The following is a 136,107-nucleotide window of genomic DNA, read 5'->3' on the forward strand; positions in this document are numbered from 1 at the left end:
ATTTCCACTGTAGAAACCAAAACTGTTTCTGGCTGCCTTCTCTGTTCACTCCAGACATCAATATTTTACAGCGGGTCAAAAATTCATTATCTTTTTTGTGTGTTTTACTTTGAAGATAAATAAGTGGTCAATAATTCAACATCCAGCTATTTTGGATTACCATGAACTGAGGAGTTTTGGGTTTCGGGGTAGTTTGATGTGCAAAGTTAGAAAATACAATCATGTTTGGGGACATATTTTATCATTTTGATGTTTGATTATGATAAGTTTTCTATCAAAATGGCTCAATTATCTGATGTAATGGAGATTAAAACTTTGAACCAGTATCTAATTTTTTTTTTTACATTTCAAGGACATAAGTTTCTGAACTCAGCTTTTTGGAAAAAAGCTTCTGTAAGCTTCTCTCTGCTTATTTGTGCCTTTAAAGCTGAGAAAAGGCAGCAAATACAATCGTACCCCTTTACTATTCCCGGCACACAATAAGGAGAGCACAAGGCTTCGAGGTAAGGCTTCAAGAAGATTAGTTTCAGGCCCGTTTACACAACAACGAATTCGAGTGTACCCGCAAAGATTTTAATCCGGCTCCCAAGGTAGAAAGATTCTTTCATGGCCGCTATTCCCTCCTGCAGACACTGCTGGAGGCTACGGAGCCTGTTACTGCGCATGCACATCTCCACCTCCTTCCTGCTCATCCAGTTGTAAACAAACATGGCGGCCGCGTAGTGGTATGACTCGCGGTCCGTATTCTACTTTTTATAGTCTATAGTAGTAGTTTTATAGTTGAGACTCACCCCTGATCGCATCCCAGGCGTCATCAGTCCATGCGGCTGTCAGGTGCTCTGTTCTTCATGTTTATAGCGTATTCTTCTCTGCACACACGTCTGTGTAGTTTCATTGCAAAATCAAGCAACAGCGCCCTCCTATGGCCCGGCATACTAACTCCATCGTTGTCTCTGTGTCCGCTGCTGCAGTGCAAACACACTCTTTTTTTAATGGATTAGGTGTTGTCACATGAAACGTTGTCGTAAACAGGGCAACAGATTAAAATCATCAGCATAAAACATATTTTTTTCTTTTACTCTAGTGTTGAAACAACCATCATCTCCCAAAGTGTCTGACCTGCTTAAGTAAGCCATTTGTTAAATAAGCAAGATTATAAAACAAGTAATTCTGTCAGTAAGTGAGGGAGGAAGGCTGTAAGCTGTTGTTCTGACGAACCTCGGAGGGGTTTCCATTAGTTGATTTCTGTTTTTAGGGATTATCACATCTGTGGCAGTAAGTAGGATCAGCGTGAGCGGGGGTCAGTGAGGAATCCTCTTAAACGAGCTCAAAACTGTAAAGGTTTATCTGACGCGGGAAGATCAACGGGAGAAGACACCTGCTGAGTCGATCCTTCTTAAGACTCCCGGCTCGCTCAGAGAGGACAGACAGGATGCGGCATGTATAAAATGTTTATTATGAAGAGCACAGTATGTCACAGTTCATAACAAAGAGTTCCTGTTGTGCTTGAAATACTCATCACGTGACGTGTGAACATAGAGGCATGTGCATAATACATAAACCATACATCAAAGTCATCTCTTTCTTAAGAATCTAAACATTGCCGTGTAACTTGTGCATATATATATACATATATATACTTATATATTCATCTATATCTACACAGGGGGTTTATTTATATATATATATATATATATATATATATATATATATATATATATATATATATATATATATATATATATATATATAACTAGGCAGCTTTCTGGAGCTGACCACAAAAATAGATCTGTGTTCAAATCAAAGGAGTAGTCAGGGTATTTAACACTGCTTCTCTCTCCGCAGGCCTGGAAAAGTAAAACGGGGGAATATTATGAAGGCACAGTGTTGCATGCTTCTCAGTAGCAATCCAAAGGAATGATTTTTATAATACTGGACTAATGTAATGACGTGGTAGTGCAGCCACTCTTCTAAGTCTCTTTCACCTCATAGTTGTTGTTTATTTTTTTTTTTTAAACTGTTCCAGCATGGAGAACTGCATATTGCTTTCAAGGATCCTGTCTTTGAATTTCAGAGTGAGCCAACATCCTCTTTAAGTACTTTTTATTCATGGCCACATCTTTGTTTTTAGGTTGCATTCATGGTGACACAAAGTTTGATTTTGCTGAAGAAGAAAAAAAACAGTCTGCAATTTTTTTCGGTTGGTAAACAGTAAAGAAATGAACTTTTACATGTGTTTTAAATGCAAAATTACATATTAAACTTAAATTAAACATTACAAATATCACATTTACAATCAAACAGCAGTTTGTTGTTGACTTTAATGAAACTATTCACTCATTCGCACCTTCAAAAATTGTCAGTATTTTCCTTTTGTTTCAAAACTGGACATGTTTTTTGCCTCTCATTTCTGCAGATCATGATGCAACTATGGTATCATCTAACATGCATTCACATCTGTAAAAGGAGAGAATTGCAGACACGTCTCTCAGTGTGTTTGAAAGTTAAAATGAAAGCTTTTTTTCCCCCCCCCCAAGGGGGATTAATGCAAATCAACCACACAAAGGAGAAGAATGACAGCACCTCATTGTGTTATGTTAGTTTTGTGGTTAGTGTTATTAATAAAAGTCAGTGCAGGAGACGTCTTTATTTTCATTTCATTGTCGTCTCCTCAGGTTTAAAGGCTTGCTCAAAATGCGACTTGAAATCTAACGTTTGCATGCTCACTGATTTCAACTTAAAACCCAGTGATGAGGCCAGAAATGTCTAATTCATTGCACTCTCTCCAAAGAAAACATGTGAAACTTTAACCTACACACTCAAAACCCTACAGGAGAATATTGCAGACAGCCTTTGCACACAAGGGAAGAGATGGATATGCAGTTTTGTGTGTTTACAACTGCTCGTAACATGCAAATCTATGACAGCTGCTCAGTAAAACGAACGGATATATTTATGCCATCCGAAGAGGCACAAACACAAACAACCACCCGCTCCACCACACTGGTGATATGAACTCATTACAGCGCTACTTGTCTGGCTGGTGATTTAATCTCAAAAGTTCCTGAAAGAAATGTCACTTCTTCTGTCTGTGATGAAAATTCAAGAAGTTGCCAAGTGGAAGAGGAGGAGGGGGAAAAAAATAAAAATACAGAAACGTCTCTTGTGTCTAAAAGCCTTGAGAGTTAAAACAGATCTGGAGCTGGAAGTTAATTACCGTAGCATAGCACGTAAACTGAAGCGGCTGGTCTGACAGGATCCAGGCTTTTCCCCCCCAGAGACTTCTGCATTTGTCTTGTTTGTACTATTAAGGTGGCAAGATTAGGGAAGATTGCCAATTTTGTGTATAGTAATTTGTGGGTAAATCAAACTAAACGGTTTCTATGGATAAGGGCGTGTTTCTACATGTCACGTTCAGACGAACCTCGGTGGGACTGTGAGCTCCATAACTTCCACTATAATGCTGTTCACTGCCTTAAATTTATCAGCCTCAATGCACTTTACACAATCAGTCACACACATGAAAGGGGCTGCGCCCACATTGGGAGAAACCTTGACGTTCTGTCGGTTGCACCAAGGGCACTTTGACACATTGTGGAATCAAACCACCTACTGCACGTTGGTACCAGAAGACGAGCCGCAGCTCCCCCATGCAGCACAATTGCATGTTGGATTATTCTGGAGGGAATTGTCTTTACCAGCAAACACCTTTGTTATGCACACCCGTTAGAGTAAAGTTTCTTTTGGAGTCTGTCACGTTCCACGTTTGGTCATTTTTAGGCTCCTCAGACTTAATCAAACCACATGTTTGGATGTTTACCAGGACCTACTTTTCAAGTGAACACACACTTAAAAAAACACATCCAATCCAATTAATATCAAGAAGCTTTGGTGGCATTCGATGGAATTCTATCAAAATGTGACGGCAGCACTGGCCCAGGTCCCATTTATAGACCAAAGACAGAACGGAACAGAATTCCTGCTGATGATGTGAAGGATGCAGGAACGCCTGCTGCACTGTTGACCCCCTTTAAATCATTTCAAAGATGTTTCAATAATCCAACATGCTTTTTGCTGCACACGTCCTGGTTATGACTTTATGTTGCTGTTCAACATAAACGACCGCAAAGTGACCCGGAATTCATCAACTTCGGTCTGTGGAGCACACTTCCATCGGACAAAATCGAAAAAAACACTCGAATATAGGAAAATGTTTTGGTATAATCTCTTATCCTCTAGACTATTAGCATGATTAACACATTTTTTGGACTTTTTGTTTTAGCAAACCATCCCTTATTTATCTTTCAAAAAGTTGAAAAACTGTTCTTTAACATAAAAATCCAAGTCACATTCAACAATACACAAAACAAGTCCAGAATGTTATTGTTTTATAGGACAATAGTTCTCAATGTTTAAGGAAACTTTAAATTGGAGTTCGAGCCCAATTAGAGAATTGCATAATGTAATTTTAAACGATGTGTGATTTTAGTCAGTTTTATGTCATTTCGCATGAGCTTTGATTGTGTAATTGGGTTATCTTTAGAGTCTATAGCCTCAGAGTCAGAGAAATCCAAGAAAATCAAACCAAGCAGCCAAGACAGATGAGGAATGCAGACAAATATCGAGTAGAAAAGAAAAAGAAAAAAATGAGACTTAAAAAGTTAAAAGAGGATCAAAACTTCAGCTACTTTTTGTTTTGTTCGAATCAGACCAAACATTTCAGCCTCTGGCTCTCATCAGCGTCCCTTAAAACATGCAAGCGTCAAACTAAAAGTCTTCCATTGACACCAGTATGTTTCATTGCGTAATCTCACACAGAAAGTCACTTTAAGACCCCCCCCCCCCCCCCCCCCCCCCCCCTTCATCAAAACTATGACTTCACAACAGCTCACTGACAAATGACATGGAAAATGGGAGGATGATCGATGTCAGATAGAAGTCACTCCAAAAAAGAAATCTCATAATATATAAAAAAAAAAAAACCTCCATCAAATCTGTTTTCATTTGCAAAGCTTTCAAAACATTTAAAGATTGATTTTGGGGCTTTGTCGGTCATTATATAATCTTCAGATCCTTTATTTCACTGGAGTGATTAAATTCCTCGGCGATGCCGTCCGACCTCTTTTTCTCGCGCTTTCATTTGCAAACTCATGAGCTGCTGCGTTATGAATTATCTGTGATCGAGAGGCCACGGCGCGGCGATTTTAGTACGTTTTGTGCTCGGCGATCAAAATCCTTTGTGAAAGCAGGCCCGTAAAGACCCACAAACACTGGCTGCAGACCAAATGAGCTCTCACTCCTGTGATGGCATGCCCATTTATTTTTAGCAAAGCTGAATTTTTGATGGAAATGGAGGCTTCGGAAAGTGTTGGAGCAAGAAAACCTCAGCACCGTCTCCCAGCCAACTGTGACCATCTCAGCGTTTGTCTCTCTCAGAAGGGAGACATGCCAGGGACATAAATTATCCATATGAATAATAAATAATATAGAGCAATGGCTATATTTTACTTAAAGAAAAGAGTGGCTTTTTGTATACTTGATGCATATTGAGTCTCCACAAGAGGCCACTTTAAAGGTCTGGTCCAGTGATTTGTGGTGGAAGTACAAGTGCTAATATCAGTTATAAAATACAGTATTTCTACTGATTGCAATCAGATAAAGCTGGTTTTCTAACTTGTAATCTGCAGGGAAAAAAAAGAAAGACTTTTTCCAAAGTCAGTCACATCTACACAAAACGACTCCACCTTCAAATTCTCATTGTTTTTGACTGAAATCCTTCCTGACAGATACATGTGGTTTGATCATTGCTTGATATGAGAGCCGATGGCTCTGCAGGATGTTTGATCTGTAAAAGCATCTTTGAGCGAACTGAAATCATCATTAACATATAACGGAAATCTCAAACAGTAAAGGACATTTCACCTTTTTCCCTCCAGACTTAACACTGTCTGCTTATTCAATATGATAAGAGAACAGTACTTTGTGTTTAATTATACAGTGCGAACTGAATGTAAGTCATGATAAATCATAACAGAATGATATGCAGATTTTCAGAACTTTTCATAATAATAATACTGTCATTATAAATTAAAAGTTATTTTTAAAACAAAGAAGTTTTTGGAAATGAATAATTCAACACACTAAATGTGTTGCAACTACAGTTTATATACATGTGAATGAAATGAAAACACTGGAGCAGTTTTTAGTTCAACTGGTTTAAAATAAGTGAGTGATGTTATTTGGAAAAAAAAATAAAAAAACAGAAGAATTTTGTGACATTTGCATTAAAAAAGCATCAAAGAGTGTATCAATAGGTCATAAAAATGACGAAGTTTACGTTTACCTGACAAAGATTTCAAGTGAAAACGGAAAACTTTTGATGGGTTTTGAGGGTTTGTTTGTCAACCGCTCAGACTCCGTGGAAACGGGGGGAAACGGAACTTTTCGAAAACGCTGCAACTGTGCATGCACACCACGGACGTAGTTAATAGTTTTTATGCACATGCTCAGTAGACGGACAATAACAACCATGTTTTCCTCCAGAGTGTCGTGACTCCCAGTCCTTATTCTCCTGGGACTTGGTGGTTTTATAGTCGAGTCTCCCAGAATAAGTATTATTTATAGCGTATTGTTCTCTGCGCACAAGTGTGTGCGGTTTTAGCGTTTCTGTCTTTGCTGTGTAAACATCTTTTTCAAAACACTGCTCTGTAAAACGTGAACTATTTCTTAAACAGAAATGCAAAAACGATCTCGCTTGAAACCTTGTCGTGTAAACCGGCCCATAAGCAAGCTGCAAAAGTTGAAACTACTGGCATGTATTTTGACATGATATTGAATATAATTATTTTTAAGAAAGAAAAACAAAAAGAAGCCTTTTCTTTCAACTTGTGTCAGCAGTCTTTAAAAGTCTACTTAGGGATGATCGGTTTAAGTTTATCAAAGGTAGAGGAAATGTCATATTGCATTAACATATAATGATAAAAGTTTTCTTAATGACTACTTGCAGACTACATTCAGATATTCATCTAAATTCCATTATCACTTCCATTTCTTTCTTCTCAAATCCCATTGAACAATCACTTTGCTTTTATTACAGGTGAGTAATAAACACTTTTTTCTTGAAATTCCACCGAGAGTTTTGCTCATTTAATTTCAAACAGCCGTCATAAACACTTTGCCTTTTATCGATACACAGCTTCGACCTGATGTTATGAGATTTTCTTCTTGAGCGAATGTAGAGACGGACACGATACGTCATGCAGGGTTTCAAATATGAAGTGTTTTGAAAATCGTCCTTGCGATCAAGTGACAGCGAGTCGTTCCACTTTGTGTCAGTTTAAATACAAATCTTAAAAAAACTTTATTGAAAAAGACATTCCTCATTATGTACTTGAGCATTTTTCAAATAAAGGGGCTGCAGATAGAATCCATGCCATAATCTGCATGACCGAATGACTGTGCATTACCGGAGTTAAAAAAAACAAAACAGAACATGGTTCTTATACTGTACATGATACACATATTATATGTGGCTGCAGCCGATGTGATATTAAATACTAAAACCCAGGAAAGATAAGTTGCTCAGTGCCGTTTCGCTGGTTAGCATTTCATTTTTCATCTTCCGCGTCTATCAGTGTTTTATGGAATTCCAAGCCGGCGTTATCTGTTGTTTAATTCATGACGATCCTGGCAGCTGATATAATAAGAGAAGTGTTTGAGTAAATTACTCCCCAGTCGTTCTAACATCTGCAAAGACTGTCCTCCTTCACTGTCACTGTGACATAATGCAAATGACTCGTCACGCGGCCTCGGTTAATCAAGTATGCACCGTCTGCAATTTGAGGCGCGCGCGTGCTTTATGTGACATGCAAAGAATCTCATACAAATGATTCAATAACAAACCAGTGCGTCATGCTGCTTCCAACAGAGATATATCTGCCGTCTGATCTTCAGTCGAGACTCTCAAGAGTCCGAACAGATCTTTAAATAAAGACGAACCCGCTCCAGCCGGTTGTCCATCATAGTGAAGGTTGAAGACTTATGTACAAGCACAGAGCTGTCAGTTTGTATGTAACCTCCAACAGTTCAGTGCTACGATACCGACATCTGGCCGACGGCTGCGATTGGTCGACGCATCTCTGGTCAACCAACAGATGCACGCCTGAGAAAAAGACCGGAGCTTTGTACTCGATGCACCGATGCCTCATCTGAACGGTGTGCCCAGTGTAGCCTCAGCTATCCGAGTAATCCGGACATTACTGGATTCCAGCCGAGTTCACAACTTGCTGTGGCCCTGCAGAATCTTCCGTGCCTCACGAGAAGATGTCCTCTTTATCCAGTTCTGGTGAAGCGGGTCTAGAAATGTCAAAAAGACCCTCTGGGGAGCCGGTGCTCGATTTCCTGGCTTTGAGGAGCTCGAGCGCCTCCTTAAGCTGCGCCTCCAGGCCGGACATTCGAACGTTGAGGTTCTTGAGGTCGTCCTTAATCTCCAGCTTGAGCTCCTGGAGTGAGGCCTGGAGCGTTTGCTCCGGGATGGGGTAGAAGGAGTGCCGGGTTTCCGGAGGCTGGACGGGACTGCGGTCCTGAGGCGTTAAGCGGAAGTCGCCCATCTTGTCTAAGCGCAAGTCACTTTTAGTGATCCCGCTGTCACACGAGTCCGTCTTCTTCAGAGACATCTGCGAATCGTGCGCCTTGGTCCGTTCGGGTAAAGTCTCCATGGACTCGGCTTTGGACACTTTGTTCCAGTTGTCGACTTTGGCCATTGACTCCTTGAAGCGACCCCAGCCTTTGACTTTGACGGGCTCGGTGGTCCGAGACCCCACCAAGGAGATGGGCGGCGGCACCTGCAGCTTCGCCTTGTCCGCGGGAGGTGTCGACGATGAGGGTGACGAAGACGAGGGCGTCGCCGGGCTCTCCGTTACCGTGACGATGCTGGTCGTTGTGATGGCTGTTTTAGTCAGCGGGACGTCCACGTACAACGGGCCCTTCTCGATGTCTTGCTCGTCCAGTTCTGGTTTCTCGGTCACCAGGCGAGCTTCCTTCTGCTGCCGAAAGCGCTGGAACAGCTTTCGTACCGGGTGGTCCGGCGGCAAGTTCAGAGGGGCTTCGTTTTTACGTCTCTGTCGCTCCTCCTCCTCCCGTTTCACATCGCTGATCTTTCTGAAGACAATCTATAAGAGAATTTACAGTTCTCATCAATTATGCGTCCATCAATCTGATTTAAATGATAAGATGACACAAGTACTTAAGAGCATGCCAGAAATTATACTGTCAAGCCAATAAAGTCTTATGATGTGAAAGATTGGGATCATAAATCCAGATCACCACAATATCCAGTGCCGCTTCCGGACTGTACGGTTTGGGTGAGGATTTCAAAATGTGTCTGCTTTGGAAATGTCACTGTGAACTGGAAAATTCCCCCGACACAGAGGGTAAGTTCACATCAAGCCTCTGGCTTTAAAGTGTGGAAACACACCGCAGGTTACCACCCAGCTGCTGCTGCTCAAAGACTACTGTGATTTCAGTATTTCTCATTTCCAAATGAGGCTTTGCAGTCGTCATTGCGTCCCCGTTACGGCCAAATATATACGAAATTATTTAGTTTTCATGACTGTTTGAACACCATTATTAATGACACATCCTGTGATGATGAAGAAATGATGAATTGACAAGTTTTTTTGTTGTTGCAGCACCGAGCATACGTGAGAAGTTTTTAACCATTTACTTGGTGGTTTTGGCGGGCCGGTTTTGGCCCACGGTCTTTATGTTTGACACCCCTATTGAAAAATAATCTCATCTGGGAGTTTAAAACTGAACCTGCTGCGATTGGACTTTTTGTGCTTCGCAGTTTTCTTTTCCCGGTCAGGTTCAATACACATGCACGTCCATCCATCACTTCTGGAACAATCCGACGGCATCAGCTTTTTCTTCGCTGTCTTGTAGCCGTCCTGCTCTCACAACTCGGACCACTGGCGTACGTATCGTCTGTTGGATTTCCCCAGTCAGCAGGAGCTCAGTCTGAAGGCAGCCTCGGCCTCTTTATTCAATCCATCTCCGGATTTCCCTGCTGTATATGTTCAGGAAGTATGCGGCCCTGGTGAATAGTGACTTTAATGCAGCATATGAGATTGCCTCTTGATATGCAGGCAATTCAATCTCACTTGTTCTCTCTGGGGCAGGCTAACCTTATTACGAATGAGGTAATGATTGGTAGCTACACTTGTGTTGTTGATCACAGCTGTTCATTTCTGACTGAAGAATGCGAGAGAGGCTTCAATATAAGACGACTGTTTAATGGAACTGCTTATTTTTTGTATCGAGTGTCGTATGTGATGTGTTGTGACATGTATTGTTTAACAACCCACTCTAAAACCAATGATAGATATCTGGTAGATATCAAACTATAGGACACGTCTACTTACTTTTAAGAAAGCCTGATATGAGATTTTATTTTGCTGATATGCCAATATGTTCCAAATTTTTTTAGCTGATACGGCTATATGCATATATATTGAAGGAATCCTTAAATAATTGATGGCGAACAGTAGAGGCCATCTTTAAAAAACTCTCTAAATCACTGACGTGTTACCTCAAAAGCCGTCGGTACAAGAGGCAAGATGTCATCCTACCCCAGGTGGAAAACCTTTCGACTGTAAGCATTTAGGAATGATCCCTTTCAGATATTTTAAACAAGTTTTACTCCCATTAACCAGGCGTCACCTGCAGAACATCCAATCAGAGGAAAGATTCCACGACACGTCACCTATTCATAGCGTGAGCTTCTCAGTACAGTCGAAAACCCAGTAATACTGAGGGACTGCCAGATTTCAGACAATGTTGCAGCCATAAAATCGAAATGAAAAAAGTGACCTGCTTACTTGTCATTATAAATATAGGTTCATTTTTTTTGTGCGTGTGTCATCTTTCACGTGTAATTTTAAATGGAGGTGATAATATCTTCGTACTGAAAAGTACCATCTGACAAGGTAACATGGTCGACAACCTCTAATCGCAATAGTAATTCATTTAAAAAAAAACTGCTCACATAAACATAATGCAGGTCTTTTATTGAATTTGCATTAATTATTGTGATTGGAACTACCTGAAAGGATTGTATGTTTCTATGTTAATGAGCATTATTATTGTGTTGCTCTGCTTATTAGTTGTAACACACATAATCATAATAAGGACCCAAATGTGATACAAGTGGGCCAGTTTAAGCTCCAACATCCATCTACTGTCATGTGTTTATTCACTCTAGAAATAATAGGCTTTTCTTATTAAATGTGCGCATTGTGTGTGATTGCCATCACTTGTTGTGCGACTATTGAACCAGATAACATTCCCAGCAGAGCTCCGGTCGGTACTCTCTTTCCATCTGCTTAGTAATGTTCCTACATTCAGCGAGTCGTCTCATCTGATCGATTCAAACTTTCTGTGGCTTCATATTTCTTTGACAGATACGAGAGAGGTTATCAATCATTCCGTGTAACACAGCACCAATCTAACAGGGTTTCTTTTTTTTTCTTCCATTCAATGAAAGTGAAGGCAGCTCCAGCTCGGCAAAGGCAGGCTGGATTATGTTTGCAATTAAATAAACAGAACTGTAAACAGTTGATATGGTTTTGTAATTACTTCGGCTTTCTGTGTTTAATTCAGCTGAAAATAAAGACAGGCTCAGTCTGCATGCTGCTTTAATGAAGGTTTTGTTTAGGGTTAGATGACCAACCCAGTACACAAGTACTAAATAATAGAAGATGAGTTTGTTTGGAAAAAAATCACTTAGTTTACAGAGTTTTTCTGAATCAGTGAGGAATAATTAAGTTATGAACATCAACATTTTAAAAAACTGTTTTGCCTCAGTATTTTCTGAATTTGTTACAACACCCTGTTCTCGTAATATTAGGACACTTTAACAGATCGGCGTGAAGAGGATCACCAACCATGGACTACTGCAAAACTGATGACATGGCTCAAAATTTCAAGCAGGTAGAATAAGTTTGAGAAATGTTATTAATATTCTGAAATTCAATGAAAGGAAAACTCATTTATGAATTTATACAATGCAATGACACTTCTGTGAAATACAGTCATTCCAGTTAAACTGCATATGGCTATATTGATGAGTGTTTTTATTATTTTGGCCATTAGGATTGATGACACATAGCAAGAGTCTTTAAATAGACAAATCTTCATAACAACTTTTATCCAATCGAAAGGTTCTGTCGGTTTGTAATAGTCCAGAAAACAAGAAAATATATCAATATGTTAAGTGTAGTCATATTTCCCTATTTAATAAGCATATAGTAAAATTCAGTGGTAAAGAGAATCATGTTAATAAAAGTGTGGGAATTCCTTCCCATATTTCTCAATTAATCAACGCATCTCCCTCATAAGCTCCCTCCTCGTGTGGAACCAGTGCAGCGTCGTCTCTTGCTCTTGGTGCTCTGAGGAGTCACTCACCCGCTTTCTCAGGTTGTACGTGAGCAGCAGGTTTCTGGAGAAGTGGTTGGAGAAGGCGGTGTAGAACTCCAGCACCTTCTGCAGGGCGTCGCGCTTGATGACGTGCAGGTCGCAGTAGGTCAGAGCTCGGACGTTGGCGCAGGCCTGAGCCAGAGTCACCTCCTTCCAGAAAACATCCCCGAACACGTCTCCCTTACCTGCAGAGAGAGAGAGAGAGAGAGAGAGAGAGAGAGAGAGAGAGAGAGAGAGAGGATTAAAGCGCGGCGAAACGCCTCTGCAGCTGCTCTCCAAATAAAAACAAACAAAATCTACAATGAAATATGGCACATTTTATCCGTCTGTGATTATTCAAAGCCAAACTAAAAGTTGTGTCTGTTAACGGCTTCCAGTTGACCTATAAAGCACGAGTAAGTGACTAATCAGCCATTATTAAACCTATAAATTACAGCTTTTTATTCAGGGTGCTTATTGGAAACTGGAACCATTACAGACTCCAGCACATTAACTCCGCTCAGGTATTTATAAGTGCTCCACATGCTGTCATTTGTGACTCATGCCCGCGACTATTTTCAGTTTCAGAGGCGCAAAGTGACTCTAAAACAACTGCGATCCGTCAGGTAATGTGACTCAGTGAAAACTCAACATCTGCGTCAAGAGTTTGAGTCATAAATTTAGCTTCAATTGGCTGGAAAGGTCTTTTTTCCTCTCATTTTTTCTTATGAAAGAATCAACACGTTCATAGACAAGTCCGAAAATTCAGATAATAAATGTGGGTGAAATCTATTTTTAAACCTAATTTAATATGAGGGCGGAGGGGGGGGGGCCTTGGCAGCGACACCTTAATTTTTTGATGCTGTTATTCCAGAAACTTTCTGGAGCACCCCAGGGCGGAGTAATGGGCCCCCTGTGTTTTGTAAAGCTGCATATTAGGCTATAGTTCAGACTTCACCTAAAAATTACTAGTTGTTCTGGGGGGAAAAAAAGCTAATTGCGAAACCACAAATAATCCACTTACTTGTGCATATTTAATGTTTAACTCAATTAGCTGGTGCATGCTACATCGGGATAATATATGCTAATGCTCCCTGGATAAGATGAACAGAGGTGCGGCGTGGTAATGCCCCATTCCAATATTCAACCTGACGATCTGCCCTCGAGCAATCACTGATACTCCTGAGATGTTGCTAACAGGTTTTGCTTTATTAAAGAATGACATTCTGCATCCGTAATTTTCCTTTTGACCGGGTGTCATGCAAAGATGGTCCCACGTACAGTGGAGCGGCACGGCGGGTATATTAAGACGAGCTGTCTTGTTTGCAGCTGTTCTTCACATGTTGTCTCTCTAATGTGGTGCCATTAAGCTAATGAGAATCGAATTCATAGTAGCAGCTTGTTTATCTCTTCAGGTTCCATTACAGTCTCCATCCAGGTCACTGGTATCACCCTGACTGTATATCGATCCAAGCGAAGGAGGAGGAGGAGAAGAAGCAGCACGTTATTGACCAAAAGAAAGGAAAAACACTTGGCCAGGAGGTTGCAACTGGGCTCTCCAGAGCATTTCAATCAATTATTCACTAAATCAATCATTTAGCAAATGAAAGGATCAAGTTTAAAAAGGGAGGAATTCAGCTGGGATTTTAAAAGGCCAAAGAAACAAAGGCAGTCAGCGTTTGGTTCAGGCTGCATCAATATTCATGAGATATGGATCCTGACAGTTGGAGGAACAACAAGGTCCACACTTTGGATCTCTTTCACTGACGCTCACATTTAAGGAACAAATAGGGTCTGACAAAACCAGCAAATTTAAAAAAAATGTATCAAGATTATTTCAGCTTGGTGAAATACCAAGCTTGTGTTATTTTGGTTTTTTTGTCACTTGGAAAAAAAAAGTTATACTGATGAGATTTCAAGGATTTCCAAAGTTTAATTTTGATCAATAAAGCCATTATATCCAAACAGATATCATTAAGTGTTTTGTCAAGTTTGAGTAAGTTCACAGCAAAAAACAAAGCCGAAGATACTGACATACAAACTGAATGCTGCTTGAAATACCTCATTTCAAATAGACTTGAAATATAAAGTGTCATTGATGGCATGAAAAATACGGGTACATTTAAGTTTTCCAATGATACTGTAAGCATTCAACATACACTAAATACACATGCATTAACTGCATAATTAATCTAACTTTAAACATGTTGGTAGAGACCATGATAATCAAAATTAAAAAACATCTGAAGAAAAGAGGAGGTTAGATATTTAATGTATGCTACTTTCTGTTCCCAAACCAACTACAGAAAGAAATGTGGAGCTATTTACCAGTTTAATTAGCTCAATATTGTTCAATCGCCACAAAACTACAAAATATTCAATCATTTTGAGTTCATTTATATTACACTAATTATTTTCCACTATGAGAAACTGCAGGATTTTTTTTATACATTTTTTTTAATCACTCTTGCGTATGTCCAAGATCTTTCAAAACATTAACTCAGGGAGTAGTTTAATTATTAGATTTTGGTGTAACATCAGATTTCTATATTTCTATATGTAAAAGTCGATGTTACCAGGCTGGTTTCATTTTGCTTACGCCTTAACATCCTGGAGGTCTGTCTTCTGTTTAACTGTGCCTGTCTACTGTTTGATGCTGAGCAGCGAGTGTGACGAGCTTAAAGTCTGTAAACTGTAGGTTTGACTGATGATTCTCCGCAGGTTCGTCACTGAAAGGGTGAACGGATTATAAACACGGATGTGTCTACAATGGACGGTGACAGCAGAATACTCCGAGGCTCATATTTGCTTATTATATCTCTTGTGTCCCATTTCTGTTTCATGTCTTCTCATTTCAGCATCTTTGTGTGGTCATTAACATTTCTTGTTGGCTGGATGAGTCGGTCGATGTCTCTTTCAGGTCTCTCTGTGTTATTTTCCCTCTATTTTGCAGCTCTGTCTCCTTCTGGGATGCCTATTATATCGCTGAGAAGGGACCACAGGCCTCCTGACTCCCTGCGTCCTAAATACGCTCAATCAGCACTCGCTGGCACAACACATGGAGGCTAAACCACTATTAGACCGTGTTCTGTACAAGAGCCACCTTCAAAAATATTAGATGGATATTAGTAAAGGTTTTCCTACAAGAGGCGGAAAAAATTTTTTTATTTAAATTGAGCCGAGGCAGCCACAGTCTTACGTTACAGGACACGTCACTGTCAGGAGTATCTGGAGGAGGTATTGATCCGAGGACTTCAGGAGCACAGCAGCGTTTGTGGGTTTCTGTTCACTCAGCCGGAATGAGACTGAAGAAATGTAGTTACAGCAAAAACACCACAAATAAATTATTTATTTAAAACATATTTTTAACTCATTACTGTGACTGTCACCCTGTATGCGTTTCAATTCTTATTTCAAACAACGCTCAAAATATAGGCTTTCCACCATGGGACAGAAAAAAATCGTGGGAAATAATGAAAATATTAAAAGTGAAATCAGCGATCATACAGAGGAATGAAAATAGCGTTTAAAAAAAAATTATTGTGTCAGTGTCTTGAATCGGTCTTTGCTGTTTAGTTTGAAAACAATAAGTCTTTTTTAAAGGTGTTTAAAAGGGGCAGATAAGATAAGATATTCTTCTTTCTGCACACTTTCATTCACATTGTGGATTGTAGAAGCGGTAAAAAAAATTTTTGGAACTTGAACTTACAACTCTTTAGACCTCCGCGGAGGCCTCTTATTGATAGTTTTGTACTTTGCCTACGGATACAATGTAAGGTTATAAAATATTAATTTAACACATTTAAATGTATGTATAGAATGCAGCTGAAAAGGTCGAGAAAACAGATCAATTGGTTGAACATATTTGCTGATGACAAAAACTAATTTTGCTTTCAGGGAAAAAAAGCTTGAGAAAAACTGAATTATGTTAAAAAAAACTGTCGTTTTGAAAGTTTGACGATATTTGTAGTACTTTTTACAATCATTATTATTCATTTATTCATTTCAGACACGTCACAAAACATATACACAATGCAGAGGCATACAAAAGAGAAAGAAAAACTGTATACAAATTTGAATATATTGAAATGTTCACACACACATATATACATATACTTACAAACACACATACCTATACATACACACATAACACGCATGTCGAATTCAACAAGTCTACAATGGTGTAGAAAATGGTGTAAAATTACCTTTAGCAAGATAAAAGTAAATCAAAACGTTTTGAAAGATATGTACAAAACTAAAGACACTGAATCGTAGATATGGGGGGTGGGGGGGGGGACACACTCTTATTTTCATCACACTGGAGGTGAAGAATAAGTAAGACTGGGCGTAATTTAGAGCCGTGGATGAAAAACCAAACACATTTTAAAAATGCAACAAAACACAAAGATTTGGAGAATTACGCATTAAATTATGCAAAAAGCTGATATTCCTCCGAGCAACGTAGTTCTATACCTCTGTAACTTTAATTCAAGTGAGGAGACTATGAGAGCATTTGATCAAAGTGCTATTGATCACCAGTAAGAAAGCTTTTAGGGGAAATGCGGTGAAGTGAATGCTCCTCGTTGGGAGGGTGAAAGAAAAGAAAACTGACTGAGATCAAAACAAACACAGCCAGAAGAAAAGCAGAGTCTAAACAGAGACTACAGACAAACGCAAGTGATCCAGATTAAGAAAAACAAAATATTTGTCACGTATTTGATCAAAATCCGAGCAAAAACAGCACGAAATAAAACTCACAGTAGATTCTGGAGAAGAGACTGGAACTCGTCATTCTCTATTAACTCCCACGCTGAAATGTTTCCTTGTATATGAATGACACTAGAATAACGGCTCAATTGTTGGTTCACTTTGTTGATTTCCTGAAGACACCAGTGGTTTAGTCAACGATGTACAAGATGACATTTTCATTACGTACTGAACTACATCATAGACTGAGAGTGACATTGTGCGGTCAAACCCTGGTCTATGAAATCCCCGATCGCAGCGTAGCTGATAAACTAATAGCAATAATTAAAATGCAAATGTCGGCGTCTTTATTCTTATTTTAGATTGTTTTGATTGTGGCTTGGTCATGTATGTATATCAATGCGGAGATAATTGAGGGGAAAAAATAAATAAAAGGTAAAAAAGATGCTGAAATTTATGTAAAAGTACATTTAAAAAAAAACTAAATTAGAAATAACTGCATCATCTCATCCACTTGTCCTAAATTGAACAATTTGTGTCAAAAGTTTCTTTTAAAATCTCCAATAACTATTTGATTTCAGAACTTGGGGCCATTTTGGGAGATTTTCCTTTTATGTGTTAATGACACAAAAATGATTTTTGTTGACGATTAGCAACGATCCACATGAATACGTCCCGATTCCTGTACAGCTGAGCTGACAGAGTGAGATTCAGATCAGGCAGAAAACAGCAGGCTGTGTTCAAAACGTTGGAGAGGCTCAAATCTTTTGTGACAAACGCGTTCTTTTCCCAAATCCTGAATTCATCACTCAGCAGAAAAAAGATCCCTGAACGGCTCGGCTTTCACTGCTGTCTGCAAAGTGCTGCTGCACAGAAAGAAAAGACCAGAGGGGGGGTTTAAGTCAACTGTTTCCTCGCAAAAAAAGGTTTTCTCGCGCCGCTTCTTGAGAGGCCGCGCCGACGGAAATATCCGTCCTCCTCTTGTTGTTTTGGCGTCGATCCGCCTCCGCGATCAGACATCTGCATCTTTGTTTCGGTGCCACAGCTAAAGGAGTCCAGGACTTTGTATAAAGAGACGCCGGAGCAGATCTGGAGCAGGTCCTTCGGCAGGCAGGCGAGTGGGAGGCTTTGACCGCATCTTTCATGAAATAAACATGCGCAAAGTGCTGAACTTCATTATTAAAGATGTCCTACATTGGTAAAAAAAATAAAAATATTCAGTGGTAATTAAAAGGTCTGCTCAGATTTTGCCCCATTTAAATTTTTTTTAATAAAAATCCACCTTAATAAACAGTCTATAAAGACAGTATCTATTTGCTAACACTGATTCTGTGTATCTGTAATGGCCAGGCACTACATTTAGCATATGGTTTTGCTCCACTATTCATTAGGGTGAAAACAGGAAGAAAGACAATTCATTCTGCTCATATAGGCCGTATAAGTGAGGTACATTTACTATTTGCATATCGTGTGTTTACTGGCAAAGCAAACTTTGTTTTGTGTTGACGTTGTAGCCCAGAGGTCAAAACCTGTGGCTGTTCTGCTCCTCCCTCAGTGGGTCTGGAATTTTTTATCTCATTTTTTATTTTATACGCACGCCGCACTCATTTTCAAAAGAATCCTCATCTACTGGCCGGGAAAAGTTAATCAGAAAAAAATTAATGTTTTGTTTAAATTGCCAGAAGAAATTTAATTAAGGCCTGTTTGTACAACATTTTCAAGCGAAAGTGGAAAACCTTTGTTGTGTGTCCGTTTCCGTTAGTGGCCACATACGTAGTTTACTGCCATCGTGTATGGAGTAAATGAATAATGCAAGGTAAGTCAACAGGAAAACAGCGAAAATATAAAACCCATGTATTATTCCGTTTAGCTTGGAGCCATTGAAAACACAACTTTATGAAAATGCTTCGATGTGCTCCGTGGAAACGGGGGGAAAATGCAACTTTTATGAAATGCTGCTACGGCAGATGTGCACCACTTCCAGCGAGTAGCTGGACAATAAGAACAATGTCCACAGTATCATGACTGCCCGTCCATATTCTCATGGGACTTTTATAGTTCACAGTCACCGTAAAAACAATCCAAATTCGTCATCTCTTCATGCCAATGTCCGTATGTTCACCATCGTTAATGTTTATAACGTGTTGTTGTCTATGCATGTGTGTGTGATTTCATTACAAAAACCACCAACATCATCTCCTAGTGGCTCTACCTGGTAACTACATCATTCTCAATGTTTCTGTCATTTCCTTGGTGACGGACATCGATTTCAAAATGTTGCCGGGTAAACGCAAAACTTTTCTGAAACCAAAACAATGCAATTTCACTTGTTGTGTAAACGGGGTCTAGATACTTTATTAATCCCAGAGGGAAATTCTTCAAAACCTCTAAATCATGAGAAAAGACACAAACCAAACACAAATGGCTAAAACAGCAAAACTAAAATAGGTAAGAGGGAAAAGAATAACTCTAATAGATGAAATCCCTAAAAGAAATTACTAAATGAATAAAACATAATGCTCTAAACTATAGTTATGAAACATAAATGCAAGATACCATTTTTGTTTGTATAACAAAATTATATGTAAAACTTAATGAGCTCTGATGTCCTCCTTTGAAAAGTTGAATATATTTTGTGGCTCCAGGAAAATTTTACTTGGTAGAAAAAGTAATAAAAGACTCTTTTGGTCACAGAGGTTTAAAGACCCCCGTTTTCAACTATTGATGTTCACTAATAGCGAAACTGCCTTGGACTTCATGTTCAGAGTTCACCTCAGCAGATTACAAACACAGAAACCAGACTGAAAATTAACTATTGAGGGAAAAACACACCCGGGTCAGGCAGGTCCATCTAATACTGCTTCCTTCAGATGGTGAGAGCGCGTGATGTGTTGTTTTTTTCACTACTCTTCATCTGAGTTCAATGTAAATACCCTGAAACTAATGCTGAATGTCCACTGTTAAAGCACATCTTGTTCCCTTTCAATATTAAGACTTTCCCATCAAAAGAAATCACCTCAATATGGAGTTTATTGCTCCTCAGAAGTTCTTCACATTCAGACTCAGTTTGCAGGTACATTTCAAAACATGATTGCAGATGGAATTCTACACGTGCGCCTCAGCCCGGACGCTCTGGCGTCTCAGATCAGATCTGAAAGTGTCTGCTTCTGTATAACTGGCAACGACTTCGTCGCAACCAAAGTGACAGAAGTGCTGCCACTAGCAGAGTGCCTGAGACCCCACGTCGATTGATTACTCGAACGTTCTCACGGGAGCGCGGGGGACGAGTGTCAACATGACAGCAGTCTGCGGACAGATGCTGCTGCAAAGACTAATCACCAGAGGAGCAACTTTCACTTGACTGAAATAGGATGACGCCACACTGAGCCAGTGTATGAGGATGGTTTCCTATCAAATTTAAGATTTTTTTTTAAGTTCAACACAGTGCAGGGTCACCGATGTAGTTGATCCGTTTTGTTATTCACAACAACTTTCCCTGCTCTGGACCAAAAAGCACCAACTGCTGGTGCGTTGTGCCATGTTTCCATGGTTACCGAGCATGGACACATGGGAAGCGTCATGTTGTCCCCTAAAACGCATCTTTTTGAGCCACATCTTTTCCTTCTGGTTACAATAATGTTATTTTGAGGCATCAAATCTCTTTTCTTTCACTATTATTGTTCATGTTGGATCTTATCTGATAGAAACCACAATGCATAGATTATCAGAATATAGAAGCATTTTAAAACTCAATCCAAGGGGAAGCAAAGTCTTGAAAGAACCAGTGTTAAAGTCAATATGGACACACGTGAAATAATAATAAGCTTTTATGCTGCATGTTCTAGGGCTGACTAATTATTTGCCTGTTTATTTGATTCTTTTTCTTACTCCTGAGACATTTATGTCAAAACCACAAATGCCAGTTATTTTTTGTATTTATAGTCTTGAGGCAGTTTTTTTTTCTCTTGCGATAGATATGATAGATGTTGTTCTTTAATTTCATAAACACAGCCAAAACTATAGTTTCGGTGTATAAAAGTAGGTATAAAAGTTCCCACTTCTCAAGACTAATTTTATGCAGTGGAAGACAAACAAAAAATGCCTTTTTTTGATCATGAGGTTTACAGAAATTTGTACTGGACACATGCCGTGGAATAGCCCGATGATTTTGACTGTAAAGTTAACGTTGCCTCTGGAGGTTCTCACTAACTTATGACACCACAGTCAGTGTCGGCCGTCCTGTCACGTGCTTTGTGGAACTAATGTAAGTGCATGCACTCATTCATAGAACAACCCTCGATCAATGAAATGCATTGTGCTTAGCAGATTATATCATTACATCCATATTATATCATTACATCTACATTATATCATTACATCTACATTATATCCACCTCTAAAGGGAGAGCCACTCAGTTAAGAACAAACTAGAACAGATGCGAATGTTCCATCATGTGTTTACATTTTTCCAAATGTTTTGTCACCTCAATAAAGAAAGAATGTCGTTCATTCATATGATGGTTATTGAGCTTTGAACGCTCAGTTTGCCTCAAACAATAAATTAAATATTATATATTTGTATATGTTTATTAATAATATTTCAAAATTTGGATCATTACGATCGTGCTTCACTGTCTGGTGTTTGGTTTTCGGTTAGTAGCAGCCGATGTTTTGACAAGACGAACAAACTGTACGATGCTATAAACTTCAATGGAAATGCGGTTAAGCGACGTTCGCCAGGACAACGACGGATTTTCGCCGGATCTTTAACATCTGCTGTGAAAAAGAAGACGCTGGAGGAAGCCGGCCACCAGTTAACAGGGAAACCAGTCAATCCAAAACACGGCGGCTCAGAGACTTCCTGATACTCGTAGCAGGTCGATACGTCGAGCTCCTGAATTCTCGGGTCAAAAAACGCCTGCACATCATCACTGCTCCAGGAGGTTAATTTTTGTGCATCTATCTTGTAGTGATCAGTTTAAAAAATGGCGGGGGTGAACGAGACGCTCTCCTGACTCATCTGTGTCGTGACGTGCCGGCCAATCAGCAGCCTGACGTCATATTTTAAACTCATCTTAGCTCGCTTGAAACCGCGGCTGTGTGGGTACCATGAAAGTACCAGGCAGCGGGGCCTAACACGTAGTGGAAAAGCGTCAATACCAAGTAGAGTGAAGTCGAGTCAGGCTGCGGAGGAACTAGTGGAAAAGCACCATAAGATGGTAATAGTGCTCAACTCACCTAAAATGGCCACGACCTCGTCGTCTTGAATGACCTCCAGCGATCCCGACACCACGAAGCAGAGGCTGTCCACGCTCTCCCCGGCGTGGTAGATCAGGTCTCCCGGGGCACAGTGGATGGTCTGGAACTCCATGGCCAGCGCTCGCAGGCAGCCGTCGCTGGCCAGCCGGAACGCCGGGTGCTCTTTGAAGACTTTGCGGTTGAGATGAACGCAGATGTCGGCTCTCATGTCCTTTGGACAAATCTGCAACACCTAGAGAGAAACCAGAAAAAGATCTGTATCGGACGACTTTCACGCTTTAAGATCCAGTAAAGTGACGGGATTCAGATCAGATTAAAGAACACGTAAACAACTGGATCACCTAAATAACTCAGGACAATCCATTACAGCTCAGGGTAGTTTTAAAAAAAGGGGGTGCCTTAGGAAAGCTTGAGTAATCCTTGAAACTTTTATCACAAATAGAACAATTTATTCCGAACACACCGTATTATCTGCTGCAGTATCAGAATCAGTTGTGTTGAAACAGAGTAACAGTCAGGATTTGCTCCACATCAGGAGTGACAAACACATTTTAGTTACGGGCCACACATACACCCCAAGATCATCTTCAGTGGACCGGCAGTATAATTCCATAATAACCGTTAAATAGTAACCTTTTTTTGTTGTTGTTGTACAGAGTATACGTGATGAAACTGTCTATATTTTTGCAAAACCAAACAGTTACTACCAAAAATGACAACAATTTCAACATGAAGCCAATTTTAATGATACTTTCCGGTGCATTATGCAGTGAAATACCCCCCAAAATAATCTTCTAAAGCTGTTGCATTATGCATGTTTTTACAAACTCACCCTGACGGCATGACTTTGAGGCTAATGCTGGTTTGCAAAATCAATGCTTACTTTAACATTTTGGTTTTGCAGGCTGGATTGGAGCGTCCTGTGAGCTGGATTTGGCCAACGATGTTTAACACCCCTGATGTAGACAATCACCGAGTCAGAAGCAACAGAGCCAGCAGATCACATATTGGACTTGCGCCTGACGTCCTTCACACAACTCGCGCACACAAGACCTGATTAGTTCACATTTTAAGCATTAAAGAGCACTTGAATCAAGTTATTACGCTGCGATGAAGATAGACTCATGTGCAGCCTAATTGTGGAGCCAATAAGTGCGATTCTCAATTTTGTGTGTGGCTCCTCGCAGAGTTCACCGCCTGTTTCAGTGCGATGCCTCGCTACCTAACTCGCTGAGCTCCGGCTGGCCAGCAACACGCTGAATTTGTCAAACAAGACGAGGCGTTGTTTGCATGGCTGAACGGCGCCGCAGCCGTGTTGAGTGACATATTTTGACACAAAAGCTGCTGAAGTGGGGCTTCCCCAGAGGTTCGGTGCCACTTTACGGGGGTGTTTACAAGGCCTGGGAGGAGGAGGAGGTGGAGCTGCTTTCCAGACTACACCAAGTGAAAGAAGAAGAAAAAAAAACTACAACAAGGATTGCCTGCAGTCTCATTTTGACTCTGTGGCTATATTTAGTACGACGTACCCATGGGTGGCTGAATACCTGTGTGAGGCACTCTACTACACTTCTGCAGCAGCGTCACTCAGACTCGCTGTCAATTTGTACCTTCAGTTCGTATTACAGTAACAATAAAAAACATGTTTAATGTAAACAAGGTAAATCATTCCTATATTGACGATGACTTTTTCCACAATCCTGAAAACCCTTTTTTCCATGCTGGTTCCAGAAACCTTTGTCTTTTTGCTCTTGTCACGGGCGGTTGTTTTCATCTAGTTTCCACGGCAGCTGTTTCCATCTGATCTCATACACGTCATGCTTCATATCTTTTTATGTAAACAAGTCAGATTTGTGGTTAGTGGATGAAGGAACCAGAAAGTTAAAAACAATAATCTCGACTTAGGACACACCAACATGTAACACTTGAGCACAAATAGAGCAAAATCTTAATATTTCAGTTTTTTCCTTCATCCAAAATGGGAAAATTAGCATCAAAGCATCAGAATTTTCTGTACCAATTTAGTTCCTGATATGACATTACAGTGCAAAACAAGATTAACATTTCAACAAACAAATATCTCTGTGAACAACATTCACATGGAAGCGTCTTTCACATTATCAGTACTTTCGTGAGAAAATTTTTCCCTGATGCACGTTATGTTGTGTATGACTGACGGAAGCTCTAACAACAGAGTTTTGCAGAAGTTTCTGCGATTGTCCATCTGTAAAAGAAGCATATAATACATCACCGGCGCCTTTCTTTACCAATAATGACTTGCTGACAACTGGGCACTTTCAGATTAATCACACTTGAAGACTTTCACGTGGAGGCTGAAATAGAGCCGAGCCGCCTCGCTGCTGCGCGTCACTGAGTGGCAGCACGTTGTTCAAGTAGACCTAATCAACAGGACGAATGGCCGTGCCTTTAAAACAAACCTCAGATGATTAATGTCAAGCGGAGAGGGATTATGAGCCATTTTTAGACCCTTCACTGTGGCCGGCAGCGAGACAAATAAATGATACATGGATGCAGAGCGAGAAATCGGAAAACAATGAGTTCGATTTTCACGACCCTTAAAGCTTCATCTGAAGGTTTCCTTATGTTTACCAGCAGCCAGTTTTTCAAATCAAAAGGTAAAATGATCAAATAATTGGATGTGGCGATATGGATGCGTTCTGGCTTCAAATCAACCAAACAGGCAGAGGTTCAGTCGATTCGCTCTCAGCTGTGAAAGCTTCATTTCCACACATTCACATCATTTTAGCGTCATGTGAATTCAGCTGGTGGTCACACTCATTTACAAGCCCACAAACACCACATCACGTCTCCGTTTGATCGCAGGGTGCCTTGATTTGTCCGACAGTAACAAATATCATCTACATAATGCTAACCATGTGGCATTTATTTATATAATATGTATATAGCACCTCATTGTTAATACATGTTTATACACACACACACACACAAAAAACAAATCACGACTCAAGACGGGATTATTGAATATGAGAAGTTTTATCCTGTAACTATAGTTGCTTGTTTTCTTGGATGAATTCAGAGAAACAGTCAATAGTTGCAATCTGACGTACCTTCTCAGTGTCTATTCCCCGAGACATAGACCAGGTGGAGGCGATGTAGTCCATCACTCTTTCGCTCAAGCCTTTGGGGACCTGGTAGAGCTTGAGGAAGTCGCGGACGCTGTTCAGCATCTCGTGGTAACGATTTGTGTTGGCGTACATCTGCTGGAAGATCGTGGTCACGTTACCAAAGATGGTGGCGTACAGAAGGGCTGCAGAAATATGGAGAAGATAGACGGTGGGAGGTTAAAGTAGTTCCTTCACTGCTAAGAGCAAGAGAAGAGCCATGGCAGCTTTCACATTGGCGGATAAACTATACACATGGAACAGTTTTATTTAAAAAAAATTTGTAGAACCCAACTTGTAAAATCAAATATCTCAAAACACAATATGTGTAAAAAATCATATAGATACAAAGATACACCAAAAACTTCCCATCACACCTGGTCCGTCAAATCCATGTCATCAACATATTGTTAAAAAAAGTATGAAGACAAGGACTTCTCATCTTATAAGGACAAATATCTTTTGAAAAGAACTTCACAACATTTGAGGTTCAGCACAAAAAGGATGAAGGAAAAACAAACAGCTTCTGAACACATTTAAAATAGCGCTCTTTTAGAGACCCAACATTTAGTTGTGTTAAAAAGGTAGAAAATAGTTGCTTGTGAGCAAATAAAAATATGAAGATATTCAACTTCCAATCTGCTTAAAATGTGGTTAGATGTTTTTTTTTCAGAACTTAAAAAGCAGCATTAGCAATAACACGGCTGAGAAAAAAAATCTTTTTACTTGAGACTCTAACATAGTTTTTTTTTTCATGTTTACACAATATTGCATGATATACGAGCTCTTCTGTGCCATAAGAGCTAATATTGTTTTATTTGGTAAATGCTTTAATCAATCACAAGGGAAATTAACAATTTCTACCCATCATTGCCTCCGAATATAATGAACAAAGCTGTGGCCAAAAGGAGGAAAAAAAACTATAATTACGCCTTCATTTCCAGGGTATGAAACCATCTATCTGCAGGCAGCTACATCCTACTAAATCAGGGAGGTTTTTCTTTTTTCTTTTCTTGTGTTGTTGAAGAAAGGGGGAAGGAGAGAGGTGAGCGGATCATATCGGAGGTGGTTGTGTGGTTGAACTGGTGCAACAGCTGGCGTGCGAGTGCGGATCAAAGCCGTCAGACGTCTTCTGTGTGTGTGCGTGCGCGTGCGTGTGTGTGTGTGAGAGAGAGAGCAGTTGATCTCCTGGCAATGGAGCCCTAATTAGCCCTGCAAGAAGGGACGGAGAGGAAACATGCCAGCCACACATTTCAATTATCCTCAGATGATGACAGTAACCTGCGAGTGTGTGTGTGTGTGTGCGTGTTTGTTTATCTCATAGCGTACAATCAAAGTGCTGAAAAACGGCACGGGGAATAATACTAATTAAAAAATGCTTAAAACTCCTCAAGGGCCAAGAGAACCCCAACTTTCCTCCTTTCATCCCTCGTCACTCTGCGTTAAAGCCACGTTATCGAGCCTCGCAGGGTGGCGTGATGTTCTTTATCGCCTCAACACAAAGAACATGTTTTTGTTTGTCACGTATTCTCGGTGTTACACCTCAAGATGGGAGGGGTGGGGGTGGGATAATAGAAAGCAGGTTGAGCCTATTAAATCTTGAGTTGATGTAACAAATCCCTCCTTTTGGAGTTGCGGGAGTTTTGGGGATGGGTGCTTCCTCCAGCGGGCTCATCTGAGCAGCAGCAGAAGAAAAACAATAGGAAACTCGATCGTTCCCCGCTGATCGCGCCTTCATCTCGTCTCTCCACCGCTCCCTTCCTGCTGATGTGCACAACTTCGCCGACCAACCAACAGCTGGCTTGTTTGTAGTTAAAAGACAGTTGTCAGAAAACTCCAGCCCCAGGCCAACGGTTGCTATAGAAACAAGACCTATGTATCGTTACCCCCACTCCCACCCACCCACATCCCCTTTCCTCTTCCTCCACACACAATCCTCCTCTCCTCTTCCTCCCTTCTTCCCCCACGCTACCCCGCAATCCCTCGTCACACTGTGATCTTCTACTGCCAGCACCGATCCAGAGCTGCTGGTAAAAATAGAAACAGTATCAGGGCATCCATATTTCATAGAGAACAGCCGCGGACTGCACGAGATAGCATCTACAAACTGATCCTCCCCAGGCTCGCTGCGTTTACCGTTTTCTTACTGAAAAGGTATTTCAGATAAATTGAATCTCGCAATACGGTTTCTTTCTTTTCTTCCTTTTTTTATTTATTTTTTGACAAGAAAAGAGCCCGGCAGACGAGTTTCAACACTTTCACCGTAATCATGAAACTGAGGAGTCAATTGGTTGACAGAGAGGGAGAGATAGAAGGAAAGAGAGATGATGGAGAGAAGGTAAAAGAGGTAAAGGCTTGAATAGAAGAATAGAAGAAGGCAAGAATAAAAAATAAGAGGGAGAAAGCCAAAGTGAGGAAAAAGCAAAGACAGATAAAGACTAAAAGAGAGAGAGGAAGAAAGAAAGTGAGTGAAACAGTGAAAGACGACCGGACAATAACAAAAAAAAACGAGAGGAAGAGACAAAAACACATGAGAATGAAAAGGCCAGAAAGAGAGGGACAGAGAACAAGAGACAAAGAGAAAGACAGAAAAACAAAAGGAGAAAGACAGAAAAGGAGAAAGACAGAAAAGAGAGAGTGTGTAGTGAAACGGTGAAAGAGAAGGACTGAACAATGTGAATTCTAAAGAAACAGAGTGAAATAGAGAGATGGAGAGCAAGAAAGAGAGAGAGACAGAAAAAGAGACAAGTAGAAACAAAAAGACTACTAAGAAAAGAAAAATAAGAAACTATAAACAGTGACGGAGGGAGAGAGAGTGCGTGAATCAGAAATAAAGAAGCAGAGGTGGAGGTGTGTGTGTTTGGGGGGGGGGGGGGGGGGGGGGGGGGGGGGGTCTGGTCTCTGGTGGTCCTCTCTCCGGTCTCGGGGTTCAGACTGCTGCTGAAAAGGTGCAGCGGAGGTGAGCAGTGATTGCGGAGGGATCGGAGGGAGTGCTGCGCTAAATTGATCTGGCAGTGTCAGTTATTGCTTGGAGGTGTTGCTGCGCGCGTTCAGTCACACTGTGTAATGAGCCACACCAGCACAAGACAACTTATAAATATGGAGTTGGTGGGAAAAGAAAAATCTGCCTCCTTAGGCAACAATCCTTAGCAGAGCACATGGGCGGGTTTTTTTTTATCTTTCTTTTTAGAGTAAAACTCCTGTTAATTTTCACAAAACTACTCGTGCTTAAGGTGTTTCGCTTCAACAAAACCTTTATTTTAAGACTTTTAAGCCATCAGTGAAGCAGAAGAAATGTTCGCTTCGCTCTCTGATTCACTATTTTACTTCTTGGAGGTGTTTCATAAACACGCTCGCAGGAAACCTCAATAATTCAGCACAATATCTCCCAGCGCATGGAGGTAATGAGTCTAATCCAGGCCAGAGTGACACGCTGTACTGTACATGTCACTGAATTAAACCGACGGGAGCCGACAGCGGCGCAGATGAGACTGGGAAAGGAGCTGAAGGAAAGCTGCCAGAACTCAAAATTGAGGAAAAGATTTTATAAAAAAGTGTCTGAAGCTCATTACATTGTTGTGAATTTCACATAGTGTGTATGTCATATTCATAATAACATACTGCATCAATGCGTTTTGCTGTTTCAACACCCCCCCCCCAAAAATAAAATGTTACGTAACTCCTGTGATTCACTATCCTGCACATATTTATTTATCGCAGTTTGAGCTCCTGGAAAAAAGGATGAGATTTCAACATAGAGGCCAAACCCACAATTAGATTAAATAAGATTAGATAGCTTAGGGGGGGTTAGAGGGGGGGGTTACCAACAAGTAAGACACTGTATTCACAACATATTGCAAGAAATTTACGACAGAAATACCTTAAAAACAGAATCGGGAAATGATTCATGAGTTACAGAATCCCCCCCCCCCCGGGATTAATTAATAACTCTATTGCCTACACATGCAAGAAAAGACTTCCGTCTTGACGCGTTTGCACAACAAACAGGCCTGAAGATCAATCGGAAGAAGAGAGAAGTCATGATGTTGTGGCGCTCCTTTAACGCTGCCCTACATGTGTTCATGGGTGTGAGAGAGACTCTACTGCATAATGCACAATGTTGTCACATTTTGGACATACATGCATGTTTGTATTATTTATATTTGTAATATACTGTACATTGTGTACAAGCCCTGCACACAAAACTGTGCAAGTGTAGAAATTTGATCCAATTTGTCTTTGTTATGATCGTTAATAACATGAAAATAACACTCCATTGTATATAATGTAAAAATGTTCATATCAAATGCAGAGAGACAAATACTGTGTTCATACTGTAAAATGTGTATAAATATCAGCTAGAGGACAGAGGCAGTGGCACTCAGTGTTTCTGCCAGTGGACTCTTATCCAATCTGAGCAGCAAATTCCACGTTAGAAGTATTGCTCAGCTAATGATGTGTAAAATTGTATTTTCTGAAATGTGATGGCTCCATTCATAATTCACTAATTCACCTGCCTCAGTGGGTCGTGGCTTTAAAGAGCATAACTAAGTGTGTCGTGTATCATGTAGCCGCTGCATTACAACCGGGATTAAAAAAAAACAAAAAAACACAGCACCCACTCACATCCGATCATCATCATGGCCACGGCGAAGATCTTCTCCCCGTCCGTGGTGGGGGCGATGTTCCCGAAGCCGATGCTGGTCAGGCTGGTCATGGTGAAGTACAGCGAGGTGATGTAGACCGAGTCCTTGTTGGGCCCGCCCTCCCACTTCCCCGAGCCGCTGGCGTTGAAGCGGTACGGCGTGCCCACCGTCTCCGCCAGGATGTAGAGCCAGCTGTCCTCGCGCACGATGTTGGTTTCCTCGTCGATCACCTCGTAATCGCCGATGCTGTACCTGAGGAGCGAAGAACGGGCTCAATAATCCTCGTATTCACGTTGAACGCAACCATGGATGGATGGATGGATGGATGGATGGTCTAACCACAGACAAGGTTCATTGGTGCGACGGGCATTTGTAACAGCAGCTTCTCAGTGCGGTCACCAGATCCTCCATGTTGTGTTCAAAAAGGGAGAACGGTTTACATTTTCTGACAGTTTCTACAGCAATGAAGCCAAAATCAATGAAACATCTTTACCTCGAGTCGTTATCACAGTGTGATTATTAAAAGTGTAAATGCAGATCATACAGGAAACATTTCATCGCAAAGTAAAATATACTTCCGCGATCAAATAAGACATGTTTTGCTCCTCCAATGCACACTCATGTGAAATCTCCGCTGACAGCTCCATAAATTACCCAAAACTCTATGTTTATTGCAGTGAAAGTACATTTACTCTCACATGGTGCAATTTTAATGCATCTGTACTCCCAAGTTTTCCCCGCGCTGCCATGGTACACTCCAAATATATAGATTTTGTGGAGAACTTTATGATCAGGTCCTCTTTGCCCTTTAAAATCTCTTATTAGAACTTTATTTCATGGCTTTTAGAGATGGATTTCAAATACTATAATATGTGTTTTAATGACTTTTTGATTCAATGTTTTTTGCTGTTTTTGATGATTTTGTTTTAAAGCAACTTATAAACCAGGGTTTCAAAAAGTGCTTAATAAAGATTTTTTTCGACAATGAATAGTTAAACTTTTGATACGTTTGATATCATTAAAGATTAAATTGCGATTTCTTGGATGTGGATATATTTTTATCTCACCATTTCACATTGCTTCTTTTGAAAAGAAAAATGTATATATATATATATTTCTTTTAAAAATACAGTGTAGAATAAAGAGGTTCAGACTCACTCCAGCAACTACAACAACAACATTGTGTATGTTCCAGTGATTTCTCACAAAAAACATTGGAAAGTACTATTTCTTTTTTTTTTTTTAAATATTAAAACATTTATGCTACATAAATCTATATTGTTTTCTGTTTGGCTGCTTCCTTTTACAGGATTCCTGCTGCAGCCGGCAATCAAACCAAGGTCCACCACAGTTTTGCTTTATGTAATTTAAATCAAACTAACAATGAACTGCAATGCAAAATGATCAGTCGAGCAGGTTTCAGGTCGATATAGGGTATGACTCCACTGTCCATTGTACTTTTTGAGACGTACTTGTACTTATAAAAATACCCACTTTCCTTGTTCTTCGAGATGATGACGTATATAAAACAAAACAGTAATTATATGCTTAGAGATCTCTGTGTGGGTTCAAGTGGCTCTGGGAGATGACACAAGTATGAGAGTCCAAAGAACATTCATTCACTGTAGTTTCACTCAAAACGTACAAAAGTCAACCTCCTGTTTGTCAGGATTCATCGTCTGGGAACAACAGACCTCGGGTCATGGTAGTAATAATGGCAGAAAATAAGCATTCAGTAGTCGATTACATAAATATCTCGGAGGTGTACCATGAAAACTATTCAGATTCTGTGCACATCTTATATGATAAGAGAAATGCTCCTTCGACTCCATTCTTCCCATATGAAACACTTGAGACGCCTGCCTCCTCACAAAATACCTTGAAAATGAGAAGAAATGACGCGTCGGAATATAAATGAGATGAATCTGATGATGCAACAAACACTCTCTACTCTCCTGGTTTTCCATCCTGCCTTCTGCCGGCCCGCTTACAGGATGCATGCCTCCTCAGCTGTGAGCAATTTCCCCCCCTATCAGACCCTGTCATTTGTATAATTTTTATTGAGCCTTGCGGAAATAAAACTCAACAGGTTTTCAATTGTGTAGCAGGATTTAGATTTTCACATTTACAGCCCCGGTGTTCGTCTGCTGCCACCCTTCTTTCTTCTTGTTGTTAAGAAGGGGGGGAAAAAAAAAAAAATGAAGAAATGACAGGAGACAAAGAGAAAAGGGAGGCTGCTACCGCTCGCGCCGCTCCTGTCAGCCGAGTTGATGATGGTTTAACTTTTCTCAACTCGACAACGCGGCTCGGCGTGTGACCATGGCAACCACAGGAACCACAATGAGGGGAACGATACAGGAGCTATTTTTACTGGGATCACAGTCTGGTTTTGGAGCATCACCAGCTTCATCCATACAAGATTGATTACACTGTCTGGACAGTTTATATGACAGCGGCTGGAGCCTGAATTTGATATCTCGCAGCTGGATTTCATATCAACGTTGTCTTGTTCATATTATGAATTACAGGTGGAGAAAAAACTAAACAAGAACGTGTGTATTTGTGAATATTTGTGTGGATGTGAACCAAATTCTTCGAGGTCAGTAAATCATAAAATACTAAATTATCTGCAATGAAGAATTTTACTCGGGTCAGCCACAACATTATGACCACTGAGTATGTCTTTTTGGCTCCTCAGTGAAGATGTTTGAGTCAGGAGCAGAAAATAAAACTGACAAATGTAAGGATTTGTGCGAGGTTCAGAGAGAATCTCCAAAACTGCAGCTCTTACTGTGTTCCCAGTCTGTTGTGGTCAGTATTTACCAAAACAGGCCCAAAGAAAGGGAGGGTGAAGTGAAGGCTGGTCCAAGCCGGTTCTGATCGACAGCTTCCAATACAAAAAAGTACATCACACTTTGTTGCAAGTGACGCTATACAGCCGCAGACTCAGGGTGGCCATGGTGACCCATCTCCACAGCAGGTGAGCGCGAGAACTGCGCCAGAGGGCGACGGACGACGGACGACGGTGGCTCGGTCTCTTGAATTACGGGAAAAGGCAAGCCAGCAAAGGCAGTTTTATGCTTTGAGCAATTGGGTTGATGGAAACTTGGGTCCTGCCATTCATGTGGATGAGACGTTGACATGTAGGGGGTAGAAATGACCGACTCGCGGACAGACTTGGTGTATTGTTGTAGCAAGGATTGGAAGTAGGGTTCGGTACGAGCCGGGATAATCCAGCATGTGGTCAGAAAAACACTAGATAAACACTAACCAACCAAAGAATGGCTGGAAGCAAAGTGGCACAGCCGACGAGACTCAAGGATATTCACGATGAAGACAAAAGGACAGAAAACATGAGGGGGTCAAACGTGTGGATTAACAACACGAAACCAGATAACCAGACATGAAATCATGAACATGCCATTAAGTAAATCACAACACCGGATGGAAAACAAGTATTTTAATGTGTGTGTTCATGAAAATGTGTGATTATGAGGAATTGTGGCTGCTCCGGATTCTCATCCGAGTCATCAAATATATTCTGGTGTCTCTTACGTATGCAGGTTTTTAGTCTGTGGTTAAGTGTGTTTTGTCATTCTCTGGAACATCAATCAATCTAAACGCATGATGGAAACTTTTATTGCTTCCACCAGTCATGTCCCCTACAAAGTAGACGATCTGATTAGACTTTGGAGGCCTCTGATTCATACATTTGCATATTAATGTCAAATGGAGGGGGAAAAAAAAAAAAACATTCTTGAAAGCGCGACAACTCTTTATGGCTCGCAGGCAGTGAAAAACATTGAGTTTTGATGTGTAAAAACAAGCATGTTACCAACAAGTATCTCCTAATTAATGGGGCTAATTATCCTAATCAATGACCCCGTTTGTGTTGGCTGGTTTGTGCTGGTAATGCGGCGCATCGTGTTACATAATGTTTACACACAGTTTCAACAGATTCAAGTGCTGTGGGTTTTTTTTTTTTTTTTTTTTTTTTATCTATTAATAGAAACACTTTGATGGGAGTCGTTGACGTACCAGATGCAGGCCAGCCAGTGAGCAGCCAGTCCAAACACGCACACCAGCAGCACCAGGACGGCCGCCCCGTACTCGATGTAGTGGTCCAGCTTACGGGCCACCCGGCCCAGGCGGAGGAGTCGGACCACCTTCAGGGAGCTGAAGAGAGAGCTGATCCCCTACAGGTCCGAGAGCAAGAGAGGCACAAATCAAAACAACATGACGGTAGGGATAAATTACACATTTCAGGTAACATTCGTCCTTCTGTTTTAACTGATACCAAAACCCTTAATTACCAAGAGGTTTTTAATACAACCCAATATTTTTCACCCTCTTTTTTTTTTTTTTTTTTTTTATATTACAGCTTCATACCAACAACCCCTTTTATGTTACAAGCTCATTAGTTTTATTATTTCTCAGCAGTTAAAACCACCATGAAAACTCATGATTCAAGTTCATAAAAAATCTGCATGTGCAAATTCTTAAAAATGAACCCATCCATTCAACTGTCCTAATTCCCGTTATTTTAGGTCAGGTAATATGTTAAAAAATACATTTCTTGATCTTATAAATTACCCATTTACTCCTTTGTGGTTTTATTTGAAATAAGTGTTCTGAATTTTAAGCAAAAACTAACAAAACATTATGAGAGACTCACTAGTACAATCACAGTTTTTTTCTGAACCCAATTAAAAGAAGTTGAACTTTGATTACACTTGGGTTTTTCGATGGCCAGTCTCATTTTCTTTGTCTGTTTTAAATGTGCTTTCTGGAACCGTTATGTAAATGCTGTTGCACATAGTTGGACAGGAGAAAGAGATTTTTTAATCTCAAACTAACCTTCCAGGGTAAACGATTACTCATAAAGGAATAAAAAGTATGCTTTACATTTTAGTAGGAGGTAACTGTGACCAAAAATAATATTCACTTTAAATTTTATTGAAAACCATTAGCTGTGAGCAAAATAAATGCTATTGCGTCAAAATTACTATTACAGGAGAAATACACAGAAAAAAGAAAATGGTTGAAACTAGTTGGACCAACTTGATTGAATTGTTTCTAAATGAATGAAGTTCTTCCTGTACAAACTACTGAAATGCAACAGTTTGTAATGAAGAGGGGGAAAAAAAAAAAGAAGTAAATTCAAAGTGTTTGTTGAGCTGATCTTGAAGCGCGTTCCCGTGCAATCTGATGACACTTTACAACTCCGGCTGTTACGTAACCAGCAGCTAGACGTCGACTCGGCTCAGCCGCGCGGTGAAGCTCGCACTCTGTGATTCGAACGGACACCAGCGATCCCGTCAGCCGGCTGCGCGGCTCGGAGCTGCTGGTATTCTGAGCTATTGATTTTGTTAATGTGCTGCGGTCTGCAATGTGAGTACAACTGCAGTGCTCACTGTCACTTGACCCGATGGAGACACCTCAGCTTCAGCCCGTCTGAAATCGCTTTACAGCCCCGGGACTCCGACACAACTCGATCGCGCCTGCAGACGGCGTTCAGCACTAAACTCCGCAAACAGAAGATCGGCGAGGAAAAGTTCATGTGCGCGAAAGGCCCGTGATGGGAGGAAACTGTTTATAAGTTACACCCAACAGAAACTTTTAATCTCATCATCTAACATTCTCAGAGAAGAGGGTCTGCCACCTTTATAATCAAACATCTTATTTTAGCCTTTTTCCATCAAATAAAAAGCCACACGGCTTGTTTTCATATGTAGTTTTTCCATTTATTCCAAAACAGTAGTTAATTAGCTTTAAAGAAGTACATTGACATTTAGATTACAGCAAGAGCAAACAATTCATGAAAAAGTAAACGTATTACCATTCTTATTTAATGAAAATTATTTAATTTTATTGTCATTTCTTTTAAGTTTCGGGATTCCGTTTTTTTTTTTTTTTTACTTGTACTGTTCACTTCTTCTATTATTTTAACCAATAACTCTATTTTGTTCATATGTGCTATAGTAATTTGTTTGAAAAAACCTAATAAACAAGGTTTGCAAAGAAAGCAATTGGCACATTTATTAATAACTTAAGACTATACAGGCCAGTCTGAATCCTTGAACATTTGCAATGCAAAAATGTAAACCTATAATAAGTAACCACCTTCAAAAGAAATATAAAAGCTTAAAAAGATTAAGTGAATATTAGTCTTTCTCACATTTTTGGCCAGTTATTTCATTTACAGTATTGGCATCATTACATTCAGAATGGCCAATATATTTGCGTTATTGGTTGTTACTGTCGCATTGTCACATAAAATTGTGAAATTCTGGTCCCTTTAAAAGATTTTCTCCTGTACAACAAGATCATTTAAATACTCCATAAAGTGAGAGGCTACACAGCAGTGTAGTGGTCGGCGTCACAAGGCCCGGTATATTTGGATATTCCTCCAATCCAAAAGAAAAACATGCATCCGAGGTAAACTGATGACTCTAGACGGCCTGTAGGGGTGGATGTGTATGTTTACCATTCTGATCTTTCCAGGTTTTACTCTTGTTGGACAAAGCTGTTCAGAAGACGGACAGATGTTTCCATGTGATCTGTATAAGCTTCAGGGAGGGACCAGCTGAAGACCCCTGATTCTGCACATTAAGGACATCTTTGTTCGTTGTTGATGAGAAGATTTTTGTAAAGTACGTGGATTTGTGGGATGAGCAAAAGTGCACATGGGTTTATGCCTTATTGGTATGCATTCACCTCTGAACACCAGAGGTCTTTGTGCCTATATGAACGACGCTACTGTTGTTGGCTTTTGTTTCAGGAAATAGTTTGAGATATAGTTAAATAACCTAATTAAATTTTTCTTATTAGACAAACTTTTTATTAAAAGTAAAAACAAAAAGTGATCCCACATATATATTCATGCCGACACACTGGACCTTACCTTCAATATACCAACACACAGATACTAAATGCAGCTTGTGGTTCTCACTTCAGCCCAGTTAGCCAATCAAGAATAGAAGCCACAGAAAGAGCAGATTCATACGCAGCGTTGGACAATCCCTAATCCCTTCAATAACCTGCGTAAAACACCAGGACTTTCCTTTTTAAATTTTAGATGTAATCCATTTGTCAGAAGTGGCACGTTAGTGCTGATGGGGAGAGGAAGGCGGCTTTCATGCAGCTTTAATGATGCTGATCTTCATTTTCAAATATTGCAAGAGACCATTCTGGCAACGTAATTCACCCGGCATGAAAAAGAAAAGGCTGCTCAACCACTGTTGACAAAGTCAGACGGTGCACATTGAAGGGTTTTAAAGGTCTACAAGAGAAAAAGAAACACAATACTGTTCATTTCTTTTTTTATATTCTAATCAAACTGGAGCCTACTTGAGTGACAGCTCGGTGGTTCCAATTCTTCCCATCACGTCCCCATGCATGAACACAGGCAGAAGAAGGAGAGGGGGAGGGGCCATGCAAACAGAACGGAGGGGTGGAAAAAGAAGAACAAAAACAAAGCACATGTGAGCCAAAAAAGACATCAGACACATGAGAAAATCATTCAATGCTCAAATAAAAATAAAACATGAACTTGCATTTGTGTTGCGAAGCCTGTGCAGTATGACCACAACGTGCACTTACATCCAAACTACAGCAAATGGAGTCACTGTGTTAGCAAACATTCATCAGTCAGTGCGGCCCTTTAAAACTGCCAAGAATAACTTTGACAGCGGCCCTTGTTAATGATCCTCTCTTCCCTATTTGGAAACCTGTTGGGGAAAACAGCCATCAAAGTTATTCATGTCAGTCGTTACGGTCCGCGGCGGCAAGATGTTTCTTCGCCGCTTTAATAACACAGGCAATTGTTTGCTCGCTCTCATTTACCCCTGGCACGGATTGCCTCGAAGCAATTTGTCACAGATTGGAGTCGGTGAGTTGTTGCAGCGGCGGGGCTGGAAGATGATCCTGACGAGTGGTCACGGGTTTGACGCCGCTTCTACAGCCAGAGCGGACATAACCTCGACACAGCTCAACCTCACGGTACACAAGACGGCTGTACTCTCAAACACGGGGCTCCGACTCGGGCTTATTCTTTTATTTTAATGTGATAATAACAAAACTGCCAAAAGGTTTAAAGTGTTGCTTGTAAATGACAAACGGTACGATTTATGGAAGTGGTTTAAATCCTGCTACAACTGACCCTCAATGGCTCAGGCCTCGTTTACACAACAAGTGGCTTTTACATTTTCGTCTCAGAAATAGATTAGTGTTTGCGTGGCATCTTTTTGAAAACGACGTCCATTTTCTCTGAAAACAATGTTTTCATGTTGGGCCACTAGTGGGTGCTATTGGTTGTTACAGTAAAATCACACGCACACACGCACACACAGAAGAAAATCTACTTTTTCAAAACTGCTCCCAAGGTGGAACTTTTCGAAAACGCTCCATCTCCAAAGAAATGGGGGGAAAACGCAACTTTTCTAAAACGCTGCAAGTACGAATCATCTGGCCATCTCCCAATCTGAAGGTTGCAGGTTCGAATCCCATCTCCACCTGCCCCCATGCCAAAGTGTCCTTGGGCAAGACACCCCAATGAGCAACAGCGCCTTGCATGGCTGCAGCCTCCAGTGGTGGGTGAATGTAATGAATATTGCTGTAAGACGCTATATAATTGAAATCCATTTTGTAAAATCGGCACTATACATATAGAGTCCGTCTCATTTGTCTCCTAAAAAAAAGAGCAGGTTGGCTCATTTGTGTTTATAATAAATATTGGCGGCTAATCAAATGACACATTGCTTGTTTTCCTTTTTTTTCCTTTTTCTTGACGACGCAGAAAAGATCGAATAACAACTGCGTTATCGTTTAAATTCCCAAAAGGTGGTTGTTTTCCCCTCCAGCTGACCCTGACCCTTTCTGCTCCAACTGGTCAGCGTTTAGGATGCTGAAGCATTGAAAGACTAGAAAGGGCCAAAATGCTGGACCTGCAAACGAGGCCGCACTGGCCGGCCGGCAGCAGGCTTCAAGCTCTGGATTTCACATTACCTCCCTGCCGTACCGCTCGCTGTGTGGCCCACTGCGCCGTTAAATGCTATCACAGCGTTTTACACGGCCACGGTGACGCAAGCACGCACACACACACACACACACACACACACCATGACATATTTAGGCACACACAAACACACACACACACAATGATGCATTGACATAATGAAATCCAGCAAATGGACAACCCCAGGGCTCCATTTAATCAATGTGTGTCTGTGTGTGCGACAACAGATCCACTGAACAGCCCGACCAGACGCAGGAGTCGTGTTTGCTGCATAAAGATCACTTCAATTGGCAGAGATAGTGTAGAGCAAGTAAATATATTCAATGTTTAAAGCATGAATCATGCCGAACGGCTTTCCTTTATGTGTAAATGAACAACAAGTGATGCAAATAATAACACACGTGGGACTTTATTTACACAAAGGAATAGTAAAAAACTGAAATTTATCCAAACCTTCCAACTCAATACACGTGACTTATAAAATGGCAAGCACGGGTCGATTTCCCATGATTCAGTCCTTTTGTCAGCCGTAGTAAGGTGTTAATGGTTTTCGGGCATTGGTGACACAGCAGAGCTCTCGACAGCGCCCCAGTTTGACAATGCAAAAAGCCACTTCCCCCAATTAAAATGTGCCAATTACCTCAAGATCCTGTGATGGCTCTCCAGCAAACACTCATCACTATAGTAGACCATTTATAAATTCACAAACAAGCATGTTGTTATGCCACTCGTTCAAACTTGTTTTTGCCCCGTTGTTTAAAGCGAGCAGCGATCCGGCTCTGGCACACTGCCGCTATTAAACATGGCCGGGTTTGCACGAAAACAAAACAGCCTCTCAATCGCCTCACATGCGGTCAATCTCAGAGCCTAATCCCAATGTTCCAGGAGATTTTTAACTACTAGATTTGCATTACAAATTTCAAATCCCTCTTTAAAACTGGTGTTAATGTGTCATCTATGTGGTTGGTTTTAGTTTTGGTGGCGCTTCAGATCCCAGCTCTTCGCTGCTCTTCTGTTACAGTCTGATGGCACCCTGAGGTGGTAAACTGCAGGCCATCATTCACATGTACAGTAGACAATCTCCCACAGTCTATTAGAAATATGGAGGTTCAACCTTCTTCTGCAATCAATGCTCTTTCTGCCCTTTTTAAACCCTTCAGCTAGTTTATATTTTCATCCATCGTCGATGGAAAAAGGGTCAATCTAATCTGTAGAACTAGTTTGTGTCCTTGAAGGTGTAATCATTTGAAAAAACTACTTCAATGGGTGAAATTCTCAGAGTGGCATTGTTGAGCAATACAAAATAATTCCATTACAGGAAGTTTCAGCTGCACCACAGTTACTGTTGTTTTTGGTTATTTTCTCCTTCGTCTGACACAAAATCCCACTGATGCCTTGGTGGATGGTGGCATCATGGAATAACGTCGAACAATAAATCAGAGTCAACAGCTTACTGTGTCACAACCGACCGCCACGTTCAGGGGTACCCACATGTATTTCAAAGTCATAATTTTTGAAATTGTTATCATACAATTGAACCAAATATGTAGTGAAATACTGTGTGTATATATATATATATATATATTTGATTAGGATCATTTAAGATAAACACTACCCTGTTGCATCTTGCACTGGATCCCAAAAGACACAGATTTTCACATTTACTAACCACAACAAAGCAAAACAGAAAATCTAATGTGGGAATCAAGCAATGCTTAACAATTTGAGTTTTTTGGAGTCATTTTTCAAAGCCAATCACCAAAACAGTTGTTGATTATCGGTGGTAATCAAAAACAAAGGGAAAAAACAAAACAAAAAAACAAGCAGGCTTTTTGATCCAGCTCAATGATCGTGTTGCCATCCCCCGAATATTGATCATTAGAAACAAATACAAACAGTGACTCCACACCTGAGAAGCGGCAACAGGCTCTTTCTTGCTCGGAGCACGGCACTCACCTCATCGACGTTCTCGAAGGCGTTGATGACGTCGTAGGGAAGACAGGACAGCAGGTCGATCACAAACCAGGTCTTCAGGTAGTTCATCCGGATGAGCTTGGGGTCCGAGATCACCTCGCCAGCGGGCCCAACAAATGTCGTGTGGAAGTTCAAAACAATGTCCACCAGGAAGATGACGTCTACGATGCTGTCCACCACCAGCCACGTCACGTTGTTCTGCTTGGTCTTGAAGGAGACGTTGTAGGGAACCATGATGGCGGTGTAGAAGGTGAGGATGAGGATGACCCAGTCCCACGTGGTCTTGAAGAGACAGTAGTGCAGGATGATGTGAGGAGGGGTCTTGGGGGTCTCCTGCTTGTACTGAGGTAGGATGTCAGAGCCCAGCTGAAGTACCTGGAGGACAAACGGTGCCTCGTGTGACGCTCGGCACAGACCAATAAACGCACACAGCAGGAGGCCAGAAATACTGCAGACGACTGGTTACAGCTCAGCCGCTCATAACGGGTCCTACGAGTCGTGGAAGAAGCGGTCGAATAAGTACAAATATAGGTGTATCTTCAGACTATTGTCAAATAAAAGTAGAAATTCCACTTCCGATGTCAAATTAAGAGAGCACAGGTTTTAAAATGGAATAAAGTACTTTGTCGACAGGCAATGTGTTTTTTAAGACTTTAAGATCATACTATATGTACAAGTACAAATACCACTATTGTTAATATAAAACTATATCAAAGAGGACACATCAGCCTAAAAATGTGCATTTGTACAGATCAATAAACCTGTATTTTAGTTTTGAGTGTGAAACTGAATTCAACAGAAGTCTTGACATTTAACCACCTTTGCTGTAACTTGGATCCCGTTTACATGAAAACGTACTCAAGTGAAAATGGAAAACTTTCATAGATGTCTGTTTACATGACAACGGTGCTCAGAGCCACTGGAAACACCAATTTTTTATTAAATTGCTCCCAGGGTGGAATTTCTCGACAACACGCCAACTTTTTGTGTTAAAGAGCGAAAAACGCAACTTTTTGAAAACGCTCCCAATTCCGTCTCCAGTGTAGACGGAGGAAAACGCTACTTTTCTGAATTGCTGCTACTGCGCATGGGCACCACGGCTGACGTAAATGCTTCTTCTGCACATGTGAGAGTAGATGGACTTGGTAGTTTTACTGTTGAGACTCACCCGTTACTGCTATCAAACTTTATTATCTGTCCATTTGAATGTCAGTGTGCTCACCGTTGTTAATGTATAGAGTGTGTGTTCTCTGCGTGCATGTGTGTGGTTTCAGTATAAAAACAGTGTTGACTGCCAACTGCATCGTTTTCTGCTATTTCTATGTAAACGGACATCATATTCAAAACGTTGCCGCGTAAACGTGAAAGTTTTCTGAAACGAAACGTCGTGTAAACAGGGCTTTAATCATCGTTAAATTCATCACGTTCTTAAGCTTCAGTGTGGATAACTGCTTTCACTGACTCTCAGAGGTAAAAAGATGAAACAAGCCACTTTAAGGGAAGTAGGCAGTATAAAGTACATGTATTTGTCTTCACATGTCGAAAGGACGAGTAAAAAGGTTTTCAGAAATGTATAAATAACAGAAAAATCTACTTAGGTATTTAGTTACCTGCACGTCTTATCATTCAGGCTGCTCTGACGGTCTCCCCTGTGGATAATTTGTCATTGTGCAGAGTTTTCTATTCTACTCAAAAGACTCCTTTAAAATGCTGTTCTAATGTGATTTCAGAACATTTGAATAATGTGGAAAAACATGTTAAAGCAACGTGAGAGGAAAGTTGCTGTTTTTATCATGGAGTGTATCACTGTGTACCTTATTTCTACTACAATTCAGAGCTAAAGTGCCGGCGGGACCCTTACCTCAGCGAGACGGGAGTGCTTGTGGACATTTTCTCCTTTGTGAACTGTCGGTTGCAGCTGTTGTAAAACTCCTCTGCTGCTTGTTAGAGCTCGAGTCAGTCGAGCAAACTTTCCCCAGCCTGAGGATGATGCGCACAAAACACACACACACACACACACACACACACACACACACACACACACACACACACACACGACACATAATCTTTAACGTGAGGATTTTCAAGGTTTTTGCTGTTACTGTATATTTCCAATGCAACAGGATGCTTTATAAGCTCGTGGGAATCTAGACGGAACAACTGTTTAGCACTAATGCTGATTAGATGGATCGAATCTCAATTATCAACCCGGCAGCAGAACATCGGGGACCTCAACAAGCCTCGGGTTTGTATCGAGGACGAGTCGCATCAGATTTTATCTGGAAAATAATGAACACAAGACACTGAGATGCACATCGAAATGCAAGATTCCCCGAGAAAAACTGGACAGGCCAATGAGCTTGATGCCAGGGCAAGGTTTTCTGTGTAAAAAAAACAAATCCATCCTGAAGAGTCTCACACATTATCTAGCAAGTACAAAACAGCACACAGACAAGAGATTTCAGGCTAAAAACAGAACTGCATTAATGCAAATACTGGAGTGTATAACAACACAAAGTGTTTCAAGCTTGTTTTTCTTGCTCCGAGTTGGACAGAAATTTAGGTACTAAAGGTTTTAACAACACAAGCGTGCAAGAGTTTGTCAGCAGAAGTGAATATGAACTATGTTTAATATGTTTCGATTGACACAGAAGCACAGCCACAGAAAATTCCTTTAATTTTTACCACGTCAATTTGTTTCACAGGCGAGAAGAAGTGAATAATGGACAGAGACCTTGTTTTTGTTGTTTGCACTTTTTCACAATTTTTTGCATAAACTTTTTGCCTAGATGGATGGATGGATATCATTTACCCAGAGACGCTGTGAGACCGCCCAGTCTGAGAAGAAACCTCAGCCAAGAAATGTTTCCAATTAACTTTGTTTAAAGCTTTTGCTTTAGTACGCCAATGGTTAATACACAGAGCTTAATTTGGACTGTTTGAGCATTGTCTTTTTTTAGACTAGTCGACAGAAAAAAGAAAGAAATTAATCTCCACACACATTCCTAATTTCAATATAATTATCTCTTCCGATCTGTTTGCAATTTTTTTTTAATTAACATCATCTCATTACATCATTTCGTAACAGACTGAATATTTAGATTGTCGAGCTACATCTCAGAAGGCTGGCGTTTAAAATGTGTGACCACCATCCACCAAACAACAGATGAATTTATTGAGAAAATAATCTGCTTGATTAATGGATGTAATTTGTTTTTTTCAAAGCTCCAACTAATACTGACCATTTTGCTTAATCAGATGCATCCATCCCAACCCACACTTGACACCTTCTTTCTGGGCTGCGGTATCACTTCACACTATTTTTACTGTTGTACAAATAGCATAAGTGTGTTTGGAACAAAAGACCAACACAGCTCAGCCTGTCCTGTGTGGGCAGCTGCATTACCCTTGTTTCACTATAGACTCCTCGCGACTCCCGCAGCATAAACACATGATTCTTGTCGTTGTTGCTGTTCTCCACCTGTTGATCCTGAAGCCTCAGCGATAATCTCAGTTTCATAAGCGTGCATCCTGTTTGCTTCCACTACCCTGCTCTCCTGCACTAATTCATGCTCTATTTTGGCTGTCCTCAACACTTACGCAGTCCGATGAATAATTTCAGTGTCGAGTGCTGATAACCATCACGATGGGGTGCGTGTATGACTGACTGCGTACTTGCCGGAGCAAATGAACCGTGGCCAGGGTTGAATGGTGATGGCTGGCAGACTGATTCTACCTCTTGTGTGAAAGGTTGCAGATCATACATGTCTGCCACAGATTGTGGAGTGAAAAGAAGCAATAACTTCATTTTATTGCACCATCTGATGTTCAAGCATGTGTGCAAAATGTTTATTGTTTAGTTTTTCTTCCTATTTTAATCACAGCGAAAGAGAAATCCTGTTGAATAGAAGGCACAAAGTTGAACAAATTGAATTTGCCGACTAACCTTTGGAAGAATCGTCTTCAATTGGCTGTTTAAAGGCCGTGATGTCGCTGAACGTGCAGAGGAACAGGACCACTTTTTCCTGTTCATTTCGTATAGGAGCGATCTTCACAAAAAACCAAACGGGCGTCCCTGCGAGCACAGAAAGTACAACACACACATAGCTCCATCACCTGCTTATTTTTAGAGGGAAATGACTCAGAGTGCACGAATCGCAGAAAATCTTGATTGCGGGGTGTAAAAATCGAAACGCTCTGGACTTTGGAAACTTTCCACTCTCTCCCTGCACAGGTGCGGGAAATGCGGAGGTTGCACCTGCCCGCAGAAACAAACGCACACATTTCCCTGAGGAAGGATCGCTCTCTCTGGTCTGGCTCCCAACCAATTAGCACATTTCAACAGAGGTAGAGATGTTGAGGGCCGCCTTTGAACTGTACGTTACAGAGCCTATGAATACATTTGCATTAGAAGAGAGTGGAAGTTCACATTTTTCCGCCCTCCTCTCTCCTCTTCACATGTGCCCGCCTCTACTTACGGTTCTTCTTGTACATCAGTATTTCAAATGAGTTCATCTCGTAATTCTCAAACGTTAGTCGCACTTTTTCCGTCGTGTCCTTGTCCGTGAGCTCCCCGTACATGAAGCTGGAAAACACAGAGGGGAAAGAACTGCTTTAATAATTCATAACTTCATCGCACTAACTCATGCGCCAGACAGTGGAACGGACGTGTGAATTTCTTCATGTGCAGACCATGGTTGGACGTTGCTTTGACATTGTTTTGCGTCACCAGACGATTTTTTTCAACAGCAGATGTGGAGTCGCACTCACTGGACGCAACGAATGCGGCCTGCTCTCTAATTATCCGAAAGCAAAGTACCTATAAAAATCTGATTAAACCTGAAGATGGGTCAAGCAAACGCGAGCGCTTTTACCCACGCTGCAGAGAAATTCATCTCACTTTACTTGTTACTGCCGCCCTCAGCAGCCGCCTGCTCCAGCATGATCTAAATATAACTCGGAGTTTGTTATGAAATACAAAAGGAAGGCTAAATTTAATGAGACTACATTCTGACGCTGCAGAGACTTTTCAAACCAGTGCTTGATGTGATATCACTGATGAACGTCCTCTCCCCCGCTCCTGTTCTCCCCTCCAAGCCGGGAGGAGTGCAACTCTCTTCAAAGAAAAACACACTTCATAACAATCTCTCAAATTACGGTCTTGTCATGTGTGAAAAATTCCCACAGGTTTGCCCATCTATGTTTACAGGATCCAGCAAAAGGAGGAAAACACAACATATACATAATTGAAGAGACACAGTAAGAGCAGTTAAGATGGAAATAACATCTTTGATCAGCACGCATATGAAGCCGGAGAGGTTTAGCCATTACGACTGGGGAAATGAGCGTACATTTTAAATTTGAGTCATCTTCAGAAACATCAAAACACGCACGCGCCCTGAATGTGTGGATGGCATCATGAGGATGTAATCTTTAAAAAGGCTGAAAGACGGTGATGATTAAAGGTACAGCAAGATGTGTGAAGTGCTGGAAAGGGTCCGAAATGTCTCTTCACTGCTTGATATGGAGTACCCAGATGGAGGACAAATAATTAATCAGAAACCCCACAAAAAAGTGCCACAAAAAAAAAATAATTATGTGTACTGCTTACTAACCCAGCAGACTTATTAGCATGACATGGACAGACATACATTATGCAAATAGCTTATTAGGCTTTTCAGACGCACCCCTGCACAGAAACATATGGCCAATTTGAGCCCCACTGCCTATAGACAGCACAAATCTGATGAAGGCAATTTCATTTTGTGCTCTACATTTAGGATATTTTATTATCATAGAGTGCAATTATGTTGTGGATTAGTGAAATCAAACTATTAAAAAATGTCTTTCCTTTGACATTTTTCCAACATGCTTGATGGTTGCCTTGTGTTTGACACTCTTGTCCTAAATGAAGGATTTTGGTCATCTTCCGAGTTTTCCACAAAAGGTTAAAGGCTTCCCCGTCTGCCCCGGAGTTTTCCTGCTGGTCGTTGAAGCTGAAAACGGAAGCATTTAAGTTTCGTTGAAATGATTTACCATCCCTAAAACGGACTTTTTTTTTGTTTTTTTCAATCTACACGTCATGTTTAAGTCCTTCATTTGTTTCGAACTTGTCTAAAAATAGCATCTTTTCATTCTGTACTAATTGTTTCTTGGACACACACACACACACACACACACACACACACACACACACACACACACACACACACACACACACACACACACACACACACACACACACACACACACACACACACACACACACACACACACACACACACACACACACACACACACACACACACACACACACACACACACACACACACACACACACACACACACACACACACACACACACACACACACACACACACACACACACACACACACACACACACAGACAGACAGACAGAGTGACGAACGATAAAACGAAACTGCTGCTGAATATAGCCTCTTCCAATCTGTTCACTGGGAAATACAAACTGTTGGCAAAATGCTGAGTGTCAGCTCTCAGTCAGACTTTACTTCTTGTTTTCTCTCCATTTGCAGAGACTTCACTCCATCCACAAGCCTGAAAAGAAAAAAAAAAACTAAAAACAAATCAGTTCGCTCCCACTTCAATATTTGCACTGGCAAGTGTTCTGAAGCTTATGTTAGGGGACCCGAGGGTCTAAATCAGTAATAGCCGCGGTGCTGGCTGTGACAAACGCCATCTCCCACAACAGATGAAATCTCCCACGGTTTTCAAAGCTGGCAGCACCGACTGCTCCACTGTGATCCTATTAATACGGCGGTTACTGCCACGCTCAGTGCAGCCACAATAAACACAATTCGGAGGAAATGTTCACTCCGACGGGAGCACGTTTGTTTGGAGAGAGCCTCCCCGAGCTCACTGTACGTTATCCGTGGAACTTTTACAGTCGCTGACGCAGAACGAGTTTCAGCTGTTACGACCCGATTACATCACGAATCCGTCTCGCCTTCCTGCTTCCCGGCGATTCCAGAGGGGATAATCTACTGCGCCGTCTGTAAATTTGGGAATATCATATCACTTCAAGTCTGCATAATTGTGATTTTAGCTCTGATGCTCTGCTTCAGGGAGAGTTGAGGTTGCAGATTCGGGCTGTTAAATCTCAAGATGGAGCCATAATTAGGAACAAACAGTTTCAAAGCCAGAAATGACGACGGAACCAGTGAGCATAAATCCACACCGTCATTATTGTGGTCATCACACCCGCAAGCTAATAAATTTACTCAAGACACTTGGTGGAGGATCCACAACATATGGCAAATTTATTCCAAATTCTGTTCTTTTAAATTTAAATAAGGAAGGAAAAAGAAAAGTGCAACTAATCAGGAATAATTTACAGCAATTGAGCGAGTCAATAATCGAATGACGACAATTGTTTCACGAATGGTGGCTGCAGGGTAGAAGCACAAAAATATTCCGAAAAAACGACAAAGCAGTTTCTGATTCACACATGATGGGATAAACAAAAAACTGTCTCAGTCACAGCGGGTGCAAATTGAGAGGAAGACAATATCTCAGCGGGGAATTAAAACTACTGAATTACAGAAAACAATGAGCATCTTTTTGCGTGCTTCTTTTCACAGGGGTCACCATAATGACTTAGTCTGGATACCTTCTTCCAGACACAACTGGGATTCAAACTTGGACTCTCGACACCGAAAACAAATCGTTTTTACATTTTCCTTTCAGGAAAGTTTCTTGTTTCGACTGCAACTTTTTGAAAATGATGTCCTTTTACAAGAAGATGGCAGACATGCTGCATTTGTAGTAACCTCCAGTAACACACTTGACATCAGCTTCACTTCAAACCTCGTACCGGTTAAAAATGACAATAATCAAATAAAAGAAAAATCAAACAATGGATCAAAACCATAATACTTATATAGCTCACTGAAAGAAACCATTCATTACTTTATTGATCTTTAAATAGTCTTCATAATCAGTGTTGTGAAAGTTACTGAAAAGTAGTTTTTAAGAGTACTCAATTAAAATATTACTAGTTACTTGAAAATGTATCTTTTCCACCATTAACAAAGCTTATTACTTGTTATGATGACGTAACAAAAGCTATATGATTGCAGTTTGTTAAGATATAACAACTTATACATGTATATGAAAGGAGGCAAATACTCAATGTGCTTTAAGTATCAGATGTTCTGCTGGAAAAAGGTCTGAAAAAAGGTAGAGTTATCTTATTCGCATCTCCTGCTGTTAACATGATGTCCACTGAAACAAAAGGAACATGGGGCAAGTGATGCACAGAGCCAGTTACAGATGATTCATGGATTATGTTGTTCAAAAGCGGCTCGAGAAGGATTTAAAATGCTGCATTTTGAATGTTTTGGATGGCAGTGGGGATGACACACCGTGACAGGAGCGGGCAAAGAAAGCTGGATGCAAACCACCGAGGCAGCGAGGCAGCCTGTTCCTGCGTGAGGACACTGGAGACTTGACGGAAGAAGGCATCTGAGAAGTTCAGCAAACCTGCACTGATGTGTACGTGTTGTACATGTTGTATGTGTGTGTGTAAAATCATTAGCAAAAGCCGCTTAATTCCACAAGTTTTCATCATTTCGGAAAAAAGAACAGAATGAGGTTTGATCCAGAGGATCGCCTCATATTTTGACCAAATCAAACTTTGGATACAGACTTTGTATTTTGTATAAAACGTTGATGTCACTTGTGCCTCATTTAAGTGAAAACAAAACACTTTAATTCTCACGAATCCAGTACTCGGGGTCCCTGAAAATGCAACTTTTTGGAGGGAAAATGCAATTTTTGGAAAACTCTCCTTCTACGTCTCCATAAAATCGGTGGAAAAGGCAACTTTTTGAATAGGCTTGGGCTCCGTCATGGCCATAGTAAATAGTTCAGCACGTGTGCGAGTTGATGGAAAGTAACAAGGTTTGCCTCCAGACAGTCGTGACTCCCAGTCCATAGTCTCCAGGGACTTGGAAGTTTTAGTCACTGTAATAACAATCCAGCTTCGTCGTCTGTCCTTAAGGATGTCCGTTTACTCTCCATTGTTATTGTTTATAGCGTATTGTTCTCTGCATGCATGTGTGTGGTTTTATAACAAAAACAAACAACAGCGCCCACTAGTGGCCCTACAGGAAATCGACATTGTTTTCAGTATTTCTGCCATTGCCGTGTAAATGGATGTTCCTTTTTTAAAAATGTTGAAGTGACAATCGATGCGTTTTCACTTTCATTCATTCAATTTATTTGTTCCTTTCATGAAACCAAAGAGATCTTTACAACAGTACAACCTAAATGATCTGAAACACCTCCATGATTGGAAGGGAACAGCTAGAAGACACCTCTCTTATATTTAGTTGCCCTTTAAGAATAATGAAAATTCTATATATACGTCGTCGTGTACAGGGTTTTACTGTGTACTTCTTTCATGATTTATTCATCCTAGGATGACAGGGTTAGTTCAGTATTAATGAGGCACTCGTGTTTTCCAACATGAGTTTACTGAAATAGTAACAAAGCTGCTGCTGCTTCCTGTCGAGAGCAGCTTCTGATTCTGTCAATGATAAAGAGACAAACAGCGGCTCTGCAGCTTTTCAAACTTCGGTCGCTGTAACCGAGTCAATAGTTTTATAATAAGAAGGAATTACTTGGATTTTCTGCGAAAGTATTGGTGTCAACACCTCAAATGCAAACACCAAATTTATCGCATATGGTTGACCTGAACACATTAATTAGACAATGATGTCGCCCGAGGCTCAGTGGGCCCACACTAATGATGTGACCGAGACGATTGCGGTCAGTTAGAAGCACGAAGGTCTAAATGAGACTAATTTTTAATCCCAGCAAACCACACGACTGCATCGTTTCACCCCGACGAGAATCAAATCTCACCGTTACTTTTAAAAACAAAAAGAAACAGTCCCTGCCCTGCCGTTCTCTTGTATTCTGCGTTGTGCTTGGCAACAAGAAATTATACTTATAACACTTTCATACAGCACGATGGACCCTCTCCTTTGTGCTTAGAGCAAATTCACATACACAGTATGCAGGATGTGTGAAACCACATGTGAACGTCTTATAGCGAGGTCGGGATAATAAGTGTAAGTCTGATTAGAATAAATCTCCCCCGGTTCACAGCAGCAGTATTCTCGGCCAGGTGGTACGAGGAAAATATTCATGGGAAATGAAAGTGGAAAAGGTCCCTACTGCAACATAACCACAAAATATTCCAGTACACAGCATCTGCTTTAGCAAATAAAAGCTGTGGATGGAGCATATATGATGCAGAGTCCTCAACCAGAGGAGTGCAGACTCCATGGCACACAGACTGTGCTGTGTACCATGGAACATGTGAGTTTGTATATTTCATAAAGAATGATTATTTCAGCATTTTTAACCAGATAAATGGGACACCAAAAAAGGTTGTCAAAAAAAATAACAAAAAACCCTGAAGTAGCTTTTATGGAGTTGTTCCTCGTGCCTACCTGCAGGTGCTGCTTTTCTGCATCACTTCCGCTCGGTGGTACCCGGACAGCTTGCAGAAACCGTCGTTGCTGTAGACGATGGGCCAGTCCACAATCTGAGCATTTCCCAGGACAAAGTTGGTGTCTGTTTCAGAATAAATAAGAGGGCAGATAACTTGCATGGTTACAGCATTTTCTAAAAATAAATAAATAAAAACAAAACAAAAAACACATGCAAAAATCTATTTGGATTAAAAGAGGATAACCAAATGTCAGAGCAGAAGCATCGTTTGTAAGCATTCGTCATATTTAAGCAAATTTTAGCATACGGAGAATTAAATACGAATACGGTAGTTAAATTAGACAAATACATTATTTAATTGCCAGGCAGCAATACATTCTTTTTACATTGATGTTGGTTATGTTACTTAATACTGTCTCCTTATTAATTAGTGTTTATCGTGTGATGTTGACCCCCCCCCCCCCCCGAAATCATTAAAAAGATTGAGTGACGTTGCCTTTAAGAGCGAACACACACTTCAATTTTCATTAGTGTCCATGATGGTGTTCGGTCCGTTACACACGTTAGACGTTGAGCCACACACACACACACACACACACACACACACACACACACCTTCGAAGTATCTGCTTCTTCTCTGGGAAACGACTTGTTAACAGTACAGTAATGGCGTCAATTTGTCTTTTTCTGTTGCTTTACTGGGTTTTTCTCAGAGTGGCTGTTGACCTATTGGTGATTACGCCTGCAAAGCATTCCTTAATGGCAGTATATAAATATTATCCTTTTACAGGAAACATCCAAGTAAAACAAAAATCCAAATTACACTGTAAAACCGAACATGTTAATAAAATAAATAAGTTTCACTATGTTGAATGTGAAGATTAGTTGAGGTAAATCATTTGAATAAATATAATTTAAAACTTTTTTTTTTTTTTTTATCTAAATCAAACCGACTTTAGTGCACGTCATTTGAAGGATTTTAATTCCAGTGAGTTGCATCAACAAATTCTCTTTGAGTTGAACTTCTTTATCGCAGAAATAATGCGACTCAAACAAAACAATTTAAAATTTTTCATTGAGTTTATGAATGATTATGACAACTTGAGAAACATGAACTCACGTCTGTACTCGAATCATTACTGTTACTTAAACTGTCTGCGTCTTCAAATGGTTTAAGTTAAATCCATACGTGCAGTTTTACAGTGTAGTCACTTCGTCCAGTATCATGACGTAGGTCCAATCATTTTCTTTTGAATATTTGTTTCTTGTGCATTTCTATTTCCCAGATGGGCCAATAAGGACAGAGTCAAACAGTTAATAGTTTTCTATTCCAGGCCATCAAATGTTTTGACATTAATAAAATAACTTATTTTGAAATTATAACGAAATTGGAAGACTTTATCTTATATGGTCTCGTGTGGATGTCAATCAGGGCTGACATGATGTGAACGCGTGATAATGTTGACAATTTGATTGGCAATAAACACAAACACTTAAGTGCATGATGTGAACGTCTCCACACTTTTAAGATGTATTCATCCAAATAACAGTGCTCTTTCTCTTACCCCAAACTCATCTATTTATTTGCTTTCCTTTCATTTTTTACCCTTCACATGTGTGGTCACCAGGTATAGAATAATTACAGCTGTAAATTAACAACAATTTTTTATTTACTTAATTGCACAATTTGTAAAGAATCGATCACTGTTAATCATGATTTTCTTCCATATTTAATTATTTTAAAGTTACAAAGCATGTATTACTTTTGCGATATACAGCTATTGCACATGTTGATAACCAAATAACAATGACTTTGTAAATATATTGCGCCTATATTAACATTCTGATTTATTGTACAGCCTTGAAATAATCGGTATGTATATTTTAGTAGCATATTTTGTCACAATCGTTTTCATTGATTTCCTTTTATGTACTTTTAGTTCATTTCAAGATAATACCATAATGAAATAACTGCTGTATTTGTTTTGTTTTGTTTTAATTCAGACAATGCTAAACTAATCTGTAATAAAATTCTTGATATCATGAGGTCATGATTTTAATGTTGATTATGAATGAGCAATTTTTTTTGTGTTGGATTAAAAAAAATTATCACTTTCTATAAATAGGCCATATTTTAACATTTAGAAAATTTAAATATTTACTTAATTTAGTGAAATATATATAAAAAAAATTCAAATCGATTTGTTTTCTTGCCGACAATGGCAAAAACTTTGAGATAATCAAGATTGCATGAGCATTTTTAAGTTTCCAGATCTGAAATCTGTCCACAAACACTCGGCAGGCGGCAAGAAGGAGCAGATGTAATGACTTTGAGGAGGACGGGAGGAGCAATCACTGGGAATATATTCTGAAAAAAAGAATAAAAGAGCAAACCAATGGGGTGAAAGGTCAGGAGGAGGCAGGACTGAAACCCCACAAAGCACAGGCAGAAAATGTTAATGGCACATATGAACACAAACACTCAGGAAAAGATTATTTTCCATCTCGCTAAAACGCACAACTAAAAGCATGAGTACACACGTTCCATGCCAATGTGTTATTTTACAATGACCACAGAAAGGTCAAGCTTATTAGAAAAATAAGCGTCATGTTCAGCTTGTGCTGCTGCAGATATTTCAGAACATGTTATTGGGGGAAAATATGCCGGGTGTTTTGTAAATTAACATCATTTGGTATAGAACATTTAGTGGCGGATCACAAAGAGAGAATGAGAGGGAGAATTGTGGAGGAAAAAACACGCCAAATTAAACTTCATAGTACCTGTCTGTTTATGTGACAGTGTCCAAACTGAAATTATCGAAAAGAAAACAGGGTTAACAGATTACAGCGGGAAACAATCAGACAAAAAAAAGATGGATTGCATCGAGCAAAAGAGAGAAAAACAGCTTGCCTGAAATGAATGAGCGCTACATGTTAGAAACGTGACAATTTGGTTTTTTCAACGAACGAAAAAGATTCTTTCAGCTCTTACATTGAGATGATTTCTGTGTATAAAAAGGAAAAAAAATGGAAATAAACGCAGAAATACTAAACACACGATTCAGATTATTATATTAACGACTAATCTCTGCTATTGTTTGTACCAGGGGTATCAAACATGAGGCCAGTGGGCCACAACCAGTTCTTAAAGAGGAGCTAACACTAAGATCTGGGCTGAGATACCAGTGAAGCGGCCATTAACCCAGCCACCCATCAGACCGGCCTCAAAGGCACAACCATTTTGCTCAAGAAGGTCTCATTAAATTGGCTTTATGTTGTAATTGTTTGGTTTTGCAAAACAAGATAGAATCGTCCTCAGTTATACTCTGCACCACAACAACAAAGTTTAAATCTAAAAGGTTATTATTGCACTATTTCACCTGTCCTGCCCACTCAAGATGAATCTGGGCTGTATGTGACCCCCTGATCCAAGACATGTTTGACACCTCTGGTCTATATAAACTTGTAAGGAAAAACCTTGTGCTGCTTTTTTTTTTTTAAGTCTGCAAATTCTTTCAACAGGTGGCCACCTTCAGGATTTTTTTTTATTTCACTTTCACTGCTTTGTTAATTTCGCCACAGCTGCCAGCTATTCTCAACAAAAAGCTTTCAAAACAAAGTCCCTCTGGATCCCAAAACATGGTAATTTTTGTTATTCAAGGACTAATGATGTCCTGAAAATGTCTGGGGATGAGGAAGGCTCTAAATTTGACGAGACACGGGTCTTTTTTTCTTACCTCACATAGTACACAAGAAGGAACAACAGGCTTTTAATGGTATCTTATTAAGTGGAATCAAACATATCATGGAGCTCAGTGAATCATCAGTAAGTGATGGGAGATTGAAGTTTAAACTGTCACAACTATTTTCTTTAGCTGTGGTAGTTTTATATTTTGAGTGCATTAATAGTCTCATAAGTAAACATTTATGTAAACTTAAAAACATCCGATACAACTTGCTGAGCTCGTGTAGTAAAACTCAGCTAAAACGGGCATTTCCATGTAATGTTGCTCCATAACAGCCGGGTGTCTCATTAGGCAACTGTTTTGTTACACATTTATAATATCAGCCTGAAACGTGATGTTACGTTCGTAGCGTCTTTCAGCTGCTCACAGGGGGGCTGCGTAAGACATCCGTAACTACACGTTTGAAGTATTGAAATGAGGCAAAACGCGCAGCCTGTAAGGCTTGCTCAGTATAACTTATTGGCCATTATTCTATTTTTGGTTTGACTTTTTTTTTTTTTTTTTTTTTTTTTGACAAATTTGTAAAGGTTGAGGATTTTAGTCGTGTGGGGGAAAAAACAAACTACAACCTTTTATTTTTTTTACCTGACCACATCTAATGTTACTGGCTTCAAGTCCCTGGCATTGGTCACTGGCATCAATTACTGGCACGTCGAGCAGGGCCATTATTAATGTTGCTCGCCGCACCTGTTCATTCCCCATGACTGGAAGTAAAAAGGTCTGCTTGGTGAGGAGTCTGTGACGCGTTTCAGCGAAGAGAGAAAAGTGCACTACAAGTCACATGTAGGTGGTCGACGAGCGTGCAAAACTCCAGCACTCACATCTTGAATTCGGCTCTCGCAATTTAGTGCAGAGCCGTTTGTTTAACACTGAAAGACCGGTATATAAAGAGAGTATTTCAATGACTGTGGTGCCCACCCGCCCACCACTGCGTCTCAGTGGCCTCCTGCAGATTAGACTCTGGGATCTTTTGTTTTTTCGAGCCTTGAAGAGATTTACCCCCTCACTAATCCACGGACCGCCCAAGGTCGTGAGGAGAAATATATGCAAGGGGAGGACTTATATATATATATATATATATATATACAATGCAAAGAATGGCATAAAGCAGTCAAGGAAATCGTGGCTCTCGAGAGATGCAGCTTCCCGAACAAGCCGTTCCTTTTTTTGTCACAATACATTTTAATGTAGACGTGTGCAGCACAGTCAGTCCCAGAGCCGGGCCTTCAGACTGCAGACACATGTCGGTGACAAGGAAAAACAACTAATATAATCCCACTCCAAAATGCAAAGGAAACGCAGCTAATAAATCCTGAGCCATTCCAGATATTTGCTCTTAAATGTGGCGCACCATGACAAAAACACAAGCAGCGCTGGCTCACAGCTAGATGTCCAGTGCCACAACTCTGCAGTCCATCCTGTCACTTCCTATCGGATCTAATAACACAGACGGGCCAAAAGATTACTGACACCAGTGTTCAAAAGTGCTGAAACACCCCCGACACAGGAGCTTTGGAACTCTCGGTTGTCAAATCTTCTTTTTTCTCATTTGGACAACAATGCTGGTTAAATCTATGTTGTGCAAAAAAAGATAAGGTGATTATCCAGGAATAGGCAGCTCATCCCCGTTACACAGCTTTCCTGCTGTAATATTCAATAGGTTTTGATTGGCAGTTTTACCTGGGAGGTCTGGTATGTGTGCTGAGAGATGTCAGATTTCTTTTTATAAACCCGACGAGATGAAAGCTGTAACACTCATGAAAAAGATTCATTAATCAGATCATATTTCCATCATAATGCAAAAAAAACAACAAAAAACTCCCGGATTATTTGATTGGTCATATCCAAGCAGTCCACACAGCAGATGGTGGTGCTTTCTCTTTGTATCTCATCCCTATCCATAAATTAAAAATAAAGAGGAAAATGCAGTTAAGAGATTTGGTAGAGCAAATGGACTCTGTAAGTTATTATTAGACATCAAATACCCTTTGAAAGAGGAAGACCAAGATTCATCTTGTGACCATTTTCATACACTGCACAAATACATTATAAACTGACAGATCACTGTTCAGTGGTGAACACTAGTTACATTTTGACATGAAAACAGGTATATTAGCTCCAGTTTCAGTCTGGGTTTGGGGGCTTTCCATGGGAAGTTTGCATGTTCTCCCTGTGTGTGTGTTGGATTTCTACAGGTTTCCTCCCACAGCCTGAAAACAAGTGATGGAGGTTGAATGGTGACCATTGGAATGAATGCGTGCCTGTCAGGGGATCATCCTGGAGGGCTCCAGTTCCCTGAAATTCTAAAGGTGGATAAGTACATTGATGGATCCATCATCTTACAATGAGACGCATTTGCTTTATGATGACCATTTAACATGTAGATATTAAGTGTTTGTACATAATTACGTAATACAAACACGGGCTGGAGCGAGGACTTTCTGGAAGTTCTGTGGCCGCCATAGGTTCTCTTGAATACTACAATTGGAGTAATGCTTAGTCCTACACAATCAAAGCTATATAAATCTAAATCTTACTGACAGGACTTTTGAAATGACAGATTTCTGCAAGCAAAGCTTAAAAATCCAAAGCAGCACTTATAACCTCGAAGCCTTTCTTATTATTGCATATTAAAAGTTAAAACTCAAAAAGTATAGTGTATGAATGTCGTTTACCACTCAGGACTTAGAGAAGTCTTCCATAATCTGTAGTAAATTGAAAGATTGTAGTGACCTGCTGTCTTGCAGCTCTCCACACACTGCAGGGACTCCCAGCTGGGAGTTTTAATCCTTAAAAATTCAATCACCGTGAAAATGATTAAGCCTGCAGCAATTAAATGGGCGGGATCCAGCAGAGACACATCGTGAGAATTTAATACCAATGTTGCTCAGGGAGGAATAGAAAAACTTATAGATGAAGGTGCGCGATTTATTTATTTATTTTTAACACTAATTATCCTCCCTCACGTTTTATCTCATCAATTAGCTGATTGATTCCAGGTTTACAGACAATTAACACCATTTTTTGATTTTCTTATTTTTATAGGACAGAATAGTCGCTCTTACCGTTTGACCGTCTCACAATATTCTCCAAAAAAGTATTCTGAGGGGCCACAAGTCCCCTCCGGCCCCCCGCCATCCTGCCGCCGAGCTCAGTGGTCTGCAGGTGAATCTTTACTCCTCCATGTGCCGGTGGTCTTCATGGTGTCTCCGGCTGCTCCTCGGACCGGGGCTGTGCTGTCGGCTCTGGGCTGCGCTGCGCTGCGCTGCTCCTCCTCATCCCGGTGCGGGTGCGCTGCCTGCCGGCGCCTCTTTACGCGCCTCATCATCCAGGAGAGGGAAAACAACGCCGGGGCGCAGGACGCAGCGCGCAGCGCGCCGCGCGCAGGAGGAGCCACGGTCCACAAGCTCCTCCACCGTGCCTCACCGACAGGAGCTGGAGCGCCATCTGCTGGAAGACAACCACGTCTCTCTTCCGGACAAATAGGTTTCCAAACAATTTGAAGTGTGTGTTCAAATTCCTCTTTTGGAAAGTGAATTAGATGACCACAAACAATAATATACAAACCAGCTTCCTTTCACCGCCCAATGGATCAAATAGTTTGCATGTTATCCCAACGCATGCAGTCATGTGAGGTTGTTTACTGGCCTTGGGTTGCCTGTAGGTTTGGTTATTTGTCTTCTTTGTTTGCCCTGTGATGGATGACCTGTCGGACACCCTCACGTTTGAGATGAAGGATCAACTCCAGCACTAAGGATGATCGATGGATGAAAGCTATAGATGGGTAATATCTATCTATCTAAATAATTATGAATTAAAACAATGACAAACAGTACAATTCTGATGTTTTTACGGGAATCACTACTTGAACCAAGGTTTCAGTCAATCCTCTTTTTCCTCTCATTTTCTCAGCAGAAAAGCAGCAAGTCTCCACCTCAGAGTCTGATTCTCTGGGTTTCTTTCTGCTAATATTGAGTTTTTGCCTTCCACCGTCACTTATGCTTGCTCAGGTAGAATTGTTGGGTTTTCTCTGTTAAAGTGCCTTGAAATAATCGTGTCATATTTGACACTATACGGAATTTAATTTTAATCAAATTGAATGTAGTCAAAAAAAATATATGAATCTAAAAGATAAGAATGAGTGAGATATTCACAACCACTATAAAAAGAATTAAGACACACGACGGCAAAGAGATCAAAATGACCAGAAGCAGATGTAAACACAATCACAAAGAGACAAATTCAACCAGCTTCATCTACGGACTCTCCCCTCTGATTAACCACTTCCAATGCTGAACCGGTTCAAACTTATCAAAATGGTTATTTCAACCCAATTACAACTTTTGGTTTAACAGCGTGTTCCAGACTGAGTTAACCAACACAGACAAAAACAGTAAGGAGAAGCTCCCTGCGGTCCGTCCGAGAGGATTCTGCTCTGGTTTTCATGGATTTCACTACTAACTAGTCAAGAACAGTCGCATTGAACCATGTGAAGTTTTCCCTCAGTGATTCTTGCCCTTTCAAAGAAAACAATCCCTTCCCCCCCACCAGAGTATTAATCCTGTTCAATTATTCTGGACCCTGCAGAGAACTAAACTGAGACCGAGCACAGTGAAAACCTTTCCATCAAAATTTAACAGCACCAAAGCGTGTGGGTTCGGGCGCGGAGAGAAATGTTGGTGAAAGGTTTCCTCACAGCCGTGGGCCCGGAGGCCCGCAGGATGCCTGGCCCTCACAGCCGGAGTTCACCTGGTGGTGCAGGTATGGATCAGACTGAATGGGTGCAGTGGAAACCAGCAGGGCCGCGTGTGCACATCTTCATACTCAAGAGGTGTGGTGTACTCCAGCTTTGGGGAAAAAAAAAAACCACACACACAACAGCAGCCACATACGTAACATTTCCATCAAGCTTTTTTTTTTTTTTTTAAATTTGGCTTCAATGAAGCTGATTTCAGTTGCATGTGTAAACACGAGGTTCTGCAGAAATCCTGCAGGAACACAAACTGAAGAACACATGCACATACGTTGTGTTTAATTCCATTCATTTCCTGTACATTTGCAAAAAAAAAAACTCGAGAACTAGTTAACTAGATTTTTTTTTGTACATATGTTTGAGAGTTTTTTTTATATTTTTAAGATAGACGGATTATTAAGATGTGATTATTTGAGGTGTGTATGCCATGATAGATGACACTATTGAAGAAAATAAATCTATTTTTACACCTTGTGTTTCCAGTCTGTCATATTTAGTGTACATTTTAAGTGTGTGATAGTGTGTCTTCATGCTGATCTTAACGTCTTTAAGTGTAGAAATACCTTTCAACAACATCTCAAGGTTATAAGATTCATTTTACACATTTTTTAGAGTGTGACCTACAAACGGTTGAACGAACCATCTTTTCAAATCATTCCTTTTTTTTCAGGGCAAGTTATTCACTCTTCAACTTTAAGTTTTACATTTTATTTAAGTTTGTTGAAATATCCAGATTTCAAACTTCAATACAATGAATATTAGTAATTATCACCAAATATGTTCATGGTGCATTTCTTTCCTGTTGATTCATCCGAGCAGCCTGTCATTGATGTTTGATGTTTAAAACCAACGGAATTATGTCTACAAACAATTGCTTATAGTAGCTCTGTATTATGCTTACATGTGCGTGCGGCGGGCCAGTCACAGATAATGACATCTAAAAGTGTTATCAGTGAAAGATAAATGAACAGCTTGTTTGTATTCCCATTTAAGGACACGTTGTTTATCAAGCCAACCTTAAAAGGGGATGAAACTCAGGTCAACTGCTGGCGCTTCCTGTAGATACACATTTATTGCTGTAGTTATGATGTGAACGTAATGGCAATTATTATTATCAGACAAGTCATGCTCTTCTTTATCATGCTGCATGTGACCAGACTGCAGATCACTCAGTGAGTCACCAGAACAAGTGTAATGAACACAGAGGTAAAACACTGGCGATGTGACGCAAAACATCAAAACTCACCTCTCAAAGACGGATATTATGTGTTTTGGATTATTGAACAGAGCGCACAAGCTTCCAGAGGATACGGGGTTTTAAGAACATCAGTAAATTAATAATGATTAAGGGAAACATGACACAAATGTTGTATCCTGAAATTACTATGAAAATGACAAGAAAAACATAAAGAATGGGAATGTGACTAACGAATAACAGGCCAGCCACACAGCAGCAAGACACCACAAAAATTCACAAGATGATCACAAAACAAAGAGACAAATGATTGCCTTAAAGACAAAGAATGACCTAAAATTACTATGAAAAAATAAATAAATCCTACAAAACATCCAAAAGAGCAACAAAGATATACAGAATCAGCAGAAAGATATCCTAAAACACTAAAAGATCTTAAATAAAAAACTTCAGTAACATCTGGGCCCGTGCCCCTGCTTCATTATTGACATGTTGATTCTATATAAGCCTCAGATTCTCAGAAAGCATGACGACACAAAATCGAGGCTAAAAAAGGACTCAAACTGGCAGAATCCGTAAATCCCTTTAAAAATAATCGTTTAAACTTTTGAATACTTGCTTTTTAGTGATGGGTTCCTTTAAATACCTGTCATCAATCTACCCTTTACTCATCCTCCATAATAGATATTCCTATTATAAATGTAATTATTTTTTGTTTAGAACTGATTTCCTAATGGAGCAGTTTTGAAAATGCAGCTTTTAAAATGTGCTCCACAAATAAAATTGACCATAGTTCTGACACTTAAGTGTTACTCTTAGTTATTCACCTTGTTCAAAAACAAGTTGTGCAAAAAGTACTGAAACATTGACGAGTTGGACCTTCAGAGACGAGTTCACCTTCTAGTGGATTTAAATGAAATTTAATCTGAAGACTATCCCAAAACATTTGTATTATCAATATTCTGTTGTAGTTTTCAAGAATTGTCAATTTGCTGACATCTAGCGAACACAAACACCCTGAAACTCTTCTCCCCTGTAAACAGCACCAGCTTTCCCACTTGTGAAGGACTTGAACTGCCCGCCAGCCCGCCAGCAGAATCCTTAAAGAAAACCAACCTATTAACTTCTAAAGGATATCCAGTCGTTTCCTGCTGTTTTCTACCAGAACGTAACGTTCCCAGACAATCAGAGAAATTCTCCATAAACTCCCAGATGAATATTCTTCATCAATTCATATAATTACAGAGGTTTTGTAGGCGTTGGGGACACGGATTGACTCAACTTGAAAGTGTAGTTTTTTTAATGAGCTCCGACAGACGAACCCAGAGATCAGGAGTGTGTCAAACATCTTTTATCCAGACAAGACGGAAACAATAACGCTGATGTTTATTAGGTGATACGAGACATGAGGATACAATCTCATGACAAGAGTCTTTTCTTTTTCTTTTAAACTGTTGTTCATGTTAACTCGACCACGTCTTGGTGATATTCAGGTGACTCAGGTGATCCGTGACAAACTTGTGTTTGGGGAAGTTTTGGAAGCCGGCCTCCTTGATGTTAAGCCAGGCCTGAGCTCTGCGCTCGGCGGCGTGGCCGTACTCCTCGCCCGGGGTCATGTACGGTCGGCTCAGCCAGTATTCGTTCTCGGCCTCGCGCTCCAGGTGCTTCACCATGTTGCGCTTCATCGTCCACGTGATTTGCCGAGGCCGCCGGTGCTTTCCGATCCACTGCTTCCCCGGGATGCCTTTGCGCAGCAGGGCGAGGGTGAGGAACATGGTGGCCGATTAAATCTGGAAACAAAAAGCGTACAGATTAGGCCTCGTTTAACCGACGTTACAAGTGAAAACGGCACCTTGTTCCTGCCTTTCAGTTTCAGAAAAATTTCACACTTATTTGTTTTTTCTTTTTCTTGTTTTTTCTTAGGGAAAGAAGAAAAAGTAAATTTGTTTTGGCATTTACACGGCAACGTTTTGAAAACAACGTCCGCTTACATGGAAACAGCAGAAACGCTGAAAACAATGCAGTTGTCATGTTGGGCCACTAGTTGGTGCTGTTGTTTGGTCTTTCTAATAAAGTTTCGCTTTATCACTAAACAAATGATGAGATCAGATTGTGGCGATAACAATTCATGACAGAAATAGATTGTTACTGCGTAATGAGTGTTTCAGAATTTGAGAAAGAAAAAGAAAAACACAAAAACTGAAAGCTTAAGAAGAGCTTAACATAAAGAAGCTTCCATATCTAAAACTACAAGAATCACTGAAACAAAAAGCAGACATAATTCTTTGTCCTCGTTAAAGACACCCGCCTGCAGGCACATTGGATAACTGATATAATAATAAAGAAATCCAACAATTATGTCAAAGTTGTCAGTTGCACTGACACAGTTAGGACTAATAATGTGGACACATTTGTAAACATAATCTGGAAATGTGAGAGTAGCTACAGGCAGTTGCCTTTTTAAGAGCATAAAAATGCAAATGTTGCTTCACTGAGAAGGAGAGCTGAATAAAAGGCTTTTCTACTGGCCAATGTTATTGTATTTGGGGGCGTTGAATACTTGAGTTAAATGATAATGGAATATAAAAAGACAAAAACATGTTCAAGACCTGATTTGAATCAGAACCGATAATGTTTATGCCTTAAAGCAAAATACAACACCTGGGCGAGGCATCGCACTCACACCCTATAAACACACTCAATGATATTGTTGCACTACATACATGGTGTACTGAAGCGACATTAAGGACAATTTTAGTTGTTTTTTTTTAAAAATCGTTTTGAAACTTGCATGTGAAAATGTCACTACAAAGATGAAATGTTTAGAACGAAATGGGATTTAACGTACTGGCGTGTTTTTTTCCCTCCAAAACTGACAGTAAAATATTTCCCCGGTAGTTTATTTTAGATAATTCTTATCATACAAATATGTAGTTTCACAATTGTCAGTTGGTTCACATTTATCCTCAACCAAATCCACTTTCTGAACATAATAATCTTGTAGGTTTTACAGAATTTTTGCAATTGACAGCAATAGTAGCAGTCTTAGTAAAAATACAGGTTAACACAGCTTAATGAAGTGAATGACGCACACTAAGATGAGAGTTTTAAGAGAAAGATGTTTTACTGACATAAAATATTGCCAATGTCTGGCATAATAATACTATTTACTGCAACACGGAGTGACTGCACTCACCAACTCATCTGATTGCTATTGATGTTGACTTGACGAGGCTATGAGTGACGTTTTCATGCTTTCACTCCGTATCTTGACCCATGGCACACTGATGAGTCATGGACTGTGACCACTTTGTGTGTCAAAGGCACGACACCCACGCTATCGGCATCTTTATCTCTATAGCGTTGTTGTCGAGGAAAAGGTCAGATGCCTGACAATAAAAACTGCGGTCCATATGCCTTTGGCACCGTGCACAATTATGCAAACATGCAGCTGAAGCAGCTGAACAGGAAGCATTACACTCCGAGTTGCAATATTCAGGGTCAAGCTCTGAGTAACAACTCTGGTTCTGAAAATTGTCAACATTTTATAAAGTCATTCAAGTTCTAATCTATTCATCTATGAAACCAGAGGATACTGATGATCTTGTTAAACTATAAGCTTGTTTTAAAGACATAAAAACCTGGATGGGCTGTAATTTTCTGCTCCTGAACTCAGATGAAACAGAAGTTATTATATTTGGACCAAAACATCTGGGATAGAAAATATCTATGCATATATTAACACTAGATGGTATTACTTTGACCTGCAGTACTGCTGAGGAACCGGAGAGTTATTTTCAGCATATTGTCCTAGAGGTTAGAGAAGCGGATTTTGGATTGCAGGTTTGAATCCCACAGCTGGGGGATTTGAATCGCCACTGTAGGTCTCTGAGCATGACCTCTGACCCCCATCAGCTCCCTGGAGCGCTGTAATGTGGCTGCACCTCCACTTCCTAGAAATAGGGTTGGTCAATAGGGGGACAGGTGGGGGGACTTTACCTATTTTGACCAGGACTTATCCTTCAACTCTTACATTATATAAGCCCGCAGAGTGCTTTTTTTCATCTGCGTAATATTTCTAAAATTAGGAATGTGTTAATTGAGAGTGATGCTGAAAAACTAATCCATGAATTTGTTCCTTTTAGAGTAGACTATTGTAATTCTCTATAACTATGGTGTCTAAATAACTGCTTAGGAAGTCTTCAATTGATTCCAAATTTTGCAGAGAGAATCCTGACAGAAACCAACAGAAGAGATCAAATTACTCCAATATATTCATTGGCTTCCTGTTAAATCTAAAATTTTAAATCACAGTTGGATAGAAATAAAACAGATCAAATAAACTTGGTCCAGATTGTTCTGTTTTGTTTTTAATTAGCAAAAAGGAAAACAACTTTTTACTTCTTTATTTTGTATTATTGTGACGTTAAAAGGAAAACATGTGAAATGCCTGTCAGACATTTTAATTAGTTAAGTTTTAATTTCATATTACAGTATAGTATTAATAAAGATTTAGCCTCTCTGAGATAGCTCAATTAACACTGAATATATGTTTTTGGGCAAACATTTTTATAATAAAGTGATGTTTGTTTCTATATTAAATCCTATCCATGTATATAATAAAACATTGACCTTTCTAAGTACACCGAATATTATAAAGAGGCGAGACAAGAGCAGGCGGCAAAAAAGCGTCAGGGTTAACGTTGATAAAACATTGGTACTGTGCTTAGTTTAACCTGTGTCGTCCTAAATTTGATGAACCTATAAAAAGACAAGACTTTGTAAATAACTAACAGTGGCGGTTAGCCTTTAGCAGTTAGCACGCCATGCAGCTACCCAAGGACACTTTAAAAACGCGGATGTTTCACACTCCCGTTGGAAATGCATGCGTTATAATTAAATGCACACCTTTTCTCACCAGCCAGCTATACCACCGTGCCTTGAATTTCCACAAAAATGCGTCCAAATTCGACTGAAAATTTCCCCCAAAAATATTAAACGTGACAGCCGCGTCTGTAGCTGTATTTCCGGGTTTCCTACGGCATCCACGAAAGCCCAAAATTCAATGTGAAAACGAATCGCGTAATCACAATTTGCAAAGCGTATTTTATTTTTTTATGTATTTTTTTTAATTTAGTTTTTATTGAACCGTCTTAGGTACATGTAATATTATGAAACAAGCCTTTAACTTAGATAATCCATGCCCATGTTTGAAATCTGATGTTTGTTTATACGCAATCACAGCAAAAGCTTTTCACTTCCATTCACAAACAAATAAACGTTTTGTTACTTGAATGTGTTTAACATATATGTATGGTAAACGTGCGTATTCATGCGTTCAAACTTCATCAGACTTGTCTCAATTCCTTCGTTGTATCCCCCATTATAGCGGACTGGAGTTGCTCTGATTCGTATCAGGGATGAAACGTCGATTACCACACGGTTGCTCATTTCCTCATACCTTTCCGAAGTCCGGGCTGGATTGACCACAGTCCCCTGTGAACTCCGAGACTTCAAACAGCAACAATGTTTTTTGTGTTGTTTTCACCAACCACTTGGACTTTACTGGCTCTCCTTCTGGCCCTGATATTGCTGTAAGTAGAATTAAAATAATATTTTTCTTGAATTCATTCGGTGTGCAGTAGTAAAAAAACAACAACAAAAAAACCAGCAACAACAACAAAAACTTTTAAATGGCTACAGCCTGCAGCATTAATGTGTTTCTCCTCTCTGTGACATAGGTATGGGATTTGGCCATACGGGTTTTTCAAAAAGCTGGGGATCTCTGGACCGACGCCTCTGCCTTTTGTGGGAACAGTACTGGGACTGTCAAAGGTAGAAATAAACAAACAGCAATGGAAGAAAAAAAAACAACATTTGGATTTATTCAGTGCACTGAGTACAGTCTTCACTTACAAGTTATAGAGAGATGATGCATGCAATACTGTTTATATGTTTGGGTACAGAGAGACAAACTCATAAATTCGCTCTGATTAAGATGAACTGTAAAACTAACCTCATAATTTAGTGGATATAGTACAGTTAGTCCACATGCAGACACAGATGATATACAGAAGTTCAAACCGTGTTCTGTACACATGTAGACAGTTAGACTGACAAAACAAAAGGGCTACAATATATAGGCAATAAAAAAGAGACACATCAAAATCAGGCAGGAAACAAAGCAGACATAGAGGGTAAAAAAAAAAAAGACTGGGATGCAAACTGGTGCATGGCATGAAGACATTAAAGTGGTTACGTTAGGGACCGACACTATGGGAGTGGGAGAGTAAAACGATGCATCTGATCACAATCAAGGGAAATCAGCATGAGACACATGCAGGGCCCAATCTGTAATTGCCCTCGGCCTAAGGGGACACAAATAAAAACTGAACTGAACTGAGCAACAATACACCTGACATCCAACACAGCAAAGACATTAAACATAAAACATGCACAATCATGAAATAAACCACGAAACTAGAAGCTAAACCATGATGACAGAACAAAACAACAAACCAGTGGAAGGATCAGGGATCCCCGATGACTTAAACCCAACGCAAACGTGAAACAACTAGAACAATCGTCTATGAAGTCCATTTTTCTTGGAGTTCAACTGATCTGTATTTTTCTGTATTTTCTTGCAGGGAATATTTGAGTTTGACCGGGAGTGTCAAGCCAAGTATGGGGATGTCTGGGGGTGAGTTTCACTTCTTCATCAAAAGGTGAAACAAATGTCAAGTGTAAAGCTGCCAGCACAGTAAAGTACTGCTTTTCAGTCTCCCAGCTAAGTAAATCATTATTATCACAAATAAGTACCATTATGTTCAAACTACTTTTAATCGCTACTGCAGTTATTTGTGCGTGAAGAAAATACTTTACGTGATTTAATGCATTATAATACTTACATCGCTACCATTTTTGGGTCAAACTGTTTGATTTAACTTTCACTTAAGCACAATTTGTAAAAAATACCTCAGAAATCAGATGTCAGTACGCTCACTTTTGAATTCATATTAAATCCATTTTTATCTGTGTTTGCATAGACAACAACATTATTCTATTTAAAAGAGAAAAAATAATCCTGTTTACAAAAAATATAGCTAAGATATTATGCATTAATTTCTTTGCATGAAAAATGTGCTTCATGTGCAAATATTTGATCTTTGGTCGACTAAAGCAAATGCAATAAAGTTGAGTTAAAATGTAACCAGTTATTTGATTGGAATAATAAAGACCGTAGGATAGAATTATGCAGTACAACTAAAACACTTGAGAAAAAAATAGTTACTTTTTAAGTTAATGTAATGGTGTCGATTACAAAAATGTCCCAAGTAGTTGTAATTATTCAGTGTAAATCTGCATCACAGAAAAAGACTGGAGTTTGGCTGTTGTACATTCAAATCAATGTACAGATTTATTTCAAGATTAGACTCATAAATGGAATCAAAAGTTCAGTTTGTGCCATTTTATAATATCTAATCTCATTCAGATTCCAAGGATGTGATGTAATTTCCTCTGTTTTCTGACGAGTTGAATGATATTTTGGTCTGTCGATAGTAATATCCCTTTCTTTTTATATATTCCAAACTATGAAATGTCCTTTTTAATTTGTTAATAATTCACACATTACTCGAGCTGGGATTGTAAAACCCACTCACATTTTCCAACAGGGTATTAAAATGTTATCTGGATTAGAACATTTTATAATTTTTTTAAATCTACATTTGCTCCAATTTATTTATTTTTTTCTGTTTAATTCAAAATTATGTTTTTTATCGTTAGCTGCGTTTGTGTTTACATGATTGCTTTCTGATTAAAATCCTCTGCCATTGAGACGTGCGCTTGTTTCATTTACGTGAACTGATTTAAGTATTGTGATATTTACATTGTTTCTCGCTGTTTTTCCTGGTTTCACTGGGTGAAACTGATGCTCAAACTGCATGATTAAAAAAAAAACTGTTTCCGCACAGGTTGTTTGATGGACTAACGCCGATGTTGATGGTGTCCGACCCTGAGATGGTTAAAACGGTGATGGTGAAGGAGTGCTATAATGTGTTTACCAACCGCAGGGTAAGGAACACTATTGCATTTCATGCGAACAAAAGAAATGTGAAACAGTTGCTGCTGTCCAAATCAACAAAGGCTAGTATTTTTTTACACATTTGGTTTTAGTATCTGACATATTTCCTATGTTCTAAACAAATTATGGGTGTGCGAGATTTGGAATTGGAGTTTTATTTCCTCCCTACTGTATTTTTTTTCTCAATATTGGGGATATAAGTAAGTGCTCCTGCATCTAATCTACTATATTGAGGTACATTAAAGGAAGATGAATACGATTATGGGTCAGCTGCGGTCGCAAAGACGAGACTGGAAGAAGGCCAGTAAAGTACATGACATTTTCATTTTCACAGGACATCATTAGGATGAGGGGACTCATGGAGCACGCCGTTTCAATAGTGAAAGATGAAAAGTGGAAAAGGATCCGTAGCACGATATCTCCATGTTTCACCAGTGGAAAGCTGAAACAGGTTGGTTTGATACCTGACCTCAGATGACCTTTTAAACATTATGTGTTGTAGAGATGAGGAGGAAATCCATTTTTTCTGATTTGCATGAAGCTGTGAAACAGAAAGTGAAACTTTTTAATGCAACCTAAAACATATTAACCGTCTTTTATGTTGTGGATAAATACTGTTGTTAAAGTGCCTAATACTCTAGTATTAGAGTATTATATGAGCGTTTTCTAATCTGTGTAAAAGTATTGACAGTGCGACCTTGATAATGATGACGATAAACAGAACAATAACTTCTTCTTGTCTTTCACCTGTTTCCTGAAGGTTTTCCCCCTCATTGGTCGATATGCAGACCGACTTGTTGACTTGCTGGGAAAATCTAATCTGGATGAATCCGTCGATATAAAAAAGTGTGTTGCTTGGAAAAGTTTGTTTTTGCATTACCGTGAAACCTTCATATGTTTACATAGTCTCCACAAAAAGTGTAATGTTTTCACAGTTTTACTTTTTGTAAGTCGTGAACTTCAGAAATACAATATTGGAACATTTTTGAATTCTTCACTAGATCACATTTTTATTCCTTTTTTTTTTTTAAGAGGACAGTTTTATCACTGTTTATCATTTTATCATTGTTTTTGAAACCTTTGTGTTCCTATGTTAATAGTGTAGAAATAACTGACAACATATTTATTCATTTATTTATCTGTCTTTATGGGGTCTGCTAATTGAGCTGTGTTTGTTTTTCGTAGATTTGTAGGACCTTACAGTTTCGACACCGTGACCAGCGTGTCTTTCAGTGTGGACATCGACTCCATAAACAACCCCAAAGACCCCCTCAGTGTTCAAGCCCAGACAGCTACTAAATTCAGACTTTGGACAATATGGTTCCAATGTATGTGTGAGTTCCCGTTCTTGTGGGCAGGTATAACCCAATGTGGTATCACAACACGTCTCTGGTCTCCTTTCAGTGGTTGTCCCCTTTGGCAATTATCTGTTGGAGATCCTCAATCTGGAAATGCTACCCAGAGAAGGTGTAGAGTTTTTCACCGGCATCCTGAAGAAATTTAAACGCGATCATCAGACAGAAAAATCAGTGAGTCAGTCATCAGTGAATGACTATTTCCAGCCCTCAACTTTTTTTTATTTATTTCATTTTCTTTACATCATTGCATGACTTTAATTACATTTTGTCACGTCTGACTGTTATCTGTTCTGATTCAGACTCAATCAGACTTCCTGCAGGTGTTTCTCCAGAACGAGATACCAGAGTCTGCCATAAAGAGCGAGCAAGAGCAGCCGGCTAAAGGTGTGCAGACGTCTCTTTAATTCCATTTAATTATTGTCACTGTCTTGCAGTCACCTGTGGCCACATTGGTGAGACGATGAGGTACTGGAGTAGAAGAAAGGGTATTGGAAGTGAGGACTGCTTTTGTTGCAGGACTGACCGAAGAAGAGATCATTTGCCAGGCCTTCATGTTCATCCTTGGTGGCTACGACACGACCAGCACAACGCTCGCCAACATCTTTTATTGTCTGGCCACAAACCCTGACGCACAGAAGACCTTGCAAAACGAGATCGACGCCAGCCTTCAGAAAGACGTACGGTAACCCTACACAATTTCTCCGGTCCCACAGTTGACGCCAAACTCACCCACTTTCAGTTTCGCCTCCAGGCTCCCGTCTCATACGACGAGCTGAACGGTCTCCAGTACCTGGACCAGGTGATTTTGGAGTCCATGCGTTTGTATCCCACTGCGCCTCGACTGGACAGGGTGTGCAAGAAAACGGTGCAGTTCCACGGCTTCACCATCCCCGAGGGAACCCCGGTTGGGGTTCCTGTGCATTTTTTGCACAAGGACCCGCGATTTTGGAAGTCTCCGGAGCTCTTCAGACCCGAGAGGTGAGCGTAGCTTTCATTATTTACGTTTAAAGCTCAGATGAAGTGATCCATCGCATGAGTGAAAAACAATAAATTGATTGACTCGTTGATTCAAGTCAGGATACATGTTGAGCCTGCAGAGTTTGTATAATTCTGGAAGACGGGTGTTTTTGTTATTTGGGTGTAGGATAAAGCAACACTGACGTAAATTAAGATAAATTAAAAAAACTAAAAAACAAACAAAATATATATATATATCTTTTGTGTGATTTGCAACATTAAAAATGTAAAGGGGTTAGGATTAAAAAAATTATACTTCTTCCTCCCTTTTCGATCATCAGCACAGATTGTCAAGTGTATGAAGTGATTGGGATGAATGTCTCTTTTTTGTTTATATTTGCTCTGTTTCTGTGGTTTGTTTAAAAAAATGTTTGCACATGTTCGTAAATAAATAAACAAAAAAATGTAATTGATCAATAAATATATATTTTTTTGACCTGATTTGGGCCGGGCCATTTAAATGATAACGCGATACAAAAAAGTCCAAACTTTCCCTCTTAGTTTCAATGACAGAAACATCCTGAGATGTTCACACGTAATGCTTTTTTTTTTTTTTTTTTTTTTGAAGCGCAATGTGAAATGTTTTTCAAACAATCAAACAAATAAATAAATTACGAAACCATCCACCCAACACTCCACCTCCTCTTGTCTTCTCTTTAGAGCTCCATTATTTTGCCCTCAATTTAAGCCCCTCCTACATAAAACCCTGACATTGAGGTGCCTTTCAGTAATAGTGTTTATGTTTATTACATTACGACGCCATACAATGTTCATATTCAAAATCCAGCAAGCACAGAAACGGCTTTCTTGGACGCGTCCGTTCTGCTTTCCACTGAACTGGACCACTACCACTCATCTTCTCCTACAAAGTGACATCAATTCCAGTTGGAAAACTGGAAAACTTCGATTTCCAACTCAGAAATCCCCGCCTGAAGGAGGCAGGTCGTTTCAAACTGTTGCTAAACAGCAGACACAACTGATAATTCAGAGTTTTAAAGACAATACAGATAGAAGTACACCCAACAGTGATATTTGATTATAAAGAAGATAAGATATTAAAGAAAAAGTAGAAACAAAAACTGTGTTTTTTTTCCCTCATTTTATTTATTTACTTTTTTTAAATGCAGGTTCAGTAAAGACGGCGGAGATGAGATCAACCCGTACGCCTACCTGCCGTTCGGACTCGGCCCTCGCAACTGCGTGGGGATGCGTTACGCCGTCCTCGTGATGAAGATGGTCATCGTGCGTCTGCTGCAGCGTTACACGGTGGAAACCTGCAAGGAAACCTTGGTGAGAGTCACTACTTTAACGCACTTTAGTGCCGCTGCGCCCTGGCCTCTCAGACTTGAATGTCTTTTTCTTTCTCTCTTCAGATCCCGCTGCGGTATAACATGAAGTTTCAGCCCATCAAACCGATCACACTCAAGTTTGCAGTGAGACCACTGTAGTCCAAGAGGGAAGATGAAAACACGGACGCCACATTACCTCGTGACAGTCCTGTTAAGCTTGTAAACTCACAATTAAAACTCATTTAAAACAATCGCTTGGTAACATCATATGATTCTATGTCCGTATCATATTAAGTCAATACTGGTGTTGATTATCTTGGGAAAGGAGTGTAATCATGAAGAAGTCTGAGTGATTGTGTGTCCTCATTATGTATAATTGTTTAAAGGTGACTGGCGATGGGGAACATAAAATGATTCTTTCTGCAGTCTCTCATTCTCATGAAACAATATCGAAACATCTCGTGCATATCTAACCTTCACTTCCTGTTTTCTTTACACCGTCTTGAATGATTGATCAAACTGAACTGGTGATTTGACTGCATGTGTAACTTTTCTTTTTAGGTTAAATTGTACTCAAATGCTGATTTCCACATATTCAAATATATCAAGTCTGTTCACGCATTCATGTATGAGATTTACCATGCAATAAATATGATGATTACACGAGTGTCGTGGTGAACTCTTTCGTCACGTCAAAAGTGACTCACACTCATCTGACAGTTTGTTGTTGCAGCATTCGCCTCGCGCTGATGTCCGGAGAATTAAAAACTCTCTTTTAGCATCATCCATCCTCTCAAGACTCCCTTGCAAAGATCAAAGTCCAAACCTGTTTGCTTGCTTACGCAGCAGCAGGTCGTGGCACGCTTACCTGAATTACCTCACCGGTTTCAGGCTTGGTCTGGACAAAGGGTAAACTTTATCTATGCTCTCATAATGCGCCGGCAGATAGACGTAGTACTGGAGACAGCCTTTGGCAACGAGTGCTGGCAGTGAAAGTCATGGATGGAGCCGGCTTTTCACAGTCACACAAACATGATTAGTGCTTTTATTCTGAACTGACTCCACAATAAACTATTGAGAATATCTTCTTGCCTCGGCCTACATTTGGTGATATTCTGAATATGTGTCACTGTTAGGAATAACAGGAAAAATATCCTTGAAATAGGTTTTTATATATATGGAGAAAGATCCCAGGTGTGTTGAAAATGTTAGTTGTGTGATCAGATTTTGTTTATAAAGTAGAAACAGATTCTTGAAGCAAAACCTGAAAACTTAATCTAAGGTGTGACCTTTTTTAAACCAGACCCAGATTATTTGGAGATATCAGCTGTGTTTTAATGCTCCTTAAAGTAGACATTTCATTTCAGTAACTCTCAAATACTTGAAACCAGTTTACCACTGGAAACTTAGTTTAAAAGGCAGAATATTTTAAATCAAAATGCCTCATTTATATCAGACTTTTAGGGGTACCATCTCATCTGCACTCATACTCTTTGACATAAATCTAAATGACTTGTGTTGGACCTTGGACCTTGGTGCCACAGAACAGATTATTCCCCAAAAATAGTGAAGCAAGGAAAGTCAGTCTTCCAAACTTGTAACTGTTTATCAAGTGTGAAATAGTGTAAAACTAAATGCACTTTTTTAGGTGGGAATAATTAAATGCATGTGTTGTGATTCACTAAGCTAAATTTACAGAATGAGAGTCTTCATTTCAGAAACAGGCCCGTATTCAATTCTGTTTTATTTATTTAGCATTTGTGTTTCTAGATGGCTTGAGAATTTAAAAAAAACAAAAAAACATTCAGTGAGAAATGGTCAGGGTGAAGAAAAGGTTAAACTTCCTCCAGTGTGCAGGCACGGTGTGTTGCATAAGAGGCAATGTGACTGGTGCTGTGGGCTCCTCCTCCTCCTCCTCCTCCTCCTCCTCCTCCTCCTCCTCCTCCTCTTGTTCAGATCTTTTTTAACCTGCCCTCATAATGGACCAACTTCCTCATTTCGAGTGTTGTTTTGACTCCGGAGAGCAAACATGATCCTCACCTTGTTTTCTCCCACCACCTGGACTTTACTGGCTCTGGTTTTAACCCTCCTGTTACTGTGAGTTGACACTCGGTAATTGATGAAGTTGATAACGAGGGTGAGTCTTTGTGACAGTTGTCTCTAACGGGTGTTGATTTATTTGTACCAACAGATATGGAGTGTGGCCATACAGATTTTTCAAAAAGTTGAACATACCTGGACCACGCCCGCTGCCTTTTGTGGGAACAATGATGGGCAACAGAAAGGTATGCAGGCAGAGTTGTTTTTGCTTTGTTTTTGGGGGGGGGGGGTCCCCCCCCCCCCCAAACAAAGCTAAATTCAAACTGCATGTTCTGATTTCTTTTTTCCCCACACATACAATCTTTTCTTCCTGTTCCTTTTAATGTTTTTGAAATCAAATTGGTAAATGGACTGCGTGAGCAGCCCCAAAGCGCTTCCCATAGCTCGTCACGTTCGCCCATTCACACATTCATTCACACACTCATTGGAGGCTGCAGCCATGCAAGGCGCTGTCATATTATGGTATTGTCAAATGTCAATATTTTAAAATCGTAAAAAAAAAAATTCCTAAAATCAACAGTGAAAGCCATATTAAGAAATACATAATGAAATGTGCAATGATTTATTTAACAAATGTTATATATATTTTTTTAATTATTGTTATTGAACTTTTGAAAATTACATTAAATTTGATTTTTATGAAAATAAAGGTATTTTAAAAATAGAATAATAACCAATTCTATTTTTTAATTGCTTGATTTTGTGATTGATTGACTGATTTTAGTAAATCAATCTTATCTTAGTCTGTCTTATGGCATATTATTTGGATTCTATAAATTTTTTCATATATTTGTGTTTTCAATTCAGTTTTACATTGGATTTACCTTCCTTTGTTAATTCTTTGTCTCTCTCTCTCTCTCTGGATATATTTGTATTTACAGTTTTCTTTTCAGTGTTTTGTCTTGTTATCACTGTGCCAGTTGTCCCTGAAGCATTTAACTAAAGTGGTTATGAACACTGACAATCAGAGATGATTATGTTTATTCATCATCATCTATTGTATCTAACATGAATTTTTACACTCAGTGAGGGGGCTTGTGTGTGGAAATGTTTATTTCTGTATATAAAACCCTTTTCTTAGTATTTAAAATCTCCGGTTCTCTGTTTTTCTTGTAGGGGATTTATAATTTTGACCGAGAGTGCCAGACCAAGTACGGGGATGTCTGGGGGTGAGTGAAGTTTCTGTAGTTTATATGGTAGAAATGCTCAAACTAAACATGAGTTCAGAAGATATACAATGCAATGCAATTTCTAATAATTTTATCATAGTGGAGCTTCTAATTTAATTTGATGTTTATATGCACTTCAAATTTGTACCCACTTCTGGAGATAAATCTGCCATGATTATTGAAGAAGGAAAGATCCATTAATCAAAACCTGCAGCACAGTATCGGACCAATTCTAAACTTTTATCTGTCAATGAAAAATACCAGTTTTCAATTGGAAATTGGTTTGAAATTATAGTGATAAAAACTGGGCAGAGTGCAAAACTTAATTTATAGTTTTTCGAAACATAATGTTCCACTTAAGATAGATTCGATTTTTTTAAAATGCAACAAGTAAGGACTTTAAAAATGACAATACATTGCCGTAAACATTAAATTCTATTTCTTAGATCTATGGATCTAATTTTTCATTAATATTTTGATTAGTTAATTGATAAACAAGAAATATTTTATCAAATATTTCTACTGGTTGTGAGTTGCACCGGTTTTCACTGGTTAGCTGGGGTTGTAGCTTTAATTATTACAAATCTACCCCCTAAATCCTTTCATTGTCTATCACTTGATGGTAAACGGTTATATTTTACAATGTTAGTTTTGCTGTTTCCATTGATAGTTGAATGAGAGACTCTATATAACACTAATAAATTGTAATATTTTGTAATCACATTGTTTGTATTACAAGAAATCTTCATATGAATGGCTGTATTGGGTGATGATGTTGTGTTTGTGCTGTGATGTTGTGTTTGTGCAGGCTGTTTGACGGGCGGATGCCGATGTTGATGGTGTCTGACCCCGAGATACTGAAATCTGTGATGGTGAAGGAGTGCTACACCGCGTTCACCAACCGCAGGGTAAGACAGGAGTCCTCCGTAACTTTTCATCATCACACAAATTGCACAATCTGGGGAAGTCCTGAATGTCTGGAGGTGGGGCCAGTTTCTTTCTCATCGTGATGTCATGATGCAATACGAACACAACTGACACAAGTGGAAATATTTCACAGTAAACATTAACTAAATTGTATTTTTTGTTAAACGACAGATAATACAACCCAATAAGCATAAACCAAAATAAAGAAACAGGATAACAGTAGGAATTAGATTACATTTATATTTTAACATGAGTTGAGCATTTTAAATTCTGTATTTTAATTTAGTTTTCCATGAAGAATTTGTACAGAAGAACTATGAAGTTTAATAAAAATGTAATGCCACGTTATCTGTCGGTGTAATAAATAAACTTTAGCTTAAAGGAGCAGTAAAGTTATTAGGCTGTAGACAGGACAGTTAACTAAAATGTTAATGGTTGTAATTTGGTTGCATGATTGCTCTCCTTGTGAAAAGCCTGATTTTCTACCTTATTTTCCCCCTTTGTGCTGTGAAGCCATTACGATGTGTTCTTTGATACTCATCTGCTGTTCATCTGAGGGTGTGTGATCTGGGCTTGTTTTCATTGAGTTTGGTGGTTTGTTTTTCTTCTTGTGTTTGAGGAGGAAACTGTCTAATCTGACAAAGCTGGTGGGATTTCCTGTGAGCCGCACATTTTTGTTGTGTGCCGAGAATGACTTGAGCCTTAGAGAGCTAAAGTAAATCAGCAGAGGCCCAAAACAAAAAATCATGTGTGAAACTTAGCGGGACTTGGGGAATGCAGAAGTCAGGCAGAGAGCGTTACAGACTTTAAGGTCAGAGATTACATCAGGACACGAGGCCCCGTGAAGGAAAACAGGAAATATCCCTCACTGATCCTCCAAAGACAGCACAGACTGAGAAAGTCACTTTCTGTAATACAGAAACACGTTCGTCCCCTTCTGTTCCAGTAAAATGCCACACAAAGGGAATAACGCAGAAGCAGCTGCTCTTAATGAAAACTCGCGTTGCGCTTGAACTCCCAGTGCTTCTCTGTTCTCAGGTGTTTGAGGGACAGAACGGACCCATGGAAGACGCGATTACCGTGGTGAAGGACGAGAGGTGGAAGCGGATTCGGAGTACGATATCTCCGTGTTTCACCAGTGGGCGACTGAAACAGGTTGGTAAACAAACATATGGACATGATCCGCCACTTTAAAGAAGGAAGGAAGGAAGGAAAAGAGTCTCCTTAAGCAACAAATATACACGAATGAGAATGAAAATGTAAAAAAAAAAAAAACTAACATGTGAATGTGTGAAGTCATGTAGATACAGAAGAGAAGGTTTTCTATATATTGTGTGCGTGCGATAAGTATATATTGTTATATTCTTGTTGATATTAGTAGGTATTCTTTTTTCCCGTGTGTTTTTCTTCTTTCTGAACTAAAGCAGCATCCGGTGAACCTGAAGTCTGCAATGAGGGAAAAAAAAAATGCTTCCTAAATGATTTATTTAAATGTTGTAGTGGTAAACCGTCTCGGTTATTCATCACCTGGAGTCTGCATGTTCTCCCTGTGTATTTTCCACACTCCAAAATCGTGCATTTGGTATTAACTGGTGGCTAGGATTTGCCCCTGGGTTTGAATGTTTTGTTTGTTTGTTATTTAATTTATTACCAAAACTATGAGCAACAAGTGGAAAAAGTTCCAGTAGCATTAAATAAAAACCATAAATGTATGAATGTGGAAGTTTCAGGCAACATGTTGTAACTTCCAGAGTTGAAAGGTCACATTAGCTCATCTTAAGTCGTTTTCAGCGTTGAGGTAAAAACTCTCTTTGAGTCCATTTATGAAACCATAAAAGCACATGTTGCTCTTCGACCCCATTTAGAGTTTGACGTTGATGAACACATTAACATTACACAATGTTTTTTTTTTTTTTCCTAGATTTTCCCTCTGATTGCTCGCTATGCAGACCGACTCGTTGAGAAACTTGGAAAAGGTGATTTGGAGGAACCCATGGATATCAAAAAGTATGTTGTAAATCTACCACACGATCCTTTGTCCAATTAATAGACGCGTTTATCATTCAGTATTTCTGTTTTTCTGCGTCCCGTAGATTTGTGGCACCTTACAGTTTAGACACAGTGACCAGCGCATCGTTCAGTGTGAAGACGGACTCCATAAACGACCCAAACGACCCCGTCGGTGTTCAAATCCAGAAGGTTCTCAAATTCAAATTGTGGCCTTTCTTATTAACAAGTAGGTTTTATTTTTTTTAACCCATTATAAACAGACGTCGTTTGAGTTTAGATCATCGATCATTTCATCTTCTCCTTGTAGTGGTTTTTCCTTTCGGTAAACATCTGCTGAAACTCCTCAAAATTGAAATGCTTGACCGAGCTGGCGTGGATTTCTTCTACAACATCATCAAGAAGTTTAAGGACGAGCATAACGCGGGGAAAGCAACAGTAAGTCTTCATTTTCCTGAAGACTCTTGTAAAAATTATATTTTAAGGAGAAATATAATCACAAAAAGTCCTTTAGTTCAAAATCCCTGGTATGTGTTGATGGTCATTCGTATAACTAGAGTGTTGTCCTGATGGCCTGATTTTTTATTTTTTTTTATTGTTTAAAAGACAAAAACACATTTTGACAACTGAATTCATTGCAAGTGTAATAGAGATAAATTTAAGGGATGAAATTCGTTGCATGTGGATCCCAACTGACATTACCAATCATAATAATAATCTTTTATGATGCAGCAAACAAGTCAGGCAGAGCAGACGTCACTAGAATTAGAGGATCAATGTTATCATAATACAAATGATTGCAGATATTTGAGGGGAAGGTTTGTTTGTTTGTTTGTTTGTTTGAAAGCTCAATGTGTTGTGATGCAGACTCAAGGAGACTTCCTGCAGGTGATGATTCAGAGCGAGATCCCAGAATCTGAGACGCAGAACAAAGATGAGCAGCCAGTCAAAGGTACGATTCACCTCACCGTGCAAATACGACTCTCCTGCATCACTTTAGGCATCTTTTGTGAGCCGGTGCATCATCATCACTACACCAAATGTTCCAGATGGATCTCTGTACTGTGATCCGCTCAGATGTTATGCCCATTAAAGGACCGTACAGGTTCGAATTACAACTCTGAAGGAGACAATCTGTGCTGGTGTCAAATTACACAGCTCTCTGAATAAAGGTTTCTTCCTTTTTGACACATTTACTCTAATTCCCCGTGTGATTGCTTTGTTTGTGAAAGTTCCCACCAAACAAGACTAAACTATCGGCTGAAAAGAGGTTCTTGAATCAACACTAATTTGACTTTTGACGGTATCGTCTTCCTTGACATTCAGAGCTGTTGATGGAGGCGCAGTGAAAGAATATTGGATGGTTTTGTCCTGAGTTTTGGTTCTGTTAGGAAGTGGTCTTTTAACATCTTGACATCTAAGTTTGATAGCAATCGTCGCCTTGTCGGTTGTTTTCCTGTGGCGCACCTCGCTTTTCAGCTGAAGTCGGCTGGGATTGAATCCTAAATTCAAGAGCGTCGAGGGATAAATTGAGCTGCTCGCAAACAGAACGTGTGTTCAAATGGAAATGTTGTGCTCTGTTGCAGGTTTGACTGAGCACGAGATTCTTTCTCAGGCGTTTATTTTCATCTTCGGGGCCTACGAGACCACCAGCGCAACTCTTTCCTTCATTTTTTACAATCTGGCTACAAACCCTGACGCGCAGAAGACCCTGCAGGCAGAAATCGATAAGAACCTTCCGCAAGATGTACAATAAAACTGCACATTATTTTGTTTTCATTTCTTTTTAGTTGGTTTTTCCTGATATATATATATATATATTTTTTTTTTTCCCCCTCCTCCAACTTCAACACACATTCCCAGGCTCCCATCTCATACGAGGATCTGACTGGCCTCCAGTACCTGGACCAGGTGATTTTAGAGTCGATGCGTTTGATTCCCACGGCGCCTCGACTTGACAGGATGTGCAAAAAGACCATGCAGCTCAACGGCATCACCATCCCCGAGGGAACCACGGTCGGGATCCCCGTGTACGCCTTGCACAAGGATCCACGATACTGGAAGTCGCCGGAGCTCTTCAGACCCGAGAGGTAACCGATCGGAATAGACTTTCGTTCCATCTCTAAAGTCTCCATGGCTTTAAACGGCAGATCTGGTCCGCGCAGGTTCAGCAAAGACAGCGGCGAGGAGATCAACCCGTATGCGTACATGCCGTTCGGACTCGGCCCTCGCAACTGCGTGGGGATGCGTTACGCCGTCCTCGTGATGAAGATGGTCATCGTGCGTCTGCTGCAGAGTTACACTGTGGAAACCTGCAAGGAAACAATGGTGAGACTCACGCTTTAAAGTATTCGGACAATCTGCTGCTCCTCCGTTGGCTTCAGGTTCGTCACTGCGTCTTTCTTCCAGATCCCACTGGAGCTGAACTGGATGTTTCAGCCAGTCAAACCTGTGAAGCTGACGTTTTCCCCAAGACACCAGTAGCCCCCCGAAGGAGGATCTCCATCTACTACTACTCTTGCTTAACAAGCACAATAGCGGTTTTTAAACTCCTTGCACAATCATAACTTTTATACAAATGAGCAGTTTCCTATAAATTAACTGTAAACGTTAAATAAACTTTCTTCATGTTCATGAATTGCGTGTGTTTTCTTTCTTTAATTCCAAATTCTGCTGCACATTTTTGCTCTTTTTATGATGAAATAAAACACAATCGTGAACTGGGACCGCCGTAATCAGAGGCGGTGATGTGGCGCTTGCGTGAACTTGAAGCAAGTTATAAACAAGATCAATTTTGTAAGTTCTGCTTGTGGTGAGAACTAGTCTAGTGTTTCTGACAAACAAAAACTAAAAACATGTATCCAGCCAAGTGAGAAAAGGAGCATCAACATCCTCTAACTGGAAAAATTTTCAAAACTTTTGCATTTTTCAATGCAAGGATTTTGGCTCTTCCTACTTTTCAGAAGCAGAATTCAACACGTGTTGCATTATTCACCCAGTAATATGGAATGTAATCTCCATTTAGACCAGCTGGGCATCGTTGGTTCTGCTTGACTGGCCCTCAGAGTGTCTGGGAAAGCCTCAATCAAATGAAAATGACTTAATACATCTAAAATGGTCAAATTTTCCCCACGTTATTGGCCAACATTATTGGTTGGGTTGAGCAGAGCCAGCAGCTGTTGCCTCACAAAAAGACAGTTAATGGAAAAACAATATAGTTTTTATTTACTCATGTACTGAGCTCAGTAGTTAGAAAAATGTGTGTTGCACATTTACGTATTGGAATATTTGTTATATATGAAAGTCATTTATCGGAACAGTCTCGAGCCACATGTCGTATAGTTTCTTTATTCATTTTCAAACCGGGTACAAATGTGTTGGGCTAAACAAAGGTCACTGTGAAAAGAAAAAAATATATATATTTTTTTAAGTGACTGAAGTTTCCCGACCTGCGTTCATGGCTCGCACACGGTGCAGATCTTTCTGCGAGATATTTCCCGCCGTAGTGAATTAAATGAACAAAAGGAATGAGGGAGTGACGGTGATTTGAGAACGGTGAAGTTGTTGCTATCTTTGGTCATTTAAATATTTTATACTTTTGAGTGTGGTGATATGAATATGGAGCAACAATTGAGCTGGTAGATAGTTGTCATGTAAAAAAAAAAAACTAATTCTACGGGGAAAAAAAAAATCCAGCTGAAGCCGTGAACATTTCAGGAAACCTCAGTACTGTAACAGTACATGTAACTGCTAGCAGAGGGCGCCGTCCGCAGCAGTACCGGTGTGTGTGCATTAAAAACATAAAATGTGACATTTAACACACCTGTTCAGTCCAAATCAGACGGTTCTGCTGGTTTTATGAAAAATCTGAAAAGTCCAGAAAGTTTAACAGTTGAGGACTAAATCAATGTTACTAAATATATTGTAAAACTCCCTTAAAGACAAAAAGAAGACATCAAATCTCTCGGGCGTCAGTATTCATGAAAATATCCAACAAAACCGGTGCTACTTGTGGAATACGGTGATCATTTGTGTGTGTAACTTGGCCCAGTTGGCAGCTCACTGATACTAAACTGTTTATAATACAAGTGTGCACACCCATTCACGCACTCATTCGTGCACCAACAGGAAAACAAAAAGCAGCAAACATACAAAGGTTGTAAACAAAAGCTCTTTCTGTTTATCAAAGAGTATAAAACTGCGCCGCTGGAAAGCTCTCTGGAGTGACTACTGCATTAGAAAAAGCAACAACGGCCAAAACTCAAACGTGGGGATTAAAAAAGTTATAGTACAAAGCCTTTTCAGAGTCCTGAGTTTATCAAAAGATAAAACCAAAAAAAAATAAAATAAAAGGCCCAAAGAGAGTCACCGCTGGATTTGTTCACGGCGGGACTGTTTTCCAGCACATCCACCGCTCGTGTTCAGGACTGTGCACAGCGTTGGTGGAGTTAACAGCGCGTGTACTTGCAGCAAAAACGCAGCATCTTTCTGTAAAAGTGTAAAAATGACACCAAAAAGTCCAGAGAAGTCAACAACGTGGCTGTGCGTCGTTCTAGACCCGGCACGGATGTGAGGAAATAATGAGTGTCCAGATAATCTGCAACCTGCAAACCATGTTCCACTAATTTATATATATTTATAAAAAAAATTAAAAATACTGGTCATATCCAGCACATTTGAACCGATTTGCAATTGAAGTTATTCCAAATGACTGTATTTGACATACACACAAATCTTTTTCTTGAATTTACCTGCTGTGATTGGTCTGCATGATAACCACCTTCCTGCAGAATATGCAAGCATTTTCAAACAAGAAACAGTTTGTGTGATGATTATCAGATTACAAGGTGAGACAACGTTTTAAAGGGGACCTGTTATGCTTTTTATTTTTTCTTGCATGTAATGTATAAAAAAAAAATTTTTTTTTTAAATTAAATTTAATGGTGCACTCAAATCAAACTGTCAAAAAAGATTGAATACGTGCTTAACTCTGCTGTTACACTGCAGATGGAATAATGCTGCAAATGACATGAAGATTAAAAACAGATTACTGCATTTGGTTGGTTCCAGTAGATATTTTTAACCACATACAGGTTAGAGTCCATCACTGAAAAGTTGTCTCTCAATTTAATTCGATTATTGAACCTTCGATTACTGAAAAATTTATCACAGAACCTGAAACAATTTTAGTTCATACATGATGAAAATGAAATCACTCAAACTACTGTAATATTTTTTATAAGCTTTAATAGTTTTCTAGTTTTTAAACGGAGGCCACAATAGTCACAATTTAAAAAAAAAAAATGCTGGAAAACTTTAATCCAAATGTTGTGAATATAGAATAAGTGTTGCCTTTTTGTCCCTGGATGAACTGAAGTTTATATTAAGAAAAATCACGTTTTGAATGACTTTAAGATGCTGAAACATGAACTTTTCACTACGGCTACACTTTATTTCACTTGTTAAAGGAAAGATCAGATTTCAGTCTGGCCCAGACAAGGTAAAAACAGAAAGAGACAATGAGGCTGGAGTCAAATTACAAGCATCTGATGCGGCATGTCAGCAGGAAAGATTTGAGGGAAATTTTGAAGAGTGGCTTTCTGTGCAAAGTTTGTCTGAAAGCTCAAACAGGTCCTCTTTAAAATGCATCCGATTGGCTTCGGTTTCACCAACGTGTGTGTGAGATTGTTGTACGATGACAGGAGGGACTTGAACCTCCACTGTGGACTCAACGGAGAGCAGAAGCTCCTTTTGTTCAGGTTGATCGCAGATATCCAGCCTGCTGTGGTAGAAAATAAAAACCTTTAAAAAAGAAAATGCTGAGGTCTTGGTGCACACAGCATTTTGAGGCAAAGTGATGAGTTTCCCCAGAATCCACCTGCTCGCTTCAGGGGTGGAGCAGCTAAAACATTGAGGACTGCTCACTGAACACAATTACTAGCCACACGTCAGATTTTACCAGCTTGTTATCAGTGAATATCAGTGAATATTTAGAATAAAACAAAAATAACATATAAAAAGACCACTTATACTGGCACATAGAGACCGTTTTGCCATGTGAAACTCTTTAAAACACTCATCCCTCCCTCTGTGACATACATACTGTGCCTTGCATTCAAATCTCTTTAAAACTTAAATACTAGTTCCTGCAGGAGACATTAAGTTCCTACTTCAGTCTTGGTGGACTCTTATTTTCTCACACTGAGGCGAGGATCAGCACCGTGAAGTGGGGGTAAAATCTGGACGTGGCTGGTAAATCCTGAAAGGTAAAATGAAGAAAGAGATTGCTGTGGAGAAACGTGGGAGGTTGCTGAGAGTTTCCTGCCTGTGTCCGCAGCGGCAGCTCCTCCTCTCCGCCGTTCTGGATCGCTGCGGCCGCCGAACGTACTCGGGGCAGGATTTAGCGCCTTGATCCAAGACAGTCTGATCCAGTCGTCTGCCAGCAGGTAATCTGATCCCTGACTGAGAGTCCGGCCCCGGGTCTTCCCAGCGGCCCTCTACCGACGGGGCTGGTGGTGGCGAGGATGGCGAGGCAAAGAGGACGAGGGGCTGGAAGGGGAGGAGGGCGAGCAGGGCGAGCAGGGCGACATGGACGCCAGGGAGGCGGTGGCCGCCGCGTCCTCCGCCTCCTCCAGCTCTCCTGCCCCGTGGAGCTCCTGGCTCACGCTGGACTGTAAGGCAGCCGGGGTCAGCCACTCTTTGGGCAGGCAGCTCTGGAGGAACGGCACGCAGGAGCTGAAGTAGGCCAGACGGTTGACCCAGCGTGGGATCTCCCTGCCGCACAGGATCTGAGGGGGGAGGGGGGGACGACGAGAGCGTTCAGTACTCAAACTTCTAAAACAAGACGCATAACAAGACGTTCCACCACCGTCTAAATGTCAAGATCAGGTGAAACATAACAGGATTGAGAATAAAATACAAACGCTGGTATTAACTGTAAAAAGAAAACAACAAAATTAGAAAGTGATGTTTTCAGGATAGATTTTAAAACGTGAAGAAACAATCGAACAAGACGATTCCAAAGTGTAAAGAGGTTCAAAATGTTGTCAAGTGTCAAGAATACAAAACAAGTTGAATTACAGTTGAAATATGTCAAGAAGAAAGTAAAAACGAAGTGAAAAATTTGGTCTTGAGCTGGAAAAAAGTGAAAGAAAAAAATCAATTTGTTAGCATTGACATTTCCTACTTCTCAGAAAAATAAAATGTCATCCAACAAGTGACTACAAGTAGGATATGAAATGGCTTTTACAGCTTTGTATGTACAGTTTTGGTCTTTTACTTCTGCAGGCTTACTCGGGGCGCCACCTTGTGGCTGAAACACAACAGAGCAGCTACAACTTGGAAAACAGCAAACTGAAAGTGCATGAAAATTAACTGTGGAGATGAAACTGCCAGAATAAAACATCAGAAATTCAGCCAGGGATTTGCTCTTGTCTAATCTTTCTGAACTAAAACTTCTCCTGCAGAACCACAACAATAAAGCATTCTACAAAATAAAACTCCAGGGCAGTGGCATCAAACAGATAAAAGTTTTAAAATATGGAGTAAAAAGAAGATTTATGGACATATTATTAATTTTCTCCGCTCGTGAAACCCTGATACAATTAATTGCTTTATAATGATTTCAGCTGAAGTTGTTGTGAGGAAACATTTGGTGCAAAAAAATATCCTCAATTACAATTATATGACTTTTAAAAGAATTTTTAAAAAAATAATAAAAAAACTTCAATTCATTTGCATGCAGCCAATTGATGATATTACATCGTAGAGGTCTCCAATAAAGACGGTGTACCGTTCCTACTGACTCCACTAGGAGGAGGAGGAGGAGGAGGAGGAGGTAGTCCATTAAAAGAAAAAAAAAAAAAAAAAAACACCACCTGGTTTTGTGTTGGACCGACATGTTAAAGTAAAACCAGAGCTATTTGAGAAATGCCGATCCACACTCGCAATCCAGGTTTTCAAAACCTCATAGAAGAACTATGCCGGGCAGACAAGGCCCCCGTTCATAGCACACATCGGGTTCGATAACTGGTAACGAAATAAAAAGAATAGCCGATGATAAAGAGAGAAGACTGGAAGAGGAAACGGAAGATAAAAGCAGCACAAAGATCTTCCACAGACCTTCAGAGACAGTTTCCTCGAATTCTATCACTTCTGAGGCCTCTTGGGAGCAACACGGAAATACTGCAGTACAGTGCGGCTTTGCAGTACAATTTATGACTCCATTTATCTAATAACTACTGTTCTTAGTTTTCTTGAATTGCGAACGCCTGAAAATGTTTTCAGTCGTTATTTGTACTTTTGGTAAAACAAAGGGGAAACTGCGGCGTTGTTATATATATATATATATATATATATATATCATCATTTAATAACGACACTTCTGATCCAATTCAGAATAGGATTTGTTGTGTATTCCAAAAAATGTCAACCCAAATAATCCAGATTTTAAAATGGTTGCCAGAAAGTTTTCTTTAAAAATTTAAGATTTGAAAATAACCACTTAAAGGATCTTCCAGTAGGTGAAGAATCACATTGTGGCTTCTTATAGAGTGAGGCCTTTAATTTAGGTCTTCAGGCAGCTTTTTGTTGATGTGATTTTAACATTAAAAAGCAAAAGGTGAGAGGACATTTGAAGAACAAAGGAATTCTTGATTATAATATCTAATAACAATTTATTCTTTTTATTTTCTTTATTGACTCTTCCTTCAATTTGATTAAGTACCAGTACCAGCCAGTCATCTATAGGCAGGTTTCCAGTCCATCGCAGGAGATGAAAAGACAAGCACAGACACTCACACATTCACATGTACAGGACATTTCGCCTCAAAAGCATGTTTTTGAACTTTGGGAATAAATCAGTGATCTAAAAAGCCTGTTGCAAGGATAACGACCATCCGTTGTGAAAGATTTGCCGAAATCTACAGTGCAAGTTGTAATGTTTCGCTGTAAAATGGAACAGCCAAATAGAATTTTAGACATATATATATATATATATATATCAACATGCTAATCTGTGTAGCTTTGATAAATAAAAGCAGCCATAAAACAAAGAGCAAAAAAAAACCCAACAACATTCAAACGCAAAATTCTTTCAAGTCTAATTTTCACTTAAATAACCATTAAAATATCCCCAGGGTCACACATGTTAAATACTCTCTCTCTGCTGAATTAATTGTTATAGTTCCTCACTTAAAGGTGTAACAACCGACTCTGCGTTGAATCATTTTCTCTTCCCTCGCCGTTTGAGTCAAGCTCTTGGTTACAGTAAACATGGGAATTGAATCTAAAGGGTCAGACTGTTTCAATGCATTCTTCTGTAATAGTTTAGATAAACTACATTAAAGGTATGCCGCTTTTCGCTCAAGCAAGGAGGTTTTTTTTGTTTTTTAAAATCAATTTCAAACAATTATGTATCGTTTTATTTTTGACATATTTCTTGTATGAGGCACAATCAAACTGCACGGCTTGTAATTAGTGGCTGTTGCTATGTGTGTGTGTGTGTGTGTGAGTGTGTGTACCAGCTGGCTCTGCATGTCGAGGCTTGCATCAGTGTTCTAATCCCCATCTCAGCGCGAGATGCTAACAGTAAGACCGCCTGCTCATTAGTCACACCAGGGTAAGCTGATTGAAACCACACTCACTCACACACACACTTCCAAGTGTTAGTGTGCCACAATCCGGTTTAATTCGAAACCAGCATAGAACAAGGCCACAGTCCATCGACTTAGAATTTCACAGACTTCGAGGTGTGTTGGCCAGTTTGACTCGTACCTCCGACAGCGCTGAGGAGAAGTGGTTGCAGTTCTTGTGCATGAGGTGGTAGGCGTTGCCTTTGTACTCCTTCCCCATCTCCTCCACGATGCGCTCCACGTCCTCCTCTGTGAAGTCCGTGCTGCCCAGGACTATGGCTTCTCTGCGGAGATGAGGAAAAAGTGGAGGAAGGCGTGCGATGGTTATTAGTCACTCTTGAAACGCCGAGAGCCTCGGCCTCTGGGAATTCCTTGTTTTCAAGCGGATCCATCTTCAGTGACACGTGCGAGCGCATTAAGAGAATTTGTGGCGTTGATGCAAGTCTCGTGAAAAGCCTGCAAAGATGAACTGATCCCACATCCATGAGAATATCCATCACTGACTCCGTCATCACTGACTGAGTTGAGTAAAGGTCTCGGCTGGTTGGGCAGATAGAAAAGCTGCATGCGAGGCATTAATCTTGGGGAGTATTTGGAAAATAAGTGCACAAACACTTGCACTTCCATGCACTTTTATTCATTCATGCACTCCGGTGCATGTAAAGGGCTCAATCAGCTGTGAATCGAACTTCGACATAGCTCTCAATGGAAAAACCTAGAAAAAAAACAACCCCTTACAGTTGACATTTAATGCTCTTGTTTTTTTTTTTTTTAAGCATTTCACAAGTAAAATTAACCATCTGGGTGTGTTATGAGTCCTTCCATGTCTGCCTTTCTAAACTTGCTTATTCTATTTTATTTATCTAAATGAAACAAGAGGCTAAATATAACATTTGGAAGTGTGATTGTTCCATGTACTTTTTTTTGGGGGCCTTTTATGTGAATGAAATCCATCAACAAATAGAATTGGTCAGCTTCAAGTTCATTTTATACATTCTGATTTTGTAGATGTTAAGTCGTTCTTTGTGAACCATTGTTTGAAAAGCTGAGGACAATATTTTACAACGGCCATTGCTTCTCTCCATGTTTCCCTCTTTTTATACGTTCCCTGCACGACTTTTTCTCCTCATCGTGAAATCAAAAGTTAAGCATGACAATTTCAGCTCAAGACAGAACTCGATTCCCCGGTGCAGGACACATGACGGAGGATCATGCACAGACATTTGTCTCAGATGATCCACGCTTACGGGTGTAGCAGGCCAGCGTGTAGACAGAAGAAAAAAAAAAAATAAAAAAAATTGTGTGTGACAGGCGGAGTCTGTGTCGAGCCACGGGGCAGATCAACTAGAGCAGAAGTAACACACGGCAGCACAGCAGCTCAGGGTACGCAGACACACAACAAACTGATTGAACAGATTGGGTGCTCCAGTTCCACTGCACTGTGGTGAGAGAAATGTCTCGCCTACACAGACAAATTGGACTTATTTTTCAAATGAAATTCAAACCACACACTGGTTATAATCCGATCCCAGCAAAAACATAAAAAAATTTTTTTTTAATGGAAATGATCAGTGTGAAGGTAGCCTAGCAGCGAGACCGCCGGAGGTAAAAATACACTATTTAACACAAGGAGACAATTTACTATGAACAGTCACATGCTTTGCAGTAGGAATCAATCGAGTTAAGACTTAAAGAGGCTTCTTTTAGTTTCTCTCCTCGCAGTAGTATAAATACCTGTCCTCACTTACACACTGTGTGAGACAAATACAGGAGGAAATTACACATGCAGGTATTAGTCCTGCCTGTGCGTCTCGGGCAAACACCAAATATCACATACTTACTTGAACTTAAAGGTCTCTCCGAGTTCAGTGGCATCACCCGGTGTGATCTCAAAGATCCCTGAGAATGGGTACGGGTGTCCGCCATAGGCAAACTCTGAACACACACACAAATGCACATCATGTAAAGAGAGTTTAGTTTTCATCAGCTCAAAAGAGAATAAGTATGATGTATTGTACTCTTGGAGAGAGCTTCATCCCAACACAGACGATCTTCTGCCGGTGGGCCATATTTACCTCGTCCATAGATCTCAATCCCTGAGTGAAAGACTCCGATGCCAAGAGAGCTGGTGAACTCATTGATCCAGTACTAAAGAGAGAGAGAGACACACAACAGAGGTACATGTTAGTATCGGCACTGTACATTCAAAGTCTAACGGACAGTATTTACAGAATACAGCTGAGTGCAGTCAGAAATCTTGAATCGCTTCAAGAGCAAAGTAAACTGAGAATTTTGTTACAAGTGTACCAACATAAAAAAAACTGAAGATTTAAACTCCTAAACAACACATTCTTTAATTCAGAGCTTTTGGATCAACTGTTTTTGCACGATTCTAGTGGCAATGTAGTGAGTAGTTTTTCAGGTTTGGGAAACAGTAGTGGTCAGTAGTCTGAAGACCGCCACATAAATGCCTTTAACTTTCCGATGAGTATAATAATGATCTATTCGCTTGGGTTTAGTTTGAGTTTATGGCTGTACAACTGCGTTGGTGCGTTTGATTGAGTGCTTCTGCTGTCTGTTTCAAGATGGCGCTGCTTTTTTGACGGTCCTGAGAAGTTTGTGTCTTCCATTGTTCAGTTCCATTGTTCAGTCATTTTACTTTCTAATAGTTTAGATTCTTTTAGAAATCATAAACGAAGTTGAAGTTGTGACCATGAGGAGTACACAAGCCAAATTCAGTCAGCAGCAACAAAATAGGAATATGATAGTGATCCTGATGTTACAAGGCTTAAACCACATTCTTTTAATCTGCATATCCAAATATCAAGACAACTACAACTGCACTCTGGGCTTCATTTGGTTCTTTTTCTGCAGAAAGTTAAAGATTTCTGTCTGAGTTTCTCTTCAAATGAAAAAAGGTTAAGAGCCCAACGCTTCACCTTCTGCCGACTTTCACACGTTTTCAAACCCATCCAAACGGTGGGGTTTTAATAGAGAGTTTTCACTGCTGCAACAATGATCAGTTCTTGGATTTTAGTGTTCATACGTTCACAAAAGCACCCGGTGAATACAATTAAAAACAGTAGTTTAATTGAAAGATTTAATGAAATGTTTTCTTTCTATGATGCAACCTTGTTAATCAGGAATATATCCACGACTGAAATCCTGCTGAAGTCCCAGTCTTACTGTCCATAAAAGCATTCTTATAGCTATATAACTCAGCAGAGCAGTCATACAATTCAGAATTCATGCATTTTATATCAGGGAAATCTGATTACGCCAGCCGTCGTGGAGAGAAATCCAGTCACAGGCAGCTACGTGGATGGTACCAGCTGTTCCCAGTGAGCCTCAGGTGTTTACAATGGGTCTCTCTGACACGTACACAAGAACAAGCGACCCACCGTGCACTCACAAACAAGATCAATAAGTAAGCTGCACTGATCTCTGACATTAATATCCATCCTCTCAGTGTCTGTGCGACAGTCTGATGCTGCAGGCCGATTGCTCAAGATGTTGCTAGGCAGAATATAAAAAAGATATTTTACTTCACCCGTTTTGGATCTGGTGCTGAATAAAAAGTCACTAAATCCAATCGAGTTCGAAGTGTTATTACTCAAGTGGCTGAAATCCCTCAACCAGACAATAGCCTTGTCAAATTGGTTATTCAAACGTAGCAGTGAAATGCAACAGAAGAAGACTTGGAGGGACACACTTTGTTGAAAAAGGGGCCCGAACACTTTTAGAAGCAGGCAAATGACAAGTTTAATACAACAGTTTCAACATTTTTACAAGTTCCAAAGACACAGAAGTGATGAAACAATATAAACAGCACATTATAGTATTGCTAAAAGGATTTGCTCAGCTGTCCAAATCATTGAATTCCAGTGTTACGATCACTTCCATGGCCACAGGTGTACAAAAATCAAGCACTTAGTGATAGGATGCCACCTGTGCAATAAGTCCACCAGAAAATTACCTCACAATCAACTGTTAACAGTACCAGAACAAAGTGGAAGCGGTTTAAGTCAACAGCAACTCAGCCACCAAGTGGTAGGTCTCGAGAAAAAAACAACCCCAGAGTGGGGTTAGCGGCTGCTGAAAGCTTCAGCATACAAAGACATTTGACAATATCAAGCTCAAACAAAGTGAACAAAGCAACGTCCATATAAACCTGGATAATCCAGTTTGACTGGCCTGCACCACGTCCTGATAGAAAACCTTTGGGATGAATGAGAGCGGAGGTCTTGTCTGTGTCAGTGTCTGACCTCGCAAATGATCCAAAATACCCATAAACCCACCCCGAAACCTTGTGGAAAGCCTTCCGGGAAGAGCTGAAGCCGTTAGAGATGCAAAGGGTGGACCGGCATCATACTAAATCATGTGGTTTAAAAATGGGATGTCCCGAGTTAATATGTGTGTGACTGTGCAAATTGAAAGACAAGCCAGAAACATTCTTCAGCTGCAGTCACATCCTCCACGATACAATATCTGTTCATTTGAATCAGCATGAATGCCAGAGGACTTCCGAGGAGCTGAGGTGGGTAAGTCATGTTGCACTACAATCACAAACATAACGGCAAGTGAGGGATAATAATTGTTGAAGAAATTGTTTCCAAATATGTAAATGTGCAGTGCCCTGTTTTTAAGATTCTTTTGCTGTAATTTCATAACCTTAAAGGAAAGACTGAGGCATAATTCTGCATGTCTGATATATGTGAAGGCAGGCCGGGAAACCATGCGCAATACTGTACAATCACAATTTGTTTGCACTAAATATTAATGCAAATTTCCTATATGTATGTATGTAGATAACTATGATATTGTTGTCCACAGCCATACAATGACATTAAAGGTCTTGAATATTTAATATTTTTGACAATATAGTGTATTTTTCATTGAAAATTATGTAGAAAAAAACATTTATACAGAGCTGATAGGACATTTATATTACTTTTTGAAAATAAATAAATCACATAAGTAGATTATTCAACAAGTTTAACCCTTTTATTCTATCATTGCTGACAGGATTTGGCAGGTATACTTCTCATAACCATAATCCCAGAAAACCACACCCAGCATATACTCGTTACTACAGAGGCCCTCCCAGGACTTATTAATATGGCCATCCAATCAGGATTCACCATCACAGCATACGAACAAAATAACAAAAACTAAACCCACACAGTGATGTTAAGGAAATCCCACACCATACAAAGCAAAGGGCGGGGTGCACCTTCGACATTCACACCGGCGGCCGGTTTAAAAGGCACCGATTCACCAGCTCGAGTCTTTCGGAGTCTTCGTCTTGCCGTCAGGTGACAGTGTTTGACATCGCACCACTGTGCAGCCCACAGGGTTTTTCCATCTATATCCACGGATTTCTCAGATCCGGAGACTCACTGCGGTCTGTTTCTGCAACAGCCGCTTCTCTGATAAACTGTGAACGCTTCGTTCTGTGGGCTTTAACACTGTGGAAACGGGCTTTTCTTGAACGCCGCTCACTGTTTGAGGCTTTCGGTCCATCCTGTCCTCAAAACTTAAACTGCTAAATAAACCACCCGCCAAACGCAACACAAAGTTTGGTATATTCGAAGAGAATAAATCTGCGATATAATGTAGAATAAATGCCTGGCTGCTTTTTTTTTCTCCACAGCAGAAACAATGAAAGATAGGCCAGTTTTTGTGTTCCTCCTCCTCCTCCTCCTACTCAGTGAAGGGATCTCATCTTAGCTCTCGCTACGTCAAAGCTTGTTAAAACCTGCAGAGCTCAAATAACAACACAAGTGTTTCAGATTCTATGGACAATCTGATGACGTAAATTAAAAAGAATAAAACAACAACACTGAGCGGTTTTTGTTTAGTTTCTCAGCTTTGATTTAGTTTGCTCTATTCTGAGCGTGTAAATCGGAAAAGACTCCTGTCTCACTGTAAATGTCCTGAGAGCTGATTCACAGCGGTCGCGCATTATTCCTGGAACAAGTCAAAACAAAAGGAAATGTTACAAAACTATTTCACATCCTGCTGCCAAACCGATGCAACTAAAGTGGGCACAGCTACATCGAACCTCATAGATCAGTATAGAATGTATTTATACCATTTTTGGAACTGCGAGTGGGCATCCAGGTTAAACTTTGACATGTACAAGAAACATGAGGAAAAAAAAACTAAAAGTAAAGATGAAAACATCTCAAAGGGACTCTGGAAATGTAATGCAAAAGAATATTTTGTTGATATTTCATTTATCAATCTGTCATCATCTCAAAGGTTATGCACTAAATATTGACTGACAGCACTCACACTGTGCAAGAGTTCTAATCAATATTTTGCTGCATCACACTCCACAAGCAGAAGTTTCAGCTGGATCCAGGAAGATCCACGTTTCCTCGCGAGCGTGACGTTAAAGAAGAAATGGAATCCTGCGAGCCGCACGTCCCTGAATGCACCACAGCAGCATCCACAGCGTGACTCCGCAGCCAACACAGAGTAACACAATCTGCTCGGCCGAGGATCTGGCTACGCTACGCTGTCAGCCCCGATATCCTGACACATTTTCTCACACTCGCAGATAAAGCAAGCACGGTGCGCTGGCAGGAAGGCAGACAGGTGGTGTGCAGATAATGCTGCCTCATTAGAGCAGCGTAGTAAAGCACTTAGAGCTGCCCAGGAAATCCACTTAGTGGAGATGGGATTGGGACGGTGGGGAGGAACTGACCGTATGAAAAGTAAAAAGAAAGCACAGGAGGCAGCGTCTCCTCTTGTGTCACGTCACAGTATTGATCCTGAAATGGAAAGGGTTTTTTTTAGGCGGATTGAAAGGAGCAGCTACAGAGCAAGCAGATTCACACGCCACTTAAAATGCCACCGTGTTGGAGAGTGCCACACTGCGCGGGTGTGCGAACACCAGAGACAGTCAGCAGAGGTGTTTGACACCACAGTCTCGACTTCTGTCGTGATCTGATCCTCACAGCCTCCCGATTTCCTTCCTTGCGAACAGCCAGTCATTTAACCACTTACTCAGCTGGCAAATTAATTTAAGGCTTTGAAAGTACGATGTTCTAAAACTCAACCTCCTTGTTGACTCATAAAGCTTTAGAAGTGCTGCTCAAGGAAATCGAGAACTTCAGTGCAAAACATGTGTGAAGTGGGCCACAAAACTGAAGTCTAAACTGAATGTGAAACAGTGGCTGCATGTTTTAGATGTTATCCCCGCTCCAACACGTCTGATCAGAATCAGAAGCGGATTTACTGCCAGGTATAGTTTTCACAATACGAGGAATTTGTTCTGGTGGGATTGGAGTAAAACTGCAAAGAGACCTAAAGCATGCAAGACTGTCTCCATGATCCAACATAAATCCTGGTGGCCACAATCCTACATGGTTTAGATGTGTCCCTGATTGTAATGAGCTCCTTATCAGAGGCTTTCTGTAGATATATTGCTGATAAGGATGACTAGACTCGGGGGGTTTTGGAGCAGGAAGACATTGAAAATATGCAGGGCCGAAGCTCCAATCTCTGCTGTTGCGTTCCATCGTGACATGTTTATTCGATTTAGCTGGAAACCATGTAAAACATGTGGGACAGTGGCCCTTTAAGACCAGGATTGGAAACCATGCTCCCTTGTTTTAATCTCCCCTCACTTGTCTGAAGACATGAACGGTGCAAAGGACGCAGCCATTGTTTTAAACCTTTGTTACAGAAAAAAAGAAAAATCATTTCAAAACTGAAAATGATCCTCAACAGTCCTGTCAGCATGTAGTAGATATCAGGCTGGTAATAAAAGCACATCTTTATGCAAAGTATTCATCTTTAAAATGAGTGTAAAACAAGTACATTACTTGCCTCCTTGAGAGTTCACTATGATGTAAAAATGTATAACTTGTACTTTCTTGCACTATAAGGAATATTTTCAAACCTAAATGTTGTTTATTCCCATGCATGAAACAAACTTTAAAAACACAATAGGAACAAATTTCTGATTAAAAATGTTTGTATATTCTTCTCTGTTAAGAGGCAGATTGTGCTAATTCTGATGGTCACTTCATTGGTGATCTTCATGATCTTCTGTGTTTCGCCTTTTTTTCCTGGAGGTCAGTTTGCGTTTCAACTCAATGGGTCTCTCTCATATGTACACTCTCTATTACAGTGCTTCAGCTCTGAGCAGTCCCTTTTAAAAAGCACTACAATGGATGACTAGATCACAGTCGGTTTACAGCAGCAAACAAGCCAGAAACTTGTTCCCACAGCAGCAGACACACACAAAAGAAAAAAGAAAGAAAGAAAAAAAAAAAAACTATTCCAAACATCAAAAACATGCACGGGTGTGTGAGCTGATCTGCATGCACAAGCACAGACTTTTAAATTCCTTAAAAGATGTGAAACAGACACATTGCTCCTGCCTCTCCAGAAATAAAAGTTTTGTGTTGAGACACAATGAAGGCCTGCAGCCGTTCACATGAATGGAGGTGAGATTAAGATAAGAGCTCTTAAGACTTTACAGAGAAGAAACTAATGTGGACAGACAGTCAAGTGACAAACACGGAGGAAGTGAAAGAAAGGGGCAGCAGAAGGGGAAGGAAATGCGAGGTTGTGACCATCAGAAGTGAGAAAGTCAGCAAGAAAAGTTAAGAAATGAAACATTAAAATGGCTCCTAATATTGTCTGAATGCACAAAGGAGTATAACGATCCCCAAACTCTGCAGGGGATTTAAAGCCCATCACAAGTGTAATGTCTCTGCCACAGCTAATCCATATCAATCAATGATTCATCAACTGATCACCCCCCCCCCCCCCCCCCCCCCCCCCCCCCCCCTTTGTCTGAGTCACCCCAGCCTGGTGACAACACAGTGAGTCAAATTCAACCTCAGCTTCATTCTGGAACAATGAGCAGCACACGACCAGTCCTTAGCAGGAGACAAAGTCAGGATACTTTCACCTCCACTCTTCCAGTTCAGCTGCAGACGTGTTCCCATCTTGATATGGAAATCCAATATTGACACAACACAACACAAGATCATTAAGTATGGAGCAGAGTAAGTTAATCTAGGTTTCAAGTTCAACTTTCAACATTGCTTCCACCGACCACACTTACAAATGTCTTTTTAGTTAGTTTTGTCAAGGGAAACTTCCAGGAAAGCAAACCTACATTTATATTGTCAATATAGCCATATAGTAGATGTGTAAAGTCATCTTTTAGGCCAGTTTCAAATATGGCAATACAGTGAAGACGAACTCTGGAAGATATAATCGAAGCAACAGATAGTTTACGGTGTGCATTAGATTAAATAAAGATTGTTATTCTGGTCTTAGACAACTTAACTTTGACATTGTTCCTGGATATATTATTTATTTCCAAAGCAATTTAAGTGTATAGTGATTAATTCTTTATTTCTTATACAAATCTCGATTTTAAATGAAACTACGTTTTAAGCCTTCTCTTTAGATTTGCGAGACTGTATTATCTGATATTATAACAATCAATATGGATATTATAGGGGAACCATCTGAGCGTTTGGTTGAGTTTTTTTGATAAGCTGTGGAGAAACAGGTGAAGCTCTTTTGCATTAATAATATATCCAGAAAAGAAAAAAACGGTATAAGCTCCTGAGAAAAATGTGTTGAAAGATATTATTCCCATGCCTGAAAAAACCTGGCAAATCGTTAAAACCACCTTTTCGTAACGGGGTGTCGTCCACTTGGATTTTTTGGCAATGATCATTGCATGACTATTGTAGTTTTTTCTTTCTAATGTGTGGCTTTATAAAGCCATTTGCGTGATCTGCCGATTGCGTTTCGCAAATCATGGATCCGTAATTTGCGCAAAGATCCGTCGATCCGCCTATTTAAGGATCCATATCGCGCCCATCTCCCGGACACTTTCATGTGAACGTACCATATCGTAGACATTTAGGATGATCGGCTCGTTTGCCATCCCTGGCATCAGGATTTCCCCCCTCCTCCAAGTCCCTTCTTATCAGCGGGTCTCCCTCCTCCGCGCTCCCCGGTCAGCAGGCTCCTTCCCCGGGCAGAAGGCTCCTTCCACCGGAGCGGAGATTCAAACTCTCTCTCTCTCCAAAAATAGACCTCCGGCGGCGGGGCACTTTCACGACAGGCGATCAGCTTGATGATTCAATCTCACAACCGGGGGTTACAATAAATAAATAAATAATTAAACCATCATGGTTGTCCTTCCAAACATCTGCCGGGCTTTGTCCGAATCCTCCCCCGACGGAGCGGCTCGTGGAGACGGACTGAACCCGCTCCTGCTGCTACCGAGGTCGGAGAGAAAAACAGTGACTTCACCGGGGGGATTCCGGTCTTCCAGGGGGCGCAGTCGCTCGGAAAAAACTCGAGTTCATCTTACCGGAGGGAATTCTTGGCGAAATGACGTAACGGTGAGATTATAAAGCGTGATTTCCTAGGCAAAACTGATGATTTGGTGGCTAGCAGCAGAGAAGCGGCTCCGAGCAGGATGCGACTGTCTGGGGGAGAGTGGACAGAGAGCATCATGGGTAATGTAGTCCACCGCTCTGGCTAAAACAACACTGCCAACAGTTACAGCATCAAAGGGTACAACAGTGACAAAAATGTCCAAAACAATGAAACTTTATAAAAACAGACAGGTGGTAGTAAGACGTTAATAAAGAGGCAAAATATTATTTAAAAAAAAAAGAAGCCATATATATAAAGCTATTCAAATAGAATACAGGAAAAAATTGTTAAGAATTTCCATTAAGGCATTCATAACAACTAAAGTAAAAACTTTAACGACATATAGGCTGTCAAATAAGTAAAATCCATTGTTGAGTGAAAAGCTTGAGCAAATATTCAAGTTTTAAGGCCTGCTTTAAAAGAAGTGAATGTCAGCTGCCCTCAGGTGTTAAAGTTTGTTGTGAGCAGTGCAGGAATTAAAAGCTACTTCACATTGTTTCTTCTGAGTCTGAAACACTTAAGTAAACTTCTTCCTGAGGACCTCAGGAGTCTGGATGTTTTATATTATAGAATATTTTAGATGTATTTATGCCCATAAAGTGCAAAATGAGCACACACTGACACGAATCGCTACACTTGCCTTCAGGCCTTGTTCATAAAAATTTAGCTTTTTTGTCTTTCTGGGAAAGTTGAGTTTTTCAAACATACCTTTGAAATGGTTCAACCATCGTCTCATCAAAAACTAATGTTTTACAAAGATATGTTTTAAAAACCAACTTGCCTGAAAAGAAAAAAAGCCCTAACTTTTGACAAAATTCCTTAAGACACAGAACAAGGAAGCGGGAGTGGGGTTAAAAAAATAACATGATAACAAACTGACCAAACACAATTAAAATACAAATCCTAACACAAAATCAACACAGAAAGGTAAAATGGTCACAAGCATGAAATGGCCTTTAAGAAAAAAAAACAATTGACAACAAAAAGTCAAAAGCCTACAAACCTAAATAACAATCAAGGAACACAATAATGTGCAAATGACCACAACAAAGTGAAACAGCAACAAAGGATAGAAACCTAAAACCCACAGGAGCAACAGAACTAGAAAGAGATAAAGGACTGACAAAGAGATGCAAAACATGCTTGGAATTCAAAAGAGGTTAAACAATTTAGCAACCAGGTTGTTTACATTCCCCCTTGGTTAATATTTGAGTTTTCCTTCCAGGAAACATACAAATATGGTGGGAAGCACACAACTGCGCTGCACACATGTAATGCACACACGGACAACTGTTAATCCGTCACAATAAGTTTAGTAGTTTGACAGTAGTTTCATGAAGTCTCAGAAGGAGATCATCTCTAAAGTATGTTTTCTTCAGCTGTACTAGAAAAAAAACTAACTAATTTTATATGTAAAATAAAAGGACACCAGTAAAAATGTTCTTTCAAAATAACAGGCATGGATTAGCATCGGCACATTATGAGAAAACAATACCTGAATGAATGTGGCCAGAAACTTCAAACCTTATGGTCACTTGTATCATTGAGTTGCTTTATTGGACACACACATTGACACACACAAGACATGCACAGGTATTTAATCTGTTTTTTTTGTTTGTTTTACTGTCCCACAGATGTGAACAATCACAATCCTTTCACAGTAAGAAATAAGTTCCCGTTCCGTGCTAGCTGCTGTCTTGCAGCATCTCCATCAGCAACTCCTGGTTTGAAAACTCCTGCAGTGAAGAGTTCATGTCCTCCAGCAGCTCCTCCCCGAGAAGGAAGCTTTTCACGTTGTGCACAGTCATGCTGATCCGGTGGTCTGTTATACGGTCCTGTGGAAAATTGTAAGTCCGGATCTTCTCTGATCTGCCCCTGGTTCCAATCTGTGGGAGGAGAGGAAGCATTCTTTGAGTATGATGGTGATCATTTTTGGCCTCTGTTTAAAAAAAAATAGAAGAAAGAAAAAAAATCTGCTTTCATGAAAAGAATGAAATACAGCCAGTCTGAGCCTGTCCAGTGTTGTAAATCCAGTATATTGGATTGAATAGGAAACACAATAACATAGCTGACGCTCTTAAACATTACTCTGAAAAATTACATCGCAACACAGACTGAAACTCGGCTTGACTGTATGCAAAGTGGTTACTACATTTACTAACCCACTAAAGTGACGTTACTTAAATTTCCAATACTGCACTTTTAACGTTGTGGCTGCCCCCTGTATGCCACACCTGTATTTTGCGCTGGTTGTAGCGTCGGCTGGTCTCCTCCTCCAGCCTCATGCTGTACAGCTTTGCTCTCAGAGCCTTCATTGCTTTCTCCCGGTTCTTCAGCTGAGATCGCTCCTGCTGGCACTCCGCAACTACGCCTGACAAACACACACAGGACAAGTTTATAAACGCTTCGCACGGGCTCATCTTCATTTCATAAAAACTCAGAGCCAAGTAAACATTAATAACTTTGCCCATCTTATACACACTCAGTACCTTGTAACTAAGACGACACCTCAAACATTTCCTTTGTTGTTGAACGTTTCCATGATTTCTCTCAGTTTTGTGATACATAAGTTTGAACAACTGTTATTTAACTCTTAAGCAATCCGTAAATGCTGTTTTAAAAGAAAGCTGATAAAAAGGGATATACTGTAAAGAGACTTAAAGTTATAAATCCCACACACACATAACTTCATTCTTTGTTTTTATTGAGTTCAATAACCCCTTTTTCCTCACACATGTCCGATGTGCTTCTCTTATTACCGTATAAACCATCCGGAGAGCTCATGTCATGTGGAACGGGTCTGCTCATCTTCCACAGAGTTAAAAATAACTCCAGAAAGGAGGCATTCAGGTCTTATGAGCCAGATATGTGACACGAACCAGTAGAAAACCCATAATTCCGCTCCATTAAGAATTACTGCCTTTTCCCCCCATGAGTTTCAATTTTAATGTATGATCATTTAATATATTTAGTTTAAGGACATGTTAATCTTATATTTTACATCACTATTTTTTTTAAGCTATAGAGATGTCAAAATATTATTTTATTGTTCTTTTTTTCCCCCCCAATGGCAAATCAAAAACAGTGAGTTAGTACAGTGTGGACTGGCAAATGCATTTTTTTTTTAAGTTTTACCAGTTGGAAGATGGACTATTCTGACGGCGCTGTCTGTGGTGTTGACGTGTTGCCCTCCGGCTCCACTCGCTCTCTTGGTTTCTATCCTCAGGTCCTTTGTGTTTATTGTAAAAGAGACCTGATAAAAGACACAAATAATTTTTTGTTTATGACAGAAAAAAATTAAATACTTAATTGGAATCAAAAAAACAGTTTATACATTAAAAAATGTAATTATAATTTCCCACTTAAACCCAAAAATAAATCATTAAGAATCTGTTTCAAAATGATTTCAAAACATAGTATGCTGTCTATGTTTGTTAACACCATTTCCCACCTCAGTGGGTTGAGGCAACACGGCCACAGTCATGGTGCTGGTGTGCATGCGTCCCTGTTTTTCGGTCTTGGGAACCCTCTGAACTCGATGGACTCCACCCTCAAACTTCATCCTCTTGTAGCTCTCCGGGCCGCTGATGCTGGCAGACGCATGACGCAGTCCCCCTGGTTAGAAACGGACAAGACAACAACAATATTCAGACTCACAGACTATTGATTTTTGACGTGGGCAGTGATGTACAAGGCAAATTGTTACTACAATTTAAAATATTTAAGCTTTCCCTTTTGTTATAATTGGTTTGCATCCATAGTCTAAAAGTATTCAAGTAGTAAATGTTAGTTAAACTTACAGGAAGATGGAACCAGCTTTTTATTTGCAGTTACCAGTTCACTAAATGACAGATTACCATTAACAAGACGGGAATTAAAGAAAGAAATATATGGAGTTTGTTTTCATGTTTGAGGTAAAATGGGCATTTAATGTGACGCTAATCAAAGCTTTTTTTTTTTGTCTTTTACATTTTTATGTTGAAAACACATGAAATTGCCTGGTTATGCCATCAGTTGAGGGTACAAATGTAGCAATGTAGAGACTCCCCCTAGTGTTTGATGTCTGTCACTGTAACATTGGCTGTAAAGTTATAAAGAAAATTCATCAGTACAGCTGAAACACTACGACACCCAATAATTAATATTCTTAAAACAAAACACTGACATGACAAATTCATTTGGACTTATTCTGACACTGTGTTGCAGTTAATAAGCAACACAGCAAAATGCAAATGGGCCGGCTTTACTTTTTATTAACTCCCATTATTTCAGATTTGTTTCAAGTTTCACTAAAGTAAAGACTGTGTATAAAACACTGAAGGTACAAACTAAGTCAGCTTGCGTTTTAGTTTTTGATTCATAAAGTTTTCAAAAGGGGTCTTACCCAGCACAAAGTCAAAATGACAAAATGCTTCAATGGTACAAGATATCGTAGCTTGTTGATAGTTGTGTATATCTATATATTTTTTTCTTTTCTTTTTAATTAAATTTTTTTTTTTTCTCACTATATCTCAAGAAATCACGTGAGATCTTTAACATTTTATGGGACGGAGTCTTACTGTTATTTTACATTGTTAGTTTCATTCACCCATTCATGTATGCACTCACTCACCAGTGGTTATATGTAGATTTTACAGAAATCTTAATTTTTTTTGGTAGACATTATGAAATGGAAGGGTGATTTTAGTCAGTTTGACCACTCTTTCCATCAGAGTTTTGCTTATATGTGTTTATAAATGGCATATAATGACGTTAAACAACTGTTCATGGTGGAAATTGCTGAGTATTACATATTTATATGTATTACCATTCTCATCAAATACTCAGTGGAGACCAAAAGAGAGCTAATGAGTGAGGTGTGTGGATAATTGTCTGTGTAACATGAACCTTTGATTGGGTCATTATCATAAATCAACTGACCTATCTCACTGGTCATGCGCTCCAATATGTCGAAGGACCATCCGTGGTGCTGAGCAAAGCCTTGGTACATGTCAAACACCTTCAGAGGAGAGGAGACCACAGAAGCTTTTGAGTCCACTGAAGACATTGTGTTAATTATTTTTTTTTTGTACAAGAACTTATTGTCACACCTTGACATTTGTTCTACATCATTTTGTCCTTATCAATAAAGGAAATAAGAAAATAACAGCATTCCTACATTTTTTTTCTTTCTGTTATGCAAGAAAAACACTTTTGTAAATTCCAAATATGTTAGTCTTTCTTCTATTAAGGAAAAGATTTACTTAGCACAAAAACATAGGTCAGAATTTCTATGCGATGGCGCTTCCAGACCTCGGCAGTGAAAAGCATCGCCTCCTGACCCCCGACGCCGGCCGTCACCTCCAGAACAAGGTCACTCAGATCAGCCTCCTCCTCTGGTATCAACAGATGCAGGATCTTATTGGTGGATACAGATATTGTGTCAGTTCTATTGAAACTGTTCTATTTTGGAAGTTTGCGGTGTTGTGTCTTCTCACACAAGTGAAGGCTGCTGTTCTACCTTTTGCCTAAGATCTTCAATGTCTTGTGAACAGCTTTCTTTCTCAAGTGCTGCCAGTTCTCGCAGGGCCGGGTCTTCATCTAAAAACAAGAAGGGCAGTGAATCATAGATGTGCATAATGCTGGTAATGTCGAGTCAGTCCCATCAAATCTATGCATTCCCATCTTCTCCACTCACCTTTCAGGAGTGTCTCTGTCTCAGCCAGCTCTTGCTGCTTGGCGTCCAGCTCTCTGACGCTCTGGATGAGCGGAGCCAGAACAGACACCTTGGTCCTCTTGGCCCTCAGATCGTCCTCACTGCACTGTTCCTCCATCACACTGCCGCTGACCGCTTGCAAACATTCACTGTACTCCGTCTCCACCTTTTTCAGGTACTCCTGTAGAGACTTTTTGGCAAAGATCTCCTCCACTGACAGCAGCTTGACCATCAACGGTGGACTTGTGTGAAGAGCTCTTTGGGCTTTACTATGTCCACAAAAGCCTGTGGTCCTGCAAATAACTTTATATTGTTTTGGGATATTAGGGATCCACTGACCTAAGAGGATCTCCTGTCCTCTCTGAAGAAGGTGTCCAACCCTTCTGGAAGCCATGATTGTATGAGCAGATGTCATGCAGAGTAAATTCTGCTAAATTTCATTCAAAATCTTCATTCAAATTTTCCCCATCTCATTGGAAATGCAATGCTTCCAGCTGCTGATGATATAAACATGTGTTAGTCAGAGGCGTCATATCTGAATTAGAAGCATATTTAACACCACAAGCAAACTTTTACTACATCCAAACTCAAATCTTTCATGGAAAGACATATCTTTAAGCATGTGCTGCCTTTGTGAGGCACAAAAAGTCCAAAAATGACAATAACAAAAGTACACTGTTATCCCGTGTTTCTAAAATCAAAAACTTCCCCTTTGTTTATAACACTATAACACTGCGAGTAAATAAAACGCTGAATATCTCCATGAGGCTAGTGTCATTTCAAAATCAGTATGTACGTTTAAATCTGCGACATGTGTCATTAGTGAGGCTAAAAACACAGAATCCAGCGATGTGTCTGATAATGTTTTGAAAGAAGATTTGGATTCTCTCCCACCTTGCAGCAGGACGCAGACATCTTGAATTTCTTCTTCCTTCTTCTTCCACTTCTCGTTGGTTGTTTTGTGCTTTAGCGCCACCTGCTGGTCTGGAGGATCACACGTGATATAGGGCCAGAAAAAAAAAAGAAGAAAATTCCTAGTACTCTTACAATTCTGTTTTGATGAGTCTGTGTGTACTCTCAGAAATCCAGGTGGAGCTCAAAAACTCTAAATTTGATTTATTTCGTCTCTAGAAAATCTGCATGATCCACCCAGTCACATGTATTCCCAAATCAGCACACTTCATTGAGCTATTTCATCAGTTAAATTTTTTTAATCCCCATTCGTTTGTACTACTAAACAGCTATGGCAATGAGTAAACAACTCATGAAGACTAATTAGACATCCCTTAGAGACAACCTGTAAAGAAAGGATTTATTTGATTGATTATTCCAGCTGCCAATACAATACAACTTGACTACTGTGGTGAAAATCAAACGTAAAGGGATATCTTAATCAAACAGATCTCCCAGGGCTTTGCATTTCAGGTGAAACTCGTGTTCCTTAAACCAAGATAAGATAGCAACAGGTTTTGGGGGATCTATTTAGATATGATAATTACCACATGTATCCCAAATTCAGCACACGTCACTGATCTTTTTCATCAGTTCAAATGTTTTCTAATCTCCTTTATTTCTACTAATATACAGCTGTGGGTACGAGGAAACAACTCATGATGCCAAACTATGCATCCCCCAGTTTTCTGCAGTCTGGTTTCAGTGAGATAGCCACACATTCCAGGCCTGGGTGTGAACTCAACTATCATTGTCTGTTTGGGTCTCTTTTGTAAAACAGCTTGGTTCCTAAAAAAAAAAAAAAGTTCTTTTAATTATTTTTTTTTAAAGAAAGGCAAATTGGCCTCTTTTGAAAAGATGTATCTTCTGACAGCAGCTTCTGATTTTAAGCACAAGATGCAATTAAATTTAATTTCTTCCTAAATGAGTCAATGCCGAGTGTAAATACTATATATTGGTTTCTTTTTCCCCCCAATTCATTGAACATCTACTTAAAAATTACAATGAAACAAAAACCTCTATTATAAACACTGGCTTTTTATGTCACTTATTTGTGAATTTTCTTGGATGATTACACAAATGTTGCTTTTTTCCCTTTATTTGATTATAAACGACATATAATTCACTGGGCCAGCTTTTTGAAGTAACATATTAAAAATGTAGCAAATTTTTAAATTTGATATTGCACTTGAAAGTACTTCTTCGCCTACTATGTGAGACTCTGACACAAATGGCTCATATTTCCTCACAGTGCCAAACGCGTAATCTAAATGAGTATGAACTCCATTAGAAATATTGACATTTAAAGTGTCAACTCAGACTTTTTAAACGCTCACAAAGACTACATGTATGATGCCAAAAGATTTATTATATTGTAGCCTGATCTTTGAATCGGCTCAGCCTATTTAGCGTCACAGACATAATTTTGTGAGATAGAGCCTCATTTGTTTTAACTTTAATGTGAAATACCTTCTTTTTCATTTCCTGTCGGACGTAAACCTCTGAGCATGACGTACCCTGCGTGGTGACATCACGGGGCTTAAACTCCACTCCTATTGGTTAATGTTTTAAAGGGCTGGACGTGTGTTTCGCTCTCATTGGTTAATATATTTCGCGCACGGATTTCAAATAGGAGGCTGCATCTGGCGGACTTCCACTCTTGTGGACTATTTAACTTCAGCACAACTGGGCTGCTATCTGGGTTTTTATCATCGGTCGAAAAGGAGGGAAGCAAGGCTCGATTTTTGCATAGCAAAAAAACAAGGTATGAAGATGTTTACATATCTTACTTTTTCTTGCGGCTGAATATTAGACCGTCTTGTGGGTAGCATTAGCCACTAGCAGGGGTAGCTGCTATCTACTGGTTTATGGTCTTAACAGGTTTTTATCTTACACTGTTTACATCTTACATACTACTGAATCAAACAGGCTTTTTCCACGATTTGACTTAACCTAAATAAGGTCTCAGTTGCAAAGCAGCGTAAAGCTGCGCGTTAAGTTATACGCGCGTAAATGCAGCGTTGCTATCGGAGTATCTCTTTTTTTTCTATCCGATAACCATCGCAATCTGTTGAATTTGCAATGTAATCTTCACTGAAACAAGAAACCCGTAACATATGCAACTTTAAGTCGTATTCAGCAAGTTAGATGTGCGTGTATAAGGCGCAAAACCTTGCAACATAGTCTTTCCGCCAAATCTGCGTCGCGCCAAAAATCATGTATTTTTAATCTGACGACAGTGTAAAATATATGTTAAGCGTTTATTCTAGGTGTCCACTCATCTGTAACTATGCATTCTCTCATAAATTAGAGGTGACTCTAATGTACAATTTTTAGATGGGGGATGCAAAGTTGTGCAACGTGCTTCTGTTTTATGGAATAATTTTCAACGAGGTCTTCGCGAAGGCGAGGTCAGTAGATGGATACAGAAACCCCCAAAAAACGGTAATTAAGTTGGTCTTTCACAAGAAGACAATACATCCAAAAGAATGCATTGAGGAGTTTAGGAAGTGAGGAGGGGGGAAAAACGGGGTAAGCAACATTCACAGTGAAGTCAGAGATGCCAGAGATAAAAGGCATGAATTGTTCAACACGTGAAAGTTGTCTGGTGAACAGAGCATGTAGACACTAAATAGTCACACCACTTTATTCTGATGCATTTATCCGCCCAAAAATTCTGCTTCACCTTGCATAATCTTGATTGCATAAATTTGCTTCCAAAATGTGTACGTTTGAGTGAAAGCAGCTACATCTAATGCATAATGTGGTCTTACTAATGTATAGGACCCAAATAACTCCTTATTCTTGTTCGTTTTACTTTGAAGGTGTCTTTAGATTGGTGTGTCTCCAAAACGTGAGTTTAACTTGATGTCCTGTTTTGTCTCTCCTGTGCAGATACCGACTTGCTTTCCAACTGTAAAAGAGTAAACATGAAGTGTCGTCGATTTGAGCCTACAACTCCCAACAGAGCGGACAAAGTGTCCACTGCTGCGGAGTCCAGGGTGCATCAGCTCAAAGAATCGCCAGTGAAAGATCCCATCCCCATCAAACCTCCGCATCACCATGCTGACATGATTACTGAGTTGTCCTCTCAGGAGAGCATCAACAGTCCTCTCCATGACAAGGAAAACAGGACTTACAGTGATTTGAATGACTCGGCGACGGACTGTGTCCACGAAGACAGCGGCTACCTGTCGCTGCAAAACAGTGAGGTGCATGTTCATGCGCCTGAGGAGAGCAGCCACCTCACGGGGTCGGCCGACAGCTCCCTGTCCAACAGGGATATCAGTCCTGTCTGTCCGGGGTCTCCGACGGCGGCTTTTACTCCCGTGGGCCACTCCAAGAGGAGGTCAGTGGCGTTCTCGCTGTCATCAACTCCGTCAAGTCAACACGATGACCCAAACCTGCCCATACTCAAGTTCCAAAAGGCTGTGTGTGAAGAACTGGCAAAGAGCTATCAACAGAATAAGAAGTAAGTTCATGGTTTTTTGTGCCTTATTGCTTTGTAGGGTTGAAAAAATAGTCTTGAAGTTGTTAACGGCGGTTTTGTTTCTGCAGATATGACTGGAGCCTCGTGTCAAAGGTGGCAGAGGATCATCTTCTGGATCGTGTGGTCGGGCGTCAGATGGGTCTGGAGTATGTTAACTTCTTTGCATCTCTGTTGTCCAGGAACATGAAAACCATTCTAACTAAGATCCTGGCTCTGCTCGGCGACATGGATCTTATCAGGTAATATACTCTACTGAACTTTTTTTGTCCTCATGGGAAATCATTCCATGTGATCATGAGCTACTCTGCTCACAATTGTGTGGAAACATTTCGTAATGGTGTGGGTTCAACGATCGCTTGAGAAATTAGTAGTGGATCTCATACATGACATACAACTGGCCTTTATCTTGTTGCTTCTATTTTGTGTGTTTAGTTCAAGCTCACCTTCTCGCTTTGCCTATTTTTAAGTGTCCTGGAGGAGAAATGTTGCGATAGTTTCTTTCGTGGTTTGCTTCTCTTAATATTAACCACAACTTCATGCTTGTCTTCTTCTCGTAGCTGCAAAACAGTCAGTCAGACGTGGAAGAAGATCATCTTTGAGGATACAGCAGCCGTGAGCAGATGCCAGCGGGCTGAACAGTCTCTCAGGGTGAGGAAACACACAACTAAACTAATGACTTCAGACGGCTTTGCTTTGGTGCCTCTGACTAGTTGATTTAGACCCGTAGAGCTCAAGAACGGTGTCTTACAAGACTTTATGAGCGTTATAATATTCACCAGAAGAAAACAAAAAGCTTAGAAATACTGAATGTTTTGTATATGTTTTAATCTTTTGAAAATGATCCTGTTTTTAGGAGTCAAGAAACTGTCTGAAAAAGAGAAATATGACGGGCGACGCGTCGGTGTCCAGGGTGGTGCTGTCCTGCATGCAGAGCCTGCCCTCCCCTGCTCCCACGCAGAAGTGTCGCACGCCCAATTCCCAGACGACACGCTTCAATAAATATGTGCAGGTGAGCACAGATTGTTTTTTTGTTTTTTTTATTAAAGGTTGTGTGCGTTTTTCATGTTTCAAACCCTCTAATGGAGTTCTATACGTGACTCTACTAACTTTCATACACATTTTGTTCCTCTCTCCAGGCTGCCAGGAATCTGAAGTCGCACGAGTCCCTGCGTTCTTGCAGACGCTGCGGCTCTCCCTCCGTCCATTCAGCGGAGGTTCAGAGGGCCACGTGCACGCGCCCCAGCTGTCTTTTCGTCTTCTGCACCTGCTGTCAGGAGGCCTTCCACGGCTCGACTCCCTGCAGGACGGTGACGACCCGGGCTAACTTCGCCTCCGCGTTCGGGGTGACCCCGAACATCCCGGGGAGCGCACGCAGCAAGAGGAGCATCAGACGCTTGTGATGAAGATCCACACATTTCTTTGTCCTCTTGGACATCTGAGGAAGACTTTACGAGCTCCATGTTCTCTGAGGGGGAATTTTACTGATCTCTGCACCTTGTTTTAACTTGGACATATTGGCCTCAGTTGTGGACCAGTGATTGAAGCACAGTTGATCTCAACTGTAGCTTTTGTATTTATAGTGTTGCTGTTGGCCTTGTGTGTTGTGGCTCATTTTAATGACCCTTCTAGGCCTCTGGTAATGCCCCCCCAAAAAAAGAACTCAAAAAGGCATACCAAAATCAAACCTTGGGTCTGAGGTTAAAGCACAGTTGTAAAGTTTTAATGTTTTCAAAATGAAATCTTTGTAAATATGATGCAGAGTTGGTTTTATAGATATTTTTACATAAATAAATATTCTCTGGAGGAAATGGTTGAGATTTATTGCATTATGTAAATACATATTTGAAATCTTGTGCTTTGGATTTTTTTATTTTCTCTGCACATCACAAGGACCTGAGAGTTGCACCCTTCATGCAAGTTAAAACAATGAAATAAGTGATGGATGTCTTTTTATTTTCCAGTTATACTTTGTAGATTAATAGCAATTAAATGACAAAAGGTGAAAGTAGTTATCTTGGGGAGGAATAAGCTGGTGAAACGTCAAACTAAATAAGCAAACCTTTGAATGCTAATAAGATCAAACTTCTTAGCCTAAAAGCTGAGTATCGCCAGGAGAAAAAAAAACTTAAGTCCCATTCACAGCAGCGAGGCTCTACTTTCTATAAGAAGATGGTGATCGTGGTGAGGCTGTGTGTCGCATTCTGGTATAAAAAAATTAATTGTACAAACTTTTAGATTTGATTTGAAAAGATGCTGCCAAGGACTCAGAATTAGAAACACCTTGTTGACAAGTACCATTAACAAAAAGTTTTTTTTTTTTTACAGATGTAGGGTATTTTTGTGAGTGAATGTTGCAAAAAAAAATAAATCGACAGTGCAAAGTTGGAAGGAGGTAATTAAAAACCGAAATGGAATACTTTGAAATGTGTGTGGGAAATGACTGGAATGGAGTCGTAAGAGTCTGAAATACTCTTTAATGCTTAAATGTCTATTTTATTCAAAAGTCTTGACATCGTCACTTCAGCCTTTTTAAACAGTGGTTTTATTTGCACTCATGAAGAACTTATGAAAACTGATCTCTACTGGGATTCTTTATAGCTTCAACACAAAGCACTCTAACATTTTTGTCCTATTTACTCAATATAGTAATAATCCGTTGTGATTTGACATTACCTTTTACTAAACAAACTGCTTCCTTTGTCATTGCATGAAATTGTGGCTGTAAATTCACATAACCTCAAAGGTATTTTTTTTTTTTCTGTGGTAAATTACAAGGAGAAACCCCAAAGAATGTGGTAGAACATGCAAACACCACACAGAGAAGGTCAAGCACACTCGAATCGGGGACATTCTCACAGTGACGCCAGAGCGCTGATCACACCTGCAGCCTTGAAATGAAAGCAAGCATTACAAACCCACTGTCCCAGATAAATTGATGCACTTTAATATATTAACATAACTAACAAAAAGCAGACTTGGTGACAGAGACTTAAAGTTGCTAGTAGACTGTGGAACTCCACTGAATGACCAGATCAGCACCTTCAATATTGAAAGCAGTATGATTCTTTCTTTTGTGATAAGTTGGGAGTTTATAAACGTGCTTGCTCAGATTTAAAATATGGTGAAATGTCTAAGACAAGAGCAGATTAAAAGAAAATTCATCTCACAAACACACACCATCTATCATTTTTACTTACGGTAATTCTTCCTCTTTCACTCCTTCGTACCTGTTTAAACCTTTATGCATTTGTTACGCTAGAGGGCAGCATTGTTGTTCTCCCTCCACAGATAAGAGGCTACATAACATAGGGTTTTTACTTCGTATGAATAAATATATCACGCAGTATTCTGCCAAAATATTGTCTTGTGATTTATGTCTACGTGTTTATACGGATGTTCCTTTTTACAGGTATAATTAAAGCAAGTTATTGCTGAATGTTCACTGTAGATTTGACTGGTTTTTATCCGGGATTCACTTCCTGCCCCAACTAGAAAAGCTGATGCGGCCGGAAGGTCTTGCTCAAAAACCCATGGTGCTTGTTTTGGGAGAACCCGGAGTACTCCGAGGAAACCTACAGACACACAGGGAGAACATGGAAACTCCATAACTTTGCTGCATCTGTTCCTTCATCTCTTCTTCCGACTCTTTTGTCGTTGTGGAGTTCTTCGACCTCTGGAACTGGAATGACGGCCTGATTTCCTTCCATCACCTCTTTAATTGCAGTGTTCTAAACGACATACCATGACTGAATCCACAATTGTTTTTTCTTAAATACAAGAGAAAATTTGTTCACAACTCATCTTGCAGACTTTTATTTGCTGAGTAACAGGTCTCATGAATCCAAAATACCCCAATTTCTGGATTTTAAATGGCGCTCTATTTACCCCCACTGCAAGTCTGCATCTTTGTGTGTGTGTGTGTGTGTGTGTGTGTGTGTTGAAACAAACTGAAATGTAAAGAGCCTCCGATGTGCTGGCGCAAGAGAAAAAGGAGCAGCATGCTGGATGTGGACCATGTTAGAAAAATGTCCTGATGATGGATCGAAATGGACGATTTGTAAAACGTCAGAGCCGCTGATGGAGCTGTGGCTGCTGATTAATCTGCGCTGTGGCCTTTCCTCCCTCTGTGACTCAGGATCATTTATCTGGCAGATTTATTGATCGGCTACAGGACCGAGACACATCCCCGGCACAATCAGACCCGCTGCTAATTGTAAAAGTCATTAGAGCTGTCTGACAAATCTGTGTGCTGCTGTTTTGGTACCGAATCCCCCTGATGAGACTCTTAGATTGAAAAAAACCAATATCTGCATTTTTTCCCTCCTTTTGTTTGTGAGTGTTTTTGATGTTTTCTCGAATCCTCTCCGAAAGTCGAGGTTGCTGTTTATGACAAGGCAATCAACAATTATGCACGGTTTTTCTTTTTTCTGGGTTGTTGAGCTTGATGTGCAGTGACTTGTGCAGGTCAAGTGGCTGCATGTCACCAAAGTGGAACTGTAAAAGGTCTGAAATGAATCTGTCACTTGAGTGCTGGTGGCAAAATAGGAAAGCGGTGGGAAGTGAATCAGGAACAACAAACCAGCCATGGTCACATCAGGCTCATCATTTATGGATGCACGGCTGTTGTCTGCTCTGTCTCTATTCACATTGTATTTTTCTTATTTTTTTCCATTATTCGAGGTGAACCGAGTCCACTTTCTTTCCTGGGTGTCTGGTACAGGTAAACCAAAACAGAGCTGTAATAGATGTGCAGCAGAGCTGTCTGCAGCAGAGCTCACATAGAGTAATTACCTCCATTGTCAGAGGAGAGAGAATTCAAAGTGTGTGTAATACTGGGCTTTCCACACAAGCTAGAGTCTCACTAAACTTTTAGACATGTTTGCCATGGGTATACAAAGTAAAAGGTAAATGATGCAGTCATCACAGCTATGCAACTTTATGTTTTACATTATAAGGTGATTAAAAAATGTGCGGGTGACTAGTGTGTAATAAACTAAAATGTGGATATGTAAGTACAGCGTCAGCAGAGGTAATCAAGTTTTCAAGTATCGAAAACTCGACTACCTCTGCACTTACACACATGCGTTAATGCACAACCGCGTGAACATGGAGCCCGGGGTTAAGAGGTTGCAGCCCTTTCACTCGGTCTATTTTTACTCTGGCCCATTAAGTTCGGCGGTGATGATAGTTAATGCGTGAAGCCTCTCCACAAAGCAGACAGCAATCAGAAACGAGCTCAAGGGTGGAGAAACACACTTGCAAAGGAATACTTGTGAAACCCACTGCTTGAATTCATTTAAAGGTAAAGAGTAACCACACAGGGCTATTAAATTGGCTTTTCAGCTTGTTGAAAATAATATGTAGAGACTAAACTAATGCTTTTAGCCACTGAGGTGCGACACTGGGATTACCTAGTTGACGCTTATTGTCTCTGATGAATAACGGGGTCTAAACTTTTTTGACAAGCTTCCAGACAATCCAGAAGTTTAACCTGACAAGACAAAGAAAGGTTTCCACTGTGTATACACTCCGGCCTGCTATGACACCACGGATAAATCAATTCTTTCTAATCCTGCACCTTGCATATGCACAAGAAAAGAAAACATTCTCTCAAAATGAAGTATAATTGGCATGAGACACAGTGAACTGGGGTGATGACAAGATGCAGGATAACAGGCATGGATGAAAAAACGAGGCCAAAGCAAGACAAGGAACATATAATAGGCAACAAGGTGCAGCTGACAACAATCAGAGGTAAAGAGGAGCAAGAGAGTGGAGTCAGACAAGCGCTTAAAGTAAAAAAAAACAATAAAGCAAACAAACCAAAAAACAAAGAACCAATAAAAACACATGACGTAACAGAACAAGAAAGACAAACCTTGAAACTTGAACTCAAAACAAGAAGGCACTCAGACAACACCTGAAAGATTATCGTCTGGATCTCACTGGAAATTAAATGACCTTGTTGCGTTATGTGTTAACCTGCCCATCAAAATCAAATCAAAACCTACCCACAACCTTTTGAGATATCCTGTCAGTTAAGCGACCAACAGACCATTTTAGGAATAAGTCATCCCAACAATTCCGGTTTGTTATCCATTTGTGAAACTCGGAAATACAGTCTGGGACAGTAAATTTAAAAGAAAAATCATGAAATAAATACAGAAACGTAATAATATTCTACCAACATGAGTTTACAGTGTGAGGAGGACAGAGGCACCATTGAAGTTCATACAAAATATTCATCTTACAAGACCATCCAGGGGTAAGAAACCTCATTTGTCTCTTACAATGTTCACAAGATTCAGTCTGATGGCTGAGGTTCCAAAGGACTTGATAAGATGATTTGTCCTCATTTGCTGCACTAAAATGGACAGCCATTGGACAGCCATTACTTGACCCTTTTGGACAACCCAGTGGTAAACCAGGCACTTCTTGTTTTAAACTAAATACTGTGTCAATAATCAAATTAATAATGATAAGAAGAATTTGCTATTTCTGTCAGTCACTTGTAAATACCAGGATAATGTGTTCATTGTTAAAACTGTTTGACATTGGCCATCCGCCACCTGATGGAGATCAATATAATCATAAAGTGAATCCGCGGAGTCCTTCTAGTGCATCCTCTTGACAACAAGTGACACCTTCTAATTATGAGACGGCCGGCTGTGGGCCCAGCCCTGCAGAACATTGCTTATGACATTTATGAGTCAAATGTCTGCTGCCACTTTGTAAACAAAGTGAGTCACAACTGAGAATGAGTGATTAGAATTTTTACTTGATGCATTAATTCAGTCACTTGGGGCGGGGGGCACACTGTTTTGCCCCAAGTTCCGCAATAAATACCAAACAGCAATGCAAGCTTGTGTGAGCTTCTCTTTCATAAATAACAGGAAAAGCTCAAACAAGTAAGTGGGACGTTTTCCACCTCCCACTTACTTGAGAGTCTAATTTCTGCTTCTTCCACTTGTTCCAGGTGTCTCCGATTTGCATCAATCAATGAATTGTAAATGAACTGTGGGGGAACAAACCCCCAACATCGACCATAAACTTTTACAAGAAAGACTCTGTGACCTTAAATTCACTTTGTTCCCGTTTCTTTCTCTGTTTGTGGTAAACTTTCCCTCTTTCAGTAACTACCACGGAGCAGAGCACAGTGTCCATGGGTATAACGGAGAAGTCTTCTGATGGTGCGCAGCATGACATTGCGCCTGAAAGCAAAGCACTTTACACACACTGCTCAGGATAAGACATAAAAGACTTGTAGTCCATTAACTAGTTTCTCCTCCTTTCATTCAAACTGCCGAAATCAGCTGGCTGAAAGGTACAGGCGTAATAATGCACCGGTCCTGAAAGCAACATTGTGTTTGTGCCTGTCAAATTGTGAGTTATAGGTAAACACATCAGCACAGTAACACCTTTACCACGCCAGTGTCACTGAGTCCTGCTGAGGATGCAAATCTGTGTGTTTTTTGCTTTTAATGATTCATCTTCATTCCCACCCATCGCTGCAAACAGAAACAGACAACGATACACAGGTTCTTCCCATTGTGGGGACAGTTTAGAGTCAGCGGTTCACCAAAGGTGCCTGAAATTGGACAGTATGCACAGGGAGGACATGCAAAGTCCACAGAAAAGCCTGGAATCAAACCGGAGTTATGCTCAGTACGAATGTTACCACGAAACCACCTGTCACAACCGATGAGCTTCACTACGCCGCATGACCTGGATGTTGGTGGATCTTGAAAGAAAGAAGTGATGAATTGATCAGGACAAGAATGAGAAACAAAAAAGTTACTGAGGTACACCCCAAACACACATGCATCAGTAATCTGGAGCTCAACTGTTCCAATTGTTATTAAAGGAAACTTGATGTTTACCCCAGGCTGCTGGTGCTTCACAGCTATAATGTTGATGGTACTTATAGTAAAACATCTTTCATGTTGTTGTCAAGAGAGTTCTTTTTAGCTTTATTTAGCCATTAATTCCTCCAGTGGCCAACCACAAAAGGCCTTTAATAAAATAGTAATAGTGTCATGACACATATCTTGTTCTTGTGTTATTCTGACTCCTTGAATTCCCCTCCTCGTGTCTGATTGCTGTTCCCTGCCCTGATGTGTTTTACCTGTTTCTCAGTGTGTGACTGTCTTCACCTGCTGGCTTTGGTTTATACTGGGTGACTTCTGTGTGTTCTGAGTTTTGGCTTGTCCGTGGTTCTCTGTTCTGGGCTTTTTAAGAGTCACGTCATTATCTCCTGTGATCTCGAGGGTTTTGTGATTTTGTTTATTTGGATTTTTGGTTCTTGTTGTATTTGTACCCCCTTTAACATGCTACACTAATGGCAGTGTCCGGCGGTCCTGAGTCCTCGTCTAAGAGAAATGTAATAATGAGACTAATCTGAGAGATCATTTTTTGTATAATACCAATGCTATACATAGACGTATATTAAAAAGTATGACATTCCCTAGTAGTTGCTGCCATCAGGGGGAGACCCTTTTTGGCAGTCATGCAGAATTCAGCATAACACCCGTTTGCAAAATATATGGAAGTAATGACAGCAAGAACAAGCAGCATTAAAGCACCTGAGGTAAACTCAAGCATAGACAGCTAACATTTAATCCCTGCTGGAAATACATCAAAACTACTGTGGAAACATGTTTAACGCTGGTTCTCATTGTCAGTCATATTTCATGTTTCAGCGTGTTCAGAGTTCAGGATTATTAGGAGTTTAGTGAAATCATATTTTAAATTTTTTTATATATATATTTTGGTGTGGAGTAATTCTAACTATTTTGTGGAATATAAATTCCAGCTATTCTGGATAGTTTATTTGTTTTACCTTATTTAGCTGTTTTTAGCCTGGAGATGAGACCATTTTTGATCATTAGTGTGGAAATTAAATAAAATCAAAAGCAAAGAATTAATAATTACATATTCTGAAAGCTTATGTATGCCACATGTGTCTCCAGAGTTGTAGGTTGAACATCCCTGGTCTAAACATTATGAACAACAATAGATAGTTGGTACAAACGTCAGCATGTGTCGCTGTCCAGGGTTCTGGAAATAGATTTCTTTACATGGTATAGATGGCTGGTGTTTTTACTCATTTCTACAGTGATGGCTGGGCTAAACCAGCTTATGTATTTGTTTTGTCTGAGAGTGATTATGTTGCCTTCAATGTATTTATCCCGGTTCATTAAAGGAGATCTTAACCCTGCTATTGGAGCAGTGGAGACAGACACTCACTTTACATGGAGTGCTCTCATGTCAGTGATCTTCACGTCAATCAGCCAACACCCACAGGAAACAATGTAAAGGCCACACGCTGCCTTATTTCCATATGTCAAAATGTCATTTTCTGTACAGTCAAATCCGAGTCATTTTCTTTTAGAAGACCAGATCAGTTGACCAGGAAGATGATAACAAACATAAGTTCAGTACAATAACAGATAGACGCAAAGATCTCGATAAGTCTATGTTCTTTGGTGTCATGTTTGTTTGTGTAGTACAAGTCGGTATGTTTTATTTTTAAATAGCCACATTCAATATTCCCAAAGGAGAAACACAACTGCCTCTGATACTATTCGCTGAAAGTATTGAGAAGAAACCATCACCATACACACTATATAATACTGAACATGGATTATTCGTGTTGCTGATTACTTACATTTGCCAATGTATTGCTCAATAATCATTCTTGACTTTGTTCACAACTCCCAATCTCAATATTTTTGAAAAAAGCGGCTTATAATGTAATCTGTAAAAAGACAAAAAGAGCCAGTTTGAATGTGAGCCTTCAAACAATCAGACAGACAAAACGACTCAGCGTTGAAAAATAAACCAACATCTTTTATTTGTGAGTGGTGTACATCACTATATGCACTAGGTCTATGAACAGTTATAACTTCTTTGCTCTACATATTGAGGAGTATAAAGTGATTATATGCATCTGTGTCCATCCAAAACGTGTTCCTCTTCTCCACCATAATTCTTATTTGGTTGTGACCAAAAGACCACCAGTGATTTTTCTAAAACAATCCCATCTGCTCTCAGCTCAAGTAGACTGGACAGAAACGGGGGAACAGATTTATTTGAACGTACCAAAACGTATTGTCCCGGCATATGCAGACCTGTTCAAGATAAACCAAATAATATTGAGCCAATGATGGTATTTGGGGGAAAATCATAATGCTGTTTTGTGATTTGTGAGCTAATCGGTCCAATGTTAGTCTGTGGATTCAACAAGAAAATAAAAAAACCTCAAAAACTACTATGAAATACATCAGACGTAGTGTAATAGTTGTTTTTCAGTAGCAAAAAGGGAAAATACATTAATGTCAAATTAACTGAATGAAAGTCAACATGAAGCAAAATGAAATAACTATTCTCTTGAAATAATTTCTTTCTAGATTAAGTTCACTGCAAGTCAACAAATCTAATATTTCATTGACTTTTGAACAAGTGCTTCAGTCAAATAAATGGCACTTTTGATCAATTGATAATTTGTTATTTAAGTAAATTGATGTTATTCTATCATATGAATGGTACAATATTGAAATTAAGCTTATTGGGAATAATTTGACTAAATGCTTAACAAATACAAGCTAGAGTACATATTTTGCAATAAAACTATTAAAATAGTCCACTTCACTCCAATTCAGTGTCTAATTATTTCAGTCAGTTTAATTACTGATGACCACATATTTTTTTGTTTGACAGCGAAAAATCCTAGAATTTGATTAAATTAACAAATTTTTTAATTCTCAAATGTGTGAACTTTCTATTTGTCAATAAGTCATATTTCCAAAATATGGCCAAAATGTTAATAAGTGTGTCTATACGTGTGTGTGATGTTTGAAGAAATTTAAAAACTGTAGTAGCGATCAATGTTGCTTTTGAATCTTCTTGAATCTACGAATAACTGAGCAACAGGTTCTCAAATATAAGGGGAACTTCCCTGACTTGAACTGTTTTATAATGACTGTCGTTGTGCAGTTTCATTAATAGTCAACAGGCGACAATTTCTGCTTCAATTTAATCCAGAAACATCTTTTAAGGGAAACTGACTTTAATAAAAGTGAATGAAACAAACGGTGATTGTTCATGTTTACGCTTGCAAATACTGACCAACAGACCTGCTCGTGGGCTCGCATGTTTCTCATAGAGTCTGTATCGATAAGCATCGTGTAAATACAGAGAATATAAACAGTGTAAACAGGTCAAATCTGGACGGAGAGATAGATAACCACATCGGAGAACACACCATCGATGGTCGACTTTCAAATGTCCTTTGGATTAATACTGTGTTGTTGTTGTTGTTGTTGTTTTTTTTTTTTCTTTTTGAAATGAGTGGTTTTATGAGGATGACTTGAGGTATTCACTCGTGCACGGGCCACTCCTCAAAGAGGCTGCAGGGAAAAAACAGAGGTGGAGACATAGACAGAGAAGAAAAGGGTTAATGGTAGAAAAGATGCAGAAACAATAATGTGATTGTGTGTTCAGGGTGTGATTTTTCCCAAACTATCACAGCAGCAGACAAAGCACATAGAGTAATTACAGCGTGGTCCATCAGTTAACTCTAAATTCTTACATTTGACGTCACAACAACTACGAAAGTAAAGTTTACACACAGGAAATACATTTCTTGTTAAAGTTTTCACATATATGGTCCCCCAATTTTTTTTTTTTCATAATTTCCACATTACATGAAACATTTAATGCTTATTTTGCTTTACTTCATCACATTTATTACATATGTCTTTACTAAAACAAGTTTAGGGGCGATACGTGATGCTTTATGTAAGTGAAGACTATGTGTATGTGTGGGGAAATGTGCGTGTCTGTGCCTACCAGTTGAAAGTTGTTAAGGAGGTGGTCTACGTTTATGTCGTCATAGCTCTCCTGGAAGGTGTTGGGTTCTGCCCGGGACTCCTCAGGGTCGCTGTTTCCAGGATCTTCTAGGCTGTGTGTGCAATTGCAGAAGAATTCATTCGTATGAATCATTTCGCTGTGCAAAACTTTGTTTCTGCGAATATTACTGAACACCTGATAAATAAACGTGTTGCACATTTTGCAAAATGTACTCTGGATAAATTAATTGTAAATGTTATTTTAAAGATTGTGCAGCGTACATTTGACATGTCCAGCCAAGTAGAAATGCATGTATTTCTTTGCATTATAGGGCCAACTTTAATGAATTTAATGAAGCGTCACAGCTCAACTTTAGAAAAAGGCTATGTCGTTTCTCTATGATGATTTATTTACTCGCTTTTCCAAAACCCACAAGACAATTGTAACCATAGATGAACACGGCCCCTTAATTTTAAAATTACATTTCAGGCAGCAAAAAAAAAAACTCAATTCACTCCACTTCATGTGCAACATAATGTATACATTGCATGAGAGTAATAGCCGTAAAATTGCAGATACATCTTTTTTCTTTTTTATATCTCGGTTTTATTCATTAGAAACAGTTTTAAAGAAAGAACTAAATTACAATTTAAACTGCTCAAAAAGCCCTTTCCAGTAGCCAAGTTTAACAGATTATGTTCAAATTCAAGACACATCACTAAGATCACAATTTCCATTTGAATAATTGTTCAGGTACAGGTTTTAATCCCACCTTCTAGGCCTTAAATTAATAGTCTAAATTCCTGGAAATTAATCATATGATATTAAGTAGCAGCAAGAGTCTGAGTCCATCCAGGAAACCCTGATGTCAAGTGATTCAAACATTTCAGGTGCAGATCAACGTTTACTGTTTTGACATTGAATTGTCTTGTTTTCTGTCAATCATCTGTGTTTGTGATACAAATACGTGTCACGTTCAGGTGACTTTAGGCTTGTTTTCCGGCTTGCACAGCCGGTCTGAAGGTGAAGATGAGGAGGACTCATCCCTACCTTCTCTTTCCTGTTAGGACTGAGTTGAGGTACTTCTTGACAGCCATCTGTTTGCGAAAGCGGCTGTAGTTGTCTGTAAAGATGGCGTCTGAGTGGCGTTTCACTGGCTCCTCCATCAGTTCATCACTGTGGAGCGAAAACAACATCAGAGTGAAACGATACACTAGAGAGCAGGAGGTTTTAGGTCAGAGACGGTGCAGCTCAGTCTGTCATTCATAGAATCGGCTCATTATGTGTGTGTGTGTGTGTGTGTGTGTGTGTGTGTGTGTGTGTGTGTGTGTGTGTGTGTGTGTGTGTGTGTGTGTGTGTGTGTGTGTGTGTGTGTGTGTGTGTGTGTGTGTGTGTGTGTGTGTGTGTGTGTGTGTGTGCGTGTGTGTGTGTGTGTGAGTGAGCGTGTGAGGGCATTTGTTTGCATGTGCGTGTGACTTCCTCCTGGCTGTATAGCGAAAGTGTGACAAAGCAGTAATGGCATAAATTAACCTTTAAAATCTTTAACCAATTACAAAATGCATCATCAAGCCGGTCAAGTCTTTATTCATTGCAAATGTCAGCAGGTCTACTGGAGCTGAAATAGTAACGTGATGAATCTGAGCATATTTGGAGGACACATGAACGTTATGAAAGCTCTAACAAAAAAAATACAACATACACTTTTGTGTGCAGATTTCTTGGACTAATGCACAAGTAAGTAAATAGTTTAAGTAAAAATATATATTAAATAGATAGTAAAATGTGAATTGTAACCCTTCATAAAGGATTCACTGAGGTATATGGAAAATTTAAATACAAATAGAAACATGTTCCTTTTTGAGACTTCATGTAATACCTGTTTTATGCTTTTTATACCAAATGAAATGTGCTTAAAAAAACTCTTCATACTGAATAAGATGGATTTCTGTAAAGGGCTCTCGACAGACTGTTGATCCCTACCAGTCCACAATAAGTTTGTTATTTACAACAAATATATGATTCCCTATTAAATGGGTGTATGTTTTAGGATCTGCATATTCTCACTTGCACAAGACAAGATGAACAAAAGACAAAATTAACAAATATGATCACTTGCCTGAAAGACGGTTTAGGTCATTTTCTAGTGCAGCTCTGCAGTTTGTCCAACATAGGAAGGCTGATAACTTATTTAATCAAGTATTTGAGGCAATGGCCTTATTATTCGTGGTCCCAGTTTTCCTTTTAATTTCTCAGCTCAATTTCTTTTTTTTAAATGAAATGGAAATTCACAAAACTGGCTATTAAAAAAATCTTACTATCAAAATAGTATGGCAGTCTTATTATTGTTTATTCGACTTATACTGAATGAAATAGACTATATTTAACTGGAGAAATGTTTTTTGAGATTTTGATTTTTTTCCCCAACTTTTGCAATTTTACTCTAAAAACCTTAAAAGCTAAACATGTAATCTACACAATGTAATGTTCTTGGATTTTTTGAAAGTCTCAAGTTGAGTGAGTAACTTTAATTGACTTTCAGATTCAGAAATTTGGAATTAATAAAACTCATCTTTTAATTAAAGATTCTTGCGTTTTGCCCACACAACAAAAACAATCAGCCACAATTAAAATGTCCCACATTTTACCTCTTGTTTCTCTGAGAAAGGTGCTTTAAATGTAGATATTTTATAGCTAAAGATTCAATTAATTAAAAACCCATTGTTAAGGTGAATACATGTAAAAGATAATAACTTGTAATAAACATAATAACAAAAATAAATATTTTTTGCAACTTTACTTTTACTTGTAATATACTATAACAAACAATTGTGTTTGATAACATTTGCATCGTCCCATCTCCTGAGTCGGGGACTTTGGATGCTCGGGAGGATCAGAGGAATTCACGTGCGCATCAGGACGCAGTGGGCTCCTACCTGACCCGCTTTCCAATCAGGGACTCCAGGTACCTCCGCGCTGATAGCTGTCCCAGGAGTTTGCTGTATCCGCTGGTGAACAGACCGTCTGCGTGTCTCGTCGGTCTGCGGGACGCAACAGGGGAGTGAACAGTAAATATGTGACCGCGCTGGAGCGAACCATGTCCATGACGCGCTCCACACAGTGCACAGAGATGGCGATTCTGCTATGAATAACTCCAAAGACACGCACGGAATTCTCAAAAATCTTTTGTTCACACGACACACTAATTTCCTGTCAAAGCTCACCATATGAGTACAGAGTTCATGAGGCATTGAAAGGTGTACAGATAATATTTGTAATTCTCTATTTCTTCATTACAAAAGTCAATTACAGCTTTAACTGTGGCTATTTCCAGTTACAGCTGAGTTTTTTTTCCTCTTTGTTATGTGATCTGCCATAAACTGAACCCCAGTAAACAACTAATAATTGGACATTTATCATAGCAAAATGCAGAAAAGACACAACACACTTCTCGGTGGATGAAATGGAAGAGAACCATCTAATCTCACAGAACACATGCGATTTCCCTTTCTTACTTTTTATATTTTGCCGCAGGTTTTGGTGTAAATAGCGCAGTTATTCTCTCACCTCATAGATGTGTATGGCAGACTCAGAGTCCGGGAGTACAACACACTGCACAGGGCTATTAGGAGAAGCAGGTGGGGACCGGTTTTTTGTAACATCGCTTTACACCTGAAGATGGAAATGATGACCGGTTACTCTCGTGGTAATTTGAACAGAAGGAACACAGTTGATGATGCCCGGAGAGAAAAGATGATACCATGTTTTTCTGCCTAGACTTATGCTCAACACGCCTTGCCGGTTGCCCAGACAGACAAAAGTGATAAACAAACCTAAAACATGATGCAGACTATTGAAAAATATGTTTGAGGGTGACTTTGAACAGATAGAAGCTGAGATCTCCTCAGAATCCACTGCGTATTTGCGCACTGAGTGGGATAAGTATGGCATATTAAACCTGTGCCACTGGTGGCATCATAAACCCCAAACCAAATTCCAGGTGTTCATGTTGGTCAAAAAAGATTAAAACGAGGTGATAAAATGCTCATCCAGATTCAGATCCAGACAATTTAAACACTGAATGAAAATTGTTATTTATCTGCAGTTTATCTAGTCCGTATACGCGCATTGATGCACGGGCAATAGTTATATGAACGTTGTTAATATCAAAAACACCCCACACATTAAGAGCACATAATATTAATCAAGCCTTCTGAAACAAAATGTCATAATCACCTATAAACACTCTATGAACATTAAGTAGCGTCATGGTAGAATATACGAAAAACCAAACAGAGTGGTCAGATACTTCCAGAAAATAACCCACTTTTTCGTGTTGTGCCTCTTTTTTCCAAAGCAACATTCAGACTCAACCTATAGTGCTGATATAAAATAACAGAAGACAGTTGAGCTGCGCGAGACTTCGGAAACCGAAAGCATAAAAGGCAACCAGCCTCATCCAATGCGTAATTGCGCATGGCGAGAACAGCAGCAGAGAGGTAAACCCTTCACTACACAGCGTTGATTCCGCAGCTTTCTATGCCTTCAAGTGCATTTTTAATATTTCTCTTACACGGTCAACGTGGGTTTTACATAAACTTTTACTAGAGCGACTTTCAACATGCATCTATATCGTCAATCAGCGTTGCGTAACCATTGGACTGTGGGCGAAACGGTTCGTTTACTCAACACATAAAAACGTGCAACAAACTATAAACTAAATTGCCAAACTGTTAATGAAACCACAGCTCCTTATTGTTAAGAAAAATTGGGCTAAATCGCACAATGGCACAGCATTGTATACAGACCCCCAAACAGCTCAACATTCAAATAAGCGTTGCGATACATTTCAGTGTGAGCAGAGAATCTTACATGTGCTTTGGAGGAAGTTGTCTGCCTTGGTTTTTCTTTTTTTCTTGCTGCGCTGTCCAAGGTCCTGATGTGGAGCTGCTCCTGCTTCTGTATGTCCACACTGCTGATCTGGTGGTTCTTAACTGTCTTTTTCTTTCTGCTCGCCTTCAGCTCCTCTCCCGTTTTATACACCTGGATGTTTCTCATGAAGCAGGAGGAGACGTGGGATTCATCAGAGCTGGAGACGTCAGTGGGTCACTGCTTCCGTCATCATTGTTGCTCATGATCGGAACCAAAGAGGCCTATGGAGGAATTAACGGTATTTCTTTTTTTTTTTTTTTATTATTTATCCTGGGATAACCAACTTACATTTTGAGTCATCGCATGATTTTCTCTGGTGCTGGTCAAAGTGCAGGACAGCTGGAGAAGAAAGGTAAGAAACTAGAAAACAACATGTAGAAGTTGAACAGACTTTTCGACTGACCAGATGGAAGAATACATAATACAGTATACCTTGGATTTCTTTTCGGAAAATCACGACATTAAATTAATGTCTATACAAATACTTTGACTAACTTTATTTTGGTTTTCATCCCCATATTGTCACAGTCAAAATGTATAAACAAAAGAACTGACTGTAAATTTCAAGAAATTATCAAACAAGATTGGTAATTGTACTAAATATTTTGACATTTTGACAGTTTTAGAGTTACATTTGAAATGTTTGCTGAAGATTCATCCACAGTTTCATTCCATTCAATCTTCTGCAATGACCATTTACCTGTTTTGAATTTCTAAAATCTAAGTCCATCAGCACAAAATAGGTCAAACATGTATTCTTTTTTAAAACATTCTATTGGTCACAACGAGGCAGCTGGTGGTGTGGTGTTTAGGATTGCCACCTCACAGTGATAAATACACAATTCAAGTCTCAAGTTTTCTGCGTGGAGTTTGCACGTTATTCTCGGGGGTGCATAAGTTTACTTTTGTTTCCTGCCATAATCCAACAAACTGTGCATTAGCTGATTTGGTAACTAGATAGTAGTTATCTGGGATCTGCTGCAGCTTCCAGAAACTTTGAGTTGAACAAGCTGGTATGAAAGACGAATGGAGGATCATGATAACTGTATTGACTCAACACATGAAGTCTTAGTAGTGAGTGGGTTTGCTGCCAAAATGCCTCTCAAATTGGTAAAAACCATGTGGAATAATGTCAAGTCTATGGAGCAAGTTGTACTGATTCGTTGTTGTGATTCCTGTAAAAAGTAACTGCTGACTGGAAACATACTTATTTAGTGTTGAAAATGTAATTTAGCTCCTTAGTTACGATTCTTAAATAGATTATTTTTATCTTTCCTGACAATACTTGATCGTCACATCAATGTCAGTCCACTACTTGGATCTAAACCAAGTCCCCTACACTCAAGGTTTTCCTCATACACACCCAATGGATAGATTATTCAAATATCCTATTCAGAGTGGAAAAATATCACCTGAATGACACATTGTCCAAATAATAAATCACTTTCATTAAACCAGTCTTTTCTATAATATGAAAATCAACTAAAATCTTGATGTAGTCTAAAGATCACATGTGCTCACAGGAGAGTCAATATTTAACACGCTTCACTCATGGCTTTAAGTTATGACTGCTATCAGAAATATGTGGTTAGGTTGTGTTTTTAAAGCATACTGTACATGCTTTACTTGAAGTTCTTGTTTTAGATCTTCATGCGATGTATTTGATCCAGTTTCAGGCTGTAAACATTTCCCTTGTCACTTTCCACAATGGCGTGCTATGACAGAAATACTTAATTCCACAACAATGTTGTCAAAATCCCACCACTGCTATTTATACGCCTTTCCTTTAGTACCACAAAGTGAGCTCTAAGCGCAAGGATCTCGCAGATTACCACCGTAAATAAATCCACTAAGACGTTTTATGGGCTGCCTGCAAAGACTCTTCCTGAAAGAGTTTCCCTGCACAAATGGACTGAAGAGTCTCTGAATCCTTCCATCCATCCATCCATCCATCCATCCATCCATCCATCCATCCATCCATCCATCCATCCATCCATCCATCCATCCATCCATCCATCCATCCATCCATCCATCCTTTCGCAAAACTTTAAGAACAAACAATATATAGCACATATATTTCTATCTGAAGGTTTATATTTTTCAGGTTTATCTTCCATCAGTGTCTCCGACAAACACTTTTGTGTTCATGTTATAACCAGTTTCGTCTTTTTCCTGAATGTTTTGCATAAGAAATACTTCTTTGTTTCCTGAACATGAAAGCAAGGCAAGGCACGTTTATTTATATTGCACCATTTGGACACGAGTTCAAATTCACAGTGCTTTGCAGGGAAAACAAAGGAAATATACTTAACGAAATATGCCTTTCCTAATTGATAAAATGAAGCAATTAAGAAAAGGAGGTAACGGTAATAAAATAAGTCAAATCTATTGCTTGTAGATATATTGTTTTTGGTCCTGAATAAAAAAATATTTGATTCTATCAGTAAGTTTATTCCACAGGTGAGGAGCGTAGGAACTAAAAGCTGCTCCACTTTGTTTCTTCTGACTCTGGGAACACTTAGTAAAAGTCTTTCTGAAGACCTCGGGGGTCTGGATGTTTCATATTCTCCAATTAAACCTGAGATGTATTTGGGCCCGAGATCATTCAAAGCTTTTTAGACTAGATAGCAGATTTTGAAGTCAACCCTTTGACGCACAGGCAGCCAGTGCAGACTGAAGCTCAGGTGAAATGTGTTGTGTTGGTGAAGACTCTGGGTGAGCTGCAGCTGTCTAACACCTTTTTTTTTTTTTACTGAGACATGTAAACAAGCCGGTACGATAATCCAGCCTGCTGAAAATAAATGCGTGAACAAGTTTCTGTGAATCTTGCTTAGTCAGAAATCCTTTAATCCTCTCAAAGACATGAAGTCGAACAAAGACGTCAACGTACACACATCACGTAGAAGAAAACCAAGAGATTAAAGTCACACAATATAGACGTGACATGGCACAAGAACATGAGCAACAAGATCTTAACCATAAAAAAAAACAATCAGTTATCAGAAATAGAAGAGACTGTGAGGATAAAGAAAGTCACTGTTTGTAGTTACTTATGAATTCCAGCTTTATTTGCACAAAATAAGCTAAAACGTCTTGAAAAAAAAAATAGAAATTGGATGGTCAAGATCATTTTTCCTTTCCCACATGTCAGACACATGCCACATGTTGGATATGTTTTCAACTTTACTGAGAAATCGAAAGATAAATATTTTTGCTTGCATTTGTTGCTGTGCACCCGATGATGACCATAAATTTCATTTAGCTCTGCCTCATATCGGCAGCGTCTCTGGCTTTCCCCGGGTCTTTTATATCTCCTCTCAGTCAGCAGATGATGCCCTCATCCCTCCTCTCATCCTCCTCCTCCCCTCTCCTTGTCCTTCTCCTTCTTCTCAGCCATGATGGCACTATGTGAACCTTAATGTGATCAGTCCAGGGAAAAAGTGGATTAGGTAGAAGTCCATGGGAGAAGGAGATGATCTAATTGACAGCCGTGATTGGAGACAGATCCTTGCAGGAAGAGGAAGCTGATGGAGGAAACATCAGCATTATTATGTTGATGTTGATGGAATGTAGAGGAAGAAAACGTTCCTATAGACGAGCAACAGGCCGCCTCGCCTCTGTGTACAGGATGGCACAGAGGACTGTAGCCACTGCTACATAGCTGATATTATTCCCACTTTTATTACAGTAATAGTGTTAAAAGTGCCCATATTCATTACTTATGTAGAATTATAGATGCTTGATGAAAAAAAAAGATGGAAAAGTCGAAATTCAACCTCTTTACGAACATAAAAACCTGATGAAATGTATACTTGGGAGTTTTAAAAAGTTGTGAAACTTCAGTCAACCTCTTCCAATAAGACACTGAAAATACTTTTCTCATCATCCTTTGTCAGTCTTCGATTTAAATGCTTTCACCCCATGTTTTCTGTTTGTGATTTTCTTTGTTGCATGGTATTATTTCATTAAGCTCCCCTCCATGATTGTTTCATCTGTTTACAGTATTCCTCATGTGTTAGGCTTTCTTCTTTTCTTGCTTATTTTAAAAACTTTGATCTGCATGTTCTATTTTAAAGTGGCAGTTTTAATAAATCCTGCATTGCGATTATCAGCCTCATTTTTGCCACTAATAATGAACTGTATTTCAAGCACACACCAGTGGTGACGATTTCCATGCAAAGTGTTCGACCTCTATTGGCAGCAACTTCGTATTTGACGTCTTTTCCAGAGTCGCTTTAGAACTTGATCTGTTCTGATGGACCGAACCGCCAACTTTGTGAAGGGAAGATCATCAACTGAGCCTCAGGTTCAAGCCTTTTTGTGTGGAATTTGCCAGTTCTCCTCTCTGCTTGTGCTTTCTGTAATAAAACGCCCTGCGTCACAACTCTCCCACCAGCCGGTGTGATGAAGGGAATCCCCTGGCTTGCTAAGTGCCTCCTCTCCACCACTTTATCCAATTAGCCAACCGCAGAGTGACAACTCTGATGGCAGATTACAGCTGGCAGCCTTAACGGGGCTCGCAGGGGTCTCTCGGTCGATCCATCTCATCTCTCTGTCTCTCTCTTTCTCTGCCGGACAAATGGGGAAAAAAAGACACTGAAATAAGACAGAGACAGATGACGATCAATAGAAGGTGCATGGGAGACGTCATGAAGAGAAAAACAGAGGCGAGAGTAACAGGAAGAAAGATGGAGAGAGGTGAAACTGAAAATAAGTTGCACACACTGAAAATAAAGGTGAATGTCAGTATAGACGGCGTAAAGGAAATCTTGTTTTTGTCTCATGAAGAATGATGTGTAATTTTGCAGTCTGAGTTTCAAGGATGACCTGTGTCAGCACTTTTGGAACCTCTGTGCTACTTTTTGTAACCTTGAGAGTCAACAGTGTAGGAAACACGTGGTTCTTTCTCAAAACAGTTCAGCCTTTAAGAAGGCATTGTCCGACTATACAGTTAGACAAACTCCTGGACAATCAAGCAAAGGACATTGTCTCTTCTTGCAAGAATAATGTAATAAAATTGCCTTCAACTTTTTAAATTGCTCTCAGTCTGATCCCTGTGTAATCTGTCTCCTGAGGTTTCTACCAGGTAATTCTCTTGACAGACGGTCAAAAAGTAACCTGAATGACTCAATTATTTATTGTCATGTGATTCAAGCTTGACTTGTGTTCTGATATTTATCCTCTCAATCTCAGAGATCCTTTTCAGGGTCGTGGGATGCTGGAGCTGATCCCAGCTTACTCTGGGCGAGGGCAGAATACAGTCTGGACAGGTCACCAGTTTGTCACAGGGCAAACACACACTTTCACATTCACATCGAGGGGCAATATAGCATCACCAATTCAGTCACGAGCATATTTTTGGACTTTGAGAGGAAAGCGGAGTATGATGCATGCACAACATGCTGACAGACTCCATGCCTCCATTTGTCATTAAAAGTGGGGTTCCATCAATTATGGAGTCTGATGTCGTGACTGATTGGTGTAGGAACAGTGAGTTAGGGATCAATTGTAAAAGTATCTTCATCTCTGTGTGAGTCACTGCAGTGAGCCGCCATAGCAGCCACAGACAACAAAAAACAGGCCTTCACACTCATCAGAACTGTCGTCACAGGTGCCAGCATCAAACTGATTTCCGTGTCTCATGTGGGAAGACTCTTCTCTTCCAGCCTAGACGTGGACGTACGTGGGTTTGTTGATAGATCGCCGACTACAACCAGAGGAGAATAATCTGATAAGTTAAGGCTCAACTCCCCTGACGGTTGAACCAGGTTCACTGCGGCAGGACGCAGACTACATTCAGGCACAGAGTATTCCTGCACTACCGGATGAAACTTGGGAAATGAGAGGAATTAACGCTGTAATGCAAATTACACATTTACGACAAAGGTTGCGTGTACTGAACTTCATCCTCTCATGACAGCTGCTGATCTAAACACAGTTTATTTGCATTTCCTGTTTTTCCACAAAAGTAAAACTCAAGGCAACTTAAAACTAACATTTTCTAAAAGATTGAGTATTTTCTGTTAATATGCATTTATTGTCACCAGTTTTTTTCTTTTAGGTCTTGACTTGCCTGCCCTTTATGTCCGATTTTGCTCACTCTTCCTCTGTGTATTTATCAGTGTTGTGTCAGTCACGACTCAACAGATACAGCTTTAGAAAGTGGTGGAATTACTAGTTACTCGTTACTGCAACAAAACACACACACTTCAAGCCTGATGTGTGGTTCAGTGTATTAAATTGGAAAAAAAGGTGTTGGTTGTATACCAATTAAACAAGATGTAAACATTTATTTTTTCCACGTTTACAGATTTTTGCAAAGTTTAACACTCTAAAGCCACAAGTCCCTATTAGCTCCGTTTATATAACATTTTTTTAATGTATTTGTTTTTTGCTTAGCACATAAATATTTTTGTTTTTCAACACCTTGCTGTCTCTGTGTGTCACATGTGCCTTCATCAGATCTCTGGTCCCTGGGGGTCCCTGAATACAGGCCTTGTTTTTGGCGAAGGGCCTCCTGTACAGATCAATTAGTGCACCAGAGCTCTTTCATTGGATCCTAAATTAACTAAATACATAAATGCATTTGGCCTTGATTCAGCCCCATGGCAGACATTACGTACAGCAATGCTATCTCCAGACTTTAATTGGTGCAACACACGTTCATGCACACTCACATTTCCATCACTGGCTTTCATTAACCAACAAAACTGTACCCACAATGCACCACAGTCTGCCTCTCATGAAGACCGATCAGATTACAAAGCTTTGACTGGGAAACTTCCTAATATGATCTATCTATCTATCTATCTATCTATCTATCTATCTATCTATCTATCTATCTATCTATCTATCTATCTATCTATCTATCTATCTATCTATCTATCTATCTATCTATCTATCTATCTATCTATCTATCTATCTATCTATCTATCTATCTATAAATTATAGATGCATTTACAGTCACTTTCCCTCTTGGCTTGCTTCACCTGAGAGCTCTCTGCAGAAGGAGAAAGGTGATATCATCTAACCACACTAATTTATTTTCCACTGCCGGCATTTTAAGTCCTCAACCAGGTGAAAGTGATATTGTCATGTAATAGCTGCATCCCATGCAGGTGGTGCTCCGCTGATCTGCACGCTGAGTCACCAAAACACCTGAACGTATCAGAGTCGTCTCTGAAGCGATGACCTCCCACATGTCAAAATGTGCCTACCGATATGTTTCTCTTTAGAAACCACATGATTTATGGACTGGAAAGATCATAAACTGTGGAAAGTTTATGGTCAGAAAGTTAAGCGAGAGTTGTTTTTTTTTCTAACCAACACCGGATTGTGTTCTTATACACAAAGGGTGTGGACACTGTGTGGTAATTGAGAGACCACTAATGCCGCATCTGCTACTCATCTGTCCATCCATCTTTTTATTCATGCATCTTATACTATGCCTTATTTCCAGACAAGGGTAGCAAAGCACGCAATCCCAGTTACCACAGGGAGTGTTACATATGTCTTTGGAGTACATTTGTATATGTATTTTAGTTTTCTCTATTTTTCATTGCAACATTTATTGTATGTAGATTTGATTAGTTTTTACATCAAATCTGAAAATTGGGTCAGACACACTCAAGGTCTTCATCTCATCTCGTCTCATCTCATCTTTGTCCCGTCGCATCGCATCGCATCGCATTGTATGGTATGGTATGGTATGGTATGGTATGGTATGGTATGGAATGGTATGTAATGGTATGGTATGGTATGGTATGGTATGGTCTCGTCTCGTCTCGTCTCGTCTCGTCTCGTCTCATCTCATCTCATCTCATCTTTGTCCCGTCGCATCGCATCGCATCGCATCGCATCGCATCGCATCGCATCGCATCGCATCGCATCGCATCGCATCGCATCGCATCGCATCGCATCGCATCGCATCGCATCGCATCGCATCGCATCGTATGGTATGGTATGTTATGGTTTGGTATGGTATGGTATGGTATGGTATGTATGTATGGTATGGTCTCGTCTCGTCTCGTCTCGTCTCGTCTCGTCTCGTCTCGTCTCATCTCATCTTTGTTGCATCGCATCGCATCGCATTGCATCACATCGCATCGCATCGTCTCATGTCATCTTCTCTTGTCTTGTGTACCGTGCCGTATCGCATCGTATCCATTCACAATCTTATGTTCCCACTTTTGTAATTCCTTCAATATTCCAGCACTGTAATGCATGCTTCAAAGCTAGAATACTGAATTTATATGTTCCGCAACAGAAGACAAACACCTGCATTCAAATATTGACAATAACTATAATTACTGATTGAATTTCAGACATTTTTCTGTACCTCTAAAAAAAAAATGATTGGATGAAACAGAGCTGTCCAACACACCAACTCAACACCTCTGTGATGTGGTGTCAACCTAACCTGAAAATGATCAACTTCACACAGATTGCTGAATCACATGAAACATTCAGAAGCTGTATTTTTCATCCAGACTGAACGAGACATGTTTTTTGAAGCAGAGCCGAACTCTCCAATCTACAAAGATTCTTCCTTCACTGTTCACTTGGAGAATTTAGGTAATTTCTCTCAAATTATGAACCCTGTTGCCTAAGTGCGACACTGTCATGGTCCCTCCCCGGTCAGCTTCGGTGTGAGTGCGTCACCACAGACATTTTTTGCTCACGGATGCTTCAGCAGCTCTGCAGTAATGAAATCTGAGTATCTGTCATGGCAGGATGACCTCACCGCAAACAGCCAACATGCTGCAGCTAAATGAGGTGTAATGAGGTGTCTGTCTTGGTTTTGTAAGTTTGCTGGTGAGTTACACAACTGAAAGTTGCCGTCTTCATGAGCAGGCAGCAAAAAATATGAATTTTACCCGACGCATTTACAAAAACGTCCAATAATAATAGGAAATTCATTACACTACTAAATTTCAAATTTACAAATGTTATCATGGGGCACTTACTTTTTCTGTAGTTGTATTGTTTTTATTACTTCAACACAACATAAAAGTAAATTATCTGGAAATTACAAGAAATCAGAAGTATTAGACTCGTAGATTCTAGATTAGTATTTATGCAGTTAAAATATATGTGGGAGAAGGCAGGCTGGACCCTTTTACAGGTCACACGATCAGATTCCTGTCGGGAGCAAGCTTTTACTAATTGCATTTGGGCTGTGGGAGATAACTGGATTACCTGGAGAAAACCCATGCATGTGTGGAGAGAACATGCCAACTCCACACGGAAATGCCCAGAGTGTGAGGATCAGGGCCAGATCCATCAGTTTCTTCTCAGTAGGAAAACTATAATGATCACAGGTGATTTTCTCTCCTACAACAAGTTGTTGGTTAGATCCCACATCTCAACTTGTCCATATGACAACATGTCCTTGAGAAAGACACTGAGCTCCAAATTGCTCCAAATGGGTGGATTCAGGCACTTTGCATAGCAGTCGTCACCTTGATCTTTGAGTGTGACTGCTGAACATTGGCTGATTAAACTCTTCAATCACCACATTCTCTTTAAACTAATAGATACAAATCAGAGGAAAAATACTAAAGGAGCATGTGATACTCAGATTTAGGTTAGATTATTGAAATACAAGCATAAAATTAAACATTATAAATTCAGATTACTACAAACAGACTTTCCTTCTGCAACTAATTTGTCTTTCACCCTAATATTTCTTTTTATTTCATATATAAACTATTTTCTCACTTTATTTCTCTCTTTCCTGACACACTCAACACCTAGGGAGATGCACTCATAATGTCTGGGAGAGTTAACTCA

At 39.8% G+C, this 136,107-nt stretch overlaps 7 protein-coding genes across 10 annotated transcripts; 2 read left to right on the plus strand and 5 right to left on the minus strand.

Annotated features, from left to right (window-relative positions):
- Positions 1–8,312: 8,312 nt before the first annotated feature.
- On the minus strand, positions 8,313–58,580 carry kcnh1a (potassium voltage-gated channel, subfamily H (eag-related), member 1a; the record flags this gene model as incomplete). Its single annotated transcript, XM_080481018.1, has 13 exons — positions 8,313–9,170; positions 12,463–12,659; positions 22,399–22,651; positions 25,506–25,705; positions 30,186–30,457; positions 34,244–34,401; positions 41,178–41,570; positions 43,057–43,175; positions 45,142–45,270; positions 45,674–45,780; positions 51,696–51,819; positions 54,478–54,504; positions 58,508–58,580. 13 exons carry the CDS (start codon positions 58,578–58,580, stop codon positions 8,313–8,315), a joined length of 2,910 nt encoding a protein of 969 aa, XP_080337144.1.
- Positions 58,581–61,251: 2,671 nt separating this feature from the next.
- On the minus strand, positions 61,252–66,433 carry mrpl57 (mitochondrial ribosomal protein L57). 2 transcript variants are annotated; one of them, XM_080481846.1, is made up of 2 exons: positions 66,299–66,433; positions 61,252–63,180 (listed from the first exon to the last, which is right to left on the minus strand). In XM_080481846.1, the coding sequence occupies exon 2, from the start codon at positions 63,163–63,165 to the stop codon at positions 62,854–62,856; it is 312 nt and encodes a 103-aa protein (XP_080337972.1). In that variant the 5' UTR covers positions 63,166–63,180; positions 66,299–66,433; the 3' UTR covers positions 61,252–62,853. The 2 variants fall into 2 exon arrangements, with proteins under 2 accessions (XP_080337972.1, XP_080337973.1); XM_080481847.1 differs by having other exon boundaries at positions 62,714–63,180; positions 66,309–66,433.
- A 421-nt stretch (positions 66,434–66,854) lies between these two features.
- On the plus strand, positions 66,855–81,976 carry LOC308120480 (uncharacterized protein). Its single transcript, XM_080481096.1, has 27 exons — positions 66,855–66,984; positions 67,132–67,225; positions 68,038–68,090; positions 69,364–69,463; positions 69,808–69,924; positions 70,234–70,319; positions 70,659–70,801; positions 70,878–71,002; positions 71,131–71,215; positions 71,348–71,508; positions 71,583–71,809; positions 72,976–73,138; positions 73,222–73,281; positions 73,871–74,046; positions 75,160–75,234; positions 75,329–75,422; positions 76,354–76,406; positions 77,215–77,314; positions 78,372–78,488; positions 79,255–79,340; positions 79,427–79,569; positions 79,651–79,778; positions 80,208–80,292; positions 80,927–81,087; positions 81,204–81,430; positions 81,506–81,668; positions 81,750–81,976. The coding sequence occupies exons 1-27, from the start codon at positions 66,917–66,919 to the stop codon at positions 81,822–81,824; spliced, it is 3,165 nt and encodes a 1,054-aa protein (XP_080337222.1). The 5' UTR covers positions 66,855–66,916; the 3' UTR covers positions 81,825–81,976.
- Positions 81,977–84,578: 2,602 nt separating this feature from the next.
- On the minus strand, positions 84,579–99,462 carry desi2 (desumoylating isopeptidase 2). Its single transcript, XM_080482184.1, has 5 exons — positions 98,862–99,462; positions 91,048–91,120; positions 90,814–90,907; positions 89,115–89,256; positions 84,579–86,128 (listed from the first exon to the last, which is right to left on the minus strand). The coding sequence occupies exons 1-5, from the start codon at positions 98,907–98,909 to the stop codon at positions 85,838–85,840; spliced, it is 648 nt and encodes a 215-aa protein (XP_080338310.1). The 5' UTR covers positions 98,910–99,462; the 3' UTR covers positions 84,579–85,837.
- Positions 99,463–100,247: 785 nt separating this feature from the next.
- On the minus strand, positions 100,248–106,051 carry mtrf1l (mitochondrial translational release factor 1-like). Of its 2 annotated transcripts, XM_080481154.1 has the most exons (9): positions 105,990–106,051; positions 105,078–105,592; positions 104,901–104,980; positions 104,693–104,797; positions 104,321–104,399; positions 102,852–103,015; positions 102,536–102,653; positions 101,635–101,771; positions 100,248–101,286 (listed from the first exon to the last, which is right to left on the minus strand). In XM_080481154.1, exons 2-9 carry the CDS (start codon positions 105,508–105,510, stop codon positions 101,086–101,088), a joined length of 1,317 nt encoding a protein of 438 aa, XP_080337280.1. In that variant the 5' UTR covers positions 105,511–105,592; positions 105,990–106,051; the 3' UTR covers positions 100,248–101,085. The 2 variants fall into 2 exon arrangements, with proteins under 2 accessions (XP_080337280.1, XP_080337281.1); XM_080481155.1 differs by having other exon boundaries at positions 100,931–101,286; positions 105,078–106,040.
- Positions 106,052–107,672: 1,621 nt separating this feature from the next.
- fbxo5 (F-box protein 5) lies at positions 107,673–111,957 on the plus strand. Its single transcript, XM_080482035.1, has 6 exons — positions 107,673–107,811; positions 108,942–109,518; positions 109,605–109,775; positions 110,094–110,184; positions 110,390–110,545; positions 110,673–111,957. The coding sequence occupies exons 2-6, from the start codon at positions 108,977–108,979 to the stop codon at positions 110,934–110,936; spliced, it is 1,224 nt and encodes a 407-aa protein (XP_080338161.1). The 5' UTR covers positions 107,673–107,811; positions 108,942–108,976; the 3' UTR covers positions 110,937–111,957.
- A 7,402-nt stretch (positions 111,958–119,359) lies between these two features.
- Positions 119,360–126,439, minus strand: vip (vasoactive intestinal peptide). 2 transcript variants are annotated; one of them, XM_080482194.1, is made up of 6 exons: positions 126,256–126,439; positions 124,951–125,055; positions 124,320–124,424; positions 122,437–122,562; positions 121,387–121,498; positions 119,360–120,944 (listed from the first exon to the last, which is right to left on the minus strand). In XM_080482194.1, coding segments are annotated over exons 1-6 (459 nt in total). In that variant the 5' UTR covers positions 126,258–126,439; the 3' UTR covers positions 119,360–120,935. The 2 variants fall into 2 exon arrangements, with proteins under 2 accessions (XP_080338320.1, XP_080338321.1); XM_080482195.1 differs by lacking the exon at positions 126,256–126,439 and having other exon boundaries at positions 124,951–125,048.
- Positions 126,440–136,107: the final 9,668 nt, after the last annotated feature.

The sequence above is a fragment of the Lipophrys pholis genome (genome assembly GCF_963383615.2).
Source record: "Lipophrys pholis genome assembly, chromosome: 15".
Classification (NCBI taxonomy): Eukaryota; Metazoa; Chordata; class Actinopteri; order Blenniiformes; family Blenniidae; genus Lipophrys; species Lipophrys pholis.

Coding starts and splice junctions, on each gene's coding strand:
- mtrf1l (XM_080481154.1), bottom strand. CDS start 105,510: ATGACATCTGCTCATACAATCATGGCTTCCAGAAGGGTTGGACACCTT. Junction 104,400..104,692: donor CGATGCTTTTCACTGCCGAG/GTCTGGAAGCGC, acceptor TCTCCTCTGAAG/GTGTTTGACATGTACCAAGG. Junction 101,287..101,634: donor ACAACCAGCGCAAAATACAG/GTGTGGCATACA, acceptor CTCCTCCCACAG/ATTGGAACCAGGGGCAGATC.
- desi2 (XM_080482184.1), bottom strand. CDS start 98,909: ATGCCAGGGATGGCAAACGAGCCGATCATCCTAAATGTCTACGATATG. Junction 91,121..98,861: donor TCCTAAATGTCTACGATATG/GTACGTTCACAT, acceptor CTCTCTCTTTAG/TACTGGATCAATGAGTTCAC. Junction 90,908..91,047: donor GATTGAGATCTATGGACGAG/GTAAATATGGCC, acceptor GTGTGTGTTCAG/AGTTTGCCTATGGCGGACAC.
- fbxo5 (XM_080482035.1), top strand. CDS start 108,977: ATGAAGTGTCGTCGATTTGAGCCTACAACTCCCAACAGAGCGGACAAA. Junction 110,185..110,389: donor GGGCTGAACAGTCTCTCAGG/GTGAGGAAACAC, acceptor TCCTGTTTTTAG/GAGTCAAGAAACTGTCTGAA. Junction 110,546..110,672: donor GCTTCAATAAATATGTGCAG/GTGAGCACAGAT, acceptor TCCTCTCTCCAG/GCTGCCAGGAATCTGAAGTC.
- mrpl57 (XM_080481846.1), bottom strand. CDS start 63,165: ATGTTCCTCACCCTCGCCCTGCTGCGCAAAGGCATCCCGGGGAAGCAG.
- LOC308120480 (XM_080481096.1), top strand. CDS start 66,917: ATGTTTTTTGTGTTGTTTTCACCAACCACTTGGACTTTACTGGCTCTC. Junction 69,464..69,807: donor ATGTGTTTACCAACCGCAGG/GTAAGGAACACT, acceptor TCATTTTCACAG/GACATCATTAGGATGAGGGG. Junction 76,407..77,214: donor AAGTACGGGGATGTCTGGGG/GTGAGTGAAGTT, acceptor GTGTTTGTGCAG/GCTGTTTGACGGGCGGATGC.
- vip (XM_080482194.1), bottom strand. Junction 124,425..124,950: donor CTGCCATACACATCTATGAG/GTGAGAGAATAA, acceptor TGCGTCCCGCAG/ACCGACGAGACACGCAGACG. Junction 122,563..124,319: donor CTGATTGGAAAGCGGGTCAG/GTAGGAGCCCAC, acceptor TTCGCTCCACAG/TGATGAACTGATGGAGGAGC.